Raw genomic sequence first — 143248 nt, 5'->3', positions numbered from 1 at the left:
ACAATTATTTGCACAATTGGAGCAAAGAACTATGAAAAGATTTGATCTATTTTGAGCTGGGGGGCAGGTTTGCATACAATTTGGCAGGGAGAATAAATGTTTTCTTAAATCCACTGATTTATTGTATACTGGATGTTTTCTGTTTTTGTTTTAAATAACTATTTCATGCTCCCTGAATTTAAATTTATTTTTCAACTGATGGGAGTACTGCAGATTGAACTGTTAATGTAAAAAGCAGTAAACTCATCAATTACTTCACAACACAAGTGTCCTGCTAAAGACAGACCATCTTGTTTTGGGTTTTTTTAATAATATTTATTACTTTTATAGATTGCAAAAAAAGAGAAAAAAGCAAGCAAGGAAAAAAACAAAAGAAAAAACAAAGGAGAAAATTCTCCTCCAATTCCAAAGGCCCCCAAAACTTCAATCTCCTCCAAGCCTGAGTCCATGTCCCAAAAGTCAGTTAATCCCTGCATAAAAGGCTCTTTCCAACTTTCCTTCTTTAATCCAAGCCGGGATCCATTCCTCGGAGTCTGACTTTTCCTAGATTCAATCATAGAAGGCCTCAATTTATAATCCTCAATTTGCTTCTGAAAAACCACAGATCTCACTTGTATTATTTTATGTTCAACAACAGCAGCATTCTCCTTCTCCTCCTTCTCCTCCACCATTTGTCCTGCCAAAATGGGTTCCTGTACCAAGTCCTGAATTATTTCTATATTAGTGTTCACTTTTTGACTCAAGTTAGTCACTTTCTGTTCCAAATTATCAACTTTGAAAGTCATGTCATTCATCTTCTTATGAAGCTGTCCCAGCGAACAGCTTATCTTGCATAAAACAGTCACAATGGCCTCTCCTGTCAACATTTTTAAATAGTCCAAGGTCGCTCTCTGGTTCTCAGACTCCTTATCTGCCACTGGAAATCCCCCAGTTATATCCTGTAACAGTTTCAAAAGCTCCCTCTAGAGGGAAACAGTCTCCACTTGTATCAATTCTTTCAAGCGCAACTCAGGCATTAAAGATAAATTTTCAGTTACTTTTCCTCTTCTTTAAACGCAGAAAGGGACAATGGAAACAGTATCTTACTCTTATTTAGCTAGCTGTCAAATCCGTTCTGTCAAAAGCACTCTCTCCAAACGTCATCTGGCAGCCCGTTCCCAGGTTCAGAGCTGTGGTAATTTAATTTCTTCACTCTCTCCTGCAGGCTCACTAGATCCAAAATTTCCCCCTCTTCTCCTGCTTCCAAGGGGTTTTTTGTATTTTAAAACTGGTGGAAATTTGGTCCTTTACCAAAAGCTTTCAAAGGCTTTAACTTGTAACATCTTTGCTTCAGTCTATTTACAAAAACGGGAGGCGGACTTCCTGTTTATAACCTTCCCGTTTCAGTGCCGAATTAAAGTATTTAAGAATCCAATTTTCCGTTTTACTCACGAGTAGTTGTTTAAGGTCCAATTGTCCACAGGAAAAAGTCAGCACTCTCCTGCAACAGCAATGCGGCTTCACTCCGTGAAAGAAGCAGTCGATTCAAAGCACCGCGCCACTCACCCCACGTTGCTCCGGATCCCCAAAACAGGGTTTCCCCGCGAGTAGGGGATGCGCAAAGGTGCCAGCCGAAATCCACGTCCACAGGCTTCTCCCGCCTGTGGTTTTTAATGGGTCTCCACCTCGCCGTGGCGGTTCAGACCCTGTTTTCCACGGAGCGGATTCCTCCTGATCAGAGGAAATCCACCATTGCCAGAGGCGCCAACCCGGAAATAAGACAGACCATCTTGTTATGTCTCTTCTATTATGCCTTTGGGGGATATGTTGGGGAGCCTTTTAAGAGATCTAGAGCCAAGTGGTTTTCACCCTTTCCCAATCTAGAAGTTAAGCAAGAGGATGGATCTTGACTGTAGTGTGTAAGCATGTAAATGATGGGGAATAGCATCCATGATCCATGAACCTTGGCATGAAACACTAGTGCACTGCTTCCTTTCCCCCATCCCAATAATAATCTACACTGACAATAAAACTTGCTAAATGCATTTGACTTGCAGCTACTCCTTAAGTAAAGCCAGATCCGTTCTGAGTTTAAACATGGGAGGATCTCTGAGAATTGTGGTCCTATGACAAAGGCTAGGGAAACACCTGCACAGATGGCTATGCAGCTGTGGTCATATAGTGGAGTGGGCATCTGTGGCCCTGTCTAACTCCCACTCTTGGGAGGTCCCATCTGTACACAAGGCCTATGCACTTGGAGGAAAATGGACAAAAGGATTGTCAGAGCCTCATGACATGGGACCTTGATGTCACCGTACAGACATCCTTTGAAGTAAGGCTGCCACAACTAATCAAAGGCATCTCCAAAAAAGATACCTTTGGCACGATCTGGTCTCCCTTTTTCTCTTTTATTGAAGAACAGGATATTTTAATGCCACCATCATCACAGAGGTGTTTGTGGAGGGGATACATTGATTGAAAATGTCTAGCCCACCTGATCTGTAGTTGGGTTCCTATTTGGCAAGCTAACATGCCAGTGATGTGGGATTGAGAATCGGAGTGATCATTTTGTGATATTATGGCAGTGGACAAAGCTGTATACTTTTGAATAAATGTTTATTTAATTTTAAAAAGAAGAAAAATAAAGCCACCACTGACCTTTTTTTCATTGCAGCACCTCCTTAAAGCACATTAGTTTTTTCTTATGCTTTGGGGGGAGGGTATTTTATTGTTTGTACCCTGCCCTTGGATTTACTTTGACAAAAGGCAAGCTTGAAATATGTTAAACCAAATAGTAGGTTATGAAAATAGGGGAAGGAATAAATTAATTCCTCTTCTGCTTCTGATCCAATTTCTTCTAAGAATCCTAATAAAATTGTAATAGGATCTAAAGAAATTATAATAGGATCTAAAGAAATAGTTCCGCTCTACACATTCTAGGCTTTGCAGGCACAACGTAAACCCTGAATTAATGACTATCTTATGCTGATTGAATCAGTCAAGTATAGATGTTGTAGTCTGGGGAGGCTGGGTGCTACCTTGGTAAGATGCCTCCAAGGTTTTTTTTTTTAATTATTTCAGCTAGGGAGTGGCCCAGCCCAGGGAAAAGAAACGCCCTTTCACATTTTACACATGTGAAGGAAAGGGGGGGGGGATGCCTCTTAGTTCTGCCACAGCAGGACACAGCTTCCCACTGTCCAACGCATTGATTCACGACAGACATGGATGCTGTTCCCCATCATTTCTTCATCAATGTGAGTAATGTGGTCTGTTCCTGTGACCTTCTACTTGTCAGAATCCATTCATTCGTTGATTTATAGCACCTATATAGCTTTCATTTATTTTAATGGAGCCCAGTCATGTTAACTGGTATTCACAACTTTCTATGGGCTCTCAGATATCTCAGATACCATAACATCCTTCTGGACCGTCTAGAGGGGCTGGGAGCTGGGGGCACTGTTATACTGTGGTTCCGCTCCTTCCTCCTGGGCCGTGTTCTGAAAGTGGTGGTGGGGGATGAGTGTTCAGACCCCTGGGCTCTCACTTGTGGGGTGCCTCAGGGTTCTGTCCTCTCCCCCATGCTTTTCAACATCTACATGCAGCCGCTGGGAGAGATCATCAGGAGGTTTGGACTGGGTGTTCATCAGTATGCAGATGACACCCAGCTCTACCTCTCTTTCAAATCAGAACCAGTGAAGGCGGTGAAGGTCCTGTGTGAGTGCCTGGAGGCGGTTGGAGGATGGATGGCGGCTAACAGATTGAGGTTGAATCCTGACAAGACAGAAGTACTGTTTTGGGAGGACAGGGAGCGGGTTGGTGTGGGGGATTCCCTGGTCTTGAATGGGGTAACTGTGCCCCTGAAGGACCAGGTGCGCAACCTGGGAGTCATTTTGGACTCACAGCTGTCCATGGAGGCGCAGGTTAACTCTGTGTCCAGGGCAGCTGTTTACCAGCTCCACCTGGTACGCAGGCTAAGACCCTACCTGCCCGCGAACTGTCTCGCCAGAGTGGTGCATGCTCTAGTTATCTCATGCTTGGACTACTGCAACGCGCTCTACGTGGGGCTACCTTTGAAGGTGACCCGGAAACTGCAATTAATCCAGAATGCGGCAGCTAGACTGGTGACTGGGAGTGGCCACTGGGACCACATAACACCAGTTCTGAGAGATCTGCATTGGCTCCCAGTACGTTTCCGAGCACGATTCAAAGTGTTGGTGCTGACCTTTAAAGCCCTAAACGGCCTCGGTCCTGTATACCTAAAGGAGCGTCTCCACCCCCATCGTTCCACTGAGATCCAGCGCCGAGGGCCTTCTGGCGGTTCCCTCATTGCGAGAAGTGAGGCTACAGGGAAGGACAGAGGGCCTTCTCGGTAGTGGCGCCCGCCCTGTGGAACACCCTCCCATCAGATGTCAAAGAGATAAATAATTACCTGACATTCAGAAGACATCTTAAGGCAGCCCTGTTCAGGGAGGTTTTTAATATGTAACGCTGTACTTTTTTAACACTGATTGGGAGCCGCCCAGAGTGGCTGGGGAAACTCAGCCAGATGGGCGGGGTATAAATAATAAATAATAATAATAATAATAATAATAATAATAATAATTATTATTATTATTATTATTATTATTATTATTATTATTATCTCCCACTGGGCATTCTTGTCATTCACATAGTACATCTAGTGAAGAAGCCTTTGTGCATCACATATAACTTCCCTGGATCCTGGAACCCTGAGATCCAGCCTTCACTGAGAGTTAACGAGGAAACCTTCTTACAGCCCTCAATTTTTCCCTGCACAAGAAAGAAGCATGGCAACTAAGATGTGCAAAGTGCTATACTAGAGGACACCCTTAGATGGGTAAGAAAACCTGCCTTCAATCTCTTACACAAGATGGGGCAATGTATGAAAGCCCCAAAATATGTAACTTTAAGCATGTGAATGCATTTAATGGGCTGATTTTCCCTTAAATAATAACAGTCACCATGACGAAGGCAAACAAAGTTCAGACCAGAGAGTGTATTGGGGAAGTGGGGTTAACGCTTTTACACCTCTGCCAGTTCCACCAAAACCTCCCCTCCCACGTTTGACCCAAGATGGGAGCTTTCACTGACACCCTTGTTAAGGGGTGGGACAGGGCAGAGTACAATGTGCAACACAGTCCTTCTTTCTGCCCCCACCCTATGAAGAGCTTTTTGCTACCCCTGCTAATAAAAAGTGAACAAATGTTTGAAGTTACATCCACTTTAATATAAAACAAAAAAGGACAGACTTGGGAGTCTTACAAGAATTTAAGTGTTTTCTTCACAGCAAATATATGTGAGTGATCAAGACATCAAGCTGAAAGAGATTAAATTTTCCCTTTCTGATGCACAATGCTACAGTTAGACTCTAAATCAGAGCTTTCCAAACTGTGTGTCACAACACATTAGTGTGTAGGTGTGTCACGTGAACGATCTTATAAGGGGTTAGTTTGACCTCGAGTTTGCTAGTAAAACTGAATTATTGTGTCACAAAATGATGCATGTCTAAAAAGTGTGTCACCAACATGAAAAGTTTGGAAAGCTCTGCTCTAAATGGAGTCTGCAGGGCATCCTGCATCAAAAGCCCTGCATGGAGTCAGCCTGTTATATCACATCTACTCAACATGCTGCCTAAAATACCCACCCCACCCCAGTTCACCCTCTTGTTAATTTGTACGCGGTCCCGCTAATGAAGTCACTTCAGCATGAGCAAAGTCAAGGTGATGAGAGATAGGCAGACCATTTCTCTTCCTCTCTTTCTCCAGCTGTCAGCCAGCCAGGTGAGAAATGCCATCCCACCCCATTCCCACTCAGCTGCTCCCTGGGTGCGTTGAGGAAGCAAGGAATAATGCATTAGGTTTTGACTCAATGATAGCATCAATGAGCAGGTTCCAAACAGGCACACAGTTACACAAGCTAAAGAAGTCTAAAGCATAAGGGTGCCTGCTCAGATACACTCCAGCAGGATTTTACTTTCAAGGAGATAGTTTCACTTGGGTGTAAGAAGGGCCATCTCATGTCACAAAACAATGAACCCTTGAAAGACTTAATTTAATAGGTCAAATTAATCCATGGCTGGGTAAGCCTGCAGTAGGGGAGCCTTAAGGAGTGCCGGCATGTGGCATGCCTGAATGGGAGGAGGATGGCCCAGAGTCCTGACTGTGGCATAGAACAACAATTCACCAACTGTGGGAATAGGGCTCACAAGCATGGCTCCGTTTTTACAAAGGTACATTTAAGCCACTATGTTGGACGTCTTCACCACCACTCTCATGCTGCTCAGCGCAGAGCGATCCTGTGTGGGGCTGCCTTCCCCTGCTCTCTACCAGTAAGTGGACAGTGACATCATCCCAAAGGAGAAATGGGACACAGGGGGCTGCTAATGGAGCTTGCCCCAGAGCTGGTGGGTGCGGGAGAATCCCAGGAGTGTTGGCATGGCCCAGCCAACACAGTGCCATCCCCGATCCCTGGCTGACTGGGCAAAAGGGAGGGTGGGAAGCCATGTTAACTGAGCTGCCCTGGAACTGCAAGGAGAATGCCTATCCATTAATTCTGCAAACAGAGGTATCTTTTTGAAAAAGAATGGAAAGTCTCCCTTCAAGCTTGATTTAACAATACACTTACTTACAGTTCTTTGCCTGTCAAATGTTTGGGAAACATTGACTGAGGCCTGGTCTACAGGTGGCAGACTGAGGTGACAGAAGGACTTTAGCACTATAGACAGTAGGTGGGACATACTGTTTTTGATTGGTTCCTTACTACCAAAAAAGCAAGCACACACCTAGCATAACAGCCCATTCCCACCTGCACCTGTGCTAGTTTTTTGTCTGCAGGGAGTTTTGCATAGGAATGTACGCAAAAAGCATCTCACAGACATGGCAACACTTGTATGCTTAAAACAACCCTGTAGAAAGAAAGTCAGTATTATCCCTCTGAGTTGCCTTGCCTAAGGGAATTCATGGCAGAGGCGAGATTTGAACCAGGGACCTCCTCTTCTCAGCCACAATGCTGCACTAGGTCAGAAATAACAGAAGTGTAAACCTATTACATATTTCCAGCCCACCATGGGAATCAGGAACTATTATTACAACATGGACCACAGATAAATGCCATACACATAACAGCCTACTTTGATGCCAGATGGCCAAGATCTCAGCCTTTGCTGCACATGGTTTCTTAAATAGCCACTCCTATGAATACTAAACAGAAAAATCCAACACATAAACCATGAGCAATTATAACAGCAAGGTCGGAAATTTCCTTCACTGTCACAGCAGAAATATCTACATACACGTAAGTTGTAGTTTCTATATCTATATAACAAACTGGAGTTTTTTAAGTTGTAGGTTTAATTCTGTTGGCTTGCCATTGGATTATTTTGGTAATTCACCTCAACGATCAAGTTCTTTGCTGCTGCTGCATTGCCACACATCATAGTGGAAGGGAAGCTTAGCATAAAGACTACAAATCAGTGTTGGTAGTATAAAATAGGGACTTTGATCTTGGCTGTTCCACCTTCACCCTGCAAGAGAAATAAAATACAACAATATTTTATAGCTATTCACAATTTCAACCAGTCAGCCAAGAAATCTTATCTACATTTGTTATAGCCAGCATTAAAATATCTGACAGAAGGTTAAAGAGCCATTTGCCAGTGACTCAGTTTCTGTAGGAGTGAGATAATCCTGATGACCCTCTGCCTTTGCTCAGTTCAAAATACAACCCACCAAGCATGTAGTGGTCTGGCTTGCCCAACATGCTAAGCTAAAACTGTATCTTAGTATGAATATGCACGTGCTCTGAGAGAGGAAATAATGGCTGATTTGCTCCTCCTTTGGGTCATTCTGCTGTACTAAATCATCGCTTGGCATGTCATTCAAACACAGGCTCCTGGTTTAGCTTTCCACACACTAACCACACCCTGTAAGCCAAACCCAAGTTTTTCCAATGGTGGTGGTTTGCCTTGGAGAACTAAACCGGGTTCAAACACCATGCTAAGCCAAGTCATGGCTTAGGACTGCAGAAGAGCAAAGAGGCTTTTATATTCTGTCTAGTAACCCACGGTGAGGCACAGGATTGGCCTTGCGCAATCAACCTTTCCTTTAAGGCCATAAGTCCTCACAGGAGCACTCCTAACCTTGTGGGTGCCCCAGCTGGGGCTCAATTGCCCAGACTATGGGACCAGAAGGATCCAGCCCTGCCTGGTTGGGGTTGGCAGGTATAAATGATGCAGAGAGCCGGGATGTAGAGCTTGGGTACAGGGCAACATAGTTGATGTTGCTGCATCACGGACCTGACACAGCTGTTCCAGGGGCTTCCCATGGCTGGAACAAGAAATTTGGTGATCTGATGCTGCATCTGGTTTGTCTGGGTGAAGGTCTTGTGGGGACAGTTTATTTGGGATTGTTTCTATGTGTAAGAGAGTGGTTCATTGATTGGGGAAGTTTTACATTAGAAGTTTATTTTGTTCAAATAAAAGTTTTCCCCTCAATAAGTGCTTTATTGTCTATCAAAGATCCATTAAAGAACCTGTAATTGGCTAGGCAAAACAAGAACTTACATGTAAGTGTTGCTTAGGTACTGACTAGAAAATTTGCTGGACAAAAGACAGAATAACATTCCCAATCCTACAGATTGCTGCCACCAGCAAATAAGTGACAAAGACAAGATGCAACCACAAGATGTTAAGACAATGGCCTTACATGAAGCATAGAAGGCAGGTTTACTTAAGGGTCAAGACTTGGGGACTTTCAGCTGAATGTATGGACGGAATTCAATGAACTGAATAAGTATTGAGCTGCTTCATAAGCCATCCTGCCTGGCTTCACACTGTGGCCTCACTTCCCCTCCACCATATAATTAGCCTTCTATTTTTAATTTGAGGGGTCTGCACTCTACTCTTCAGGCAAAAGCTTCCCATATAGTGGCTACCAAAGGGAAAAGTGTGCACATGTGCACATACACAGAAATAACAAATCCATGGTTAGAAAACCAGGGGCAGTCAGACAAAAACAATACATAAAAACTGGACCTAGAAGGTCAGGGCAAATAAAAAGGTCTTCACCTCAGAAGACATCAGGCAGCGGCACTGGGAGTCCAGGTGTCAGAAACTGAAAAAGCCGTATCTCAGGTCACTGCCCAGCTCACCAGAAAGGCCTCTGAGACCGATCACGGAGACCAAGAAGACAGGAAAAGGCAGACCTTGAGCTACCCTGTCCCTTGACCCGTTTTTAAAGCCCTTAAGAAAGCACCTGGAATTTTCTAAGCTCTGTGAATGAGTTAAAAAATAAGTTGGCCTCCCCGCAGGTTCACAAACTAATAAAAAAGGGAATGGGTAACAAAGAGAAAAGCACTCAAACATCTGTTCAGCCAGGGTGCTCACAGGACAATCCATGATTTTGTGATGGACCTATGCTGTTATTTTCACATTACCCTATTAATAAGCCTCCAGGTAGGCATGTTCTTTCTAAATGTAAGTTGCTGTACAGTGTGTAGCACTTGAGGCACTTAACAGTAAGACTATATGACCCCTCTTCCCCATCTGCACATCTTGGTCTACTCTCGTAGCCATAAGAACCTTCATAAACTAGTACTTACAGGAACTGTGACTGTTTGCATCCATCTTTGAAGCCTTGCCAACCTTGGCCATGTTCTGCTGTGGTTTGCTTTGCTCTTCCCCGCTTAGCAGAGCTTTAATTTCAGAGGGGATTTTCCCTTGATCCATTGCTAAGCACCACTGCTTATACTAAAAACACAAACAAAAAAATAAACTGTATTGCAAAAGCAGAGGGCTGCACTTTTTTACTTTCAGTTGTGATCATTAGAGTTCTGCTGTTAAATAGCAAAGATTAAAGCCATGGCTATCATCAATCAGTATGTAATTAGTTCTATTGGGAAGTTGCTTGAGGAAGGCGTTCAGTCTGCCATGTTCCTCCCCGGAAGTGTTGACATTTATTAATAATGGAGAGTTTCTTTTGGTCTTTTTATGTAAAAAGGAAGATGAATTAATCTATTTGGGTTGGAAGATTGGGGAGATACTGCCTAATAGAAGGTAGATCAGCTTGGTGTCATTCTAGAGTGAATATTTTGTTTTGTGTAACTGACAGATGGAAAATCAGAAGTCCTTTTTATTTTTCTTCTCATCTTTTCTTTTCTTCTTTTTTTGGTTTTCCTTTGTTTTGTTCTCTCTTTCTCTGTTTATTTTTGTTTTTATTTAGATTAGTTTCTTTCCTTTTCTTGTTTTAGGAAAAAGCTTTAATAAAATCTTATTTTTAAAAAAGAGAGTTCTGCTGTTGTACATGTGTGATTATTGGACTGGGGATGTGGAAATGTTCATCAGCAGGGCTATGTGGCATTGCAGCAAGTTCTTCTCTTGGTTGCTTGTCCGTTGGTCACTTGGCAAGATTTTCTTCTTGGTCAAGGGCCATATTTTCAGTGTCCTGCGAAGTTCCTTGCCAAGTGGCAAAAATGGCAGAATAAAAGATGACAAAAAAATCAATAAACCTGGCAAATCTGCTTAATTTAAATAGTGTCAAACTTTTATTGGAGTTTAATTTGGATTTGTTTGTTTGTTTAAGTACACACAACCCTGTTGATGGACAGGGCATCTCACTTTTCTGTCCCAACAACCCTTATTCGGCTACAGTAATTACATTCTGCCTTTCAATAAAGAGTTTTCAAATCAGCTTTCATAAGAAAACTGGGTAATAATTAAAATATCTTAAAAATCATATCCTGTATGAGTTTTCTGTTCTCTTCCTTGAACAGGACATGCCTTCAGGCATGTAAGCATTTCCAAGTAGCGAGTGGCAACTCCCTGCTCTCAGACACCTCAACAGAGATCCTGGGGACATAATGACATTGGCCACAGAGGAAAACAGCATACAGTGGTACCTCTGGTTGCGAATGGGATCCGTTCTGGAGCCCCGCTTGCAACATGAGCAGAACACAAGTTGCTGCTTCTGCACATGACATCATTCTGAGCGTCTCTGCATGCGCGAGTGGCAAGGCCCAGAAGTAACCCATTCCGTTACTTCCAGGTCGCTGTGGGACACAACCTGAAAAGATTTAACCTGAAGCAAACGCAACAAGAGGTATGACTGTACTTGCATGAACGCACACGACTCAGAAGCTGTTACTGTGCTCTAGACCCACAGAACTGACTCAAAACGGGGTAAGGTGGAAAAGAGAAAAAGCATATTACCATTTCCAGCTCTTCTCTAAGGGCGCATATGGCTCTCTCTCTGCTTGAAACCAGCTCTTCCAGGTACTGGTACCTCAGCTTCTTCCTTGCCCTGCATTCTCTTGCACTCTGCCGGCTCCTCTCAAGTTTAGCTTTCAAATCTATTTTGGCTGGTTTACGGCCCCGTTTCCCTGGTTTCTTCACTTTCCCTCCAGCTACCTAGAAAGCAGAAACACGTTTTACTTCGGTCAGGGCAGTATCAGGAAGAGTTCTCCATGGTGGTTCTTACAAAATTTATAACAGGACAGAAAACAAACGGGCAGAATTTGGTTTGAGAATGTTTCTGCCTCGCCTGTGCTCCTGCTGCCTGGGGCTTGTGCCAACAAAACACGTGGCAGAGAGCAGAGTGCCTGGGACACCCGCAAGGGCGCACGCGGGGCCAAAGGGGCGGACAACCCTGCGATTAAGGCATATACAAATTTTATATATCATCATCATCATCAGGCTTGGAGAGCCTTCCAGTCGCCTTCCTCGGGGGGGGGGGGGTCCAAGCAGCTGTTGGACTACAACTCCCACGACCCCCAGCTCTCAGGCCCGGGGGCCGAGAGTTGCCGTCCAGCAGCTCCTCGGCCCGCCACCGCCTCCCGGGACGGAGAAGGGCCGCTGCCACGCCCCCGCCCCCCGCGAGCAGCTCGACGCGGCGCCTCCGCTTACTTTGCTGTCGTCCATGGGTGCAGCCCAGCCCCTCCCGCGAAGGACGAGGCCTCCGGAGCCCCGCCCGCCCTAGGCCGCCCCCCGGGGCCGCCCGCCCGCCGCCGCCGCCGCCATCACACGCCGCTTCCGGCTCCTGCTCGTGACGTCCTTTGCCCCGAGGGCGGCGCGCATGTCCGGCCAGCCCAGTGCATTTCGGGAGCTGTAGTCCCGCTCGTCTCCGCCCTCCGCCCAGCAAGACGGAGGAGGGGCCTCCCGGCGCGCGAGACGCGGCTGCGTAATGACGTAGGGTATCCTGGCGGAGGGTGGAAGGCAGAATCAAGAGGACGTGAGCAGATCGGAGACCTGGGCGGAGTTTCAATAGGGACCAATGGAAGGGTCTGCGCTTAGGCAGGAAGATCTAGCTATATCAGTATAAGATGGGGGACGTCTGGCTTACCAGCAGGACATGTGAAAAGGATCCAGGGTCTCGGTGGACCCCAAGCTGAAAATGAGTCCGCAGTGTGATGGAGCAGCAAAAAAAGCTAACACTATTCTAGGCTGCATCAACAAAAGTCTTGTCGGTCTAGATCAAGGGATGTAATAGTAGCACTCTCTTCTGCCTTAGTCAGACCACACTTGGAATACTGTGCCCAGTTCTGGGCACCACAGATCCCTGCATTGCAGGGGACTTGGACTAGATGACCCTCGGGACCCTTCAAGCTCTAATAGTCTATATTCTATTGTCAGGGCTGCCTCAGGTCTCAGCTCACAAAAGACCAACGCCAAGCTCTTCTTATGTACAAGGATGTTTATTGCAGTTCATTATTGGTTCCACAACCGAGGCGTGCAGCCCCGCGTCTCTTTCTCCTAGACATTAGAAGTCCCCTCTGAATCGGTCCCTCCCCTACACCAGTTTAATAAGCTAACGCTGCTCCACCTTTTTCTCTCTTTCCTTTTCCGCAGGGTCTTTCTGCCCGTCGGGGTTCCTCCCCTCCTGCTTTCTCCTGAACCGGAGTCTCCAGACTGCTCCTGCCCCCTCCTGCGGGCTTTGGGTCCTAGCCCCTCCTCCTCCGGGCTCCCTGTTCTCCCGCGCGCCTCCTCATTTGAACTTGGCGCGCGCGCCCAACTTCTGACCTTCCTTTTGACAGTTATGCTACTCCCCTCACTGCCTTCCTCCCCTCCCAGGAGAACAGCTTACTCTGATCCCTCCCCTTTCTCTGTTCCCGGAGTTGCTCCCTCTGACACACTGGAACCCCCCCTCCCTTGCTGCGCTCTGGTGGGGAGGCTGGCCCTGATTCCTAGCTGCCGCTTTGGGGTCCCCTGCTGGCCCCCCGCTCCTGACACTTTCCCCCCGGGGCTCCCCTTGCCCTTACCACAGGCGCCCCTTTCTGGGAATCCTCTGATTCGCTGGAGAGACTCATGGAATCCCCTGCGTCATTGCTATCCTCTTCCTCGCTCTCCTGGGATTCCTCTCCATCGCTCTCCATTTCCTGCCTTCCCTGTGCCTCTGTCCCTGTACCCCTGACATCTATTATTCTAATTCAAGCAGTGCAGAGTTAAACTGTGGAACTCACTCTTGCAGGAGGCAGCGATAGAGGCTTAGACAAATGTATAGAGGAGGAGAGGGCTATTGATGCCTCCTAGCCAGGATGGCCAATGGAAATCCTTATTATATATTTTATGTGGCTGTTTATTTGTATATATTTTAAATTTTTATATATGGATGTTTTATGATGGCGAAGAAGGCAAAAAAGAAGGCACTAATCTGAATCTGTTCCTCTTAGGAGATACAGAAATGTGATGTTTACGTGTATGTTTTTTGCTATGAAGGTGAAATGCTTTCTTAGGGTTTGCCCGTTGCAAAGAAGAATATGTTTCCTGTTCTGCTCCCTTTTAATCATTTTGTAGATTAAAGAATTGTGTGTTTTTTCATCTACAGCTTTTACATCTTCTTGACAAGCTGGAGCCAAGATTCCCTGTTCTACCTATTAAAGATAACAGATTCCTGGCCTCCTCTGCACCTCATCGCCCTAAAGAAAACAACTTTTGTCCGAAAGTTTTGAATGTAGCAGAAATAAAAGTCTAAAACCTCCTGCACATTCATGCCCCATCTTTGACATTCACAGGTAAAGAAGTGACATCCTCAACATGGAAAAAGGGTGACCGAAATAATCAAGGGGGTGGAGTGAAAGATTACAGCATTTCTGGCTAAGTGATGATACTTCATAGAGGGCAGAGCCTGGCTGTGTCTTGAGGCTCAAGGTGAAGTATATTAAATCAGGCAGAAAACCCCAGACCAACCATGTTCTTTCTGCTGCTCCCCTGTGGGGAAATGTGCTCCAAGTCTCAGAAGCCCAGTTATGTCACCCCTTGCCTGCAGGAGCTGGCAGCCCTTCACCCCTTTTTGAACACCCTCCCTTGTGGAGTGTTCCCTCAGCCTCCTCTCCTCCCAGCAGCCCCTGGTCTCTGAGCCAACCCCCACCCCCACCCCAACGAGAGGTTCCTCCTCACTCCACACACCCACCCACCCGGGGCCCGGGAAGAGGATTCCCCCAGCCTTAGCTGCCCTGACAGATACTGGCCAAAGGTGAATGTGAGGCCAGCAGCTTAGTCACCCTGGGAGGCAGCAGTGGATACTGCTGGGCTGGCATGGCAGAAAGACTCCCCTGTGGTGGGGGGGACTCAACTCCCAGGCAGGCATCGCGCACAGCAAGCACAAGAAAGGCCAACAAGGCACCTGCCCGGCCTCCCATTTGTCCGTCTGTTCCCAACAGCAAGGGCTGGTGGTCTCATGGGCCAGGAGTCGGCTTCACCTGCTGAGCAGCAGCCTGAAGGAGCAGAAGGCAAAGTGCCTCCACCTTCTGCTGATCAGCCCTCTTGCTCCTGATGAGAACCAGCTGGCTCCAGCTTTCTGAAGCAGGTTTCCAGCCTCCGTCAGTTGCTGGAAGCAACATTCCTCGTTCCTGACCAGACCTTGCTGCTTTGTGCTCCTCGTGACCCTCGGCTTTCTTGACCCCCGGATCGTGTGACTACATGAACTGAGATACTTCTGATTTTAGGACTGGACTGGACCTTGTATACAGACACTGCCTCCAGGAAAGTACCCCCCTGAGAGTTGGCTGATTGGCTGGCTTCTCCCTCCACTGAGGTCTGCCGTGGCTGGCAGCACAGGACCACGACAGTGGGCTGGCTGGCTGGGCTCCCTCACCCATTTGCTTGCTTACTCCGAGGCCACCTCAGCTCCTGGCAACCAGCACCCCATGGACAGCCCCAGAGGCACCTTCGCCTGGGGAGCTTGTAGCCAGGGCTGCTGCAACAAACAGCCACAGAAGTCTTTGGGAGGCAGAGATGCGAGAGGGCATCAGAGGAGGGAGGGAAGGAGAGAGGGACAGAGGCCAATGTTGCCCACGGCACCCCTGACCAGCATTCAAGGCACTCCTGGGTGCCACAGTACACTGGCTGAAAACCACTTGCCTACCCTATTACCTCTATCCACTGACCCTGTGGGTCTCCCTGCCATCTCTTAGAGAACCTTAGAAAATGGATAAAGCCATGAAACTTGAGGTCATATTCTGACAACTGACAATGTTGCTTGATGGTGGAAGCATAACATGGCATAAATATGATCTGGAACATGCTTCATGTGGCTTCCAAGGATGCCACCAAAATAAATATATTTTTGATGAGCTCTTGCCCCTGCCCTCTGCTCTGGAGTGAGGACTAGAACCAATGGATTCAAGTTACAAGAAAGGAGATTCCAACTTTCTGATAGTAAGAGGTGTTCAACTGTGGAATGGTCTCTCTTGGGAGGATGTGGACTCTCCTTCCGTGGAGGCTTTTAAGCAGAGCTTGGGTGGCCATCTGTCACGGATGTGATTTAGTTGAGATTTCTGTATTGCAGGGGGTTGGATTAGATGACCCTTGGGTCCTTTCCAGCTCTATAGTTCTATGATAATACTAACAGTTTATGAAATTCTCATCCTTTGGGATTAATACATAATTGCATTTATTGTATAGGAATCATTTGAAGGAGCAGAGATTCTAACACAGCATAAATTACGATGTTTGCAGGTATGTCAACAAGAAATTATGTTTCTATTAAAATAATTCTCCAACATAATATTGCAAAACTTGTGTACCTGATACCAAGAACTTTTCCACAAAAGGGCCTAACAGTTTGGTTGTTGTTTTCTCAGAGGTATGCCAATGTTCTGCAGCACTTTCTCAAAATTAAGCATGCATGAACATTTCAGGCTGAGGTTGCACGTCTCTTCATGCAACAACAATAACAACACATTTACCTTGGAGCTAGTCTCACTGGACTTAGTGGTGAGGATAACAGGAAGTAGAACCATGAACTCCTTGGAGGAAGGGCAAGGAACAATAATGATGATAATAACAACGGAATGGGCTGTGCTACGGATGCTCAGGGATAACCAGCTCTAATCTGGAGGGATATATTTTAAATTATTGGTCATGCCCCATGGGCGTAGCCAAGGGGGGTAGGGGGCAGTTGCCCCCATAAATAAATAAAATAACTAACTAACTGAGGGTCTGCCCCACCAACAAAAATCCTGGCTACGCTCATGTCATGTCCCCAGAATGGAAGATAACACACTTAACTGCACTTTGCTTCGATACAGTGGTACCTCAGGTTACATACGCTTCAGGTTAGAGACTCTGCTAACCCAGAAATAGTGCTTCAGGTTAAGAACTTTGCTTCAGGATGAGAACAGAAATCGGGCTCCGGTGGCGCGGCAGCAGCAGGAGGCCCCATTAGTTAAGGGGTGCTTCAGGTTAAGAACAGTTTCAGGTTAAGTACGGACCTCCGGAACAAATTAAGTACTTAACCCGAGGTCTTAGTAGGAGGTGGGTGCAGCTGCAAGCAGCCCAGCTGCTTCCAGGGGAAGGAAGCCCCCTGCCCCCTCCCTTCTAGCCACAGGAGTGGAGCTGTCTAGGGCTGAATCCAGGTTTTCCCACTTCCACACCTGCAGCCAGGGGGGGCTGGCTTAATGGACTACACAGTATAGTGTAACTTTGTGCATTGGGAAACAAATTTTTCTGTGTGTGACTCACTTTATTGTGGTGGTCTGGAACTCTGCCCACAATATTTCCAAGGTATGTCTGTATTAGACACATTTTTATGCAACTAGAACTTTGCAGCCAAAGGCCTGACTTGATATATCAAATAAATATGTTAACTTCAGCTTTCTTTGCTGCTGCCCATGTCCCCCTCTTCCTCCACCAATGTGTTCTTCCTATGGACTCCACAAAGACTCTGAAGCCCAGCTCCCATTCTTCCCTGCTCTAGGTCAGTAGTGGCAACCATAAATTTAATTCTGGCAACTAGTAGGCCAAATTTCAAGTATACTTCACCACAGATATAATATTCTTTTTAAAGGGTTTTGTTTGGGACACTTCAAATTTGAATGAAAATTTTGCTATGAACACACTGCTGGCTGCTCTCCCTATGAAAGAAAACCCAGCAATAGCTCCTATCCAAGCAGCAGGTACAAAGATTAACTTAGGTTGCTTCTGTGGGGCAGGAAGCAAGAAAACAGAGCTTATCAACCCCAAGCAAAAGGGTTGGAACCCTGCCCAGGCAAGGACACCAAGAGACCCTCTACTTGTCTTCCCTCTCCTGGACATAAGGGCATCTCAGCCAATTACTGGCAACAACCGACTGAAGCAAGTCCCAGAAGTGGCTGGAAAAGGAGGCAGAACAGGGGTTGGAAGGGCAGCAGCAAAGAAAGCTGAACAGGGGGCAATGGGGCAGATCACATGAAATGACCTGGAACGCAAGTGCAGAGGCTTCACCACTGCACCTCAGCATATGTCAGTGCATTAAAATATACACTAGAAGGAACACTGAGATTTTTGCAAAGACTTTAACAAGGATTTAAAATACACAACTTGAAAGAAAAATCTCTGGCTATAAGAAAGGGTGGTGTTAAATTCTATGAATTTAGAAAACGGATAAAAGTCGGCCTTGCAGCAGCATCAACAAGGAAAGTAGAGCATTGCAATGTAGTTCATTCAGGGGTGTTGCAGCCATGCTGATATGTGTATATGGCACTTAAACAACAGGGAATTGTGGCTGCTGATATGGTAATTGCAGAGGTACAGAGAAAAAAGTGGGTGGGTCATGTGAAATTCATGACATTCTTGAGGTGAACTCAGACAGCACAAGCATGAGTCACTTCAGTGGTGTATGCTTGGTGTGACTTGCTTTGTACAAGTGCATTGTTCATTTTCAAGAGAGGCTCAAACATGTGCTCCATCTCAGAGCTGGTTTTTTGTTTTTGTTTGCTGCTTCTTGTTCTAGAGAGATTTTTCTGACATGTTTTCACTCCTTTGGCCTACGCAAAGAAATATGTCTATATATGCATACCTATTACAACCAGAGAACACATTGTGGTCTATGAATGACCCTTTCAGACTCTGCTGTGGATGTGTCCGTGCCTATATTTTAAAACCAAAAGGAAAGAAGGGCAACAACAAATTAGTAATGCCTTGCACATTTCAACAATGGGCCTTGAGCACATTCCCCATAAGAACCAGAACTCTGAGAATACACTCAATAGCTACACAACAGCCTTAAACTATAGTTTAGCTCCACGTGAATGCTGAAAATGGTAGTTTTGTGGGAGGAGTGACTAGGGATACTGAGAAAACCCAGCAAATTACAATTGCCAAGATTCCTAATGGGAGGCAGCCATTCAGAGTTGTACCTAGGGTTCCTTGCACCCTTGGTAAGGAGCTGTACCTGCACACAACGCCCCTCCCATCACTTTATCTCAATAGAAAGATTAGCAATGACTTCATTTTATGCAACCCAAGTACTTGAAGCATCCAGAGTGAGGGTGAGACAAGGGGGAAAGACAGAAAAAGTTGCACACCTTTGTGCTGCAATGTGAGGACAGGAAACTTCCCCACATCTCCTCTCACCGCCACAGCGGCAGCAAGCTGCCGCACACATATAAATCATGCACTCCATAGTCTCCAGCAGTAAACCTTCATACCACCTTGTCATTTCTCCTACTGTTCAGCTCCCAGCTCTTGTCTAAATATACAATCTTACACAGAAAACTGAAGACGGATTTCTGGAGTGATTTTTGGCCCCCTCCCCCTTCCAGCCTGCACCCTTGATTTTACCAACTCCTAGGTACAACTCTGCAGTTAAACTCATATCAAACTGTTGTAAGTCCTTGAGTAGATATACCCTGAAGGAGAACACTGCTTTGAGAGGAGGCGGCGGGTGTTAAGTTGTGGGTGAACATATCAGACGACACAGCGATTCTTCAAACAGCTCTTGTTTATTCACAGGCCAGAACAGAACTGAACTGAATTATTCACAGGCCAGAACAGCCAGCCTGCTTATATAGAGCTCCACTAGAACGTAACTATCCAATCACTGAATGTCACTTTCGATCCCTTATTTGCATATGTGGACCTGAGTGAAAACTATCTACAGTATCCCCCTGCTGGCCCACGGTGAGAACTTCAGTACATAACAGCGGATGTTTTTGCTTGTGAAGAAGACACCTTGCCAAAACATGCTGCAGATTATTATTCAGTCCAGTTGATTTGCTATTTGGCACTGTGACATTTGTGGCAGGTCTTTTCCTTTATTCAAGCAGGCCACTGTTTCAGAACAGTTTAGTTTGATCACAGGTCAGCCTGTCCTAGGACTTATATTTTACAGGACAAGGAAATTTTTGTAAACTGCAGTAGGAGTCTCTACATGGAAAAACAGAAACATTACACTATATACTGGTTAAACTGATTTTGCAGTCATATTCTTATTCCCAAGAGCCCCATGCATTGACTACAACAGAACTCAGCTTAAAGTTTCCAGTTTATTTTATTTAACAGGATTTATATGCTGCTTAGAATGATAGATAACTACCACTGCAATGGTGGTTGGAGTTTCCCATGACTATCATATGTCTGCTGTTTTATAATCTGTTGTAGGAAAACATCATCCAAATCTTCAGTCTGGCTTTGAAGTCTATAGTAGAGACCCACACTAACAGTTGTTAGGTAATATTGTTTGTACCCACACGAATCAGAAGGAAGGGGTAATGGTCAGCAGGTTTATAAGACTTGGCAACTTCTCTGTAACCTCATGACTCTTTGCACCTGGAAGACAGCACAGCTCCCGGGACATCCTGTTACCTCCACACACTGCTGCTCCTGTCCCCCTCAGTAGGGAGTCACCTACCACCTCCACATGTCTCTTCCTCCTCTAGGGAGCGGCAGGATTTAAACTAGATAATATATGTGAAGTGATTGGAAAGCTTGAAATTAATGCATAAATGTGAAGTATTATTAACAACCTCCACTCCTCCCATCAAAAAAGGGGCAAAGACTGTTATCCTTAGTAAGCATGGAAATACAGTGGTACCTCGGGTTAAGTACTTAATTCGTTCCAGGGGTCCGTTCTTAACCTGAAGCACCACTTTAGCTAATGGGGCCTCCCCCTGCTGCCGCGCTGCTGGAGCATGATTTCTGTTCTCATCCTGAAGCAAAGTTCTTAACCTGAAGCACTATTTCTGGAATAGCGGAGTCTGTAACCTGAAGTGTATGTAACCTGAAGCGTATGTAACCCGAGGTACCACTGTAAATGGTCAAGTGGACATACAGAGGTGAACAATGACCAGCACTCAGCTACCCTCTCAGCCTATCCTTATGGCCACGTTACCCACATTTCCTAGTCATAAACAATGCTTAATAATTTAAACATCAAACTTGAGCTATACAGCAGAGAGAGGTGTGTCTTTTTCTAAAATATACCTCCCCCGCTCCACTTCAATCTTTACACAGCAAAGCTATTTATTAACCAGAGACCTTGTTACTATAATATCCCACATATAAACATTAACCAAAGAGGCAATGGGTCTACAGTACTAACTCTTGACCTTTCAGATGGAACAGGTTGGCAGAAAGCCATCACCTGCCTGTTGGGTCAGCTTAGCACTCCACACACAAAGTAACCAATCAATTAGATCATTTGCAAATTTTCTCAAATGCCTTATCAGATGCTTCAGGTCAATTACTAGCCCAATTACTATATTGTCTTTGTCAGCAATTTCCAAACTTGTGAGAGAAAGCAAGTACGTCCTGATGATCAGTGGTGATGAAAGCGAGGTAATGTGGGACTCTCATCTTAACGGCCTTAGCAAGCCTTGGATAGCTCCACAGACCACTTCACCTGTGGAGCATACAATTAACACCCCACTCTTCTCTGAAACCCTTCCTTTCCATGGCCATGCCATTCGGCAATGGCTTCTGCCTTCTAGATATATTAGAGCAAATGAACAAACAATATAGTAATGCCTTATACATATATCAACAGTGAGCACAGGCAGTTTCATGTTATATAAACCCACTTAAATCCTAGCACCACCACAGCTACAGGAAGAAAATGTGGCATTTACTTCTGCCCTGATCCTAAAGGCATTTACTTGGGAATAAGCATTATTTTGTAATAAAAAGGTAAAGGGACCCCTGACCATTAAGTCCAGTCGTGGCCGACTCTGGGGTTGCGGCGCTCATCTCGCTTTATTGGCCGAGGGAGCTGGTGTACAGCTTCCGGGTCATGTGGCCAGCATGACTAAGCCGCTTCTGGCGAACCAGAGCAGCACGTGGAAACGCCGTTTACCTTTCCGCAGGAATGGTACCTATTTAATCTACTTGCACTTTGACGTGCTTTCGAACTGCTAGGTTGGCAGGAGCAGGGACCGAGCAACGGGAGCTTATGTGGTCGCGGGGATTCGAACCGCCGACCTTCTGATCAGCAAGTCCTAGGCTCTGTGGTTTAACCCACAGCGCCACCCGCGTCCCTTATTTTATAATAGAAGGGGGATAATGTAGTTTTAAAAGGAAGACATCATAAAATTTACTTTGGTTACCACATACATGTCTGGCCGGCTGCCCCATAGCTCTAAACTGTTTTTAATAATATGAAGAATGAATGTATTATGTAGCAGCTAGCATCACCTAAGGTACTGACACCAGGCATACTTGTTACTGCTCCCTCCACCTGCCACTTTGAGTCATGGCAGCACGCATGGGCGTAGCCAGAAAACAATAGAAATACTTAACTGACCAATCACATCAGTTCTGCCCCTCCCTCCACAAAAGTCCTGCCCCCTTAACAAAAATCCTGACTGTTCTGCTTCGCTGCCAATGGTGAAATGTGAAGGTGCTTCGCTGCATGCCTGCCACCTGCTCTGCTTGCCACCCCTGCTGAAGCCTTGCTTACCAGGGTTGTGAGGCCATAGTTTCCAGGTTCTGTCAAGATCTCGTGGGCTCTTATGCAATCTTACAGGGCTGTTGCGCAATTTTTCCTGAACCTGGAGGCTGCTGCAGCTGCTTCTTGTTGCTTCTCCCATAGCAGCAGCATTGGGAACACACCCACAGAGATGCCCCTTGGATTTTGTTGCCTGAGGCAGCTGCCTTAGTCTGCCTCATGAACAGGCTGACCCTGCTCTGGGTGCTTGGGTGAGGGAGGTTCCAAAGTCCAGTCCTAGCTGTACCACTTATTAATTAAAGTTTTTTTGCAGATAAAGTCGCTCAGATTCGGGAAGAGGTAGATTCCATCATGGGAGCAGGGCTGGGGCGGGAGAGTGCTAGACTCCTGTCTAGTCAAGCTGCGTGGGATCAGTTCCAATCTGTTACCTCTGAGGATGTGGACAGGCTGCTTGGACGAGTGAAACCAACCACCTGTCTCCTTGATTCTTGCCCATCCTGGCTTATAAAAGCTAGTTGGGAGGACTTCCGGGTTAGCGCGAAAGGCTAATGGCGGATTCCCTCCGAGCTCCGGAGGGAATCGGCTCTGTAGAAGACGGGTCTTGCCGCCGCGGCGACGCGGGGACCCTCAGAAACCACAGGCGCTGAAGCCTGTGGACTTGGTGACTCAGCGGGCACCATTTGCGCCCTCCCCGACCCGCGAAGAAGCCTTTTTAAAGGCTTCGGAACAGGGGACGGAGAGTGGCGTGGTGCTGAGAGTAGACCGCTTCTTCTACGGAGTGAAGCCGCATGCCATGGCCGGAGAGTGCTGACTTCTTTCTTTGGATATTTGGACTCTAAAAATAACAACCCATGAGTAGTACGGAAATTGGAACTAAAAATCCTTTTTCCCCTGAATTTGGCACGATCGGGGGAGGTGCTAAAAGGAAGTCCGTCTCCCCTTTCTGTAGATAAAATAAAGCAAGAATTGATAACTAAGGTTGAGAGAATATCCTTCTCTTGTTGGGATAAAAGATATTAATTCCACGACTTGGCAGTATAAGTAATTTTGCTGGAGGATAAGAACTGATTTTAAGAGCTGAAGTGCAACCCCCCGGGACCCGGGAGTGATCTGCGAGAGAGCCTGCTGAGGAGATATAAAGAGTTTGACAGCTGTCAAATTAGCTGTCAAAGCTGGAAAAGGAAAATTTTTTGGTTTCTGCTACCTTTGCTGGTTATTCTTGTTACAATCTGACTTTAAACTGTTGAAAATAAAGAAGAATTGAAACAAATTAACTTGAATGTTGGATTGGAGTTGGAAGGAATATTAAGTAACTAGAATCCCTCTAGAGGGGGTTCTGAGACATTACAATGGCTGCAAGTGGAAAAATACAGGCTGAGCTGGATAGAATGTTCTTTCTCATGGGAAAGTTACAAGGTCAGAGTGAAGCTCTGGCTACAAATGCTACAGCTTTGAATTTAAAAGTAAACAAACTTGCTGAATGTGTCAAGGACTTGACTCAAGAAACCTATGCAGCTGAACAAGAAGAGATATGTGCTGTCTCAGAGGAGTGGGAAGGAGGAGCTGAAATGCCGCAGACGACAAAGGAGAGCCAGAGGCCTGCTAAGATAGATGTGAAAAACAAGACCTGGATGATGAGAGTTTGGTTTGAGTTGGAGAATGAAGAATGGAGGGATCTCCCTATGGGGAGAGTTGAAGACCTATGGATTACAAATTTGATCAAGGTGAAAGTTGGAGCCTTTGGGACATTTGGGACATTGGGACTTAAAAGCAATAAGAAACAAGATTTGGGCTCCACTTTTGAACATGGAGGTCTGGTTGGAAGAAACATAGACCCTTTTGGGACAGAGCTTCTCCGAGACTTGAGGTTTAATATAAAGGACTACCAAAAAAACTGGCAGAGAGGGACTGAGAGAGATTTGAGGGCCTCGGACGTGAGATCTCCAGGCTGATAGTTGATGGACTGATGGACATCCTTTGGGGATCGAAACCAGGAAAGGGGGGGTGAGAGTTTTGGAATCCAAAGGGTGTATAATTATATGTTGTCTTTCTGTTATTGTGTTTTGTAATTAATATAAAAATTGGGAAATTTGTGGAAGGGAATTTGGGTTGACCTTAGAAAAGGGTGTAAAGAATGAGTATTGTTGTTTAAATTGAGGTCTATAAGTTAAAATTGGTTAATTAAGATGAATTAAGTATAATAATAATAAGGTTAAAGCTGGGGACAAGAACTTGCTGAGCTAACTATTGGAATTGGAATACAAGAAGGGGAGGTGTGGGGAAGTCAGGGAAAGATGTTAAGAAAATAAGGATCTGAAACTATACTTGTTATTTGTGTTGTGTTTGTCTGTGTTTTTGTGTTTGTTTAAAATTTGTGAAATTTTAATAAAAATGTATATATATATAAAAAAAGGCTAGTCGGGAAGCGCTGGGTGATGGGTTTCGCAGGGTGGTGAATGCTTCTCTCTGTGAGGGAGCCTTCCCAGACCCGCTGAAAGAGGCGGTTATCAAACCGCTTCTTAAAAAACCATCTTTAGATGTGGTCAATATAGCCAACTATCGCCCAGTCTCAAATCTTCCATTCTTGGGCAAGGTGATTGAGCGGGTGGTTGCTGAACAACTCCAGGCATACCTGGAAGAAGCGGACCATTTGGATCCCTTCCAGCCGGGATTCAGGCCTCATAACGGGACTGAAACTGCCTTGGTTCCACTGGTCGATGATCTCCAGTGGGCTAGGGACAAAGGTGAGAGCTGTTTCCTAGTTCTGCTGGATCTCTCAGCGGCTTCTGACACCTTCGACCATAACATCCTTCTGGACCATCTAGAGGGGCTGGAAGCTGGGGGCACTGTTATACAGTGGTTCCGCTCCTTCCTCCTGGGCCGTGTTCAGAAAGTGGGGGGGGGATGAGTGTTCAGACCCCTGGGTTCTCACTTGTGGGGTGCCTCAGGGTTCTGTCCTCTCCCCCATGCTTTTCAACATCTACATGCAGCCGCTGGGAGAGATCATAAGGGGGTTTGGGCTGGGTGTTCATCAGTATGCGGATGATACCCAGCTCTATCTCTCTTTCAAATCAGAAAGATTCCTGCAGCCAATCCGAAGCAGTCCCAGTGTTGCGGAAGTCAGTCCCCGTGAGGCGTCTGCGGCTTCTTCTAAAGGAAATGCTGCACCGGCTTAGCTCAGCGCGCGGGGACTGACCGAGTGGGCGGCAGGGTCCGCGGGCTGGATTTACGAGCCTGGTGGGCCTGATCTGGCCCAGGGGCTGTAGTTTACCAACCCCTGGTCTACAACAACAACAGATCTTTATTATGATCGTAGAGCAGCATAAGGAGGGAGGGGTACAATCATTTAAAATCTAAAAAAAAGTTTTTAAAAACTTGTTGTTGTTTAGTCGTTTAGCCGTGTCCGACTCTTCGTGACCCCCTGGACCAGAACACGCCAGGCACTTCTGTCTTCCACTGCCTCCCGCAGTTTGGTCAAGCTCATGCTGGTAGCTTCAAGAACACTATCCAACCATCTCGTCCTCTGTCGTCCCCTTCTCCTTGTGCCCTCCATCTTTCCCAACATCAGGGTCTTTTTCAGGGAGTCTTATCTTCTCATGAGGTGGCCAAAGTATTAGAGCCTCAGCTTCACGATCTGTCCTTCCAGTGAGCACTCAGGGCTTATTTCCTTCAGAATGGATTGGTTTGATCTTCTTGCAGTCCATGGGACTCTCAAGAGTCTCCTCCAGCACCATAATTCAAAAGCATCAATTCTTCGGTGATCAGCCTTCTTTATGGTCCAGCTTTCACTTCCATACATCACTACTGGGAAAACCATAGCTTTTACTATACAGACCTTTGTTGGCAAGGTGATGTCTCTACTTTTTAAGATGCTGTCTAGGTTTGTCATTGCTTTTCTCCCAAGAAGCAGGCGTCTTTTAATTTTGTGAGCTTCAGACCATATTTTGCGCTCTCCTCTTTCACCCTCAATAAAAAGATATTTAATTCCTCCTCACTTTCTGCCATCAATGTTGTGTCATCTGCATATCTGAGGCTGCTGATATTTCTTCCAGCAATCTTAATTCCGGCTAGGGATTCATCCAGCCCAGCCTTTCGCATGATGAATTCTGCATATAAGTTAAATAACCAGGGAGACAATGAAGCAGAAGTAGATGTCTTTCTGGAACTCTCTAGCTTTCTCCATAATCCAGTGCATGTTTGCAATTTGGTCTCCGGTTCCTCTGCCCCTTCGAAATCCAGCTTGCACTTCTGGGAGTTCTCGGTCCACATACTGCTTGAGCCTTCCTTGTAGAATTTTAAGCATAACCTTGCTAGTGTGTGAAATGAGTGAAATTGTGCGGTAGTTGGAGCATTCTTTGGCGCTGCCCTTCTTTGGGATTGGGATGTAGACTGATCTTCTCCAATCCTCTGGCCACTGCTGAGTTTTCCAAACTTGCTGGCATATTGAGTGTAGCATCTTAACAGCATCATCTTTTAAAGTTTTAAATAGTTCAGCTGGAATATCATCAGTTCCACTGGCATTGTTATTTGCAGTGCTTTCTAAGGCCCATTTGACTTCACTCTCCAGGATGTCTGGCTCAAGGTCAGCAACCACACTACCTGGGGTGTACGAGACATCCATATGTTTCTGGTATAATTCCTCTGTGTATTCTTGCCATCTCTTCTTGATGTCTTCAGCTTCTGTCCTTACCACTTTTGTCCTTTATTAGGTCCTTACCACTTTTGTCCTTTATTATGGTAATCTTTGTACGAAATGTTCCTTTCATATCTCCAATTTTCTTTTCTTTTCTTTTTTTTAAAAAAGATATTTATTCAAATTTTCAAAGTATTACAGAGTAAAAATAAAAAAATAAAAAAATAAAAAATACAAAATAAAAATGGTTAAAAACAACTCATTCTTTCCATTACTTATTTTTCATTAGCTTATTTCCCGGACCTCCTCACGCCTCCCTTTCATAGAATCATAGAGTTGGAAGAGACCACAAGGGCCATCGAGTCCAACCCCCTGCCAAGCAGGAAACAGTTGTATTCCAGTTGAGTTTGTTGGTTCAGCAAATCCTTACCCTCTTTGTTTATCCTAATCATTAATCTTAAAATATTATAACATTAAATTTTTGCCTATTAATAATCCATTTTTCATATTCCCTTATAATATTACAGCTGAAAACCACTAAATTTCTATCCAACATCCATATCTCCAATTTTCTTGTACAGATCTCTGGTTCTTCCCATTCTGTTGTTTTCCTCTATTTCTTTGCATTGCTCGTTTAAGAATGCCTTCTTGTCTCTCCTTGCTATTCTTTGGAAATCTGCATTCAATTTCCTCTATCTTTCACTATCTCCCTCACATTTTGCTTGCCTTCTCTCCCCCGCTATTTGTAAGGCCTCGTTGGACAGCCACTTTGCTTTCTTGCATTTCCTTTTCATTGGGATGGTTTTCGTTGCTGCCTCCTGTATAATGTTGCGAGTCTCCATCCATAAAAAACTAAAAAGGGTTAAAACAGAAAGCACATATCAAACTCTATAAGGATCCAAAAAAAAGCTAAGAGAGTCTAAAATAAGGGTTCGGAACATTAGACAACAGTAAAGGTAAAGGTAAAGGTACCCCTGCCCGAACGGGCCAGTCTTGACAGACTCTGGGGTTTGTGCGCCCATCTCACTCAAGAGGCCGGGGGCCAGCGCTGTCCGGAGACACTTCCGGGTCACGTGGCCAGCGTGACAAAGCTGCATCTGGCGAGCCAGCGCAGCACACGGAACGCCGTTTACCTTCCCGCTGGTAAGCGGTACCTATTTATCTACTTGCACCCGGGGGTGCTTTCGAACTGCTAGGTTGGCAGGCGCTGGGACCGAGCAGCGGGAGCGCACCCCGCCGCGGGGATTCGAACCGCCGACCTTTCGATCGGCAAGCCCTAGGCGCTGAGGCTTTTACCCACAGCGCCACCCGTGTCCCCTAGACAACAGTAGAAGAGCATAAAAGGTTAATACAGTGCTTTTTCTGGGGGGAAGCAGGGGTACGCATACCCCTAAACAATTTGTGAATCTAAGTTTGGCCTCATTGAGGGGCAGTATTTCAATATGAGTAGGAAAATGAGGGTACCCCTAAACATTTTTTTTAGGAAAAAAAGCAGTGGGTTAATATATATAAGACTATAGCTATCAGTCTACAGAGCACTCTAATACAAGTGCTCATTATATCTAGTTTGTGGCACAGGTCATCATTCGATGAATTTTGAATGCTGCTGTGCAAAATCTGGCAACGTTGTATGTTGTAGCAGGGTTGGTATCTCAAGGCAGCAGGGAGGTATAGAATTGTCCTATGCACCCTGGGTACTTATGCAGTGACGGTAAGGTGAGGCTAGTACGAATGTCTCTGTAATAAAGACACTGGAGAAGCACATGCTCTGTTGTTCTATTTGTCCAGTCACAGGGGCATTGTCTCTCCAGGTAAGCAATCTTCCTGTATCAGCCTTCAAGGACAGCGGAGGGGAGGGCATGAGCCAAGGTAAAGGCCCTCCTGTGTTTAGGGACTTTATGTTTAGCTAGATATGCCATAGGGGAGGCAGAGTACCTGGAGGATTCATTGGCAATAAAAGTTGGGGTCCTGGCTAGATCCAGTCAGCGCTCAGTGTCTACAACATGTTCCTCTATGAGAACTTTGGCCTGTTCGTATCCCATGCTGAGTAGCAAACCTGGAGAGAAGCTCAGGGTTGAGATTTTAGTTGCCACTGCCTGCTTCCATGTGGATTGGAAATCATCATTCATAGTTAGTGGGGCAAATCCAAGGGGAAATAAAGATAGTCTGAGCCAGTAGTTGAGTATGGTCACCCACACTCTGGCCTCCACCTGTCCCTAGTCTCAGGGTGGCATTAGGGACACATTTTGGGATTTGCACAAGTTCTAGGGGTGCAAAAATGGAGAAGGGGCCCAGCTGGGCACCATAGAGAAGTTGTGCTATTGGTTTGGCTTCAAATAATTTGCATGCTGGAGGTATATAGTGACCATCTCGTTTTAAGAAATTTAAGGATTGCAGATGAGCTCCTCTGAGCAATATCAGCAACATAACCCCCCTGGGCCGCCAGCAGAATGAAAAACTACCCCCAGATATTTGAAACAAGAGGCCTGCTCAATCTTGTGGCCATCTATGCTCCAAGAGCAGCTCATAGGCCGTTTGGCAAATGCCATGATCTTAGTTTTCTGATAGCTGAGTTCTAGCTGGTCCTCCTTGCAGTACTGTCAAAATAAAGAAATTCCTTCCAGTAGCACCTTAAAGACCAACTAAGTTAGTTCTTGGTATGAGCTTTCGTGTGCATGCACACTTCTTCAGATACACTGAAACAGAAGTTGCCAGTGTATCTGAAGAAGTGTGCATGCACACGAAAGCTCATACCAAGAACTAACTTAGTTGGTCTTTAAGGTGCTACTGGAAGGAATTTCTTTATTTTGACTATGGCAGACCAACACGACTACCTATCTGTAACTTGCAGTACTGTGTTAGTGCTCTCAGTGCTCTTTTGAACCCAATAGGTGTTCTTGAGAGTATTGCTGCATCGTCTGCATACAGCAGAACAGAGATGAGATGTGTCTTCCAGCAAGCTTTGGGGAGTGAAAGTTCATGTTGTGGAGATGGCCCACCATGGAATTAATGTAAGCCTTCACAATCTACTTTTCAGTTCTCCAGAGGCACATGTGTGAAAGAGGATGTGGATTCAATGGTCTTATTTGACAGGGCTTTTATTAAAAAAATTCATACACATTCATGAATCACTCTACCTAGAGTGGCAAACAACCTTGGCCCCGCACTTATTGTAAATGCTATGAAGATGAAAGCTTTAAAAATGATTGTTAACTCTGCAATCTTTCCAAGAGTTTGTGCTCATTTTGTTTCCCTCCAATATGTAGGAAGCAACAGATGTTTTCAATACGACAATGGGGAATGATTTTAGTTCCTTCAAATGTAAAATAAATCACTTCAGGTAATTTGCAAACTACTTCTAAAGATGAATTAAATCTGTAAGTCATTGCAGGTCAGCATTTGTTTCTTCCTCACATCATTGGAAAAAAATGTGCCATTAGTTATTGTAACATGTATATCCATGTTAGATGGTTATATGCATCATTAGATAAGTGAATAAAGGAACAATCTGTTAATATTTTTTAGGTAACACGATTAAATTAAGATATAATTCATTCCTTCATGAGACCAAAATTGAATTTTGATATTTTCCCTGTCATCAATGCAGATTGCAAAATCTCGATTGGTTAGAACGTGCACTTGATTTACAGCACAGGGAGGAAGTTAATAGTTGATCTTTATGATTAGGATGATCTTCTTTCCTTGGCTATCACTCATAGCAGAGTAAGATTTACTTCCATGAATATGGTCTTAACAGTTTACGGTGGTACAAACCATGGCAGGGGTCGGCAAACTAAGGGCCGCGGGCCAGATCAGGCCCAATTGCCTTCAGGATCCGGCCCACGGACTGTCTGTGGATCAGCATGGGGTTTCTGTTTGTTCAGGCGGTGCCATCCCGCTCCCTGCGCCATTCCATTCCTCCCCTCCCTCACACAAACCACGGCAGCGCCTCCTCCCTCCCTCCTCCTGGCTTCTCCCCGCCCTGCCTAGAGGAGGAAGGGGGCTGGGCTGAGCTGGCTAAGCATCATTTTAAGCAGCCCCTTTTAAGCCAGCCCTTTCGCGCCACTCATGCCCCCCCATGCCCCTGTGGGCCAGAGAGCAGAGCGGACGAGCTCCCTCTGCCTACTCACGAGAAGCAGCAGCAGTAACAGCCCCTGGGAAGGTAAGAGCAGTGGCTGGGTCTAGGGGGAGGACTAACTGCCCCCCTCGCCTCTTTTTCCAGCCCCCCCCGGCCTGCCACAAGGTCTGAGGGACAGTGGACTGGCCTGCGACCTCTGCTCCCTGGGGTCAGCCTGACACTCCTTTGCCCCTCAGGTGTGGGGACAGAGGGCCTCTCCTCCCCCCCCTCCAGCTGCTCGCTACCACGTGCAAATCTAGACCAAGTGCAGCTGCAATCCGGGCTCGCCCTCCCAGGAGACCCTCTGGGTACTTTTAGGATCAAGGCCTTTCTTGCACGCAGCCCTGGCCCTTCCCCAATGTGACTTGGCACTTTAGAAATGCTCTGACACATTACAAACATTGAAAGAAGAAAGGGGGGGGGGAGAAGGGAGAGCAGCAGCAGCAGCAGCAGCGCGAAAGGGAGGGAGGGAGGGAGGGAGGGAGGCCTCTTTCCGGCCCCGCGAGGAGAGCGGAGGGAGCCGCAGCCCCGGCCGGGCGAGTTGGCGGAGCTGCCCGGGCTCCTCTGGCTCCCGGTGCCTGGGGGGCCGGTCTCTGCGCAGGCGAGGCTGGCCTCCCTCCCCCTCCCCCCTCGGCCTGGGAGCCGCCCTCTTCCCTCAGGCGGAGCTCATTCCCGGGGATTGGTTTCCAATGACGCCATCGCTTTTATTTTTACACCGATGACCTCATCCCCGCGGCGGCGGCAGCGGCGGCAGCAGCCTGCAAGTTGACTGACCAGCCCGACTCTTCCCTCCCTCCCCGTTTGTTTTGTTCCCCACATTCAGTTATTAAACGTGCTGGCTCCCCCTTTCCTATGAGCCGCGGCTTTGGAGAAGGCGACCGGGCGACGGGTTCCCCGGCTCCCCCCGAGTCCTCTTCCGCGCTTCCTCCCTCGCCTTCCTCCTCCTCCTCCTGCTGCTGCTGCCCTCTTTCTCTCAGCGGAGAGGGGGGTCCCGCCCCCCCCCCGCCCCCCGAGGAGGCTCCGAAGCGCCGCCTGGCAGAGTCAGAAGAGGCTGAGGGCAGCTGCCAGTTTAGAAAGAGGGAGACAAGTAAGTCTTGGTGGGGAGGGCGAAGAGGAGAAGGGGGTTGGCAAGGAAGGGGGGGGGAATGTTGTCCTGTGCACCCCCCCCCCAATATGCAGTTCTGGGGTCACTGCCTGGAAGCCACATGGGGGGGGGAGAGTTCTACAAAATGTTTGGTGTGTCCCTCTCCCTCTAAAGAAAATGGAAAAGAAATAAAAGGTTCTCCACCCCCCCTGTTAAAGCACAGAAACAGCCCTGGATTTCTTAGAAATATCTTCACTCCATGTCTTCTCCATTGCTGACTTGAGTTAAACGCCTGCTCTTCCTCCTTTAAATGGTTCTGCTGTAAAATAGTTTTATTATTTCACACACACACACACACACACACAGTTATTTCAGATGGGATGAGAAACTACATATATGCAAAGATTTTGTGTGTGCTTCTCTGTGTGAGAGAAAGTTATATTCTTTTATATTCTTGCTACTATTAGCATTGTTTTATGATCTCTCGTTCCTTTTCTGTTCCTTATGTTCTCCGGTTGCTTTGGGGGTTGGTTTGTCCTTTAGGATTTTTATCTGTTGTTTGTATGAAGTCCCCTCTCATGGAATCAAAGAGGATCAGTGTGAGGCGCCGCTAAAAAAAATATTTAAATTAAATATCTTATAAGATCTTTTAAAAAATGATCTTTTGTTTTTCAAATATCTGGGCACCTGTTCCTCTAGTTTTCAGTATCATGGCCTCAGGTTATTCACAGAGGACAAAACATGCAGACTTTTACGATATTAAATCTTTTACATAGGAAAATGGGGCAGAAGAAGGAATGTGCCTCAGAAATGTAGAATTGTCTAGAGATCATGCTGGGTTAAATGTTAGTTTATTAATCATCTTATAGTACATATTTGTGTAGAAGTAAATTCTGTTGAGTTCAATGGGATTTAAGTAAGTGGGTACTCTAGGATTGCAGCTTAGTCCACAGGGAGGTGGTGGACTCTCCTTCCTGGTATGACTTAGTTGAAATTCTTGCACTGCACTTGATGCCTCTTCCAACTCCAGAGTCCTGTGATTCTAGGATGTCTGGATAATGTGTAATGCACACAATTAGTGCTGCTTCCCTTTTCTCCCTGGCGAAACGGCTGTGCCTATATCAGCTGCTCTAAAGTCTCCTTATCAGTTAGACTCTATGCTGGAAGCTTCACCTGGTGAATTTCTGCTTATCAAAGGCTAGGGGGACCCTCCTCACAAACATTCGTTATTCTTGCTTCTAGTCTTTATGAGGAAATATAATGGTTTTGACTCATTTAAATAAAGTGCTACATGTATCTAGTTCCACTAAAGTACCATCCCAGAGAGATTGGAACACTTTTAAGAAAACTCTGTATTGCAGTAAAAGAAGCAAAGAGAAATACTGCAGTTGGTGACTAACCTGTTGTTTTCTGTTCAGGTATTAGCTGATTTTATTTTTAATTTTGGTCACCCTCATTTGGCTGATAGTTTTAAAAAAATTGTAGGGCCTTCTGCAAAAATGTCATTGGCAGAGAGAGAAATATCTTAGCTAGTTGATATTTTGCTGAGTAAGGCATGTGCAGTAATTCTGTTGCAGACAGTTCTGGCCCACAGGCAGAGGTTTAGTTTCACTTACTAATTTTATGTAAAAAGAAATATATTGAGCTGTTAATTCTCAATCCATACATAGTTGTCTGGAAACACAGTACAGTAGTTCTACATTGGTATGTTCAGGATTGTAGCCATTGCAATACTTTACTTCCATAATACTTAGAAATTATACCAGTAGATGAGTAACTTGTGAATTGACAATTTGGACAAAACAGGACTTGAGGGAAATTATCATATACATGTTGAAGGCAACAAAGTTTTAATGCTTACCTTAGGGCGGGAATTGGTTTGTTTTTAAATTGCAAATATGTACACCTGTTTGAAATAGATGTCTAATTAATAAAATGTTGATTTCAGAAAAGATAATCTGGCAGCACAATATAACCTACATTACATACATGGCTGTCATGAGTGAGAATAAACTTACCTGATCATGGCAATTGGACATCAACTTCTCCATGCAACTTTAGGGCATGCTCATGTCTGCAGAGATTGTGTGCAGGTTGGAACTGACTGTGTGAAGAGTGCTGACATTAGGTGTGCAGGAATCAGTTTATTAAGGGCCTTAGTTTTATTATCAAACTGCTCATATCATCAAGATGTTTCTCCTGAAGTTCAGCTGGATACTTCTTAATTGTAACCCGAGCCCTTTAGATCTTGTCTTGGGGCAAAAAGAACAAGTCTTTGCCCCCTTTTTGTGGCAACCCTTCAGGTATAGTATTCCCCATCACTCTTCTCCAGGCGAAACATAGTCAGTTTCTTTCATCTTTCCTCCTAGGACTTGTTTCCATACCATTGAACATTTCTGTTGTTTGCTTCTGAATCCATTCCATATGCATATACCTTTCTTAAAGTGTGGTGCTTGGAACTGGACATAGTACTCCAGATGCAATTGTACTAATGCAGAATAAAGTGGATATTTTACACCCCAAAACTTGGAAACTGTTCTATTAATACAGCTTAAAATCACATTATCCTTTATTGTAACTATGCTGCACGGCTGATTTATATTTGGCTTGTGATTGACTACGATCCCAAGTTCCTTTTCACATGTAGCACTGCCAAGGCAGGTTTCTCCAATCCTGCATGTTTTATTTTAGTTTTAGCCTAAATGCAGAATGTTGCATTTCTCTCTCTTTTTAAGTTGGTTTCATAGAATCATAGAATTATAGAGTTGGAAGGGACCCCAAGGGTCATCTAGTCCAACCCCCTGAAATGCAGGAATCTCAGCTACAGCACCCATGACAGATGGAGAACCAACCTCGGCTTAAAAACCTCCAAGGAAGGAGAGTCCACAACCTCCCAAGGAAAACTGCTCCTTTGTCGAACAGCTCTTATTATCAGAAAGTTCTTCCTGATGTTTAGTCAGAATCTTCTTTCTTAAGATTTCCTTTTCCTTTTTGTCTGTTTCAGGCCAGTCTCCTATCAAAGTCATTTTGAATTTTATTGCTGTATTCTGAGGAGGTGTTAGATGTTGCTCAGAGTTTTTGTCATCTCTAAACTTGATAAGGATTTTCTCTGCCCCATCACCCATAGGCGCCGACTCCATGGGGCTTGAGGGGGCTCGAGCCCCCTCAAAAAAATTTGGGGGGGGGCTCAGCCCCCCCAATAATCTCGGGCGGGCGCCCTTCCAGCAGAGCGCCGCCGCCGTCCCCCGCCTCCTCCTCACCTGCTCCTTCGCCAGCTAGCCAGCCAGCCGCGCGCCCTAATCGGAGGCACTGCCGGAAATCCCGCGAGAACAGGGGAATCCCGACTGGCCACACCTCCCAGCCAGCCAATCGGCTGGCTGGGGGCGTGGCTTACCCTATTTAGGGCCGGAGCCACTTTATTTGCATATTCATGAGCTTATTTATTATTCATGAGCTTTCCCGGGCCCCCCCAATATTTTTTCTAAGTCCGCGTCCCTGCCATCACCTAAATAATTGAATGACATCTTGAAAGGTTTTGGGCCCAGAACAGAGCCTCCCCCATTTGATGGGAAATCATAGATAAGCACTCATTGAGTATTGTTTGTATCACCATCTATACTACAAGATGATTCGATCCAGAGCATTCCTACAATCCACCAAGATTTTTTAAAAGAGATAAAATTTATCTGGCAGGATCTATTCTTGACAAATCCATGCTGCTAATCACAACATTGTTAAAACACTTAGAACTTGACTCCTGTGCGCATCTTTATAACAATAATGCAGCCAGAATAACTGCTGAGAGAGTCCTGCACATTACCAGAATACACTGTGGATGGAAATTATTCCAGATATTCCAATCCAAAATGAAATGGTGTCATTCATGTTGTGCTTATACCCTTCTCGATACTTCTTAGCTCATATACTTTCATCTTGGTTTTGCAATGGTCATTTGCTTGGGTGCTTGTGGCAAGTGAGAATTGCATCCAGGTGACAACAACTATTTTAAAAGATTGTTATGACATGTTCAAACAAATGGCTTAACGTTGAAGATGTGTAGGCCAGCGGGTTCATAATTTTTCTGTGGTCTATTAATTGGCTATTAACGTCTGTGAATTTATTTGCAAGGCAGGTTTCAGCCAAGTTTGTAGCACTCTGTCAGAACTGGCTTCAGGTTCTCATGCTGAGTAATACTTATTTCCCAAAGATTTGGTCAGTTCTGCATGGTTATAAGTGGTCAATATGAAAAAAATAAATAAAGGTACTGCATTATTCAATTGTTAAGTATGACTGTTTACCAAAGGATTATTTGAGCAAAAATATCTATATCTGTAGCTAGCTATGCTCGCATACCACACACAAACACTGATTTTATTTTATTTTTAAATAACTTTCCAAATTAGCTGTTACCAAACAGTAACTAATATATTGGAGTCATTGTTGCTTTGACTTCTTTAATCTGCTCTGTGAGCTGAAGCTGTTGACAAGGCAAACATCGTATAGTACAGATTCACAATGAGTGTTTACTGTGCAGCATGTGCTCCTTAAAGTGCGCACTGCAGCAGCACATGAATTGATGGGATCTCCCCTCCCCACACCCACCTCTAGATCATTTTGGTAATCTCTTAATCAAATATATGAATGTGGATCTGGGGGCAGTAAAAAACACTACTCAATATTTTCTGTGGGTAGTTTAGAATGTTGAAAGTGCTTCATGACACATGCCAGTAATCCTTCTGGCAATTCTGTAAGTTGGCCATTATTATTGTCTTTATATGGCTGGTTATAGAATGAATCTGAGAGAAAAGTGAAATTTGAAAGCATACTGGCCCCTGCTTAGCTTTGCAAATGTACTACGTAGTAGATTTCTAGAGTCCGTGGATATACATCTATCCTTCACACGCATATCCACCAGTGTCCCAGTGAGTGTGAAGCAATTCTGACTCCTGCACGAATTCCCTCTCTCGTCTTCTTGGCCCCATAAGCCCCATAAGAGCAGTATAGTAGCACCCTCAGGCCATCTGCTCTGAGTCTTCTCAGCTTCCAGTTTTGTTCAGGTCTAGCTTGGCTTTGTAAATGTGAGACAACTCACCATTTTTTCCTCACCTCCTTCTGTTGTCAGTACTGCCCTCTTTCTCTTCTCTCCCCTTTTTCCTTCAGCCTGTAGCTCTGGTGCTGATACTGCACCCTTTAAACCATGCTGTATCTGTTTGTGTTTTCCTGTGAGCATTGACCTTGTAAGCTGCAAGTAGCTTAGCTGTTGTTTCAGCAGCAGTCTGAGATGAATTCTTCCAAGTCAGAGGACGACATGGCAGCCTTGGGCCAGGCAGCTGCTAGCACCACAGGCTGTTCTTGTGAAAGTGCCCGGCTGCAGGGGGGCACGTTGGCCAGTACTGCTATGCTGCCCTCTCCGCTGCTGCTTGCCAGACAGGGATGGGGCAGAACAGGAAGGCAGCAAGGGCAGGAATGCACCAGTTTGCTGGCAGGCGCAAGTGCAGGTTCCCTTACAGTGGCGTAGCTGGGGCTTTTCCCACCTGGGGCAGTCACTGAGTTTGCCTCCCCCTCACTGTTCCTCATCTGAGAGCCCCACAGCCAGCATGCCAAGTGTGGTCAAACAAAACCAGGCTTTCTTGCACCCGGGTCAAAGACTCCGTTAGGCCCCCACACCCACCTTCCAGCACACATTTGCATACACAACACGCACATCTACACACCCCTCGACACATTTGTTCTTAAAGCACATTAAAAAATAGATCTCCTCAGAGACTAATTGATCATTGGAAGAATCCTAAGAAGTAGTATGACTGTAAAAGTAAATTGTTTGTCTTTAAGTTAGTTGGTCTTTAAGGTGCTACAGGAAGGAATTTTTTTATTTTGTTTGTCAAAAGTAGAACTTCCATGTGCAACAGTTATAATTATAATTATTTATACCCCACCCATCTGGCTGGGTTTCCCTAGCCACTCTGGGCGGCTTCCAACAAAATATTAAAAATACAATAAAACATCAGACATAAAAAACTTCCCTAAACAGGGCTGCCTTCAGATGTCTTCTAAAAGTCAGCTAGTTGTTTATTTCCTTGACGTCTGATGGGAGGGCGTTCCACAGGGTGGGTGCCACTACCAAGAAGGCCCTCTGCCTGGTTCCCTGTAACCTCACATCTCACAGTGAGGGAACCGCCAGAAGGCCCTCAGAGCTGGACCTCAGTGTCTGGGCTGAACGATGGGGAAGGAGACGCTCCTTCAGGTATACTGGGCCGAGGCCATTTTCAGATTATCTACCTGAGGTCTATCTGAGTAAATCCTGTTGGACTCAGTGGGACTTATTTCTGAGTAATTATGCTTAAGATTGCAGTATACGACTGCACAATCTTTACACAGTTGCCTAGGCGTAGGCTTCATTCAGTGGGACTTCTGCGTAGACATGTAAAGACTTGCAGTATAAAACTCTAAAGAATAATATAAAAGAATAAACAACAACAGAATAAACAATCCACAAGTTTCTTTTAAAAAATACTGGCTGCTGATCCACTGCAATTAAAGAATTTAAAGTGGATTGGCTACATTTTCCTTCAAAATTAAAGGAAGGGATGTCAGCATCACATTTCTTTCATTGCAGGTATTTTATTTTCAGTATAAACAAGACTCAGTTTTTGTAGCTGATTGTTTGCAGCAGTGCCCTCATTATGTATTCACATGGTGTAAACATGTATGTGGACCTCTATATCCAAACACACACACACACACACACACACACACACACACACTATAAGCAGGCAACACTCGAAAGTGCTTATCTTGTGAACTTGCCATTTAAATTATTTAATATCATGACAAAAGATTCTGTTTCCAAAAAGGATAGGGGGTGGTGGTCTGATTTCTTCACCACTTTTAATTGATCTCTGAGACGTTGAGGCGAAGAAAACAAGAAGAAATGATATTTCAGGAGGTTGGCTGGGTTGTGTACACATTACTGTTTACTCCCACTTTGCTTGGAGGGCAGCCTTCCCCCCCCCACCCCTTCCTCTCTCCAGGTTTTCTTTCCCTCACAGTTGCAAAACCAGAGAGAGCAGCAGCCCACCCTTCTGCTTCAAAGGAAAAGAGTTAGTTGCCAGGTAGGAAGAGTGCCAGCACAGCGAAGGAGCCGTCCCGTGGCTCCCCACCACCACACTCCACCGGCCAAGTGCCCCCTGGGGCAGTGCGCCCCACCTGCCCCTCCCTAGCCCCTCCCTGTGCTCCTCACCACTGCCAGCCCAGCAGCCCACACTCTTACCACCTCCCTACCCCCTTCTACCCCAGTTCCTGCAAGCTTTTGTGGTACCTCACATCATACTCTGTGTCTTCAGCTGCTTCTAGTTTCTTAGGTGCTTCTGGGGCTGGCTCAGAGTGCAATTCCCTGTCCTTCTTTGTGCCTCCAGTCTCATCCCTGAAGAAAGGGCGTCTGACCTGTCATCATAATATTGAGGGCATTGACTTATGTATCCAAGATCTTACCTCGTGTCAGCCTGGTGTCTTTTGTGCTCTCATTTCTTGACTTCCTCTGGGCATGTTTAGGCAGCCATACTCTGTGTATGATACTTTAAGACCATGCAAAAGTTGCTTTGAGACAGCTGCTTGCATTAAGCACGGACATAGCAACATTGAAGCTGCTTCCCACATCGCAGAGGTCTGTGAGCATGTGATTATGGAGCTGCCTTACACTGAACCAGACCATAGGTCCATTCTAGACCATGATTTTTGCTCTGGCTGATGGTTGCTCTTGAGAGTCTTGAGCAAAGGCCAGTTTCTACCTTTCTACTCGATCCTTATTAATTGGCGATTTCAGGGATTGCATATTCCGAGCATTTACTATTTATTTATTTAGATGGCTTACAGCTACCTTTAAATAGTACTTAAGGTGACTATGAAGATTTAAAAACACAAGAAAAACCCTTTAAAACTGTTGGAAGAAGAAGAAGAAGAAGGAGAAGAAGGAGAAGAAAGGAAGGAAGGAGAGAGAGGCGGCAGTATGGTAGACATTGTTTCATTTATAGCATTTCTATATTGCGTTTTTATCAGTGATTAATGAAAACATCAGAGTCTGTGTAAAAACCAAGGCTTTACCCGAAGGGAAGGAACCAGTTGAGCAGGAAAGCCAAAGACTCATGACCCACATGGCCACACAAGATTTCACAAGGAAGCAGAGTTCAGCTCTGGTAAATGTCCCTTTTTAATGCTTCACAGAAACACTTGCCCATAAAGAAACACAGTGTTGCTCTTGGGCTTGATTTAAGGACAAAAGTACCTGTGACATGTAAATCTGTGCAACAAAGCAGTGGTTTTTTTCCTCCTCTGGTGGCCCTGAAACGATGGAATCCTGATGGAAGTTCATTTTATCACTTGTTTCTTTTGGGAAGTAAATAAAGACGTTCCTATTTCCTACTTGAATTTATCTTATTTCTGCTGCTGATTTCTTATGCTAGCTTTTGTGTTTTAAATTGGCTTTTATGTTTTTTGTGTATTTTGATTGATGTTCTTACTTTGTAAACGGACTTTGAAATTTGCTTGAAGTGTTGTTTATCAGTGGCATTGAGAGCAGACATCTCCTTTCCTACTTCTGTCAAGTCAGCTCTGGGAGGGGCAGCTCAGAAGAAAGAAGGGGCGCTTGGCTTTTCAGCTGTTTTCCCTTCCCTACTAGGGTCCCGGGTGCAAAGCCTTGATCTATGGATAAAGAAGCTTGGTGAGGCGCTCACACTTATTATGAAAGCATCCTTCGCTGGGTGTGTGAAAAATTAAAATGTTATTCAGGGAAGCTTCTGCTTCTAATAGCTGTCATTCCTGCTATTAGTTTTCTTGGGTGGGGGGTGGGTGGGCAATGGATGCAATGACTTATTGGCAACTGTTAGAACTCCCTAGTGGAGATCTTTTTGGCTCTCTCTTCAATGACTGTAGCAGGTCCACGTTTTGGAAGAGGAGAAAAGAATTTAGGCTGGAGGCTTGTGTGTGAGAGAACAGGGTTTGTCCTTTCCTTGTGCTCCATTTGTGGTTTGCTACTGAGCCAAGAGTGAGCTACTCAGAGTTGGCTCTGAATAGACTGGCAGGCTTCCATTTTGTGTCTCTGTGAAATGCTCTTGTAGATTTTTAATAACTGAGGTGGGATTTAAGAAGAAAGAGGGGAAGGAAAGAAAATTGTAATTAGTTTCCAGAGTAAAGAACTGCCCCCAGCCCTCCCAATTTTGTTTTACTCAGCAACCAAGTGGTGGGGAGAGTGATTTTCCTCCAAGATGTCTTACTTCTGCCTCTGTTTTCTCTCTCACTCCTTTGGGCTTCCTCTTGAGCATGGACCAGCTGATGTTCACAGCCCATTGGTAGGATTAGGGTGTGAGTCACTTGATGCAGTAATTGCCAAAATTGTCTAGCCACAGATTTTGTCCAGTGGAGTTGCCAAATTAGCTAGGCAATAAGGCATCATTGGAAGTAGTCACTTCTAGTATCATTAAGCATTAAATTCTGCTGACTTTCACAAACATTTAAAGTGTTTTATGAATAAATTACAGAAATATAAAAATAAAGTTAAAATGCTTTTATATTATGAACCACCCTGTCCATAAGTAAGTTGCAGCCGAGAACAACTCAAACAGCCAATATGACATAAGTATTCTTCGGGCAGCTGGCTCTCCTTACCTGATAAAGTACTCAGCACTCCTGCCCCAAATACCGCTGCAACTTCCGGGGATTTGTAGCCCAAAGAGTGGAGGTAACAAGATGCTGAAGCAAACGTTATGGATCTCTGACCCCATGCAATAACAGGGTCATGTCTGGACAACCAGGTCATCCCTAAGACTAGTTCTGAAGACAAAAGTTGGGATGAACTGGGGAGTGAACAGCAAAGTGAAGAAGAACTGGAAGAGAGAGAGAGCTAACAGACTCTCTCTCACTGGAAAGTGTCCAGCCTATCCGCCCAAGGTCACGGAGAGCAGATAAGGTAGCTCCACAAAAAGCATATGGTTGCAAGATCAGGTTGCAAGAGGCGGAAGTAACTAGGGAGGAAGTGGGTGGAAACCTTAATTGGTCATTCCGAGAATGGCTGCTTTCTTCTTTTGCTGTGATCATTAAAGACTCTTTAAATGGTAAGTGACGCTTTTTGCTTTGTCCTGCTTATCTATGGTCAAAGGTGGGGTGAGAAAGCCAAGCTCCCAAAGTCTGACAGGTGCCTTAGAGCTTACTTATATTTAGCAATCCATTATCTTACACAGCTGCATGAAAAAGTAGCATGTTAAATGAAGCATTACTTCCCACCCCCAGAGCTAAAATAAGGTTATTTGGGGGCTGTTTTGGCCCAGTTCTGTGTTCAGATGCTCATCTCATTGACTGAATACTTAACATTTGCTGGTGGTTTCATGTGTTGATTGGTGTGTACAAGCAGGTCCTCACAGCTGCAACACAGCAGTTCTGTCTCATCTCACACTGCCTCACCTCAGATGCAACTTTCTTCACAAAGAGCACCTCTCATGCACTGTATGCAAGAAGGGGCAACATACAACTAAAGGGGTTGTGGGGTGTAGCTTCCCCTGCTACTGTATAAGGTGATGTGGCTTCCCCTAGCACTGATGTTAGATGTCCATACCTGAGCCAGGGAAATCTACATGCATAGGTTTCTGTGGCTCTGATGATATGGACTAGTGGTCATCAGGAGCAGGGGATGCTAAACAAGCTTGGAGGCAGGGCTGTTGATGGAGCCCCAGCCCTTTATATCATGTGATATCCTTCAGGTGTATGACACAGGAAGGGGGATAGGGTCTCTGAGCACTTGTACACCCGAGAAAACCTAGCTTCAGAATATTCCAGAACTTTAGCTGGAAAACCATTGCTCACTTCCTCCTTCCCCCAAAGTGAAAATCCGGCATGAGTGCCCTGCTTGAAGATTTGTTTCTAACTGCAGCATTAGCTAAGCAGAATGACAGTCTAGCCCAGTGGTTCCCAATTGGGGGTTTGTGAAATGCACCCAGGGGGTCTGTGGCCCCATTCCTTGCCTCCCCCCAAACTATACTTTGTCATTTTTGCACGGGAATGTCAGGCTTCAGGGACTCGGCTTCCTCCCCCACCCTTTGGCAGTAGATAAGCAGAACAAAGTGAAAGAAGTCTCTTAGCAGTTAGAAATTTTAATGATCACAGCGAGAGAACAAAGAATCCATTCCTCGGGGTTCCACCCACTTCCCTGTCATCACCCACTGCACTTCCCCACCCAGTACTTCCCAGCTTCTGCCTTCTGAACTATGTCTCTCCGCAAACCACTGTTCCAAATCTATACTACTTCCCTGCTCCTGGGAAGATCCAGGATCCTGATCAGGGGGAGGGGAAGGCTCCCACCCTTCCTCCTCAGTGCAGCCCTCCTCAGCACGGTACCTGACAAGTAAGATCACAAATTTTATTGTCTGTTTTAGCGCTGTGTGATTTTTCAATATGTTGGCCAAAAACGGTTTTGAAATCACACCTTGATAACGATTTTGACCTGGCAATAAGCAGCAATATATCGCTCCTTGCTTGAGGGAGAGGAGGGCTGCCAATTTCAAGGCACTGCCGATATTGCACAGTGATCTCAGCCGATCACACTGCTGATCTGAGCTGCCTTCCTTCATGCTGAGGGAGATCAGGGCAGTCAATAGCGCTGCAGCCTTCCCTCACACTGACGGAGAACAGGGCCCCGTGGCATGACCTTCCCCTGACACTGAGGCCGAGAAGCTTTTCTCAGCAGGATAACAGCAGGAGCCACAGTGGACATGCATCTCTGCTGGCTGCCACCACTGGCTTCCCCGCTGACAGAGACTTCATGCACCCCCTGTCCCCCTCCCCTCCCCCTCAAACCATGTGCTGGAGGTGACTCCGCTTGCTCTCCTTTCCCCATCCATCTGATCTCCACAGCTGCTTTTTCCCTTATCCCCCGCCTGATCTGCACACAAAAACACCCCTGCCCATTCTCCATGGCTGCTCCTTCCCTCATTCCCACTCCTGATCTCCGATTTCAGACATCATGTTATATTGGAATATTGCACTGTTTAGCTGCTGATATATCACACCATTGAACACCAGATATTACTAGTCTGTTTTCTAGTATTCCCTAAACTATCGGACTCTGTTGCCACCAGTGGGGCCTGACTTCCTCTCCGGCTGGAATCCTAGTACCTCTGAAGTCAACTGCATGAGTCTTTTGGGCACCAAACCACCTCTGGTGCATAACAGCACATAGGAGCCCATTAACGTGCCCATTCCATCATCTCAAAACATTGCTCCAAAGTTTAGTAACCTGTCTATCCTCTTCCCAAGTCAGTTTTTGCATTCATTTCTCAGTCATCAAGTGTACAATAATGTACAGTAGCCAAGTAATATATGAGCTTATATAAACCATGCCTCGGAGACGAGCAGCAGAATGCTGAAATATCCATTTCATGCTGTGCAAGTATAATGGTTTTGTAATGCATACCTAGTCACATTTGCCTTAGAAACTGATTATGTTAAAACAGCATTTTAGACTAGGCAACTCTAAACAGCTGATCCTTTTGAGCAATCCTTAGATCTAATCCTCTTTACTCATATGGTGGGATTATTCCCTAGAAAGTAGCCAATTCAGATATGAGGAAATGCCCAGTGATTCACTTATCTGTAGTTTTTATGGAGAATTAAATTCTGTTCTAAGCAATGAGGAAGTTTGGGTCTCCTTTTTGTTAGGACTTTGCACCAGTATATCAGCTGCACCAGAGTTTAATTAGCAATACTAATTAACTATTTGTTAATTAAAAATAAATAAAATTTCCTTTCTGATGATTCATAATAAATAGCATTATTATGCTAGTTCTAGAAAGGTAGCTGTATTTGACTGTCTAAGTTTGCAGCACTTTGAAGACTGATAAATTTATCGTGGCATGCGTTTTTATTGGCAAGAGTGTGTTTTGCATGTGTTATTTATCTGTCACAGTGTTAGAAAGATCTCTGGACAATCAACCCCTGAAAACAGGAATCTTGGCTAGTTTTGCTATATTTAGAATCGTTGCAGTTGTAACACTCCAAGGCCCAAGGGGCATGATTTTGCATGTATCCAGCAGTCTTGCTCGCCTGTCTGCAGTGGGCCTAAAACATCATACTCACATCTTCTCTGCTTCAATTTCACTTTGCATTTTGCTGACTAGTTATGGATTTTAACAGTTTACCTGTTGACCTTTGAAAACAGCTGAGCAGTTTTATGGAAGCTTTGATAGTGACCTTCCTAGCTGCTCTAAGACTATGCTGCATTATGTCAATAAACATGACAGCCCTGTACAAATACAGTAAAATCTTCCAGGTCAAATGTTCCCCATAACTGTTGTTGCTACATTAAACTACTGGTCTATATTTTTCTTCCTTAGTAGTTCAGAGTAATACTTGCTTTGGCCCATAATCCTTTGCTACGTGCTTGTTGGTTACATATTAATATGTGTCTTTCTTCTGTTTGCAAACTTTCCTCTTTCTGTAATAATTCTGGGAACCGAATGTTGTAAGCTTAATGATGTAACTGTGACATAACCTTGAGATAAGTGGTGATTTCATTTGGCTAATGAAATAAATCCTTGCCTTCACCCTTGGCTCCCAAAGTTGTTTTTCTGTCACCTCTTTCTTCTTATTGCCACATAAATGAGTAATTAACCATCCCAAATAAATTTCTACATTTTACAATGATGTGGTAATTTCCTCCTGTCACTTGTCATTATATGCAGAAAGGGAAATTGCTGAGAAGCTTGTACTCTCTCTTAGAGTTAACGTAAAAACATGAACTTCTCTGGGTGTCTGGAATTTTCCCAATATTTTTGCTCTGAGATCTCTGTATAACTCCTTACTTTACAGATCGTTTTTAGCCAATTTATATATAAAGTTGTCAGAATCTCACTGGGGACTTGGATGGCTCTGTCCAAATCCAGACCTATAGTTTGTGTTCAAGTTCCTGGGCTCAGATTCTGCCAGCAGCTACCTAAGACATTTCTGTCTCTTAGATGCAAGATGAGATAGTGCCCTCACCACTTGGCCACCAGTTCTACATACAGAGGCTAACTGTGTATCAGCCCTGATGATGGAACATGGTCCTCCACTTCAGCTGAGGACAATAGCCTAGTTTAGGGGGTACAGGACAGACTTTATGGCACACATGGCTCTGTCCTAAGAAGAATCCTAGTGGACCAGACCAAATGCCCTTCTTAGTCCAGCACTCGTGTTTTCACAGTGGCCAAGCCAATGCCTATGGGAGGTCTCCAAGCAGGACTGAGTGGAACAGCATTCCCACCTGAGTTCCAGCACATCAGCTTCCTGGGGCAGTCTCCTCACTGTCTAATGGCAAGGGCCAGACGAACCCAGCTTGTACTCGGCCCTGTTAAGCAAACAAAGCCCAAAAACCACATTGCTGGAAGGCCTGGTCTCAGCACTTGGCATGGCTGGGCAAATGCCAGTGCCCCAGAGGACCCAGTGAGACTGACAGCAGAGTGTAATATTTCCCTTAGAACTGTCTTTATTTATTGTAGAGCACCTGGTTTTGAAAGCACTTAGGTAATAATATTATTATGCCACCACTTCTTGGTGGTTGTATACCTGTTGGAACTTGATCATGCAGTGGCTCTTGAACTGGCAGCTTTTGTGGTGTCAGATAGGGATTCAGACAATGACTGAGCCAAATATAGATTGGCTTTGCCACTGTTTGCAGGCTTCAGCTAGTGACCCCTTCTTGGACTGTTTTGCAGGGACCCTGTAAACATTGTTGAAGTATTTGCCCCACCTTTACCTGGTGCTGTTTTTATTTCTTTTACTCTCAGGACTCCAGAGTGAGGGCAGGAAGCTTTGCCCCTATTCTGAGTTGGTTTCATAACAAAGCCACGTAACCAATGAGTTTTGGATATGAAGTCAAATCGGACCAAGGGTCAGTGCTTTCTGCTCTCACTCTGAAGTCTCATGGGTAAAAGAAAAGAAAAATTCTTGTCCTTCAAGAATCTGGAGTATGGTTGTTGGCATTCCCAAGACCACAGGCAGGAAGCAGAGGAGTGCAAAAGGTGAGCAAAGAGGACCTTTCATAAGGTCTAAGGACCCATCTAAGGACTCCTTTTTGAGCCCAAAAAGTCCAGCTAAGAAATTCTGGCTCAGGCTGTGTGTGACACCATTCAGCACTGACGAAAGGAGGCAAGTGTAGAGACAGACAAGAATGCCTCTTTACATCTGTAGGCCAGAGCAAACCAAGTGATATTTGTTTGTTGTGTTTACCATATTCACCCTAAAGTCCTAGGGTAGAAATAACACAGTTAAAACAAAAATGAGACAATATTAAATTTCATAATAATGCAGCAGTAATAAAAACCCAAGACAATGTACCTGACCTTTCCCCAAAAGTCTGAGGGAAAAGGTAGCGCTTCACTTAAGGGCAAAATTCTGATCAAACTAATTCTGACCATACTTGTTTGGTCATTATCAAGTATACACTTCCAGAGTTGATGCTAAATATATTACTTTTGATAAATGAGCCACCATAGCCACAGAAATTTGCGTCCTGGGCTTTTTAAACTCGTCTACCAATGTACTATCTGAAACCAAAGGCACACATTTTTTCCCCAGCTCTCCTACCTCACTAAAGCAACAAAAAATCCCTGTGCAATGTCTTTTGACAGGAAGCCAGTGTGACTTTCTTAAAGTCAGTGTGGTGTGTCAGGTTAAAGGCACAAGGGAATGAGAAGAGTTAAGAAAACTAAGCAGTGTTAAATGGGGCATGTTTAAACAAGAGGCTGACATCACAGGACTGAATGAACAATGCACTGTCAACTGAAAATTAAGCCAACCCACATTTTTTTCTTTCAAGTTTTGAAAACTATGCTACATAGATATAACAGTACCATATCAGTCCAACCACTTTAAAGTCCCTTTATTTTAAACAGGTTCAAGCCACACATGACATCTGCACACCAATATAGTGTCTAGGAAGCTATTCCTGCGCTCTGTGGAGCAGTTGCAGCAACTGGGGATCACTCCCCCTCCACCAGTTTATGTACCTTTCCCTGACAGAGACTATGCCTATGTGGAAGCGCCTCTGCTCTTCCCGCTTCAGTTCTCTACTGGTTCTGGGAAGCAGGGGTGCAGGAGTGTGTGGGGAAGCACCCGGCCCTTCACATGCCTTGCCCACTCTTTCTTCTCTTCCTCCCCACTGGCCACTACCTCCCTCTCCCGAGCCCAGCCCTCCTTTCCCCAGTGCAGTCCCTGATAGCATCTGGCTGGGTACTGTGGGAACAGAATGCTGGACTAGATGGGGCATTGGCCTGATCCAAGTTCTTGTGTACTCTCTAAAGTTTTATGGGGTGCACCTGGGAGGTGTATAAAATGAGGAAATGAAATTGAGTGCAAAAGCACCTAACTGATGCTGTGAATCAGCAGGGCTCTGTTGTATTTCCCATGACTTAATGTGGAGCAGCCCTGGCCAGCAGCTCTTAACACAAAAACCACTTTGACATTTGAATGAACTAATGTGGTTTATTTACAAACTTAAGTGCAAGTGAGGTTAGTTATGGACATGTGAACCAGCATTTTTGGAGGGGTGTGTGGTGACAGAAATAGCCTTCAGTGGCTGCTGTTCAGAAATGCCATTCAGATGCAAGTCTTGCAAGCTTGGGAGCTGATAACAGCAGATAACAGATCACGTAGTAAATGGTTCCTGGGTGGTATTATTTGAATGTGGAGACATGGGGCCACTGAGCCTGAATGTTCCCTGGTTTTAGCAAAGTGGTATTAAAATGTTTACTTCAGGGAACCATTCTGTTTGTTTGATGAGGAATTCTTGTGCGCTGTGGAAGAATCTGACACCTGCAAATCTGCAAACATTTCACAGACGAAAACAGGGAGGCTCCTGTGCATGAGAGTGTGGGGCAGAGGCAGCATTTAGTGGAACGGCTGTGTAGCTTCTGGATAATGATTGGGCAACACAATATAGATTTCATAAATTGTGTCATAAATATCAAAAGGGAACTAAAAGTGTGTGAAAGTATATGGATTCAGGAAACACAAAAGAAAGTACTTTTTCGCACAGTGTATAGTTGAACTGTGGAGTTTGTTCCCACACTAGATAGTGATGGCCATCAACTGGGATGACTTTAAAAGAGAATTAGACAAATTTACAAAGAATAAAGCTATCAATGGCAAATAGCCGTGATATAGCTGGGTGCCCCCCCCCCATTCCCAGAGGCAGCACAGTGTGCCTCTAATACACACTGGTAGCGGGAATTGCAAGTGGGGAGGGTGCTGTTGCGCTCACTCATGGACACATAGCTGGTCACTGTGAGGACAAAGTGTTCAACTAGATGTGCTGATCCAGTATTGCTCTTTGTATGTTGTTGAAAGCAATGAGACAAGCTACACACAAATTAAACACATACAATATGTGTTTAATTATTATGTGTGTTTACTATGCATACTATGTGATATTCGTAACATTTGGAATTCTTACCTAAAATTAAGAAGCAAGGCTTACATAATGATGGTATATCTACCACACAGATTAAAGCTCTAGCCCTCTTCTCTATGGAAATTAAGCAGGGACCTGTACCTCTGTTGTAAGCAAACTACAACTTGAGAGCATATGGATTTTGTTGTCCACACAATATGCAGTTTATTTCCCCTCCTCAAGCAGTTCTTCATAAAACATTCTGTTTGTACAACAACTGTCCCCTTCCCCTTTCTTGTTACAGGGAAGTTCTCCTTGTTTCCTGTTACGTTATATAATTTGTGCCAAGACCTCATCAGGATTCAGTCTAGGATCTGTGTTCAGTACCAGCCATGGTCAAAGCCAAGGGTGGGGCAGGGGGCATCTGTCCCCCCATCAATACAAATCAATACAGATCTGAGCTTCTGCCCCTCCCAACGAAAGCCTGCCCCCCTAACAAAAATCCTGGCTACGCCTATGGTACTAGCACTGAATCCTACAATATGGGGAAAAGATCTATGAGCATGTAAGAACACAAGAATTTCCTTCTTGTCCAAAGGTCCATCTAGTCCAAAGGTCCGTCTCGTCTTGCATCCTACAAAAGGCATCGGCCTGCCTTTGGAAGCCCTCAGGCAAGGATCGAAGACAATGACAAGTCATTAGCAGAGTGCCTTTCCCTCATTATTGAACAACTGCAGTCCGCTGCATTCATACACATTTAAAATTTGCTAGCTGTTTGCGTCGGAGCATGTACTTAGGCAGTATTTTTATTATAAGAACTGAGCCTTCAATCTTTCACCCCACACTCCTCCTTTCTTCTTCTCTCCTACACATCCAAAAAAGGGAGTCTTTTTATTTTAAACTTAATAGCACGTTGGAAAGAGGCAATTCATTCGTGTGTGTGTGTGTGTGTGTGTGTGCGTGTGCGTGCGTGTATGGTGTGTGTGTGTGTGTGTGTGTGTGTGTGTGTGTATGTTTTATTAGAACATGAGCAACCTCATTCTTGCCATTGCTCAGGAATTATAAGAAATCAGAAAATCGGTGCAGTTTTGAAATCAGTGTACTTTTGCATGCTTCAGTGTGCCATCTTGATTCCAAATAGTTCCAGTTGTATCTAAACATAGAGAAAAACCTGCTTAATTTCAGAAATGACCTCACAAATTTGGTAAAATCAGTGCAGATTCCCCCCTCCAATCTTTATTATTTTTTAAAATATACAATTATGCAACATTTATATAACACTCTCTGTTTTTGTTTGTAACAAAAAAGAAAATGTTTTTCTTCTAACATTACTCGGTATGTGGCCCCGTACCCCCTCCATGTTCTTTTTCTTAACTTCCATTGCTTCTGTTGGTCCACAGAGGTATTTTTTGTTCCAATATTCCTTTATATTTTATCCAGATCTTATATAATGATTTCATTATTAGAGGAGTCACTAAACCCCTGTGGACCTTCACCTTCTCATAAATTAGATAGGCATGCAACCCGTATCGATTATCATATCCTTCCAAATCCAACACATCTGAATCTCTTAATGTTATCCATAGAAGGAAGACCTGTGGCTGCGTGGTATAGTTCTAAATCAGGAAGTGCAAAGCCTCCTGTCTCTTTTTTATCTGTTAATAGTTGGTATTTTATTCTCGGTTTCTGCATTCAATATATTTTGCCAGTTTTTTTATCTCACAACTCAGTACCACAAATTATGTGAGAATTACAGTTTTTTACATGCTCATGTTCTTGGGTATCCATGATACAAAACTATGTATGCTGCTTTGCCAAGCATTTAAACAGATGCCCATCCTGGTCTTAAGTTTATATACTGCACAATGCAAAAATAGAGGAAGACTGAAGACACAAACCTAGCTGTTCCAGTATGTTTTGGAGGCTAGAGGAACAGAGCTCTGAAAAAATAGGTCAGTCCTGGGTGAAATGGACTAAAATATGTGGCATTTGGTTCATACAGAGCTGTGAGCTTATTATTGTGCTCTTGAATGAGTTCTAGACCACGTCCAATGCTCTCATGCAGCTGTAGATGGCAATAAATGTTCAGCAGTAGAAAGACAAGCTGTCCTTTCAGCAAAGTGTTTTCTGTCATTACTCATCCTCTGACTGAGGACCCCTCTGATTAGCTAAAAGGAATCCAGTTTGAAAACCAAATTTTAGAATATTGAAGTGTTGCTTTTAAAACAGTTACAGCATTTACTTTTCCTACTGCTGCTACAATAATTTTAATTTTTCCCTTGCTTGCTTTTGTTCCCATATTACAGTAGAAACTTTCACAAGGCATTCACAAAGAAATGAGGGGTGGGGAAAATTAACTTTAAGTAAAAGGAGACTTAGGGATGCGGGTGGTGCTGTGGGTAAAACCTCAGCACCTAGGACTTGCCGATCGCATGGTTGGCGGTTCGAATCCCCGCGGCGGGGTGCGCTCCCGTCGTTTGGTCCCAGCGCCTGCCAACCTAGCAGTTCGAAAGCACCCCCGGGTGCAAGTAGATAAATAGGGACCGCTTACCAGCGGGAAGGTAAACGGCGTTCCGTGTGCTGCGCTGGCTCGCTAGATGCAGCTTTGTCACGCTGGCCACGTGACCTGGAAGTGTCTGCGGACAGCGCTGGCTCCCGGCCTCTAGAGTGAGATGAGCACACAACCCTAGAATCTGGCAAGACTGGCCCGTACCGGCAGGGGTACCTTTACCTTTACCTAAAGGGAGACTTGCTTACAAACAATCATATGCATACACTATGACCAGGGAAATGTTTTTAAAAACATTAATTTTAAAATAGCTTTTAATATTCTTTTAGTAGACAAATTTTAGGGGGCATGGACCACCACAAAAAACTGTAGGCATTGCAATGGGGATCCTATGGAAGCAGTCAGCAAGATATGCATATATAAATACAGTGGTGCCTCGCAAGACGAAATTAATTCGTTCCGCAAGTCTCTTCGTCTTGCGAGTTTTTTGTCTTGCGAAGCATGGTTTCCCATAGGAATGCATTGAAAATCAATTAATGCGTTCCTATGGAGACTGCCTTCAGACCAGGTCCGGGGACAGTCTGTCCCCGGACCTCTTCTGAAGGCAGGCCGGGGGGGAAACGGCAAGCTCCGGGGACAGAGGTGAAGGGGCAGCGCTCCTTCGCCTCTTTCCTCGAACCTCTTCTGTAGGCAGGCGGGGGGAGAACGGCTTTTCTTCCCACCGCCAGCCTTCAGAAGGCTGTTCTGAAGGCTGGGGGTGGGAAGAAAAGCCCTTCTCCCCCCACCGGACTTCAAAAGAGCTGCGGGAAGTCCGGCGGGGGTCCAAGGGATTCCCTCACCGCCGCCCGCCTTTAGAAGCGCTCGGGGAAAGCAGCGCGCTTCGCTGCTTTGCCCAGAGTGCTTTTAAATGCGGGAGGCGGTGAGGGAATCCCTTGGACCCCCGCCGGACTTCAAAAGAGCTTCGGGAAGTCCGGCGGGGGGCCAAGGGATTCCTTCCCAGCCGCCCGCCTTTAGAAGCGCTCGGGGAAAGCAGCGAAGTGCGCTGCTTTCCCCGAGCGCTTCTAAAGGCGGGCGGCTGGGAGGGAATCCCTTGGACCCCCGCCGGACTTCAAAAGAGCTTCGGGAAGTCTGGCGGGGGGCCAAGGGATTCCCTTGAAGTCCGGCTGTCCCAGAGATTTCCCTATGGGCTTTCGTCTTGCGAAGCAAGCCCATAGGGAAATTCGTTTTGCGAAGCGCCTCCAAAACGGAAAACCCTTTCGTCTAGCGGGTTTCCCGTCTTGCGAGGCGTTCGTCTTGCGGGGTACCACTGTAACATAAAATATGTTGAGAAGAGGGATCCCCAGGAGCCATGGAACACTCTTCTAAAAATGATAATTTGCGGAGGAAAATATATTTGCGGGAGGAAGATAAGCAGCCTTGATTATTGGACAATATCCAGCTGAAATAAAATATTTCAGAGGTCTGTTTCATACACTTATTGGGTTGTGATCTTCTTCATGTGGTAAAAATTATGATGTATTGTCTTACTTCGTTGCCATCTTGGAGCCCCTTAAGCAGGCATTTGATTGAATCTCTAGAAAGCAGCTATGGACAAAACTGGCCCTTTGGGTTTGGTCAGTCAGCCAGTTACAAATCCACTGAGTGGTAGCATAGTCAAGACCACATTTTACCACTTCTTTACAAGAATATCATGGGGCACCTTGTCAAATGCCTTGCTGAAATCAAGGTAGGCTCCATCCACTGCGTTCTCTTCATCTGCCAGGCTTGTAATTCTGTCAAAAAACGAGATCAGGTTAGTCTGACATGACTTATTTTTCAGAAATCCATGCTGACTATTGGTGATCACAGCATTCCTTTCTAGGTGCTCATAGACTGTTTGCTTAATGATCTGCTCCAGAATCTTCCCTGCTATTGATGTCAGACTGACTGGGCGATAATTATTTGGGTCCTCTCTTTCCCCCTTTTTGAAAATAGGGACAACATTTGCCCTCCTCCAGTCTGCCGGAACTTCGCCTGTTCTCCAGGAATTCTCAAAGCTGACTGCCAGTGGTTCTGAGATCACATCTGCCAGTTCTTTTAATACTCTTGGATGCAGTTCATCTGGCCCTGGAGACTTGAATACATCTAAACTAGCCAAGTATTCTTGTACTATCTCCTTAGTTATTCTGGGCTGTGTTTCCTTTGCTGAATCATTTGCTCCAAATTCTTCAGGTCAGGCATTGTTTTCTTTATCGGAGAAGACTGAGGCAAAGAAGGCACTGAGGAGTTCAGCCCTTTCTGTGTCCCCTGTTTGCATTTCACCATCTTCTCTGAGTGACCCCACTGTTTCTTTGTTCTTCCTTTTGCTACGGACATACCCATAAAAGCCTTTTTTGTTGCTTTTAACCTCTCTAGCAAGCCTGAGTTCATTCTGTGCTTTAGCTTTTCTGACTTTGTGTCTACACATGCTGGCTATTTGTTTGAATTCCTCTTTGGTGGTTTCCCCCCTTTTCCATTTTTTGTACACATCCTTTTTAAATCTTAACTCAGTTAAAAGTTCTTTAGATAGCCACCCTGGCTTCTTTAGGCACCTTCCATGTTTCCGTCTCATTGGTATTGCCTGACGTTGTGCTTTTACTATCTCTCTCTTAACAAACTCCCAGCCATCATGAACTCCCTTTCCTTTTAGTATTACTGTCCATGGGATCTCACCCAGCACTTCCCTAAGTTTTATGAAGTCGGCTTTCTTAAAGTCAAGAAATTGAGTCCTAGTATGTTTGGCTGCTCCTTTCCGCTGTATAGTAAACTTCAGAAGAGCATGATCACTCGCGCCTAATGATCCTTCCACTTCTACCCCACTAACCAGGTCATCAACATTGGTTAGGACCAGATCTAAAATGGCTGTTCCTCTTGTTGCTTCTCCCACTTTCTGGACAATGAAGTTGTCTGCAAGGCCAGTGAGGAATCTGTTTGACCTTATGCTCTTGGCTGAGTTTGACATCCAACAAATAACCGGGTAATTGAAGTCCCCCATTACTACTATCTCCCTTCCTTTTGCATGCTTGGCCATCTGTTCCAGGAAGGCATCATCTATGTCCTCCGTTTGGCTTGGGGATCTATAGTAAACTCCCACAATGAGGTCTCTGTTATTCTTCTCTCCCTTAATTTTGACCCAAATGCTCTCACTTTGGCTTTGAGGTTCTAAATCTTGGATCTCTTCACAGGTATACACATCCCTGACATATAACGCCACTCCTCCTCCTTTCTTGTCTGGTCTGTTTCTCTGAAATAGATTGTATCCCTCCATTATTACATTCCCATCGTGGGACTTATCCTACCAGGTTTCAGTGATGCCTATTATGTCATATTTAGTTTGCTGTACCAAGAGCTCAAGCTCATCTTGTTTATTTCCCATGCTTTGCGCATTAGTGTACAGACATTGAAGTCCATTAATCATTCCCCCGTGTCTCTTATTTAAGAATTTTTTCCTCCCACCACTAGGTCTGCGTGCTGTTTGCTCCATTTGGTCTATGGCATTTGGATGATCATCTTCATCAATTGATAGACTCCTACCTTCAGGAGCACTGTCTCCCTCCCCCACATTAGTCAGTTTAAAGCCCTCCTCATGAGGTTTCTGAGATTTTTGGCAAAAACATTCCTCCCAACTGTTGTGAGGTGCAGCTCATCGCTTGCCAGAAGTCCATCTTCAAGAAACTGCAGTCCGTGGAGCATTTACTTCCGGGTTTTCATTGTTCAGGAGCCGAAATGTTCCAAAATGTTCAGGACTGTATTTTTCAAAATGGTTTTTTAAAAAGCATTTTCACAGGTTTTTTTTACATGCGTGTATCCTCAAAGGATACACCTGCTAACTTGAGAATGTTGCTCCACTTTTATCAAGGTGTTCATCGTTCAGAGAACAAGCAGGCAAAACTTGTTTTTAATTGCCTGATAGCGTCCTGTCAGAATATCAACAAATGATGTGGCAGCTGACCTCATCTGTATGAAGGTGGCTTTGCTCTGCTCATAAAGATTATCTTGCAAACATGGTATTAGTTGTACTTTAGGTCAGTGATTTTCAAAGGTTTCCTTGGAAGGAATCCTCCTCATATTGACCCGTCTGACGCAGCAGCCTGTCCATCTGCTAAGGAGCCTTTTCTCCTAGCGTGCATATGGGGTTGGCAGAAGGCGCTGCCTCTATCTGTTGGACCTCTCTGTTGGCCTGAGTGAACTGGGAATGTGATTCGGGACACACCCTGTACTCCACTGCAGCAGTGCATTGTGGGAGAAGATTGGTACCGTGAACAGATGCCTTATTCATGGAAGCTCATCCATCATTACTGATCATATTCCAAATATTACTGATCTTCTCGTGGAAGGGTTGCTGTAGTTTCAAAATTACTATTTAGGAAAAAGACCAAGGTTCTTTCACACAACTTTTTAAAAGTGCTTCCTTTGATGTGTATGTATTAGAGGGAGAAATACTACTCAAAGAGCACTTTGATAGACTTGGAAGAAAATATTTGGGGATGTATTCTTATACCATCACAACATAACACCCCGCTCCCCAAAAGAAAGGCTTGGCTTTTTTAAAAATATATCTGTTTAAAAGTTTCTAAGTTGGTTAATAAAAGTGGGGGGGGGGGTTATCCATTTAGAAAGTTCATTACATTTTTTCTGTTTTCCTTTTCTACTGGCCAGGCATAAACTCTAGTCCTTTATCCACATCCAAGCAGACTGTCTGGCTGCCTCATTAACTGGTCTGATCTTCTGCTCATTGAAGCAAACAGAACGACTTCTATTAGAATTGTGGGTGGGTAGGTAATGAGGTCCCCAAGAGTCTTTGAAAGTAGAAGCTCATTCTGTTCCAAAGAGCAGGGCATGAATTGTGCAGGAAGCCTCACTCCATGGGTTTTGTTCTTTTCCCTACATTTTGCTAATTTTAGACAGTGGATCTTTGTTGGGAAGAAGTTGCCACATTCTCGATGCTTTCATGACTGGCAAAATACTCATAATTATGACCTACGTGTTTCTGTGGATGTAGTGAGTTTGTATATTGCAGAGAACCCTGGAGAGTGCAGTATATCTTTGCAGATTCTATATATAAAGACACATAATTCCCTTCTCTTGAATTCGTGTCATTGGAGGTTGGGTGCATGTCCTTGCAACATAGGGCAAAGATTTGTGGTTCAGAAATGCATAAATGGGGATGTGACTAGTATCCCAAGATCTGTATTTTCTTTGTTGCTCACTATTTTTATTGGCTGCTTAGGCAGAAGTCTGACTATGTTGGTAAATCTGTTGGTAAATCAAAATTGTTTGAAAAATAGTAATTCTTGAATTAGTTACAGATGGGAGTGGAATTCAACATAGTGATAAGGTGGTTTCTGCTTGTGCAATGAAACGTTCTGCAGCTCTCCTCCCCCTCAGGCCCCCCTAAATCTGTTCTGGGTGTTCCCCCCTCCCTCCTCTGGAGCAGATTTGGGGAAGGCACAGAGCAAGCATGTGCAGAGAGTGAAAGTCCTATTGTACGAGTGGAAATCCTTGCAGTGACAGAACTCATTAGTTAAAATACTACCCATAGTTTAGTTCATCTTTGCCAAATAATAATTTCTTTAATTCAAGAATTACCAACTGATGGCACATGGGCCATAACTGCTACCCAGAAGAATTTTATCTGGTTGCTTGGCCCCATGTTTTGATTGGTATGGGAGAAATCGTCTCCCCTGCTTACATGAAAACTGTGTGAGCAAGGATGCTTTTTCAGCTTGAAAGAACAAGAGCTATTCAATATATTTAAATTGCATATCTCTTAAAATGAAATAAATCTTATGAAACTGCAGTTTTGTTCATTTATTCATCTACTGCAGTTTCATAAGAGTATATATTTAAAGTAGATGAATAAATGAACAAATAAATTTGGATATGCAAAATATATTAAAAATAAATTTAAGGAACCACAGAAAGAGTCAAGTATTGAACTGTTAAAATGACTGTAAAATTATTGAAATGTATAAATCTGAAAATCATAAGTAAAATTTAAAAAGAAAGAAAGAAAAATCTTTGCTATGCTCCAACAGTGCCCAGTTTCTCTAATGACAAAGCTGTCTGCTAGCTGATACCATTAGTTTCAGACTATTACAGACTCTCATCACCTATGAGGGGCTTGGGTTTTGTGCAGCAAAAGGTATTTATGGTCCCTGGATCACTGGGGAATAAAACACACCCTAAGGAAATGACTGTTCTTATTCCAGGCAACATTTCATTCCAGTTGGGTACATTCAGCCTTTTAATAGTTGAGGTTTCTTCCTCTGAGCTCATTGGTTTGGCACAGCTCAGGGGAAATGTACATCTGGTACACCTCTAACCAACTACAATGCTATAATTAAAACAGGACCCACAGGTGTTGCATAATGATGATGATGGTGTGCGTAAACCCAGTGCCCTCCCTGCGAGTAGAAAGCTCGCAAGTCATGAAAGCTAGATCCTTTCTTCTGGGTAAGCTCTAAGATATATTTAGGTTTTTGTTTTTAGCAGTGAGGAGCATTTAAAGAAAAGCAGCATTCTCCACCGGCTGTCTGTAGTGGTGAAGTCTCTACCACTTAGTATGCTTTCATCTCATTCTTCTGCATGCCTTACAGGCAGCATCGTATGCAGTCCCCCCCCCCCCAAAGGACTTGCCACAGCAGCAGTGTTCTAGATTCAGGGTCTGGCTACTTTTCCTGCAGACACTGGAAAATTCTCAGACCAACTGCACACTAGGGTTAGAATTAGAACTTTGGTGGCAGACCTGGGTGAGAAAGCCAGGCCTCTGCTGAACTCCTGAAAAGCAGTGGGAGAAAAGATGAGACCGTTTGGGGAACAGAAAGACTGGGTCGGTGAAGGGGTGCCTCTCTCTCTCTCTCTCCTGCCCAACTCTTCCCCCCTGTGCTCCCCTCCCCTGCTCTTCCCTGGCACGTGTGTTGAGGAAAAAAGCAACTTCTCAGTACATGAGAAATGTAGGACTCACCTGCTACCTCTCCATCTCCAAAACAAAAGGGTCTGTGTCCTTGGAGACCAAGGTTTCTGGATCAAAACATCCAGTTTTGCCCTTAGGTGGGGGAATAAATGAAGTAAGGGAATCAATTATCATGTATGCATTTATTTTAAGAAAAGAAAAGAAAAAGATGGTTCACAGCACATGTGAGACTTTATTGTGACAACAGGGAGAGTTAAGGGGGGATGGGATTATGAGTTGCAAACTCCCAGAGTCTGTCTTGTTTGTTTTGCTTTTCTTTCTGTCTGCCACTTGTCACCTCTTTCCATGTCTCAACAGGCTCCTAGTCCACTCTAAAAGCCGATGATGTGGGAACAAAGGTAAAGAATGATGTAATGGCAGGACCAGTCGAAAAGCAGCTTTTGTTTGAGTTGTGAAATGGCTACTCTATAGCCCAGGATGAATGGGTTGTGAGGGGCTGCTTTAGCAAGCCCTATATAGCCAGAATATCAACTGGGAGCCGGACGGGGCATTCATCTTTGGAGGACCCTCTCAAGAGAAAATGGGTCTAACTTTTCTCTTGCCAGTCACTGCCAGTATGACCTCATATACTGAGTACAATGGAATGGCTAAGCCTCTAAGTCCATAGCCATTACATCACCTTCTTCATCTCTGCTGCAAATTGGAGAGGAAAAAGAAGGCAGTGGCAAAAGAACGGCCTCTGCTGTTGTCATGGCTGATGAGATGAATGGTACTCAGCTGATAGTTGGTGAGAGGCTGGTGGCTTTGCTGGAAAGCAGCACAGAAAAATTGCTGGTGATTGACAGCCGCCCCTTTGTGGAATACAATACATCACACATCTTGGATGCCATCAATATCAACTGCTCCAAGCTCATGAAGCGAAGGCTGCAACAAGATAAAGTGCTGATCACTGAGCTCATCCAGCATTCTGCAAAGCACAAGGTAAAGCAGTGATGGGTGTTGGTGAAATTCCTTTTTTTAAGATGCACTTATGCATAGGTACAGAATTAGAGATGGAAGATTGCCAGCGAAGACATGAGCTCAGTTAGCATATAATGTTAAACCCAAGCTAGCAAGCAAGTGTACAAGTGCACAGAGCAAATGTGTGGCTGCTTCACTTCTCCCCTGGTTCTGCTGCTGCCATGTTACCCAAGACACAACAAAATCCAAGGGAAGATTAATATGGTCTGAATTAATAATAATAGGCATATAAATAAGAGCTTTCTTTTGAAAAATGTGCTAAAGTTTTTAAAAACTTGACTACATCTGATCAATCCTCCCCAATTATTTTTTCCAGGTTGAAATTGACAGCAAGCAAGAAGTTGTGGTGTATGACCAAAGCTCAAATAATGTGGCTTCTGTTTCATCTGACTCATTCCTCACTGTCCTGCTGGGAAAACTGGAGAAAAACTTCAGCTCTGTTCACCTGCTTGCAGGTAGGATCCTGGAAAACCATAGGAGTGTGTCACACATAGGGTAGTGCATATAATGCAAAGAGAGAGAGGAGAGAGGCAGTGACTGTGCCAATGTCACTCAGTGTGCTTCATGGCCAAGTGGGGATTTGAATCCTGGACCAAATCCAACACACTAACCATGTTAGGGAAACATTAGGGAAATGGAATAAACTGCCATGTGAACTCAGTCTAGATGGGCTGTTTGGCTGGTGCAACAAGTTCATTATGTTTGTGAGTGTTTGTGTGTGTGTTCACGACTGATTATTGTGTTAGATTTCAGTTGCGTTTATCCTTAATGTAATACTGTTGACAAATGGCTGAGATTCTACATATAGAGAACTGATGCAGGAAGCGGGGGGGCCTCTCCAAACTGTCGGTATTTTGCAGGAGAGATTTAAGAGTGTATTAGAACTTTAGCTTTATGCAACTGAAGTGGATTTAAGCACTCTGGGCTAGAGATGTAAAATTTCCAGAAATTTTGAAGCCCTGAGAAAAAAACCATTCCCGCCCTCCTGTTTTTTCCCAGAAAAAATGGAAATTTTGGAAAAATAGAAAAAAAAGTTCAGTGTGGAGTAGTTTTACAAATTGCGTGAAACGCAGTGTATATAAAAGTATTATGCTTGCAATAAAACAGGTAACCACCCGCCTTTTCCTCAAAAGTAACAAAAAAACCAAGAATCCATCAACATAAAAAATAATCAGATTTGCCTCTTAGCACCAACAGCAAATAAAGTTAAGAACCACCTCAATATTTAAGCTCCATAGAAGGTCTACCCTTTGAGTGGTGCTTTAAAAAAACAAAAAAACAGAAGACACAACATATACATGCAGTTTATACTATCTCATTTTCTGAACTTCTATTATTTTCCATATCTTCTTCCTCTGCCACTTTGTCATTTTTCTAAAAAACAGCTTTGGGGGAAAACGGGGGGGGGGGAGGATGTTTTTTCCAGGGGGTTTCCAGGCCTTCCCATCTCTACTTTAGGACAGCCGGGGCAAAGTTACTGAATAGTATGTTGCACTAAGGCTCAAGCTCTGTTTGAAAGGAAAAGGAGTGTGTTTTTAAAATTGAATTTGTTATTATATATTATAAACCGCATGATGGTAAAAGAGCTTCTAAACAGTTTACAAAAATATACAACAGAACATTAAAATGATTGATAAAACACAGTTAAAAGCAGGTATTTAAGAGTATTCAAAACATTATTAAAATTAGCAGTGGTTAAAAGCAGTGGCATAGCGTGGGTTGTCAGCAACTGGGGCAAGGCAAGTAATTTGCACCCCCTAACCCGTGGATTTGCGCCCCCTAACCCTAACCCCCAGATGTTGCGCCCGGTGCAGCCGGCCCCTCCTGCACCCCCCATGCTACGCCACTGGTTAAAAGGAAGTAAATCACATGCAGCTTCTACGTCTTCAGATGGGCTGCCCTAACGAAAATGTTTTGAGCAGTTGCCGGAAAGAATCATAGAATCATAGAATCATAGAATCATAGAGTTGGAAGAGACCACAAGGGCCATCGAGTCCAACCCCCTGCCAAGCAGGAAACACCATCAGAGCACTCCTGACATATGGTTGTCAAGCCTCTGCTTAAAGACCTCCAAAGTAGGAGACTCCACCACACTCCTTGGCAGCAAATTCCACTGTCGAACAGCTCTCACTGTCAGGAAGTTCTTCCTAATGTTTAGGTGGAATCTTCTTTCTTGTAGTTTGGATCCATTGCTCCGTGTCCGCTTCTCTGGAGCAGTAGAAAACAACCTTTCTCCCTCCTCTATGTGACATCCTTTTATATATTTGAACATGGCTATCATATCACCCCTTAACCTCCTCTTCTCCAGGCTAAACATGCCCAGCTCCCTTAGCCGTTCCTCATAAGGCATCGTTTCCAGGCCTTTGACCATTTTGGTTGCCCTCTTCTGGACACGTTCCAGTTTGTCAGTGTCCTTCTTGAATTGTGGTGCCCAGAACTGGACACAGTACTCCAGGTGTGGTCTGACCAGAGCAGAATACAGTGGCACTATTACTTCCCTTGATCTAGATGCTATACTCCTATTGATGCAGCCCAGAATTGCATTGGCTTTTTTAGCTGCCGCGTCACACTGTTGGCTCATGTCAAGTTTGTGGTCAACCAAGACTCCTAGATCCTTTTCACATGTACTGCTCTCAAGCCAGGTGTCACCCATCTTGTATTTGTGCCTCTCATTTTTTTTGCCCAAGTGCAATACTTTACATTTCTCCCTGTTAAAATTCATCTTGTTTGTTTTTGCCCAGTTCTCTAATCTGTCAAGGTCGTTTTGAAGTGTGATCCTGTCCTCTGGGGTGTTAGCCACCCCTCCCAGTTTGGTGTCATCTGCAAATTTGATCAGGATGCCCTTGAGTCCATCATCCAAGTCGTTGATAAAGATGTTGAATAAGACCGGGCCCAAGACAGAACCCTGTGGCACCCCACTAGTCACTCTTCTCCAGGATGAAGAGGAACCATTGATGAGCACCCTTTGGGTTCGGTCAGTCAGCCAGTTACTGCCTGGTGTCAGTTGGCAGGGAACTCCAAAGGGGGGGTGCTGGAAGGCCGGGGGGGGGATGGGAAAACGGGGGGGGAGGTTTTTTCCAAAGCCATTTTTTTCAGGAAAAATTGGGGGGGGGGATAGTGTGTGGAATATTCAAACTACATCAAACTATTTTTTCTAATTTTTCCAGGGGAAAAAATGGCTTTGGAATAAAACCAAAAAAACCCCTGGGATTTCCCCCCAATTTTTCCATTTTTTCCCCTGGCCTTCCCATCTCTACTCTGGGCTTGTCCATACTTTTGCTTGACCTGTTTTGTGATCATGTTGTGTAGCAGTTGATTCCCCCGGCTCCGAGACCATTTGTTATTGCTATGTGGCTGTGTCTTGTGAAAATAGGAACTTACCTGCTGAATCAGATCTTATCAGATATGCAGAAAATCTGAAGAGATTTTGCTTACCAACCTTCTGATTCAGCAGATAAGATTTGTTTTTCTTGAGGCACAGCTGTGGAGCGGTATGAGGGGAAATCAATCAGTGCACAAATAGTGTCAAGATACAGGGCAAGCAAAAATATGAATAACAAGTTCCTGTTTTAAAAAACAAAAAGCCACGTATTTTTCTTCTGCAGGAAGAGTAATGGGGGAAATGCACTAGAACGTGTGGGTGAATGAATGGCTAATGGAAGAAATCAGGAGGAATGCAGGTCATTGTCATATGTAAGCTTTGCGCATGCAAACCAGGATGACTGCTGAAAAACAGGTCATCAGGAGGAGCCCTTAGACAGAGCCTTGGGGCAGCGGCAGAGGAAGCCGCTTGGGCGCCTGGGGCGGCGCGTCCAGGGACGGGGCACTCCGCCCATAGGGGCAGGGTGCACCGCAGGGCCTCCAGAGTCTGCCTGCCTCCTCCCGCTCAGCCGCCCTACAGCTGGGGGGGGGAGGCAGCAGGCAAACCGTTTGGGCAGTGCAGAGCCTGTGCGCGCCAAAGCTACCTCTGAGGAGATGCAAGGCTCGGGCGTGCTGCGGTGAGTGCCCCCCGGCATTTTGTCATCCCCCTCAGTGGTGACCCTTGGGGTGGCTGCACCCCTCTTCCTCCGGCCCTGCCTTGGGGAGATCTTCCAACTTCTGCCTCATGAAGCTGGGCTTCGTTCTTAGACAGGCATGTGTGAGGTGTATGTGGACTGCAACAACAACAACAATACCAACAATAACAATAACAATTCTCAGGAGGGGAGAAAACTGACAAAAGGATGCTCCATCAGCACAATTGAAAGACCAGCAACTTCTGGTGCTTCCTTGAACTCATTCCACCCCAGAAGGTCATTAGAAAAACTTGCAACTTAACAACGTTTATTTCCTCCTACTTCCCAATAGATTGCAAGCCAGATGAGAGGCAGAGAAATACCATCTTGTCTGTAAGATCACCTGCAGGAGCTACTCTGCTTATTCCATGAGTTGATGAACTGGGTCTTATGTACCCAAGGGATGGTCAAGCTGGCCTGAACAAGGGCACATGCCCAGAGGGGATGCAAAAATCTCACCCCTGGTTCAGCTCCTGGACGGCATGTTCTGCGGCCATGTGAATGGGGTGGCAAGACGCCTCTGCCTTGTGTGTCCAAATAGAGAGAGAAACGGAGATGGTTCTCCCACCCCTCCAGCTCTCTCCTCATTCTGCAGCTGTTCGGTGTGGGCAGGAGCCCTAGCCTGGCAGGGCAGGCAGCTGAGAGGAGGAGAAGCAGGGCGGGCAGGCAGGTGTGGAAGGCTAGTGGGAAGGAGCAGGATCCTGTGCGTGGCTTGATGTCAAGAGGAGGCAGACAGGTGAGGTGGGAGAAAAGAAGAGGCCACGGGAAAATGCTGTAGGAAAAGGAATAGCAAGGCTGCTGCTTTTCAAGGGAAAGCAGCGCTTTAAACAGCAATGCAGCAGAACTGGGAGGGGGTAAAGTTTTATTTGCATGGTGCAAACGTTGGTGAGGATTCCTGCAGATTCCTGATCATCAGAATGGGATGGCTGCCTTAGGCAGCTGGTTTTGGATGTCATTAAAGTTGTTAATGATTTTAATTTATTACTGCATATTTTTTATGGACACGGAGCGGGAGAGGCACTTTTTGGCTTTTCTGCCTCAGGTGCTAGAAGAAACTGGCCACTCCTGCTCAGGCAGCAAAAGGTCTTAGGCCAGCTCTTGATGATTCTCAAATGTTCAGAAGACAAGCAAGATTTCATAAAGCAGAAATTCATCAAGTTGGCGCTTCTTCAGATTAATTAACAGGGAGAAAAGTAATGTGTCCTTTACCTGTTCTAATTCTCTCCCCACCCTTCACTTTTGCAAAGAAACAGTGGGCACTTTAAATTTTGCAGTTTTGTTAATTCTTAGAATTTAAGTGCCGTACCTTGGTTCAGAAGGGTTGCTTCTTCACAACTATTATTGTTCCTGGGTTTCTTATGAATAAAAAGGTGCACTCTTAATTTCAGGGTCATGGGTTCGAGACGCATGTTGGGCAAAAAGATCCCTGCATTGCAGGGGTTGGACTAGATGACCCTTGGGGTCCCTTCCAGCTCTGTGATTCTGTGAATGCAAGTAAATATTTTTGAGTCTGTTCTATCTGCTGTCGGTATTTCTTCCTCAAGACTGCTTTCAACAGTGCACAGATCCTATGCTATCTATGCATGAGCATGAACGTCTGAGATGAGGATGTTCGTGTCCATAGACTTTATATGTGTAAGCTTCACCGGTCATTGTATAGGTCCAAGGGAACTTAGCGTATGTGTCGAGGTTCCCCCTTTTAGACCTATGTGCCAATAACTGGGCAGTAGGGGCTGCAAGGGGACGCGGGTGGCGCTGCGGGCTAAAGCCTCAGCGCCTAGGGCTTGCCGATCGAAAGGTCGGCGGTTCGAATCCCCGCGGCGGGGTGCGCTCCCGCTGCTCGGTCCCAGCGCCTGCCCACCTAGCAGTTCGAAAGCACCCCCGGGTGCAAGTAGATAAATAGGTACCGCTTACCAGCGGGAAGGTAAACGGCGTTCCGTGTGCGGCTCTGGCTCGCCAGAGCAGCTTTGTCACGCTGGCCACGTGACCCGGAAGTGTCTGCGGACAGCGCTGGCCCCCGGCCAATAGATGTGAGATGGGCGCACAAACCCCAGAGTCTGTCAAGACTGGCCCGTTCGGGCAGGGGTACCTTTACCTTTACCTTTTAGGGGCTGCAAGAGCTGTGCTTTGTTTTGCGAGGCAAGAGGCCAACTCCACAGCACCTTTCTGCCCATGTTGCCGTGCCATAGGAGTAATTTATGAAGGATTTTTTTTTGCTGGGGGGCAGAGTCTATTTGTGGAGGAATTAGTTATGAGTAGGAGTAAGGAGGTGCCTGACACATGGCAGTGAAGGTCCACCCCCAACCGCTGAAAGTACAGTATACTCTCTCACAAGCACAGCTTTGTAGCTCTAAGGGTGATAAGTTTTTAGTTTTTGAAAGCTGAGATTATCAGGGAGCTGATAGTACCACATTTTACACTTTTTCTTTGGTCCCACTCAGTTATTGTGTACATAGAACACCGCTTGTAGCTGGTTGCTTCAGGTTAATTGGCATCTTGCAAAAGGTTTGGATGATGCTGTTACACTACTATTCTCTGACTGGTTGTGCAGTGGCCTCATAAATCTGGCTCATGCTCCTTTTCCATTTCTTCATTAACCAGAAAAAGTACTTTTGTGTTCATATTTGTGGAAACATGAACATACAATGTGGTTGTTAGGAAGCAATATAAGGAAGAAGTAACAGCCCCTAACTTAACAACCTGTTGGTTAGATTAGTTGCTGGACACTTGGTGTAATATTGGGTGAGCTGTTAAGAAAATAGATCTGTCTTTAAAAGGCATAGCTCAGTTCAAATGGTGCTGTCTTAACTCTGGTGCATTTCTTTATCTTCAGTTCAAATGGCCCCAGATTTCTTGCTTACCATGGGCGTAGCTGGGGGGGGGCAGGGGGACAGCTGCCCCCCCAATCAATACAAATCAATACATATCTGAGGTTCTCCCCCCCTAACAAAAGTCTGCCCTCCCCAATAAATGTCCTGTCTACACCAATGTTACTTATGTATGAAAATACGGTAAATTGCAGAGTCAACAGCTCTGTTTTCTTTTAAACATAAGGTTAGCAAGATAAAAGGAACAGCTCTTACACACTCAAGTGATACAGTGGTGTATAGACTAAACTGTGGTAAGCAATGAAATAGCAGTAGCATTCCATTTCCTCCTCGCAGTACCCTGAGAACATGAGCTTACTCTGTTCTGGATGTTTTCTGCTCTTCCCTTGAGTATGTTTTAAGGCACAGATTAGCTGAATAAAGTGAACAGTGGTGTAGTCTTGCTTGCCCTCTTCTTTGGAAAATTGGATGACGTTTATATCAGCAAGTCGATGGCAGACTCAAAATATTTGAGTTCAGGGGTCAGTGAGCCATACAAAAGGCTAAAAGTTTTTCTGCCATAGTCTCTATTTCATTTACAACACAGTTATAAAATATTTTGAGTACCCAAAAAAGAGGGAAGTCTGCCTTGCCAAATAGTGGTTTCATTCACTGTAAACATTGCCTGGGTCTCTGTAGGCTGTTCCCATCTCCATTTTCTCTAGCATAGTTGCAATGCTTTAAAATGGTAATACTAAAAAAATGGAAACAATTGAGGGATGGTATTGGAATTAGATAATAGAGTGCACAATTCCAGGTGGCAAGTGGGGGATACCACTTTGTGCAAAGGTCTCTGCAGGTAAAAAGCTAGCTGTGCTAGTTTTTGTTCTTTTGTGTTTACTTAAATAAGTTTTTGTTTCATTTTATGTGGCTAAGACTTTAAAAATGGCATCACCTCATTTTATTGCCTGTGTAAACTGGGGTTGCCTCCTAATCACTGGTGTACTGTTCTCAGCATCAAGCAGAATTGCCTCTAGCTTTCCACAATGTGCTTTCTACATATGCATCCATTGTGGTGTAGTGGTTAAGAGCGGTAGTCTCGTAATCTGGGGAACCGGGTTCACGTCTCCGCTCCTCCACCTGAAGCTGCTGGGTGACCTTGGGCCAGTCACACTTCTTTGAAGTCTCTCAGCCCCACTCACCTCACAGAGGGTTTGTTGTGGGGGAGGAAGGGAAAGGAGAATGTGAGCCGCTTTAAGACTCCTGAAGGGGAGTGAAAAGCGGGATATCAAATCCAAACTCCTCCTCCTCCTCCTCCTCTTTCTCTTCTTCTTCTGTTCTGACCACACCAGGGGGCTTCACAGCTGCTCTAGGCAGAGCCTTTTGAAACTCAGCACACGTCCACTATAAAGCCTTATATCAAATGCCATTTTATGACATCTTCTATTATTATAATTAACCAATATTTTAAGTGGTGCTCAGCAAATAGCTATTGTTTATTTTAAGAGAGGTATAATAGTGCTACAACAACATACTATAATGCTATTTTTTTTTAAAAAAAGAGAGATTTAAAAATACCTTTTCCAGGTACCACCATGAAGCATGTTGCCAAAAGAGAGCTGACCAGAAAAAGTTTTTAAATTTTTTAAATTACAAGTGTTATCGCGTTACAGTGCTGTGCTTCTCTTTCATAAAAAATATTGTAGCTATTATAATCTATATCATATTATTATTATTATTATTATTATTATTTAATATAATAGCTAAAATGTGGAGTAGCCCCTCACTTACTGTATCTGAATGGACTAGTGATGATGATGAAGCTAACCTATTATAAAAGAATACATATAAACAACCCTAATGGGTATTTTTTTGCAATGTTTTAGAAGAACAAATTCAGTGATAACATCCAACTTTATGCTGCTTTCACCTGCTGTTAAAGTATTTCTTTATGTTCTTCATCTTTGGTTTATTTTGTGTTGGGGTGTGGGTGTGTAGTGGTAATTTAAAACTGGATGAAAAAAAGAAAGCCAACAGGTTGCTCATCACGGAGGTTACAATAAATGTACACTGAGCTCTGATAGGTTCACTTTCTCAATAAATGACCTGATGTCAGATTCTTGGCCTGATGAAAGAGTAGCATTAAGGCAGCAGCAGGGAAGCTCTGGCCTGCAGTGCTAATCAAAGTTTAACTACAAGTTTAACTGCTTTGATTCATGGAATTGGCACTTAATTGTTAGGTTTCTGTTTGTGCCACTGTGCAGTGCTTAGAGTCACAAGACTCTGTTTACATTCCAGACATTCCAGATTGTTGGAAGTCTCACGGAAGACGGGAGACGGATGTTGATGTTACTGGTTTCCTGTTTCTTGTACCAGTTACTCTCTGCCTTTCACAGAGAGAGGGTGTATATTCTTACTGTCTGCATAGTTAGAAAATAAAGCACAGCGATGTAGCTCATACTTCTGCTGCTGGTTTGTATACTCTGCGTAATGGGAACGTGTCTGGAGCCTCATCAAAGGCTCACCGTCGGAGGAGATTCCGGAGGACTCGACTGGAGGATGAGCTTTTCAGCTCGGTCGTAGTGGAGGCTCCGACATTTTTTGGTTATGGGCCCAGAATGCTAGAACGGAATGCAGCTTATCTTCTCTGCGTGTCAAGAAGATTGATGAGAGGTTTGTGCTCATTGCCCCGGGAAGCCCTAATTAATTGGCAATAAGGGTGGACTTTGAACTTCTAGCCAAAAGCACTGACCGGCCTGCGAAAGAAGATCAGCATAAGCAAAGGCCTCATGCAGTGTGCTTTTGAAACACAGCTGCTGGTAAACAGATGCAGCCTGCTTTAAAGACACAAGATGGCTAATGCTAAAGTGACGGAAGCTCTTCAATTTGCAATGGGAATACCAAAGCTTTCAAAGGGGAACTACCAGGATTGGGTGCAGTATGCAGAAGCCCTGCTATGAAAAGAGGGTCTGTTTAATGTGATAACAGATGCCCCCCAGCTCCAGTAACCCCAGAGTGGGAGGCTAAAGATTCCAAAGCAAGGGGAACTCTAACGCTTATTGTGTCCCCTGAAGAGTTATGTCTTTTGTGTGACAAAGGGTCAGCCAGAGAGATGTGGGACAGTCTCCAAGAGTCACATTTAAGAACAGATGCGGGAGCTTCTTTGCTCTTTTACTCCAAGTTGCATGATATGGCACTTGCTGAATCTAGATTTTCTTTCCATTTGGAAAATCATTCATAATTGGCAAAAAGTGCAAAAGCATAAGATGCTGAGGACCACTGTTCACCTCTTCAGGGCCAATCCCAGAAAGAAAACATTTGTAGAGACTCACCATAAAGTGTGGGCAGTTGTACTTTTGAGGACTAGAAACTCCTGTGAACTGTTTGTTTTGTCTTGGAAAGACCAAAATTGCAGCACTGGACCCCCTTTAAGAGCAAGTTTATGCCCTTCTTTGACTTGGGGCTATGTTAACTCATTGTGAGAACTCTTGAGATGAGATGACACAGAAAAGCAGAGGTTTTTTTATTTAAAACATTCAAATCAGATGAAGAAACTAAGGTTGATATTGCTTATTGTGACTGAAGAAATGTCCAACACAAACCCACTTACCTGCAAAGGTTGTCCGATTGAGAGAGATAAATGTTTTTAGCAGGGCTCTGTTGCATGAACAGCTTATGTAATGGAAAATGGCACGCATCACCAATGAGCTGAACAGGAATTCATGAGTTGTAATGATCTCTGTAAAATGCAGTTCATTTAAACAAAGTGGAAACACTACAAGTTCATAAGAAAGCTTAAGTCAGGAAATGCCACGGGTTTTCTTCACTGTGGGGTACGTTTTTGTAGGAGGGAAGGAGGTGCTATATTTGGTGTTAAAAATCTTAGGCTACAGTGTGGTACAATCAAATCTTGGTTGTTGAATGGCTTTCGAAATGTTTGATAACTGAGGCGCAGCTTCTGATTGGTTGCAGGCGCTTCCTGCACTCAAGCGGAAGCCGCGTCAGACATCCGGCTTCCAAAAAATATTTGAAAACCAGAGTATTTACTTCCAGGTTTTCAGTGTTCGGGAGCTGAATTGTTCCAAAACAGAGGTGTTCAGGGACCAAGGTTTGACTGTAACCACTTCAGGGGGCTTAATGAATGCAGAGATAGGGAACTGGATCCTGCCCTTTCCCAACCCCTGCCAGCCACTCAGACAAGTGGGTGGGGCTTCCCATCTATCAGTCACCAGATCTTACCATGACAACAGGTGAAGTACCGTATTTTTTGCACCATAACACTCACTTTTTTCCTCCTAAAAAGTAAGGGGAAATGTCTGTGCGTGTTATGGAGGGAATGCCTACGGGTGGCATGCCTACGGATTTTCCTCCTCTAAAAACTACGTGCGTGTTATGGTTGAGTGAGTGTTATAGAGTGAAAGATACGGTATTGTCCTTTGCCCCACATGGCTCCCCACCCTTGCTATGCAAACTTGTGTATTTTGCTGCCGTGACCTACCCTGGGACCTTATGGGGAAGGGTGGGTAAGAAATCTGATCGATCATAAATAAATAAATGCACTCAGTCTCATGTTAAATTTATAAAATGGAAACACAAATTCTGAGGAAGTCTTTTACTCTATGTGTGTGTGATGATTATAGAAGAAGAAGAAGAAGAGGAGGAGGAGGAGGAGGAGGAGGAGGAGGACGATGACTTTGGATTTGATATCCCGCTTTATCACTACCCTAGGGAGTCTCAAAGCGGCTAACATTCTCCTTTCCCTTCCTCCCCCTGGATCGTGACATGGATTAGGGAGTCTGCTCCTGATTGCCCCGAGTTGAGACTGATCCAAAGTACTGAATCAGGTCTTAAATCAGATCAGGTGTGTTTTGTGTGTACATTGACAACCCTAGTAGACTGTCCTTTGTTAGGCAGCTTCCTCCTTAAAAACTTCTATCAGTTGGATTTTTTGTTTGTTTGTTTGTTAAAATTTTACTCATTTTCAATAACAAACTTCTAATTAATGACAAATCAAATCAATCCAAATTACAATAATAGCAATACAGTACACCAATTATATATTCCAATTATAAATTAAAAAATTGAGACTTCCCAGGTTCCAGATGTCTAGAGGTAATCATTCTCATTCATATCTCTGCATTTTTGGCTATTTTTCAAATTCAAAACTAATATTATCCATTCTTATTCTCAATCTGATCAATCGTTGTTTCTGTGGCTCACATCTTCTGTAGCAAAGTTTTTATATTAACACACAGGAGGCGTCCCCCCCCCATCATCTTACTCTCTATCCAATTATTTTGGTATTCAGCCCTCTTATCTCTCCTTTGTTCATCAAGCTCTCATTAAAGGCACCAGGCTTCATTCCAAAAATAGAGTTTATAAATGGCAAGTCAACAAGTTCTCTCTGATGTCTCTTAATGAGCTGGTATCCATATATGTCTGTATATAATGCTGTGTTGTGGGGCATGCTTCCCGGCTGTATATTATGTGGAAATTATTTAAATTCCTCCAAGAGCAAAAGGCCCCCCCCCCCCCCGCACACACTCCAGGCCATGAAAGAGCTGGCAGGGCCCGGCGCTCTCCATCCTCCTATCCACAATTTTTGCCCACAATCATGTATAAAAATAATCCATACGAGCAGATGTATTTTAGAACAAAACACACCCCAAGTCCAAGGGAGCTCTTTTCCATAAGAATTCCTTTTTTTATAACTGCGCAATAATGATCTCCATTTTGGTTCCGTCTTCAGTCCAAGCTGCCATATCTGATCTTATTTTGCCAGCTCTGGTTCTAATTAGAGTCTGTTGAGGCCTGTGCACCATACATTCAATTAAATTTTTCACCTCTTGTGTTTCATTTAAGTAATTAAATTCTTTCTGGATGGGCTTCGCCAAATCGTGATGTAATATAACAAATAAGGAAAGATAGTGGTCACTTACCTTTTTAATCCACGTTTCAATATGAGTCTGTTTGATGTCCGAAATTCAGCATACAATGACTGTATAATTTGGCAGCTTTTTCCATCCCCCCCTCCATCTGGAACATGCATGTTTCTCCCCCAAATCTTATTATTTTATAAAACAGGTGTCTCCTGCATGTAGGAGAGGGTCTGAAGAGTGCCAGCCATGCTGTGCTCTTAGACCCAGAATCCCTGCAGCTTGCACCTCAATGCGAGCCGACAGATCACGGATGATCTGCAGGTCTGTGAGACAGTCCTCCCCCACCCTGGGCAGTCTGCCAGGGCTAATTACCCCCATATCAACCCTGAATTACTGGCACGGCTGGGGTCCGTTCATGTGGGAGGCAGCCATTTTCCACAGCATGAAGTCGGTAGTCCCTATCAGTTGGATTCTTGTATTGACATGGAGTTGCCTGAGATTGCCTTTAAGGTCCCTTCCAACTGTGATTCTACCTTAGAAATAATATCTTAACATTGCCATGGTTTCTATCTGACTGGAGAAGTAAAATTTGATTCATGTTACGTTTCAGTATTGTTTTTATTTACTGTATTTGCTAACGAGTATTGCTTATAGAGTCTCTGGTGTTTGGTGTAAGGAGTACCTACCTTAGTATAATTGTGTAGGTGTAAGACCCATTACTTGCTTCTGAGTAGAGTTTCATTAGAATGCCCTCCCTTAGTTCTATGTGTTTGCGTGCCACTTTTAGGCACCAGGGTAAACATGGTTTTATTTTAATCCAGTTTACTATGCTTTTATTGACTGCTGCTTGAAGAGTTGTTCATGCTTATAGGAACTGGGTGCTTTGTAACTTCATTTGTTCTGCTGTGGACTTTATTCTGTTATGATGTGCATGCTTTTATCATAAACATTGAAAGTTTATAAAGTGGCAAAATCCCATAAAAACAGCTAAAAATATGAACCCACCTGGTGCTTTTGGATAGAAAGAAACCTTCACCAAAAGTTTAGCTCAAGTCTCATAAGTTTGTCAGCATTGCTTCCACCACAATTTCTAATTGCGTAGGTGGAGCTTCGTGTGGTATTGTAACCATCAGGCCTAATAATGTTACGTTACTGTTACAGCTGATGGTAACTTTCACATAACAAGCTGTTAGTGTGATAAAGACAATTTGGTCTCTATGAAGTCAAATTAAAAGAAACTTAAATGCTAAGGGTGCCAAGAGTTTCAGTAAGGTTCCCCATTCCATCCAAAGTATATTAGGATGGAACCTACAGAAAACTGAGGTCCATTTTAATACATTTTTTATTAGAAAAATCAAGATATTCTAGCTGCACTATTACGGATTAGCATAAAACATATATGACTTTCTTAAAGTCGATTTAGTTCTACCCAAGAAAAAGAACAAATGCAGGGAAATATGAAACATCTGCAATGTGTTTAATTCTTAGTTCTCCTCTTTCTCCTTGCAGAAGAGTCTGCATGTGTGTCTGTGGCAGGTAATTGCCACTTCTTCAGTGCAGAGAATTCCCTAAGTAAAGTGATCATACCTTTGGAATTATAACAATAACAAACATGTATGCAGAGTTTGATCACAGAGAGGCTTTCAAACCACCATATTTTCATGCCCACTTGTTGCATCCTGATAATTAAGTATGATACTTGATCTTGGCAAGCTTCTGCAAATGGAAGTGGGAGAGAGCCTGCTTTTTGCAAGCAAAGATCCGGGAGGTATTTGGTTACTGGAAAACAAAAGCAATTTGGGTTTTCTCAACCACAAACAGCTTTTGGCGCCTTAAGTTGGTTTCATAGAAACTCCCCATCTGAGAATTGCAGCCACAAGTAATAAACTGAACAAGCCAGCACTGGAAAAGTTGCACGCTGCATTAATGTGGGGAAATATCCAGAAACCACCAACTAAATAAAACAGCTGGATTGTCTTTTAACTGACACCCTGACTTTCCATTGATGTATCCTCTCTGTTCTACAAGCTAACAAAGGGAACCAATGATATTCTCACTCTGTTAAATAATCCCAAATTTAGCCATACAATCGCATCTGTTAATTTGCAAAAGGGTGGAGTTCCAAGTAGACAGCATAGCATAATAACCTTATTAATTTGTTGGGGGGGGGGGTTCCAAGCTGGAAAACAATACATCTAAAACAAAATTGGCCTTTCACCCTGTCCTTTCCCTGCTGCAAGGACAGCCAACGTAGTACCCTCCAGATGTTGTTGGTCTACAGCTTCCATCTTCCTTGACCATTTGTCATGCTGGCTGTGGCTGGTGGGGAGTCCAGTAACATTTTGAGGGCACTACACTGGCAATGCTGATCCACTGTTTGATTCTGCATTGTCCTTTGCCTACACTGGAGTAAGCAGCTGGGGGAGCCAGTGCAAAATCTGGGCCCACCTGTGTGAGTTAACTATTTGGTCCTGCCAGTGCGGTGTGAAGAAGTGCAGCAACAGAGCTGACTAGCTGGCTGCACAGCTCCTATGGCTGCCCCCACTGGCGGAGGGGGAGGGGGAGGGGGGAGTGCACTGCCCCCGGCAGCGCGATCCCGGTGGGGTGCCATCACGGCTCCCCCCCCCGCTGGGCACCACACCCCCGCAGGCGGCGTGCCACGCCCCCAGGACAGACACCACGCCCCCGGGACGCACACCAGCCGCGCCCCTGCCTGCTCTCTGCCCTCCCCCCCCCCGGAGCATGAAGCTCCGCCACCGGCTGCCCCTTCCATCATAAATGACCTGCAGGATAAGAGCTCATCCAGGCTTCCTTCTGCACCATCTTTTTAGGCACGGGTCCAGGTTTTCCAGGTCTACGCCCTACCTAGCATTCTTCTTCTTTTTGTCCCACCTCCTTCCCCAGGAAAACTGATCTTAACTACTGAATCGGAACAAATGGTAATTGGGTTTCCCGTTTGCTCCAATTCAGCAGTACAACACAGGTTTTCACAGGGAAAGCGCCAGAGCAAAAAACAAAAAGGCTCAGACCAGACCCAGAAATCCCAGATCTGTGCCCAGAAAGGTACTTTAGGATGAGCCCTAACTCATTGCTGGCTGGGGACTTGTGGCAAAACTAAAACCCTCTAAGCAGTTTGCAGACTCTGTAGGTTTTTTTTTGGGGGGGGGCAAGCAGTATATACCATTTTGTTAAATATATATATAGAGAGAGTCACCTTTATAGAGAAGTACAGCCTTTTTGTTCAGTACTGGAATAATAAAATACAACTCAGCAAATCCATATACCTTGCTAGGGGAAATTTCCTAAGTAATCCTAAATAATTAAGGGCTGTAAGACTAATAAATTTGAGAAATGATCATATCTATCTATTGTATAATATTGCAATTTATATGAATGGTGAAACGTGCAGTAGAAATATCCTGTATCAGTTCATTCACTGTTTTGGAATGGTGTTTATGATTTTTTTTGTCTATGCAGTAGAAATAAAATATACAATAATAAAGAAACTTGTGTAATCCACACAAAAATAGTAACTTTTTATTGTCTTTAATTAGCTAAATCCATAAATGCCACTTCAAGATAGGCAGAAGGGGGAAAGGTTAATCAATGAGGCTGTGTCTTTGCAATCTTGCGTGCTCTCTCTCCCTCTCTGTTACAGAATTGCTTGTTTTCAATGTGTGCAGATGCAAGGAGGACATAATATGATTAGAAACGTTACATAAGAAGACAGTTGTGATATTCTTGATAGCTGTAGTTGGGTCTTCAGCTAACCATAGTTAGCCCAAACGATAAGGTTGTATCCAACTAAGTCATACTCAGAGTAGAAACATGAAAATGAATGAACCTAAGTTAGCCATGTCCATTAATATCAGTGAGTCTGCTCCGAGTAGGACTAGCACTGGCTACAACTTCTAGTTTGCAAACACTCTTCTAACCACGGTTCCAAACTGTATAGCAAAGTTTAGTTGGAGGGGGAAGCCAGGTACATCGACTGATATATCTCTTTTACTGCCCTTATTTTACATCCTTGACGATTGGTGCTGAATGTGTGTACTGATTCAATTGACAAGCATGTTGTATGAAATAGGTAAGTTCTGTAATGGCCCATTCACATATGCATGAATGATATTTCAGCCACCATGTGACTTAATGTACATGTTTGACTCACCTTGATGTCTTCTCTGGTGATTTAAATCTGGTGTTTTAAACAGAAAAAATAGGCTTCATTATGCATCACACTACCATCCTACACTTAAAACTGAAACTGGGGCTGTTGTTTCCTTCAGGTGGATTTGCTGAATTTTCCAGTTGTTTCCCTGGCCTTTGTGAAGGAAAATCCATTCTGGTGCCTTCTTGTATTTCTCAACCCTGCTTACCAGTCTCCAACACTGGGCCAACACGGATTCTTCCTCACCTTTACCTTGGGTGCCAGCGGGATGTCCTCAACAAGGTGGGTGCCCGGAAATAATATGGCACTGATAAGTGACTCAAAGGACAATCTCCCCCGGCGATGCATTTTCATGCGATGGTCACCAATCCGTTACCTTGACTTCTTTCGCTGTCAAGCTGAATTAATTTCCCTTAATCGGTGATTAAGGGAACCAACTCTGATTTTTAAAAATATGTTTTTAACAGCAAATTTTCACAATTCTGAAAAGTTTTCTCTGTAAGAAGAACTTGCATTTAACCTGTATGACAACACAATGCTACATAGCCAGACAAATATAGCTAAGTGATACCACTGATAAAATGAGAGATACACCAAGAGATGATAACATAGTGTGGTGAACATTTGCATGAAAAACAAATTGAAAAGGGATTTGTTTGTTTGTTTTACACTGCCAAAAATATTTGTGAAAACCAGGAATAGTTTTGGGTCCCCTCAAATATATTTTCAATTAACATTCTCTTTCTTATATTGATCTGTACGTGGTGACACTTGTAACAGCTGGCATTGGCTTCCTTTCTTTAATAGGAGCTGATGCAGCAGAATGACATTGGCTATGTACTGAACGCCAGTAATACTTGCCCCAAGCCTGACTTTATCCCGGAATCCCACTTCTTAAGAGTGCCTGTGAATGACAGCTTCTGTGAGAAAATCTTTCCGTGGTTGGACAAGTCTGTGGATTTTATAGGTAAAAAGATGGTGTCTCTTTTAAAAAAGAAAAAGAAAACCTATGCCAAATGATTTACTTCCACTAAATGTTTGTCAAGCAAAACATGTTTGCTTGACTCTGCGCTGCTTGCATGACTTCTTTCTTCTCACAGTACAGCTGACACGTCTGATGGGGTGGGATGCTTTCAGCATGAAGCCCAATAAGTTCGCTTTCAGGTGGGCCTGCAGAAGGATGGGCCCCAGAGGCACAGGAAGCTGCTACAGCACCAGTGGCTATGACTTCCTGTCCAATTGTCCACTTACCACTGAAAATTAAAATTTGTTCATATGCAGGTGTGAAGAAGCCAGTGGCAATATGAACCTGTATGTAGTATCATGTTGAGAGTCCTTGATGTAAATAAGTAGGGAGGATTGGTGGTAGCCATTGAAGTTGGACCCCAGGGTGAAATCTAGTTGGCCTAGAGCAGTTTACATGTTCCTTTTTATTTTTATTATTTTTTATATCATTCCCATTTTTCTATTTGCATGTCATAAATTACCGTCAAATATTCTTTCCATATAGACTTCCCAGCCTAGCCTTCCATGGCATTTGTAATAGATCTAGTATCGCTGTATATCTGTCAGGGACTAGGCAGAGCAGGAATGGTGAGACCGCCTCTCCAGCCTGACCCTTCCAGAGAAGAAGACAGTTCAAAATTACAACAGGGGTTTAAGGGAGGTCACAGCTCAGAGGAAGATTAGGGGGAAAGTTGGGAAATAATGGGAGAGGAGGAGGAAGCAGAGGCGGAGCAGCAGCTGGCTGACATGTTATCACTAGAAAGCATTCCAGACCCTCCATCTCCCAGAACCTGGCGACCCATAAAAGTAGGAGAGCAAACGGCACAGAAGGGATGACGAATGAGGACGTGGGAGAGAATGGGAGTGGAGATTTACTCGGGATGCCGTCATTCCAAGAGGCTGCATTCACAAGCCCCTCTCTGGAAATATTGAATAAAAGCAGATGGTAAAGACTTTTCCTTGTCTTATCTATTCCTGGCAACCTGCCCTGGGGTTGGTTCCTCTGCTGCCTGACAATATCCATATATTAATCCACCCTACTTTTTCTTCCCAGTCCTTCTTTGTATTTAACTGTTGTTCAGAGAATTACCCCTACTTGTAGTTTTGTTTTAGTATCAATTTTGTTTAAGTGCTCCCCAAAAGTTTCCCATTTGCCATTTATTTGTTTTCCATCCTGATTCCTTATTTTGGCTGTCATGCTCACAAGTTTGGCATCTTCTGTCAATTAATACAGCCATTGTTCTTTTGTTGGTATTTCTTCTTCCTTCCAACTTTTAGCATAGAGTATGCTGGCCACTGCTGTGACATAGTCTTTGGGGGAGCTCATCACCAATTATCGCTAATACAAAGGCTTCTGTTTTCTTTGGAAATGTATTTTTTAATTTTTAAAAATTGAGCTCATTGTAGACCATCTCTCAATATTTTTGGGAATATTTACACTGCCCATATGTATGAAAGATCCTTCAATCTCTTCACATTTCCAGCACAGTTTGTTTTTTAAAAATTTCTATATCACTTTCTATTTAGAGAATTTCAAGGTGCTTCACAGTAAAACTTTAAAACAGCACTGAAATAACAGTATTGAAATAACAGTACTGTGTCACAACATCCACAGTGGGCAACGGCAATGATCAGAGTGTTTTGGGTATAGGTTGAAAACCTACTAGCTGGAGCTCACTTCCTATCGATAGGAAGACACAAGGTAGGCCAAAGTTCATCTTGTGGATGCTTCAGGGTCCACATACTGTAGCTCAACCAGGGGAGACTCATACAAGGGTTGTATTGTATGGGCAGGTCCATATGCAAGAAGGCATTCTCTCAAGTGACCTGGTCCCAGGTTGTTTAGGGATTGATAAATCAGTAATAAAACCTTAAACTTTGCTCAGAAGCTATGCAAGAAGTAAAGAAAATAGGAGAAAGGGGAAGTGAGTTGCTTTCCTCTTTCCTTAGGCTATGTGTGAACATGCAATGTGGGAGTGGACACCTCTTACCTCACTTACAGGAGAGAGGCACAACTCCTCCTGTTGCACAATATCCTGGAAATGCAGAAAAGGGGCATGTCCTCTGACTCACTCCCTGTTTTGATCCTTCCTCATATCTTGCAAAGCTACCAAGCATCCACTTTGTATGAATTAATATCACCTACAGAGCCTTAAGTGGTGAGTGATTATCAAGAGCCATCATGGCACCATGATAGGCCTCTTGGGATGCATGGGTGTTGATTCTGACCCGCTGCCTCAAAATATTTATCTGTATTTGGAGTCTGCTCCATCTTCCCATCTTGCTTGGCTAATCAGTGAGCCATGTGAGATGAGGCAATGGGCCAGAATCAGCTGGGAGGGCACAAATTGCATACTTCTCAAAAAGGAATCGGGAAATGGCATTTTTCTAGAGACTACGCGGGTGGCGCTGTGGAACGTGTCCAGAGGAGGGCAACCAAAATGGTCAAAGGCCTGGAAACGATGCCTTATGAGGAACGGCTAAGGGAGCTGGGCATGTTTAGCCTGGAGAAGAGGAGGTAAAGGGGTGATATGATAGCCATGTTCAAATATATAAAAGGATGTCACATAGAGGAGGGAGAAAGGTTGTTTTCTGCTGCTCCAGAGAAGCGGACACGGAGCAATGGATCCAAACTACAAGAAAGAAGATTCCACCTAAACATTAGGAAGAACTTCCTGGCAGTAAGAGCTGTTTGACAGTGGAATTTGCTGCCAAGGAGTGTGGTGGAGTCTCCTACTTTGGAGGTCTTTAAGCAGAGGCTTGACAGCCATATGTCAGGAGTGCTCTGATGGTGTTTCCTGCTTGGCAGGGGGTTGGACTCGATAGCCCTTGTGGTCTCTTCCAACTCTATGATTCTATGATTCTAAACCACAGAGCCTAGGACTTGCCGATCAGAAGGTAGGCGGTTTTAATCCCCGCAATGGGGTGAGCTCCTGTTGTTCGGTCCCTGTTCCTGCCAACCTAGGAGTTTGAAAGCACGTCAAAGTGCAAGTAGATAAATAGGTACCACTCTGGTGGGAAGGTAAACGGCGTTTCCGTGCGCTGCTCTGGTTTGCCAGAAGCAGCTTAGTCATGCTGGCCACATGACCCGGAAGCTGTATGCCGGCTCCCTCGGCCAATAAAGCGAGATGAGCGCCGCAACCCCAGAGTCGGCCACGACTGGACCTAATGGTCCTTTTTATGCACTTACTGGAGACTGTGTATTGCCTGAAGAATGTACAAAATGCAGCTGATATATACACATCTCCCAAGGCCTGTTGGTGATTATGTATATTGACTGGAAAATGTGCACAATTTCCTCTTCATGGAAGGATTATGTGCATATTCTTAATGAGTATTGGTGCATGTGAACAATGGCTGGTGGTTATGGACATTAACTGTTCCGCCTTCATTTCCCCTCAGCGTACTTCTTAATTTTTTTCAGGTAACAATCACATTTTTTTGGACCATCTGTGCTAGTTGCCCCTCCATGTTAGCAACCTGAGTCTGGGGGCTGAGAGGGTGGAGACAAGTCAGCCTTGCAGGCATTTAGGCAGGATTATATGTATGTTAATGGATGGTGAAGAGAGGCAGCCGCTTGGCGCAAGACCTTCGTCCAGTTTATCTCCATAGCTTGATTTACTTAAACAGTTCCAAGGATTATTACCAGTATTCAATGCATTCTTAGGTTTTGTCATAGTTGATGGTGCTTAGCATTTCAGGATAAAACTGCACATGGTTATGGCTATTGTGAAGCCACCATGTGAGCAGGGAGATATGCTTTTTAAAAAAAACCTAGTTGAAAATGGCTGTATGCTGCAATTTAATGATTTTTATTTTTGCCTGCGGATCCCTGGGAGATTAAACAGATTTTTCTCATTTTCAGCATCTTTTAGCGCACTAATGAGAGGTTTCTGCTTTCTTTCGTTTCCCACAGAAAAGGCAAAAGCCTCAAACGATCGTGTCCTAGTCCACTGTTTAGCTGGGATATCTCGCTCTGCCACCATCGCTATTGCATATATAATGAAAAGAATGGATATGTCATTAGATGAGGCCTACAGGTAAGGAAGAAGGGTCCTTTTCTTGAGGAAACCAACACAAAGGGCTGACTTCAAATATTCTCATGGCCTCAGCTGCTTTCAATGGTTTCAGTGTGATTGGGGCTTGCATGACCAGAAGCCGTTAAATATCCCTGATTTTGTGTTTTTCCTGGGCATTGTGTGAAACTTACCGGTAATTGGTAGCTCCTGGACTCAGCTGCTTTTTGAAAGTGAAGTCCAGGACTGTGTGTTGATGCTTGGCCCACAATGGGCCCTGTATGGCTTCAGTAATGTTTATTTGATTGGGCTTCCTATGTAAATGGAACAGTAAGTGTGCAGTAAGTACTCTACAGCAATTCTGCCAGAGTGTGGGAGATATCTCCCGTCTTGCCATTTAGACCCCGTTTACCTTATTCTATATAACTGTACTGCAAGCCCACCTTTCTTTTCAATGGACTATGCTGTGCACACAACACTGTTTGTGCACCTACAAGACGAAGGTGACTGAAGTATCACCACACATACCTGTATACATACCTGTTCAAATGATCAACATTTTTTAAAAAAACAACACCATCCTGAGGAAAATGTAGAGGAGACTGCTTCTGTAGCAGCTCTCCTCTTCAAGAATGAATTATTGCTATAGTGGTGAATAGGTACCTCTGTGGCGGGAAGGTAAACGGCGTTTCCGTGCGCTCTGACACTCATCACGGTCCTCCATGGGCCAGTAGCGGTTTAGTCATGCTGGCCACATGACCCAGAAAACTGTCTGTGGACAAACACCGGCTCCCTCCTTCCCGGCCTCAAAGCAAGATGAGCGCCACAACCCCATAATAGTTGCCTTTGACTGGACTGACCCATCCAGGGGACCTTTACCTTTACCTTTTTACATGAGGTTCTACTGGTTAAGGGGTTGGGGTTTTGCAATAGTTTCTGGTCCTTCCCAAAGACGAGTTGATTGTCCTGAGCAGGAAAACTTTCTGCATAAATTGTGCTTAGCACTGCTACTACTGTTACAATGAAGCTTCAGAGTGTTCCACTAACAGAAAAGACAGCTTCCTGGTCCAGTGAGTTTGCAATCTAAATTACAAATATGAGGGAGAAGGGGATGGGGGAAATGGGTTAGTTTGTGCAAATGCAATTATGTGCCTAGGAGAAGATGAAGACTATGGGGTTAAACCAACACTTTCAAGAGTAGATTGGAGGAAGAACTTTAAGGAAGGAGGATGCTCCAGCTATAGGGGCTGTCAGGGAAGAGGGCAGGGTTGCTTGAGGGAATAGGAGAATTTTTGGATAGCAGGAGGTGAATTTGCTTAATGTGTGCACCTTACCTTGGTATAGCCTAGTGTGCAACACATGAGCTCTGGTCAGCCTCAGCTCACGGCTTGCATGCAGAATTCAGTTGCGGTGTCATAGGCTAATGGATTGGCTGAACTCTTTTTTTTTTAAAACACACATTTCTGTTTAGATTCGTAAAAGAGAAGAGGCCAACAATTTCTCCCAACTTCAACTTCCTTGGCCAGCTTCTAGACTTTGAGAAGAAAATCAAGAACCAAAGTGGCCAATCTGGATCCCTTAGCAAACTGAAGATTATGCATTTGGAAAAAAGCAGTGATCATGGACTGAGACTGGAGAGCGGGCAGAGCAGCAGCAGCAGCGGGAGCAGCCTTCCCTCTTTCCCTCTCTGTGCTACATCTACCTCGGAGACTGTGGAGCAAAAGCCAGTGGAATCTGGAAACCACCCAGGTTCCCCTTTGCTGTCATCAGAGGACAGCCCATTGGTACAAGGCATAATTGGACTAAACATCTCCTCGGACAAAGTTGAAGACAGTAACAGGCTAAAGCGGTCGTTTTCCTTGGATATAAAATCTGTGTCGTGTGTGGCAACCAGCACCTGTGTTGCTGCTTCAGGAGAGGGCTACCCCTCCTTGGAGGACACACTGGAATATTACAAGCATTCAGCCACCTTGGAAGGGGGAGCCAAACTATGCCAGTTCTCCCCTGTACAGGAGGTCTCAGAACAGACTCCTGAAAGCAGCCCCGATAAAGAGGAAGCAAAGCTTCCAGAGAAGTCCCAGAATACCTGGCTGCTGGACAGCCACAGCAAATGGCAGCACTTGGGGAGAACCGCTAGCACCACCCAGAGGTCACTCTTGTACCCACTGCATCGAAGTGGCAGCATGGAAGACAACTATAAAACTAACTTCCTCTTTGGCCTTTCCACCAGCCAGCAGCATTTGGCCAAGTCTGCCGCTGGGCTGGGCCTGAAGGGCTGGCACTCAGACATCTTAGCCCCACAGGCTTCCGCGACACCTTTGGCCAACAGCTGGTATTTTGCCACGGACACCTCTCGCTTTTACTCTGCATCGGCTATATATGGGAGCAGCACAGCCTACTCTGCCTATAGCTGCAGCCAGCTGCCCACGGGGTGTGAGCAAGCCTATGCCGTTCGCAGGAGGGAGAAGCATGGAGACAGGGGGGACTCGCGGCGCAGCTGGCATGAGGAGAGCTCCTTTGAGAAGCAGTTCAAGAGAAGGAGCTGCCAGATGGAATTTGGGGAAAGTATCATGTCCGAGAACAGGTCCCGAGAGGAACTTGGGAAAGTGGGCAGCCAATCTAGCTTCTCAGGCAGCATGGAGATTATTGAAGTATCTTGAAGCTCTATTTACATTTCTCCCTTTCTTCTGTATCAAACAATTCCCTGTAAATCTGAAATTTGAAAAGAATGCAAATTGTGTGGCTTCAATGTGAAGGAAGTGAATAGGTTTGTGTGCGTTTTTATGTGTGCGCAAGTGAAAAACTAAATGACAAGTCTAATACATGCAATGGGCAATTGCTATTTCCCTGCTCCCCTCCCTTAAGGCAGAAGGTGTAGATACTCCTAAAGTTTTTATTTCCCTTAACAGCTGGGGCAGTGAGATGCAAAAAAATGGTCCAACTTTACCGTGTTTTAAAAAATATTCCTTTGTAAACTAAGCAAATCTTATGGTTCATTTGAAATAGTATTTAAACTGAACCTCACACGTGGTATTATCCACCCATTTCTTCAGCAATGCAGCTTAGACTTGGAAGGCCTTGGCTTGTTTCAAGAGAGGAAAATGAATGCAGCACTCACACTGCTCAATGCTAGTGCAGTTTGACTGAAAACTAGCATGTATTTTGTCTGGATAGTTTGAATACCCAGTTAGATTGCTCAATCATATTCTTAAAATAAGAGACTTCAGCAGGTGTTTCCAGCTCCCTGTCTGTCAGTAAGTAATGCTATTTGAAAAATAGATGGCTTTTAATTGACAAGTGATGCTCTTTCAAAGGACAGGTGGATTTCAAGTTCTCTACCCCATACAAATATTCTTTGGCTGGCATCAAGGATGGCATTAAATGTTTATGGTGCCCAGCATGCCTGCATCTGATTTCCAGCTTGTGCACTATTGGAGAAGCTGGTGTGTATTGAAAAATTAAGGCATCAGGTCAGAATCTAATATCTGATGTAGCCACCATTTTTGGAACAGAGAGTCTCCAATTAAACACCCCCTCAAAAAAATTGCCACTATATAGCCAAGGGAGGGAGAGCAGGTATCTGACTTCTGTCATACAACCCAGAAACATCCCCATTCTCTAGAAAGGTGGTGATGGTGGTGGTGAAGATGAAGAAGTCAGCTGAGTATGCTTCAGTTTCTAACTTCATCAAAACTATTATCCAAGTAGCAGGTGTTTAGGTTTAAGCACTGAACTGGTCAGCAGAGAAATACAATTGCAGACAGGTGTGTTAAGATTTTAGGACAGATTTTAAATGTTGCCAAATAACGACTTATCCCTAACTGCATAAAATATTTGCCTGTGGCAGGAACAACTGATGGCAAAACTGAGCTTTTTGTAGGGGGAGCCAAAAGAGGCAAAAGGGTGGAGCTTTGTTTTTGTTTTGTTCAAAACTAAATTCAACTAGGTGGTGCCCTTCAGCTTTCCAAGAAAGTTTGGTAGCACTGTTTTCAGTGCAGGCTGCTGCTCTTATAGAGAAGGGCTTTCTACTTCGGAGAAGAGATTGTGCTCTTCATTCTCCCCTCTACAAATGTTTATTTTCAACTCTAGGTCCAAGGGGTTGAAACTCTACCTAACTCTGTGTCATGTACTTTAGTTTTATATGAGAATGTATGATTACACTGGCATTTGGTTCATTCAAAATTGAAGGGAGAGTACAAAAAGCATTAATGCTCAGTGGTTATGAGATACAAAAAGACACTAGTTGTGAGGGGAACATGGACACTTCATTTCACCAATCATTGTTTCCATGCATAGTGCAGCCTTTTAGGAATGCCATTCACTGCTGATGCTGCCACAAATGTATTTTGCCAAATAACACCTAGGGATTTTTTTGGTACCCCTTGCTGAAAACGAAGTACAAACTGTCTGTGCTGAAGAAGCAAGGATCAAAGGGCCTGTGATGCATTGCTGTCCTTGTAAAAAAGAGGATATTGGAGAAACTGGTGGAATCAAAATCAAACTGATCAGAGCTTTCACAACTAGATTGAGTTGCTAGTAAGTGTGTAGTATCAACCCCAGTTGCACATCAGACTTCAAGTGTAATCTTATTTCAACTTTATTAGGACACAATCATATACATTACTAGGAGGGTTTAGTTTGTGCTTCCACATGGATGGATCTAACACTGGCTCAAAGAATTACATGGATTATATCAGAAGAAACCATATACATACTACTTCTAAGTGGAGGCTGGTGGTTGAAAACTAACCCAGGGCATCCCCAGTTCAAATCTTACCTCCACCATGAAGAAGTAGTAGTAGTAGTAGTAGTAGTAGCAGTAGTAGTAGTAGTAGTAGTAGTAGTTCGGATTTGATATCCCGCTTTATCACTACCCGAAGGAGTCTCAAAGTGGCTCACAATCTCCTTTTCCCTTCCTCCCCCACAACAAACACTCTGTGAGGTGAGTGGGGCTGAGAGACTTCACAGAAGTGTGACTGGCCCAAGGTCACCCAGCAGCTGCATGTGGAGGAGCGGGGAAGCGAACCCGGTTCACCAGATTACGAGTCCACCGCTCTTAACCACTGCACCACACTGGCTCTCCTGAGGCTGACAAAGCTTCAATCTTACCCTGAGCACCTCAGCTGCAATATGGGGATGCTAACTGGCTACCTTGCTAGGATGTCAGAGTTACTGTGACCATGTATAAGAAGTGTTAATATTAAGTCTTAATTGGTCCTATACTATCTGTCTATTCCATGTGATTCCCTAATCTAAACAAAAGAGCAAATCAAAAATATGGTCAAGATCAAATTTTAAAGGCAAAATGGCTTCTGAATTGCAACCCCTCCCCTCAGCCATTGGTGTCAGTGGGCACTCCGAGGCCATGCAGGTAGCCTTCCCTTTAACATTACTCTGGGGAGATCAGTAGTATTAGCACACATCACTATTGAGTCCAGTATCAGTCTGTACTTAGTCCAATTTTATAATATACAAATACTTAAAATATTTCTTTTAAGCACAGGTCAGCAACTGGCAGACACAAAGCCAAATCCAGCCAACTAAGAAACACCATCTTACTCCCAATTGTCAAGTCAGGGGGAGGTGAAGTGTGGGGAACAACTGGAGTAATAGCAACAGGACTTCAGGGGACTCTGTTTTGGGGAAATGGTGGGAGGAAGGGGGTTTTTCCATCTGCTGATAGAACAGCTGGGCTGTTTCTTAAAAAACAAACACCAGAAACACAACCCAGAAGAAAGCTGGCATGTCACATGTCCTTTAATTAATAATAAAACCAAACAGTAATAAATATTCCCAGCTGAAATAACATTGTGTTAGAGTAGCATCTACATAACACAATATAATGCAAGACCCATCAAATTTGTACATGTTGCATTGCAATAAAAGGAAACTACACAGTGCACCTGACACAAAGCTGTCAGAAACTGCTTCACCACCACTGATTCCCCCTTCTCGATTTCCACTGATTCCCCTTCTCGATGAACACATTAGACGTCCAAATGTGTACCTTCAGCAAGCACTTAAAAACCCTGAAGAACGCTGCACGTCTGCCTGGGCAGATTCCCTGAAGTTTCTGGGGCATGTTCTAGAGCACAGTTTTCAGAAGTGTTAGACAGAACTGTGAGGGCAGAAATTACAGCATAGGATCACGTTTCACAGACCCCTGGAGGGACAACTTCCCCAAAAGGAAATTCCACTTTGAAAACCACTGATCTAGGAAAAGTAGGCAAGCAATGTGTTTTCACTGCAGAGCATTTTAACATCTGGGTACCTTAGCAAGCCAAGCCTCAGTAAGGATCACCTACAGGTTTTCCTCAAGACAAGAATTAAATTATTACAGTAGATAACAGTTGTGCTCAAAAGCGCAAATGCAGATTGAGATGCACTTCTACCTGCACTCCAACTGGATAGAAATATGCTTAACATTTAAGAGTGATGAGGTTGCATCATAGCCAAATACACACTGCAAAGCAGATATGCTTTCCGGGTTCCCAGTCCAGTCTGGAAATCTGCATATGGCATCTCTCTTGCTAGCTCACGAGGGGCAGATCGGCTGCTTGGACCGAAATACCCTCCTGCCTTGATGGTTCGCTAACTATGTAACTCTTTGCACTGTTACATTTTCTACTGCTATTACACATAATTAAATAGAACACTGTGCCAAATTTGGCTCCCAGCAGACCCAATACAATTCAATGTATTTCAGGAATTCAATGCATTTGCCTACCAAGTTCCACCATGGTGGACGGCTTTGTGAATACATGCTTGGAGCAGAATGAGTAATGAAGACATTTATTTTTCCCCTCCATACTTTAAGGCTTCAATACTGTACCCACTTACCTGAAAAGTAAGAGCCACTGAGCTAAATGAGGCTTACTTTTGAGTAGACATGACTTGCAGTGAAAATAGCTCAAAGGTTTTCCTGACTAGAACTGTAGTCAATAAAGCAAGCAGAACTGGTCCCCCAAAATGAGAAGCAAAGTGGTGTGATAACATTTTCCTAGAGCACAGCTTTTAGAATCATGCGTCCAAAGAACATGTTATCAGCCTTCAGTGTATGCATTTTGACTACCAATGCTGGAATCTGACAACACTGAGCATATTGTTCCAAATATGGCTTTAGCGTTTCAAAGGCCAGCTGGTCTGCTAAATGCTATTTCCTAGCTAGAGTTGTGTTGTACAACAAAAAGTGTAATACAGAAATAACACCAACTTGCATCCATTTTTAAGAGACCAGGCCATATTTTGAAAGTAAAGCAATCAGAATATGACATTAGAATCTTCTAGAACTACAGCTGAACCCTTTCCCCACTTTTGGTTGCATCTGGGGGTTTTTGCAGCACCTTGGCAGCCATCCATGTAAGATTGCTTATTATTCATTTACCATACTAATTTTCAACCAAAATAGTTATTTAGAATTAATAAGCAATTGTGCCAACAAAATAATGCAGAAGACAAAAATATAAAACAATGGTACAGCTGTCAAACTCCAAAACTATCAGGTAAAATCAAAGAAAAAAGGCACAATAGAATACTTCCCTCTAAAAGAAGGGAGGGCAGGAGTGTGCCAACCAGGATTCAAGGGGGCATGGACTACATAACTCAAGGGTTATTTTTGAAAAGGACCTGATGAATAGCTTCTTTGGAAAAAGCATTCCTTAAAATAAGATGTTGCATGCTTGGGCACTGTGTGGAACTTCTGTTAGCTGAAGAGGCACTCTGTCGCTGACCTCGAACCACAGATTGCTCATGTGTATTTGGGTAAAAGCTCTCCATAATCATTTCTGATAGTTAAGCATAGCCCTTTTTAGACATTTTCCTCTCACTTCCTTAATCATGATTTAGTGGTTGCTTCTCCTTTCCAAAGGAAGAGTGCACACTTCTGAGAACAAGTGGTTACATATACATATACCACTGGAAACATATACAGTAGTAAGAGCTGTAGGAGACAGACTTTGCCAATCCCTTTTTCAGCCTTGGAGCAATACAGCAGATTTCCCTTTTCCCCACCAGGAGTCCCTTCTCCAGTGGCTACCCCCACGTAGACCCTACTACCACAGAGAGGAGTATCAAGTGTCTTCTTCTTCCTTTTCACTCTTGGATTCATCTCTCAAGCTAAGTAATAACAGATAAAAGCAACTTTCCATTCCTTCCTTCAAAGACTTGGGGATAAGAGGGAATTCGAGTGTGCCAGAACAAAACTGAATAATATGACAATATTAGGATTCCTCAGACCCAGCCAGCAAAGGAATCACATAGGGAAAACAAAGTGGCAATCAATCCAGTTGGTCAAGCAGCTACATACACAGACTGAAGACTTCCACACTAGTGTACTACATAGGCTTGGATCAAAATCAAGTGCTTCACATAAATAAAAGTGTTTGAAATGCAGAAGGCAACTCTGAAATAGCCTCCAAACCCTTTTTAATTCTAGGCACAGCACAGCTTCAAAGCCGCACCAGAATTACAGAGCAGGAGACATCAGTCCAAACTAACATGGCCTTGCCCCTGAACTGAGACCATAAAGCAGCCATCTTTGGAGAGATTCAACTGCAAACAGCAAGGTGGCATTTTTATGGCATACCTCTGAGGTGCCTTTGGCATATGAGCCAACCTTTCCCAACGTAGCAGGCATTACAGTTTCCTTTGGATATGGACATAACCTTGCCTCGTCATGCTTTATCCATCGTGTTAAGAATCATCTGGCAAAGCAAATTAATAGGATAGGGCAAGAGGCACTCCTTTCATTCAGGTGTTGGAAACACCATCCTAAACCATCACCCAGTCTCTAGCTCTGCTGCCTGCAAAGCTGTGATAGTCACATAGCTCAAGCAGTTGCACATTTAATAGCCCTATAAAATAAGAAGCCAATTTAAAGAAAAACCCTAAAGGAGGGAGATCCTGCCCACCACCACAGGTCAACAACAGGTGGTCAAGATGACTCACCTATCAATCACCAGATTGACTTATGACTTCATATGATTGGCAGGCAGGTTGTCTCACCCCTCTGTCAAAGTCCCTTCCACAGTGCTTCTCAAGTGCCTGACAGCTTCCTGGTTATTGGGCGCTTGGGAACCACAGCGCAAGGGGGTTTGCAAAGCACTTAGCACAGGATGGCAATGCTGTTTTCTGCAGAGACTGGCTGTGTGAACAAGTTGCAAAGCTGAATCTAGCCATGTCTCTACCTGCCCCACACATGATGTGCAGGTGGACATGGTTTAGGGGAAATGGCCTCATGGCCCAAACTGGGACCCTGCTCTAGAACAATGACCATCAAACTTCCTCTTCTCTGTGTTTTTCACACTCATGTGTATGCTGGAATTGCTAGGAGTGAGTTGTAGAATTCAGGTGTGTTCGAGAGGAAGGCTGGCAATGATGGTGAAGCTCTTGTCGGCAGTTTGTTTGCCAACACCAATCTTACAAGAAACAGTTGAAAAACTACATTAGAGCATGCCCCAGAATCCTCTGCAGCTGGAAGGATTCCTCAGTAAGCACACTAATGTGCACAACAGTAGAGGAAGGATGTGAAGGTTTAAGAAATCTGAACCTTGTTAAAGCGATGTTTTGGTGGGTGGGGGCAGTGGTGGCCAGCAGCTGGGGAGAAGGAGGGAAGAAATGGCATTTCATTCCAAGTTGATGTGTGTATTTAACATTCCCTGCAAGCCAAAGACAGTCTTTCTACCTAACACAGAACTGATACCTCTGCTCTACTCACTCTGGCTTGTGAAGCGTGTTCCAAGTAAGTTCCTTATCAAGTAGGGTCCAGGAAAAAGATGACTGAAGGCTGTATCAGACAACTACAGCTTGAGCTCCCTCTCAGGGCTCATGGTAAACGGTTCCAGCCTCTCGCTCTCGGGCAGCATGGCATTCAGTCTCTCCATCAGGGGAATGGTCAGGTCCACGCCCATCTGGATGCGACGCAAGATGGCAGACATCTCATTGACCTTCTGGATCTGCTCAGCGTATTTGGCATATCTTTTCTGGCGCTCCTGCATTAAGCTGTAGAGGGTTTCTACCGAAAGATCCATCTGTTTACAAAAACAACAGGACGGTTGTGTTCAATTAGTCACCTCTTGGAGGAACGAGATGTTCTTTCCATGGACTGTGGGTGTAGAGCCAAATGTGGCCCCTGAGACTTTTCCTCTGCCCTCCATCTCTCCCAGCCCCCAACAGTACGGGGGTTGGCTGAACCAGGCCAGGCACAGCAGTAAGGAATCTCCAGTCAGCAGCCCTAATGAGTCCTGCCAGGTCCCATTTGGCCCACGAAGCTGTTTGGGGCCAAAAAGGGGTTGCGGGCCCTGCTGATCAGTGGTCCCTACAAAGCCCTAAGCACCACACTTTGCAAGCACCAACAATCAGCTGATAACACACACACTAGGAAATGTCTTCAAAATTAACCAGGAAATAAATCCTTTCTCCAGACAATTGAGAAAGGACTTTCTGGTTCACTCTGAAGCCATTTCCCACCCGCACTTTCCCTGGTAAAGTGATTTTGTAACCGGCCCGTCTCAACCACAGCCCGCTCCTCACAATACGGATATACTAGAGGTGTGGGCAGGTGGGTGTGCATGAGGAGAGGAGTGCAGAAAGTTCCTGATTTTTGCATGACTGGAATGTAGCCAACTGTACAGAGGCTGCCATTATTCTGCTCGCTGGGTCCCAAGCGAGAGATAACCAGAGCATGCACCACTCTGGCGAGACAGTCTGCGGGCAGGTAGGGTCTCAGCCTGCGTACCAGATGGAGCTGATAAACAGCTGCCGTGGACACAGAATGGACCTGCACCTCCATGGACAGCTGCGAGTCCAGAATGACTCTCAGGCTGCGCACCTGGTCCTTCAGGGTCACAGTTACCCCATTCAGGACCAGGGAGTCCCTCATACCTGCCCGCTTCCTGTCTTGTCAGGATTCAACCTCAATCTGTTAGCCACCATTCATCCTCCAACCGCCTCCAGGCACTCACGCAAGCCTCTGGCCCTGCACACCACTGACCTGCGAGCCCCCGACGGAAGCCCCTGGGGAATGTTGTCCTTGTGCTGAGAAAGCTTTTCCGCCTCTTCCACAGCGACCACCAAGATTACTGACAAGTCATTAACCATTTTTAAAAACCTCTCTGTCCTTTTGTTTGTTTGCACCTCTCACACTGCTCCTTCCTTGTCTTCCAGATTTTATGCCTCTCCCCCTGTATTACTGCCCCTTTGTAAACTCCTTGGGGCAGGGAGCTGAGCTTTCTGAGCTCTTGATGGAACTGTGCCATAACAATAAGAGGCAGAAATAAACTTCTGGCTAGTCCTAGCTAGTGCTATTTTTCTACCACAGGAGTTGCTGGAACTCACCCTGAACACCTCCCTTGTTCTCTTAGAATGCAAATAGCGCCCACCTGAGAGGTGCTGGGACTGAAAAAAGCCTTGGTCCTACCAAACATTACAAGATTCCCCCCCCCCCAAAAAAAAGAACACTTCTCTTAAACTAGGAAGATATACAAAGACACAATGTAGTAAGGATTAGTCATACACCAAACTTTCAGAAGTTGGTCTTGTAAAACAATCACCACCTCCGGAAAAACCATTTCTTGTTTTAACTTCTGTGAGGTAATGCATTTTCTAACCACTGATTTGGGGTGGATCAGCAAAAGTGTTCTAACAAATTTGGACTGCATTATCTCCCAATAATAGGTTTGAAATTTCCAAGTAGACACATGTAACCTTGCTTCGTGCACTGGTTTGTGCTTCTTAAATGTTTGGGAACACCCGCCAAAAATAAAAAATAAAATTGGAGGCACACTTACACTAGAAAATGATTACTTTTTAGAGTTAGTCAACTTCTGAAGAGTCCCTCCCTCAATCTGTCTTGAGCATAACTCTAGATTAAGAGATGGCAAGTTCAGAAGTACAACTCACACAACTGGCCTCCTCCTCTGAGGGTAGCTAATTCTGCTGTGCCTTGACTCTAGGAATGACTGAACGTCGGAATGTAACTGGAACCACCCAACTATAGTGGATACTTATCTGAATAAAGCAAGACCAGAGCAGATACTCATGCCAAGTGGGCAGCCTCTTCTGTGAACAGGTGCTGTGAGGAGATGATTAGCTGCTTGTGCTTAAAATTGTGCCCCCTCAGAGTTTGTGCGGCTCCACAAACCTCTGTGTGTGACAGAGCTCCTCAGACATGTCTGCTCTAGTCACTAGTAGAGTCTGACAGTGGCTGTCTGCGGAAGCGTTTCCAGCAAAGAAGCTCCTTAATGGAAACGCGTCTCCTGGACTCACGGCGAAGTATGGGTCTCCCTACGGTTACTTCTGACACCTCCCCGCTGTTTTCGCTGGACGTGTCTCTCACCCCTTTCTCTCCCCTGCTGGTTCCTGCCTTGGTTGCTGCGTCTCGCTCAGCATTACTGAGATCCTCCTCCAGAGACCCCTCGCTCCCCCTGCTGGTCCCTGCTTTGGCCGTTGACTCTCTCCCAGCCTCTGGGAGCCCTACCACCTCCCTTTCCTCTGATGTCAGTTCCCTGACAGGTGCTATGGAATCACAGGTCCCTGTCATCATATTTCTTGCAGCACAGAGATTGGGAATCACTGGCACAAGCCAGGTACTGTACTGGTGGCTAACAATATCACCAATTTCTCCCTGTGCTTTTGATTAGACAATAATACTGTATTTTAACCAGCTTGTGCTGGTTAACATTGTTATCAGCTTTATCACAGCCATGACATGCCAACTGATGGCAATGTTAGATTTGCACTATTCAGGCAATAAAGTTCAGTTCCTCTCCTTGGTGAACTGCCCATCCTGCTTCGCAATCCCACCAGTGGTGTTTTGGGAATATGATCTCGTACTCTTTCTAACCTTGGGGCCCACCACCTTCAGACTGGCTTACAACACCACAATACCTCCCATACGCATGCAATTTGCACTGGTGGTTTTGTATGACAGCTCTTTTCAGAGCAGCTCCTTGGTGAACTTCCAACTACAGTCCTGCACTTTTTAAATTTATTTGAACACCCCATACCTGGAGAGATCACAACATTGACAGAGTAAACCTATAGTTAATGTACCTGCACACATTAAACACATGTATGGAAGGTTATGCATGTTCATTGATTTTTATTTGCTTTCTGAATTAACTCTACCAAATTCTTTTGTCTGTTTTTACATGGTTAATGTATGGTACTATCAACATAAATGGCACCAGAGGTTTTTTCCCTCGGGGAACGCAGGGGTACGCATACCCCTTAACATTTTGTGAATCTAAGTTTGGCCTCATTGAGGGGCAGTATTTCAACATGAGTAGGAAAATGAGAGTACCCCTAAACATTTTTTTAGGAAAAAAGCACTGCATGGCGCCTCATGAAAACTGTACATTTATGATTTATTGACTTTTACCATCTCTGTTAAAAAGTGAAGTAATTAAGAGAAAGAGAGAGAGAGAGAGAGAGAGAGAGAGAGAGAGAAAGAAAGAAAGAAAGAAAGAAAGAAAGAAAACCCAGAGTTTCCGCTGTTAGTCAGTCATAACAAATTCATGGCAGGCCAAGTTCCTGCTTCCATTATTTAAAACTGTGTCATTCAGTGAACAATCTCAAGCATAAGAGTCTCATTCAAAGTTGGCAGAAATATTCCAAACTCTCTGAAATCATCCCTTGCTGAAATTAGTGAGTGACCATAATGAGAGTTCAGCCAGGCAATCTCAGTCTCTCTCCATGTTATGCTGAGCAGGACACTCAGGCCTTAAAAGTGTTTCTCAGAATTTTGAAAAGGCCCCTTGCATGAAGATGATCATCCAAATGTCATAGACCAAATGGAGCAAACAGCAAGCAGACCTAGTGGTGGGAGGAAAAAATCCTTAAATAAGAGGGGAATGATTAATGGACTTCAATGTCTGTACACTAATGCGCAAAGCATGGGAAATAAACAAGATGAGCTTGAGCTCTTGGTACAGCAAACTAAATATGACATAATAGGCATCACTGAAACCTGGTAGGATAAGTCCCACGATTGGAATGTAATAATGGGGGGATACAATCTATTTCAGAGAAACAGACCAGACAAGAAAGGAGGAGGAGTGGCGTTATATGTCAGGGATGTGTATACCTGTGAAGAGATCCAAGATTTAGAACCTCAAAGCCAAAGTGAGAGCATTTGGGTCACAATTAAGGGAGAGAAGAATAACAGAGACCTCATTGTGGGAGTTTACTATAGATCCCCAAGCCAAACGGAGGACATAGATGATGCCTTCCTGGAACAGATGGCCAAGCATGCAAAAGGAAGGGAGATAGTAGTAATGGGGGACTTCAATTACCCGGATATTTGTTGGATGTCAAACTCAGCCAAGAGCATAAGGTCAAACAGATTCCTCACTGGCCTTGCAGACAACTTCATTGTCCAGAAAGTGGGAGAAGCAACAAGAGGAACAGCCATTTTAGATCTGGTCCTAACCAATGTTGATGACCTGGTTAGTGGGGTAGAAGTGGAAGGATCATTAGGCGCGAGTGATCATGCTCTTCTGAAGTTTACTATACAGCGGAAAGGAGCAGCCAAGCATACTAGGACTCAATTTCTTGACTTTAAGAAAGCCGACTTCATAAAACTTAGGGAAGTGCTGGGTGAGATCCCATGGACAGTAATACTAGAAGGAAAGGGAGTTCATGATGGCTGGGAGTTTGTCAAGAGGGAGATAGTAAAAGCACAACCAATACCAATGAGACGAAAACATGGAAGGTGCCTAAAGAAGCCAGGGTGGCTATCTAAAGAACTTTTAACTGAGTTAAGATTAAAAAAGGATGTGTACAAAAAATGGAAAAGGGGGGAAACCACCAAAGAGGAATTCAAACAAATAGCCAGCACGTGTAGACACAAAGTCAGAAAAGCTAAAGCACAGAATGAACTCAGGCTTGCTAGAGAGGTTAAAAGTAACAAAAAAGACTTTTATGGGTATGTTCGTAGCAAAAGGAAGAACAAATAAACAGTGGGGTCACTCAGAGGAGAAGACGGTGAAATGCAAACAGGGGACACAGAAAGGGCTGAACTCCTCAATGCCTTCTTTGCCTCAGTCTTCTCCGATAAAGAAAACAATGCCCGACCTGAAGAATTTGGAGCAAATGATTCAGCAAAGGAAACACAGCCCAGAATAACTAAGGAGATAGTACAAGAATATTTGGCTAGTTTAGATGTATTCAAGTCTCCAGGGCCAGATGAACTGCATCTAAGAGTATTAAAAGAACTGGCAGATGTGATCTCAGAACCACTGGCAGTCATCTTTGAGAATTCCTGGAGAACAGGCGAAGTCCCGACAGACTGGAGGAGGGCAAATGTTGTCCCTATTTTCAAAAAGGGGAAAAGAGAGGACCCAAATAATTACTGCCCAGTCAGTCTGACATCAATACCAGGGAAGATTCTGGAGCAGATCATTAAGCAAACAGTCTGTGAGCACCTAGAAAGGAATGCTGTGATCACCAATAGTCAGCATGGATTTCTGAAAAATAAGTCATGTCAGACTAACCTGATCTCCTTTTTTGACAGAATTACAAGCCTGGTAGATGAAGGGAACGCAGTGGATGTAGCCTACCTTGATTTCAGCAAGGCATTTGACAAGGTGCCCCATGATACTCTTGTAAAGAAGCTGGTAAAATGCGGTCTTGACTATGCTACCACTCAGTGGATTTGTAACTGGCTGACTGACCGAACCCAAAGGGTGCTCATCAATGGTTCCTCTTCATCCTGGAGAAGAGTGACTAGTGGGGTGCCACAGGGTTCTGTCTTGGGCCCGGTCTTATTCAACATCTTTATCAACGACTTGGATGATGGACTCAAGGGCATCCTGATCAAATTTGCAGATGACACCAAACTGGGAGGGGTGGCTAACACCCCAGAGGACAGGATCACACTTCAAAACGACCTTGACAGATTAGAGAACTGGGCAAAAACAAACAAGATGAATTTTAACAGGGAGAAATGTAAAGTATTGCACTTGGGCAAAAAAAATGAGAGGCACAAATACAAGATGGGTGACACCTGGCTTGAGAGCAGTACATGTGAAAAGGATCTAGGAGTCTTGGTTGACCACAAACTTGACATGAGCCAACAGTGTGACGCGGCAGCTAAAAAAGCCAATGCAATTCTGGGCTGCATCAATAGGAGTATACCATCTAGATCAAGGGAAGTAATAGTGCCACTGTATTCTGCTCTGGTCAGACCTCAACCTGGAGTACTGTGTCCAGTTCTGGGCACCACAGTTCAAGAAGGACACTGACAAACTGGAACGTGTCCAGAGGAGGGCAACCAAAATGGTCAAAGGCCTGGAAACGATGCCTTATGAGGAACGGCTAAGGGAGCTGGGCATGTTTAGCCTGGAGAAGAGGAGGTTAAAGGGTGATAGGTTGTTTTCTGCTGCTCCAGAGAAGCGGACACGGAGCAATGGATCCAAACTACAAGAAAGAAGATTCCACCTAAACATTAGGATGAACTTCCTGACAGTAAGAGCTGTTTGACAGTGGAATTTGCTGCCAAGGAGTGTGGTGGAGTCTCCTTCTTTGGAGGTCTTTAAGCAGAGGCTTGACAAGCATATGTCAGGAGTGCTCTGATGGTGTTTCCTGCTTGGCAGGGGGTTGGACTCGATGGCCCTTGTGGTCTCTTCCAACTCTATGATTCCATGATTCTATGCAAGTCAACCAAAGTATGCTAGACACTGATACGGGATTGCAATTCCTTCACCCCTTTTAATAGCTCCCTAGATAGAACCTGACACACAATTACAGAAATTCTAAGAGTTGCCTTCCATTAAACATAAACCTGTTGAGTAGAGGTTGCTTCACACTTTCAAGTCAAGGGCAAGTGAGAGTCGGCTGTGTCCATTTGATGGGCCAAAGATGCTGGACAAAGAAACTGGCCTTAGAAATGGACTACTCAAGGAAGCAGCACATTTCTACAAGATGGCACAAGGAACTTGCCATTCCCCAGCTCCTGGAAAGAAAAGGGCAGCATGCTATGCAAGCGATGCACTGCTCACATGAGTAAACCACTTGAACAAGCACGGTTTTTGTGGGTGAGTCAATCCCAACACATTGCTGCAACCCCCGCACAAAGAGAGTGTGAATTTTCTTGTGGGGTTATGTGCATATTCCCCTGCTCCTCTGCAGTAGTACAGAAAGTGTGGGGTAAATGTGAATTTTCCTATAGGGGTTGGGATTGTGTGTGTGTGTGTGTACACCTTTTTGGCAAGACTTTTAAACTGGTGATTTAAAAGGCTTCTGCTCATCCCCAAATTAATAATGCAAGTTCTCAAATTCAAGATTATCATTTGGTCATGTAGACAAAGCCTGGGGTTTTTTTCACGCAGGAGCTGAAACCATCACTTTCCCCTGCTCTTTCTTGTGGCTTCCTTTCTTTTCACACATGGAACAAAATTAAAAAGAGCATGCTGGGCATGGAAACAATTTAAGCTTTGTGCATAAGTTTCCATTAAAAATAGGTACACTGGACTTTAAAAACTTTTGTGTACTGGGGTTAGGCATGTAAACTGCAAAATGGAAAACAGGCCACCAGCAGGTCAACTGTTGCCTGGGATGGAAGCAAGTGGAAGCCATCATTTTAAACTGATTGTCCCACCTAATGAGACAGGGCTGCAGAATGGGAGCCAGCTAGAATGCTACCAAAACCATGTACCGTATGCCTCATTAAACAGAGCAACAACACAAGGGCTCTTGGTTTTTGAAAGGCTGACTCCAAATAAGTGCCTTGGGATGGCTTGGCAATGCTCTGGTGTATAAAATGGACTGAGGTTACAACATCCAAAGGTGGCAACTAATAAGCAGGAAACTGACTGCTCTTTGAATGCTGCGGCCCACTTTCTGGTGGGGTTCAGCTGCACAGAGCACCCTGAAACAGGACTTTAGGGTCTCCACTGTCTCCCTGCTGCTTTCCAGTATGAGGTCAAAATGGTGGCCATGATGTACACAAGCCTAAATGGCCTGGGTTTGGCATATAAATCCTCTTCCACATTCCTATGAGTCATCACAATCTATAAAGCTGTCCAGGAAATACTTAGGGAAAGTCTCTCACTTCTGGAATTCATTTCACCTGGAGACTCACAGAAACTGGGCCTCTTTGTTTCCTAAGAAGAAGTGAAAAACTTTTCATTCAAATGAGGAAATATGGAATTTAAACAATGTAAATTAAGGGTTTTGATAAACCTAGCCATAAATCAAATGGACAGAAAATTGGAATTTAAGGGCAAACGTTCAAGCAGATTAGCTTATGAACCTGGTCCCCCCACCAAAAAAAATTCAAGGCACATTTCAAGGTGCTGGGTTTGTTCTACCAGCTCACAGCTGCTGCTGTTGCTGAATTTGTTTAATTTATATCCCACCCTTCCTCCCCAAGGAGCTGTGGGCTGCATAAAGTTTTAGGCCTTACGCCCAACACTTATTGGAGACCACCTGCTTGCTTTATTATCTCACAACTGTTAACAGATCAGCAGGAACTGCTTCCTTGACTTTACCATTCAAGAACCAAGTTGGAACAGCAACAACACAGAGAGAGGTCTTCTCCTAGGCTGCCCTACAGTTGTGGGACTCTCTTCTATTGGAGATTTCTCAAAACCAGAGCTTGGTCCAGAAGAGGGGGGCTGGCATTCTTTTCCTTGAGAACTGGAGATTTTGTTTGGTTTGTGTGGTGTGTAGGTTCTTGTTTTTAACATTATAATTCACTCCAAGGCTTTGGAATGAGGAAGGACAGACTACTAATACCTGAGGAAATGAAAGTTTGGTTAAAACCTAGCTAGTATCTATTCAACAATCCTGTACACATGCTAATTTCCAGAGAGAGTAAGAAGAAAGCAGCAGCAATATCTTCTCCTCCCCTTAGCACATTATTGACAGTAGCATTTTAAATGCTCTAGTAATGCATTTATGTGCAGACAGAAACTCTGGGTACTTGTGATCCAATCCTCAAATTGAAAATGCACCAGGATTGGGAAGACTAGGGAATCCTGAGGGCTGATAAATACAAAAGAGTTCAATCTGCAAGTTACCTTCTGTGCATGGTAAGGGAAGAAAGTGCCTTCAAACTTCCGGATCACAGAATTGAGTTTTCTCTTCAAATGTAGGATTCTGAACTTAATTTGAAGTTCAATACAATAAGAAACATGGCAAGCAAGCCAACCAACAATACACAACACAAAGGAGACACAAAGTCAGCCAAGAAGCCTTCACCCCACCGCTGAACAGCCAGGGTCAATTGAAAATAGTGTTTTCCTGGATAGCTACCAAACAGATGCCTTTCATCTAGGTTTATTCTCTAAATCCAAATCCAGCGCCTTTTCTTCCACTTATGTAGCTCTATCTTGACCACAACTCAATACAAAGACATCACTATACTGGTACATTTACAAGAAACCTCCCTCCTAATGCAGTGCCTTCTATAACTAGGGCTGTGTACCTGCTCTCAGTCTACCAGAACACAGGCTATGTCTCAGGAGCTTCAGCTTACAGGAAAAGCAAGTTTCTAATTCTTGTGGCTATAAATCTACATATGAAGGTGTGACATAAGGAGGAATCCCAGAAGCCAGAGAAGTAGCCAAACAGGTTTTCCAATAGTTGAGTGAGAATTAGGATCACTGTCCCGTATAGCGCTTTTTTAAAATCTGTAATTAGCAAAACAAGAACAAATAATGCAAAACTCTAAAAGTTGCAGAACTGGGCAAATTAGGAAAATTTGCATAACACATATGGGTTTTGGAATTCAACTTTTCCTGGAATAGGATTTTTATTGAGAGTATGAAGAACCCTGAGTAAAATATTGTTCCCGAACATCCTTTCCTATGACTTCTTTAATGAAGAAATTATATCTCTGCAGATAATAAATATCTAAGGACCCAGCCAGCTATCAAAGGGGTCTGCTGGCGGTGGGGGGACCCAGGATCCAGCTTTCTGGCTGGAAAATATTCCTTACCACTGCATTAAAACAATAATACATGATCCACCATAATATAACAATTCACAATAATCACAGCAACCAGCCATCTGGGTGAATGGTATTAATGACCAGGAAATGCCTGAATAAACAGATACGTTTTCAAGATGTGCCGGAAACGTAATTCCATTGGCGCATAACTTATTTCTAAGAGGACGCTGTTCCAGATGGAAGATGCTACTACTATGAAGACCATCCTTCAGCATGATTTATTTTCTGAAGGCTGCAGTACTAGGAGGCCTTCATCTGATGATCTCAGGAACTAACAGGGTGGTCTTCCCTTGGCTATCTGCCTCCTAGATCACCAGTTTTGTGTTGTTATCCATTTCTTTCATGGGCAAAGCCATGATCTTTTAATATTCTCTAGAGCCAATATAAGCACAACTATATTCTTATCTGCTGTAACTTCCTTCCACAGGTCTCTCTGAAAGTAGAGATTTCTTGAGTGCAAATCACTGCAATTGTTCATCCTGGAATTGTATGCTGCTAAACATAAACCGAATACCAGCAAGATGTGGAGGAAGCAACAATCATGGAAGTCTTTTATATTCATATTTCTCACCAGACCATATGTCATCTCTTTTTTCCCTAGAAAAATAGGTACCTGTACTCATAATGAAGTTGTTACAGTAAGTGTTACACTTTTTAACCCCCCCAAAAAAACAAAGAGGTGTGGGTACTGCGTACCCTTGAGTACACCCTGGGGGGGAAGCAGTGTCTATATGTCATTTCATTTTGGCTTCCGCTGCTAGTCAAAAACTACGGCTACATGGTGCAGTCCCAAACCACAGTATTTGAGGGTTCATCTGGTAAGAACTGACAGTAGTTAAGTGTGTCAGACTTGCACTATTAATTATTGTTTCCTTCTAGTTTTATGACTCTCTCTTATTACCTACATTTTTTACTTTTATACCATGCACACCATAAAATTTTAATAAAATTATGTTACTATCTCTCTCTCTCTCTCTCTATATATATATATATCAGTCTACTACTGCCACAACAAACGTCTGCCTGAAGATTAGTTTCCACTCAATAATAATAATAATAATAATAATAATAATAATAATAATACAGTGGTACCTCAGGTTACATACGCTTCAGGTTACAGACTCCGCTAACCCAGAAATAGTGCTTTAGGTTAAGAACTTTGCTTCAGGATGAGAGCAGAAATTGTGCGATGGTGGCACGGCGGCAGCAGGAGGCCCCATTAGTTAAAGTGGTGCTTCAGGTTAAGAACAGGTTCAGGTTAAGAACGGAACTCCAGAACGAATTAAGTACTTAACCTGAGGTACCACTGTACAAGCTGTTTTGTTTCCCTCTGTTGGCAGATAGACTTCCCTGTTAGTTCTCTTTTTTTTATTTTTTTTTTTTTATAATCATATTTATTAAAATTTCCAATAATAACAGAATAGAAAAGATAAAAAAGATAAAGAAGAAAAAGAAAAAGAGAGACTAGTTTAGACCCTTCTTTTCATAGCCTTCTTTCTGGGACTTCCTCCTTCCCCTCCCGACTGTATTCCCCTTTCCCTAAGTTGGTTCCACAAGTTCTCATCCCCAAATTTAAGCCTAATATATTTTACTCATAAACCAATTTAAATTTACACAATCTTAACATCACTCCTCGTCTTATAATAAAACAAAATTTTCCCCCCAAGATCAGCTCTCATTCCTTCCACGAGTTCCCCCTTTCTAAAAAAAGAAAAAACGAAAACATATAGGATCAAAGTTATAAAGGATATAAGATAAAATATATAGAAAAGTTCAAAAAAATTGGTTACAAAGCCTTTGGATTCTAGGATTCCCCCTCCCTTCCCCGGTTTTGATTCCCCATGTCCATTTGTCTATATGTTGTCGGCCTGGAGATCTTAAGTCCACAGCCAAATTTTTCTCAGTCCATCTTGCCGGTTTCTTCAGATTTGGTTGTTTTAATAATATTTAACTTCATAAATCCAGTCTAATAGAGGCCTTTAATTTTCCTTAATCTTTTGTTGCTCCTCCCGTTGTTCTTTCCGTGTCGTATTTAGTCATTCACTCTTTTATTTCTTGTTTTCTCAGGTTTCTGTCTTGTTCAGCTGTCAAAACATTCTTGTTTCAAAACTTAGTGTCTCTACAGAGGTTTGTTATTCAGGGACAAAGACTTACGTCCAGTTCCTTTCTTGCTTCAATAGAAGATTCTATTGTATTATGGTCACCTCTGTAGACAAAATAATATTTCAGTTCTGCAGCTTTCCCAGGAGATAAGACCTATGCACATCCCAGAGTAGTTTTCCACATACGACACTTGTAATGTCCCGAAACCCCTCTAGGGGGATTGCAATAACTTTATATCCTCTAGTCCAAAAGTCAAATTGTTGTTTCTTTTTCCCGACAGTTTATATCCATATTTATATCAAATTGTAACAAAATTAACCAGCAAAAAACTTGTAGCAAAGTCCTCTTTATATTTTCCAGCTTTGACAGCTCCTTTGACAGCTGTCAAATTCTCCATCTCTCTTCGCCAGGTTCTCCGAATCGCCCCGGTTCCCAGGGGGGGGGGTTGCCTTTTTCCTCTCACCCTCGACTCTTCTCCTCCAGCACAGTTCTTATAATTCACATCGTGGAGTTAGTAATTTTTGTCATCAATAAACTTCTAAATCGATCTTGGTTTCTCAGTCCTTGTTTTAGCATGTTTACAATCAGGGAGGGGACTGACTTCCTTTTTGGATCCCCTCCCGCTCGTGCCAGATCCGGAAAAAATTTTCTTTTTTCCTCCTTTTATACCCGATTGCCCAATTACTCACGGGTTGTTGTTAATTGTCCGAATTTCCTTTGGAAGAAGCCAGCGCTCTCCGCCGGATGGCATGCGGCTGCGCCCGGCAGGGGAAGCGGAGGACTCAAAGCACCACGCCACTCCCCGGCGCCCGATCCGTAGCCTTTAAAAAGGCTCCTTCACGAGCCGGGAGGGCGATAACGGTGCCAGCCGAGTCACCATGTCCACGGGAAGTTCTCTTTTTTTATTTTTTTTAAATCATATTTATTAGAGTTTCCAATAATATAGAAATATAACAGAAAAGAAAAGATAGAAAATATTTAAAACCTTACTTTCATTACCTTCTTTCTAGGACTCCCTCCTCCCCCTCCCGACTGTATTCCCCTTTCATTAATTTGGTTCCACAAGCTCTCACTCCCAGTTAAAAAAACTTAATATGTTTAACCCATTAACCAATTTAAATTCTACAATTTTACCATCATCCCTCATCGTTAACAGAAAAAGAAAAAAGATTTTTCCCCAAGATCCACCCCAATTTCCTTCCACGAATTCCCTTTTTTAAACATGTCAAATCAAAATACCATAATATACAAAAGTTATATAAAGAAATAGAAGATAAAAAAAAAATATATATAAGAAGGTTCAAAAAGATGGTTACATAGCCTTTGGATTCCAAAACTCCCTCCTCCCTTCCCCGGTTTGGATTCCCCATGTCCATCAGTCTATATATTGTCAGCCTGGAGGTCTCAAATCCATGGCCAGATTTTTTCCCATTCCATCTTGCCGGTTTTCTTTTAACTTATTTATTTTAATGATGTTTAACTTCAGAAATCCAGTCTAATAGAGGCCTTTAATTTCCTTGGTCTTTGCTGCTCCTCCCATTGTTCTCACCGTGTTGTAGTTAGTCCTTTGTTCTTTTTATTCCTTACTTTCTCAGGTTTCTTGTCTTGTTCAGCTGCTAAAACGTTCTTATTCCGAGATCTGGTATCTCTGCAGAGGTTTGTTGTTCAGGAACAAAAACTTACATCCAGTCCCTTCCTTTCTTCAATAGAAAATTCTATTGTCTCCTTTTAATGTAAACACCTCTGTAGACAAAATACTGTTTCAGTTTTGCAGCTTTCCCAGAAAATAAGTCCTGTGCGAATCCCAGAGTGATTTTCCACGTACGACCACTTGTAATGTCCCGAAACCCCTCTAGGGGGATTGTAGTAACTTTGTATCCTCTAATCCAAAAGTCAAATTGTTGTTCCTTATTTTCCGACAGTTTATATCCATATTGTGTCAAATTGTAACAGAATTAACCAGCAAAGTCCTTGTAACAAAGTCCTCTTTATATTCTCCAGCTTTGACAGCTGCTTTGACAGCTGTCAAAGTCTCTGTCTCTCTTCACCAGGCTCTACGAATCGCCCCGGTTCCCAGGGGGGGTTGCATTTTCCCTCTCACCCTCCACTCTTCTCCTCCAGCACAATTCTTGTAGTTTCCCATCGTGGAATTAATGATTTTTATCAGCAATAAACTTCTCTTTCGATCTTGGTTACCCAGTCCTTGTTTTAGAATGTTTACAATCGGGGGGAGACTGACTTCCTTTTTAGATCACCCCCGCTCGTGCCGAATCCGAAAAAAAATTCTCACGGGTTGTTGTTGATAGTCCGAATTTCCAATGGAAGAAGTCAGCGCTCTCCGTCGAATGGCATGCGGCTGCGCTCGGCAGGGGAAGCAATGGACTCAAAGCACCACGCCACTCCCCGGCACCCGTTCCGTAGCCTTTTAAAAGGCTCCTTCACAAGTCGGGAGGGCGCTAGCGGTGTCAGCCGAGTCCCCATGTCCACGGGCTCCATGCCCGTGGTTTTTAAGGGTCCCCGCGTCGCCGGCGCGGTAGGACCCAGCCCCTGCCGAGCAGACTCCCTCCGGAGCTCGGAGGGAGTCCGCCATTCGGCGATGGCGCCAACCCGGAAGTCCTCGTTAGTTCTCCACTCAAACTAAAAGCAAGAGCGGTCACCATCAGAGAGTGACAGAAAGATGAATCTAGTCTCAGGAAGGTTTACGGGCTTTATTTGAATTAGCACAGTTTCTTCAAGTTGGCAATTAAAGAAATTGCTGGATATCGAAGTAATCTAAGTCATCAACATCTGCAGATACATTCACACCTTGTGTAATTAGTTGGCTTCAGATTATGTGTTGACCAAAATACTTTTAAAAAATAAAAATGGTTCACATCTGAACTGGGATTCAACCCAGCATGAAATGATTGCAGGCATTCAATAAATGCAGTGAATCACATTATTGTTCATCTAGCCATATGGAAGTTCTGAGTTGTGAGTCATGCTAACTATGGATCTTGGCTGCCCTGTATGGAAAGCAAGTAAAGATTAAGCAACCACCCAATAAAAATAGCATGTTATGTTCATTGCTTATTTTAAGAAAGGGAGAAAAATACAGTGGTGCCTCGCAAGACAAAAAGAATCCGTTCCGCGAGTCTCTTCGTCTTGCGTTTTTTTTGTCCTGCGAAGCAAGCCCATTAGCGGCTTAGCGCTATTAGCGGCTTAGCGGATCAGCTGATAAGCGGCTTAGCGGCTTAGCTGATAAGTGGCTTAGCGGATCAGCTGTTAAGCGGCTTAGCGTCTTAGGATCAGCTGATAAGCGGCTTAGCGGCTTGGGAAAAAGGGGGGGAAAGGAAAAAAAAAACCCGCAGGAACTCGCAAGACATTTTCGTCTTGCAAAGCAAGCCCATAGGAAATTCGTTTTGCGAAGTACCTCCAAAACGGAAAACCCTTTCGTCTAGCAGGTTTTCCGTCTTGCGAGGCATTCGTCTTGCGGGGCACCACTGTAAGAGAGAAAAGAGACAGTGGTACAATATGGTTTGCAAAAGGAAGTTGGGCAGAAACACTGATCGTGACATTTGCACAATTATTACCTGTTTAGAACAGAGTATGTTGAATTGTGTAATACAAGCCAATGATCTAACAATCTAAGTGATAACAACATTCACTGGTCAATGATTTTCTCCACATATTTGCTCAAATGCAATATTAATGCCAACTATCAAGCATCTACAACAGCTAGGATGTACACAATCAAGCAACTGGTCAGTATTAACAGGAGTTTATAATCTAAAACAGATGATACACGAAGAAAGTAGGACTGCAGCTGAAGAATGGGAAGTGCAGCTTGCTTTGATTTATCTAACTTGTATATCACTTTTTACTAAAAAAATAAAGTCTCCATGATGTAATTTACAATGCAATAAAGTGTAATAAAAATACATTAAACCAAGCAAAATATCAAAACAAAAGTGATGACCAAAATGCATACGACAGCCTGGACTGAGGATTCCTCCTCTCCATAAAGGGGTTCCCTCAATAAAGCTGCTAAGAGGGGCTTCCATGGCTGAAGAGGCAGATGGACCTTTGCGTGGATGGAACTGAGGAAAGCTGTGACAGAAGCAGCTTAGAGCGGATGTTGGTGGGAAGAGGGGTTGAGCGGGGCAACGCAACTAGTGTAAATAGGACTTTAACCTGCTTTAAACTACTGTTCTCTCCCCCAGAGAGACATAATTATAGAGCAGTTTTCTCCAGTCATGTTACAAATAAGAGGTGGGGGGAATAAAGTGGGAAAGCTGAAGGGCTTTTCTTGCCTCAAAAGGGCAAGAGCTGTTGAAGATGGCTTCACAGAACCCCCTTTGCTTCTCCAACCCCAGCATATTCCATACCTCTTTGATCCGTTTGACTAAAGCATTTTGGTCAAAGGCAACCGCTTCTGCGCATTGGTGAAGGTGGTCTTGGTATCGCAGGCAGAGCTGTAGAACTTGCTGAGAATCCAGTTTCTCCAGTTTTATGTTGGTAGGAGCTGTCTGCCCACTGAGAAGACCTAGAAGAAAATTGACAGCAAAGGAATTTACTAAAATGGCTAACAGCAGAACTAGCAAAGGGATTGGTGTGATCAAAAACAAAACACATGTAACAGCATCTCCACATAAATCCCCAGTTGTAATCAGCCTGTTCTTAGTGCCATTTACCATGTTACACAAAGACAAATCCAGAAGCAGCTCAACAGCTTACTGGTGATCTATCATGTAGGATACAAAGGCCTTCAAAGCACCTTGCAGGCAGCAAGACACTGCTAAAATGGAGGGGGGTAACTGCGTTTGCACTGCGTTAGATGTGGGAAACCTGCCTGCAATGGGAACTTGAGTAAACCTGATACTGTATACGCAGCTTACACAAAATCGAACTCTACCCTCTGCCCATCAGCTGATGTCCCCCACCCATCAGAGTGCTGTCAGCTGACTGACCGGGGGGTGGGGGCATGGTATTGAAAAAATGACCTGATGGACTAAACACCTCCGAATCACCACAATGATTTTATCTAACTCCCTTTTCCTTTCTTTCTTTCCTTCCAGCCAGTGCATGAAGGGTGTTTTGCAAAACTATTATTGTGACTCCAAAGAAACCAGACCATTTCTGCTGGGGTGGTGTTCTTGCCTGTTTATAGCATTTATTTCTTTATTGTGTTTTACTGTGTTTTGTCAGGCCACATGTTGTATACAGTGGTACCTCTGGATGCGAACGGGATCCGTTCCGGAGCCCCGTTCGCATCCGGAAGCGAACGAGCATGCGCGTGACGTCATTTTGACCATCTGTGCATGCGTGAACGGCAAAACCCGGAAGTAACATGCTCCGTTACTTCCGGGTCACCGCAGCACACAACCCGAAAATACTTATCCCGAAGCTACTTCAACTCGAGGTATAACTGTATTGCTTTGGGCAGAACACTCTCTGGAGTGACTGACACTTGGGCAGAACACTCTCTGGAGTGACTGACACTTAGGTAGTAATTACTCATCATGCATGTAAAAATCTTCCATTAGGAATACAGTAAGCCCACAACTGATGCACATTTAACTTGTGTGCATTCAGCTATACACGTATGGCAAAAAATGTAAAAAAGGGGGGAAGCAAAAGAGGGTGGAGTTAAAAAAAAAAAAAGGCTTTGGCAATCCCGCCTGTCATTGAACCCAATGGGCTTTGACTACAAGATTTTGGCTTTAGGAGCCAAACCCCAGGACATCACCCCACGTAATTTGCAAGAATACTCTACTCATGCTGCTAGAAAAAATTGTTGAAATTGTTGCCTCTTACATTAACAGGAGAACAGTAACACTATTTCCTTGCTTTATTCGTTTTTTTAAAACAGCAACATATTCTCAGCTTTTCCAAGTGTCTATTTGCAATCATATTCTGGGAGGCAGAGACAACATGGGTGGCTGAATTATAAAAAGGAAAAGCCATGCAGAAGGTCTGCTAACAATCATATTCAATTTCCCCTCCCCTTCCCCACATTCAATAGTCATAAAGCTGTTTTACTCTCTCACACACAGCACCTCTGGCTATTCAGTTTCTAAATAGAGCGAGGTAGTTTAGACTATTTATTCCCAATGCAGTGTGCTGTTAGAAAGTGCTGGTGCCACATAAATTAAATTACATATTTAAAAAGCCTCTTGTGGGCCCACCCACAGAAGAGGGTGCCTGCTGGGTCACTACATCATATACTGTACTTCTCTACCCTAATTGCCTACACTGAATCTTCCCTTCCTGGGATCAAGTAATTCTTCCTGAGTCCAATCAGGAAGCACTCCGCCATCCCTTCCAGAGAAACACAGGGGGGGGGGCTCTTTTGGGGGAGTCTCATTTGTACTTTACCTTTACTCACAAAGTAAACGGCTGTGGGGGCAAATGTGAAACTGTGCGTGCAAAATTTAATTCAAAGGGCAAAAGTCCCCGGGAATCGTATGCATCTGTCCCCTTATTACTTACGTGCACTGTGCAAGATTTAAATGCCTTTCATGGCAAAGTGCACATTTTAACAAAAGACAAGGCACTACAAAGAGCATGTGCAATGTACCCTTTAGACCACATAAACCATTAACATGACAGCAACTTTGGCAATGTGGCCCAGGTAAAATAATTTGCACAGGGAAATCTATAGACATCTAGAGGGCATGTGGGTCAATGGCACTGGAAGCTTAAAAACCTGTGCCACCAGGGGCCTGATCTTCAGCCAGGAACGTGACCCGGCTGTGAGGCATGAAGGCCGCTCCCCGCAAGGCCCTTTCCACCTGGACTTGGGGGTGAGGCCCACACTCACCAGCCCCACTATGTTAAATATGTATTCTGTAGTTGACCTCCTTTGTTAATGTTTTATTTTGAAATCTTTAAGAAAATATTTTAGTTTTCTGTTATGTTGCTTTGACTGTATACTCTGTATTTGACTTTCTTCAGTTTGTTTTATTTATGTTTCATTGAATTAATATGCTGTAAACCACTTTGACAGTCTGCTTAAAAATATAAAGCAGTATAGAAATTTTAAAAATAAAACAAATAAAAATAAAACTAGTTTGCCAAACAGCCACTGGGGAGCTGCTAGTGTACCCTTCCCCTTGAACCTCCACTCCCGCAACGCCTTGCTGTCATGGCTTTACAGATACTGCTCCGCCACTCTCTTTTGTTTGGCGTGTGTCTGGATGCCTGTCTGTAACTTGGTGGCAGTGGCTGTTTTGCCTTCCTGGGCTTCCACTTGCCAATGCAGACACCTGACATGCCTAACGGCCATAATTGCGTTGCTGCTCACAGGGCGCATACAAGAAAGTTTTAAGGGGCTTTGGGGTCTGTGCCTCATCTCACAAAGGAGAAAGTGACAAAGCAGAAAAATTATTTAGGAGTAGGGGCTTCTCAGGCCCAGATGCCAGAGGCTGGCTCAAGCTATCAGGTGCCCAGCTGACTACTCACAAACGGCAGTTGCCATGAGTTTCATAAGCCTGACCAAATTTTGCTGTTGAATTTTGGCAATTTTGCTGGAGTGGAGACTTAAATCAGGGCAGCCCCCAAAATATCACCGGACAAAAACCACAAAGAATTATGCAACTTTAAGTAGGAAGTTCTGTGCCATGGTTATACTATGGCGTAGAAAGACAGCAAAAGCACCCCTAATTTTTGTATATTTATGTACTCAAAGCCTGCAAACAAAGCAAGCTGCTTTTTTGTATATAGTATGCTCAAACAAAAATTATGTCTACAATGTTATCCAGTCCTCCTTGATTCCTTTTCCTGCCCCCTTCCTTCACCCACTCCCTGCTTCCCATGTTATGCTGTTTGTGCAGGGGGGGGGGTCCTGCTCTTGCCAAGAGTGACCTCAGCTCATTCTTATTTGGTGATACACAGGAGAATTTCACTCAAGCAAACATTTGCAAAGTTTCAAAGTCTCAAGGTTATTGGCACCTCGTTGCTGGCTACATTTGCTGCTTCTTTTTCATTATTCTTTACTTGGTTTGCTCATGCAAGAAGTCATTATACTGGAAGAAGCATTAAAAATAAAGACGTGACACTTTCAGGTCCCTGCACCAGTCTTTAGGAGACGCCTTTTGTCGGGAATCAGGACTCGTTCCCCCCTCGCCCCACCCCCCAACAGCAAGTGTGACTTTTGAGTCTTTTTGCATCAGGAATGTGCAATACTGAAGCAAGAGATGGTCAAAAATGCAATACAGGACTACACCCAATATTAAAACTATTAAATAAATCACCCTCCCTATGAACAACATTTTTACAAGAGTCAAACTGTCAGGGAACTGCCGTCGGCTCAGAGGTGAGAGATAGAAGGGCAGTTGTGTCAGAGGGAGCCTCCGAAAATCTTGCAAAGCAGTTCCTCTTCCGGCGAGGAGGAAAGCCCCACCTCCAGTCGGGAAGAGGTGCAAGGACCAGAGGATGCTGCTGGGAGGGAAGCACGCCCTTGCCATCGCCCATCCTGCGCAGTAGTTTGAGGTGCAGGGAGGGGCGGAAACGGCTGGGAGTAACGAAACTTTTATGTTGGGGGAGGTACAAAAACAGACCACTCCCGGATTCTGCTAGCGACTGAGCCAGACATGAACTTATGATGCTCTTCACTGTAAATAGTTTGCACCAAAATAAAGCCTGTAAAAGACCGGCTGGAGTCCCGCCTGGTTACTCTTGAGCAACCGCAACAGCCATCTGACACAAACCAAATCATTTTATGCAAGTGCAAAATAAGAGTTATGAAGTCCCTACAAGACGACACAGCAAAGGAACTGGTCACTATTCATTTGCACATTTAAATAGCAACAAGCCTAAAATAAATACCTAAAAATTTGACTAGAGGCAGAACATTTAAGGCTCATCATAGTTATGACCATATTCCCAGCACACTACGAAACTGATTTAGTAGTTTCTCACTAACTTGGTAAATCTGTGTCTGGGCTGTGCCACTTCTGATTGCTCATATGACTGAATGTTATTTCATAAAAAAATATCCTCCACAGAACTCTAGATGGGGGGGAGGGGCAGAATGGTTTGAGCTAGCTTTCTATTTGCAAGGACTCTTTCTCTTTTTGCATGGAGAGCACTGAAGTGTGTGAGGCCACAGCGGCAGGCTGAAGTTGCACAGTTCAGACACAGCCTTGCCAGCCGATGGACAACACAAGACCAGCAAGAGGTTGTGTATCCTTGTCTTCTGTTGCTACAACAGCCCCCGGCTACACACACTGCTTGTCAGGTAACAATTCTGGACACGTACAAGTTCTCTGACTATGTAGATCTATCAGGATTAGACTTGCTGGATGCAAAAGAAAATTAAGAGGGGTATTACTGTCTTGATCATATCAAGGTATTTTTGAATACCATTATCCCTTGCAGGCACATGAAAAATTGTGCAGCACGTTTTAGCGAAATGTCTCAATTTTTATTGTATAGGTAGCAAAATACTCCTACAATGCCACACTTAATGAGTAAACTAAAATTTTGGTGAAATGAAAGGCAATATCACCTGCTGCAGAAGAATTTAAATCTTTCTTGCAGGAAAACTGTCCAAATGCTTATTTAGGGCAGAGACGCAGGCAGATGGGTGAGGGTGTGCAGCTCAGGGGTTTAATGATCACAACAGAAATACTGAGAAAAACTTTCTCCATCAGCACTCTCTCTCTCTCTCTCTCTCTCTCTGTGTGTGTGTGTGTGTGTGCATTCTGCTAAGGCAAGAACATTACTGGCCTACGGAGAATGAGCAGAATTTCAATATATACAATGCATAAGCTTCAGAGGGCAAAGTGACATTTCTTCAGAATCAGGTTGGCTTCAACCCTCAGAAGTCTGAAACGAACACCAACAGGGATGCGTTTTGACTTCAGCAGCACACCAAAAGGCCAGCATCTTTTCCCATCTTGTACAAGTTGTTGCACTCTTAAGTTTCTAACACAAGAGCTGCTTTATCTCATTTTTTGCCCCCTTTGCAGCTAACAAGAGTCCTGGGAGAGGAGGAAGTTAATCTGAATCAGAGGAAGCACTTTAAGTTTTGCAACATCAATTTGACACTGTCTTCATCTATCCCTTCATTCCCTCACAATGTCACCTCACAGAACCATAGAATTGGAAGGGACCACAAAGGTCATCTAGTCCAAACCCCTGCAATGAAGGAATCTTTGACCCAATGTGGGGCTCGAACCCACGACCGAGCTCTACTGCTATATTGCCTGAGCTATCCCAGGCCAGGCCGTCATGCTGCGTGGCAGGTCTGGAAATGTTATCTGAGTGCTCCCACTATCAGCCCATTTCAAACTGCACTGCTTCATTGCCATTATGGCCTTTGCATTGCGGCCTCTGCATGGAAGCCAGTATTCAATGGTGCAATGCCCTATGGCAAGGGCCCCCAACAATTCAAAATGTTTTTCGATTAGGAATGTCATCAATGGAGGAACAGAAGAGAAAGATTAGGAATTGACAACATGCTATTAACTGCTACCCCCCTCCCCCATGTATCTATACAGATTAGGGGCTTATGGGTTGGTTGGTTGGTTTCTTTTAATTGACCCATTCTTTAAGATGCAGAATCACATCATATATAAGAAAATGGAAGCTGTGATTGGAAATATTTAGGATTCACAAAATCTCTAGGAAACTACAGAAATGCAATGTATGTATCTGGCAAATGATCGAGATTCACTTGGCTTGGTATACGCCCTGAAAATAGTGTTGCAGCTTTAAACTTCTGAGACTAGTATGGCTGCATTTTTTATAGCTTTGTTAATAATCCTTTGAACTTGAGGTTTTCATAGATTTTTTTTTAACTTGCCTTTTGAGGTTTCATAAGACTGCTTTTCCCTAGCAGCAATTTGTGTGCCAGACACACTTTTTATAAAGTCAATGGATTATTACTACCTGATTAAGTGGCTCCATCTACTCAAGCTTCTAGGAATATGTGGTGTGTATTTTTACCCTGATTATGATTAAGCTCTGCCTTTGGTTGTCTCATGACATCTGGGGAGAAAAGAACCCAGGAGACACCAGCCACACATTCCAGTCTGGACTCCACAGCACAATGTCCAGACTGGACCGCATTCTGCTCACACAAGGCCTGCTCCCCCTGGTAGAAACAACAAACACTGGTAACATTAAAACCACAGCCCATGGCCCAGTAGAAGCTACCCTCAAAATAGGAGAGGAAGCACAAATTACCGTATTTTTCGCACCATAGGACGCACTTTTTCCCTCCTAAAAAGCAAGGGAAAATGTGTGTGCGTCCTATGGAACGAATGCAGGGTGGAGGCAGGTGGGAAAAGCTCCGTGAGCTCTTGCGGGCTTTTCAACAGGAGGGAGAAGGGACTGATTGGCGGCATCAGTCCCTTCTCCCACCTCCCAGAAAAGCCAGGAGAAGCCGCGATCTCTTTAAAGGGATTGCGCGGCTTCTGCGGGCTTTTGCGAGAGGTGAGGGAATCCCCCCACCTCCCAGAAAAGCCAGGAGAAGCCGTGCAGCCCTAGAAGTGCGCGCTGCTTCTGCCGGTTTTGCGGGAGGTGGGGGAATCCCCCCGCCTCCCAGGAAAGCCAGGAGAAGCCGTGCAGCCCTTTTAAAAGGCGTGCGGCTTCTGCCGGTTTTGCGGGAGGTGGGGGAATCCCCCCGCCTCCCAGGAAAGCCAGGAGAAGCCGTGCAGCCCTTTTAAAAGGCGCGTGGCTTGTGCCGGTTTTGCGGGAGGTGGGGGAATCCCCCCACCACCCAGGAAAGCCAGGAGAAGCCGCGATCTCTTTAAAGGGTTTGCACGGCTTCTGCGGGCTTTTGGGAGAGGTGAGGGAATCCCCCCACCTCCCAGTAAAGCCAGGAAAGCCCTGTGCAGCCCCTCCGCCAAGGAGAGGCTGCACGGGGCTAAAGGGGAAGCCAAAACAGCGAGCGGGATCCATCCCGCTCGCTGCCTTGGCTTCCTCCATAGCTGCGCGCAACCCCTCTGCCAAGGAGAGGCTGCACGGGGCTATGGATTCTTTAGCCCCACGCAGCCTCTCCCGGGAGGGAGAGGCTGCACGGGGCTAGGGGGAGCCAAAACAGCGAGCGGGATCCATCCCGCTCGCTGCCTTGGCTTGATCCATAGCTGCGCGCAACCCCTCCGGCAGGAAGAGATTGTGTGCAGCCTGTACGCTGCTCTTTGGGGCTGCGGGGGGGAAAAAGATTTTTTTTCTTGAATTCCCCCCCCTAAAAACTGGGTGCGCCCTATGGTCCGGTGCGCCCTATGGTGCGAAAAATACGGTACCCCATCGTGGTCCTTCAGACCCATCCTAACCACAAGCCAACTAGCTAGAGAGAGTCAACTGAAAACTCTCCAAAAGAACGATATGGGCGACATTACAACCCCCCTCCTCTGGGACACAATGAAAGCAGCCATCAGAGGAGCCTGAATAAAGGAGAGGGCATCCCTTAAAAAAAAAATCAAAACTCCTCAAAAATTGGTAAACTGGAACAGACATTACGACCCTCTCATCACACTACAAAAAAACAGGAGCCGAAAAAACCAAACTCATAAAACTCCTTAAACTTATACAACAAAAAAGAAAGGAAATCGACTCTCTAGAAATCAATGAAACAATGATTAACATCCTATACTCTAAACAATGCTTTTACGAATATGGAGGGAAGAACTCCAGACTATTAGCAAATAGATGCAGGAAAAAAATCACTCAAAACAGGAATACACTGTGTCACTAAAAAAGACTTTAATATGACATCCTCCAGCAAAGAAATAACCTCAGAATTTGCTGAATTTTATGCCAAGCTATACACCTCCTGCAACCCAACTGAAAAAGAAACCAGAAGACTCCTAACAGGGCTGACCATGGCAACCTTATCTGCGGAGGAACAAGAATTCACGGAGAGCCCTGTCACCCCAGAGGCAATAGAGACGGCACTCAAAAGCCTGAAAGCACACAAAGCCCCGGCCCCGGATGGCTGTACAGCAGAATTATACAAAAAAAATCAAAGCACCCCTGATGCCTTACATGACCTGCCTATTTAACGACATCATAAAAGGGGCCCCCTCCCCAAAACCTGGGCCTCTATCAAATTTATTGACGACTGGACTAAATTTATAACATACATGGAATCAAATCCTAGAGATATAAAAATCACAGTAGGTTTAATATAATTCTTGCGATGTTTAGATGATACAAAATGGAAACTGCAGAATAGAATTACTATTTTACATAACCCAAAACCGAGATGGAGGGAAGTCAATCATTATTTGTGTTAATTTATGTTTGTTTTTTGGTTTGTTTACATGTTTATGTTTTGCTTGATGTTTTTTTCCTCCTCTTTATTGATGTGTCTTAATTACTTTTCTTTTTCTTTGTTTGTTGTTTGGCATACAAAATTAATAAAAAGAAGTTAAAAAAAAAGAACACAGCAAAACAACCAAACTCCTACTGACGATCAGGTCCCTAGACATCTTTAAAGCCTTTGATTGCTTAGAATTGAAATATCTATTAGCAGTATTACCTAACATGAAATTTGGGCCCAACTTCCTACAAATTTACTCCCAAGCCTCAGCAAAATGCAGAATTAGCAATATGGACTCCAATACCATAGCAATCCCAAGAGGCACAAGACAAGGATGCCCACTCTCTCCCTTCCTGTTCATCTTGGCCCTGGAACCCCTTGCAGTCCGACTCTGAGCAGCCCCAGATATCAAGGGTGTGGAAATAAAAGGTAAAACCTATAAACTAGGGTTGCAGGTCAACCTGATGGTCACGACACCAGACCCCATAAACACAGCAACTCAACACATCCGCAATGGTGTCGGGCCTGCAAGTAAACGTTGCAAAAACTGAGGCTATGTGCTTCAACGCGCACACACACACACACACACCCCGCATACCCAAAAGGAATTCACCAACATCACAAAGATAAAACTTTGCCGCACCAAATTGAGGTACCTAGGGGTTCAAATAACCAGAAACCTCAACAAATTAAAGGTAAAAGCTCTAGGGTTGTGCACTCATCTCACTTAAGAAGCCAGGAGCCAGCGCTGTCCGCAGACACTTCCGGGTCACGTGGCCAGCGTGACAAAGCTGCTCTGGCGAACCGGCACCAGAGCAGCACATGGAAACGCTGTTTACCATCCCGCCAGTAAGCAGTCCCTATTTATCTAGTTGCACTTAAGGGTGCTTTCGAACTGCTAGGTGGGCAGGAGCTGGGACCGAAAGACGGGAGCTCACCCACTGCGGGGATTCGAACCGCCGACCATATGATCGGCAAGCCCTAGGCGCTGAGGTTTTACCCACAGCGCCACCCACGTCCCTATACAACAAATTATACCTCCACAATTACAAGCCCCTGTGGCGACAAATCAACAGTTACTTGAGGAAATGGAACAGTGCCAACTTCACCTTCTCAGACAAAATAGCCATGATCAAAATGGTCACTCTCTCAAAGCTAACCTATTGATTCCAAATCCTCCCAATCTGGATTCCTCCAACCAACTCCAGTGGCAGAAAAAACTACACTCATTTATTTTATCACACAAAGAGCCAAGAATAAGCCCTAAATACCTGCACCTCCCCTCCTCAGAATAGGGGGATAGAAGATAGGGAATCCCCAACATAGAATTATGTTACATCGGCAACCAAGTATACCACATAATCCCGTATATTCTAGAAAACGAGACGAAACAATGGGTCTTGGAGAGAGACACCGTTGAAAACATCTCCACCACAGCACACCCATTTCTCCAAATAAACTAAAGAAAATCCCCACAATACTGAACAGGTTCACTGAACAGGAAGTGAAAAGCAGGCAAACTCTCCCCATCCCCACTAACCCCCTGGCCTAACCCCCAGCACAAAACCTCCAGAAAAACACCTGGCAAGCCGAAGGCCTGCACTGCCTAAAAGACTTCTACAAAAACAACAAATCCATACCAACACAAGAAATACAAGACAAACTAGGGGACACCCAAATACCTTGGCCAGGGGTCTGCAACCTTTAAGACAAAAAGAGCCACTTGGACCCGTTTCCGAAGAAAAAAAAACTGGGAGCCGCAAAACCATTTCGACATTTAAAGCAAATATATCTCCGGAGCCGCGATCTGACAGTAGGCGGGAAGGTGGCATGGGGACGGTGTGTGACTAACGCACGCACCGCCCCCATGCGACGTCACAGCCAGTACAGCGCCCGCCACAGTGGGGAGTGTCAGGGCGCACAATGCGCCTCCTCCCCTCGCTAGTATCCGCCCTGGAGCTGCGGCAAAGGTGTAAAAGAGCCACATGCGGCTCTGGAGCCACGGGTTGCTGACCCCTGACCTTGGCTAACACATTGTCAACTACATGCTTTCTTAAACAATCCAGCAGTAAAATCAGCAGCCACTAGGCCCTGGACCACCTTCAAAAACCTTCTGCTGACAGCAGAGGGACACAGCAAAGGGATGGCATCCACAATGTACAAAATACTGCTCCACAATCCCACAACCCCCCTTGACGCAATCGAAGAACAATGGGAGCATGACATTGGCTATGAAATTAACCTCACCGAATGGACTAGAATGTGGTCTAAACCTCCCTTTAAGTCCATATCAGGTTCTTACCCCTCCACTATCGTCCATGTCGGGTCGTCGCTCAACCATTTTTTTAGCAGATCAAGATGACCAGGTGATAGCAAAAACTGCAAGGTTTTTAGCGGGGCAATTAGAATAAGATCTATTATTTGATTATTGATGTAAACCCCAAAATGTATTTTCTATAGTTAAGTTTTTACCTCTATCTTCAGTACATTTTATTTTATTTTATTGTTATGGCTAGTGGCTGATGCAAATAATGATTCTATCTAATCTCCATATCAGCCAAAAGGGAACTTACTCTGAAACTCACCTACAGGTGGTACTTAACACCACGGAGAGTGGCGCTGATATGCCCAGGAACCTCAGCAACAAAAAACCCCTCTCCCCAGTCCTACACTGACACTCCAACCTCTACCTCCACCCCTGGATTATTCTAAGGAAGGGTAGGCTAGACATTTCTTAAAATAAATAAAGTAAACATGTCACATTGTCTCGGCATTTGTCCAGTTTGACCAGTCCTGCCTGGGGGAACTCTTTCTGAGCCCTGCTCCCCAACACTACGAACTGGGGACTGAATCTGGGGCCATGGGCTTTTCTGCCACATTCCAAGCCTCTCCCTCATTTCCACTCCCTTTTAGAAATGATTACAAAACCAATTTTTCATGAGGGTTTAAGACGGAAAGGGCTCCACTCAATCCTCCCTCTAGAGCTTGCTGATTGCCATTCTGCTGCAAACACCGTGAGTCCCTGCCAAATAACTCTTTTCCTGAGTTCTGAACATCGGCTGCTCTTGGGAGTCCTGCAACGCGCCAGAGGCAGTGAAGAGCGCCACCTGTGGGCTGCACTGGAACTGGCAAATTGAAAAGATCAACAATATCAGACCAGGCATCCCAGAAAACAACGTCAACTCACAGCATGATGTTATGAGCTGCAGTGGTGAACTGGTTGGGCACTGCACAACATTCCTGTAGCCTGGGTATATGAATCTCACTTTGGGCCTAGTCTTTACAGTAACTTAGGGGGAAAGTAGACCGTGCAGTTTTACAGGCCTCTTTTAAAAAAAACCCTGATGCAATTAAAATAATAGTGTGGCTCTTTGCCAAATGTGATCACTGTTAGGTAACTGAAAGACTCAGGGGTGGAGATCGGGGGGGGGGGAGAGAGAGAGAGAGAGAGAGAGAGAGTTCCTGTCAGGGCTTACTCTAGCTTCCCACTGACTGAGAAGGAAGATTCCTCAGAATCAAGAGGAAAAGGTCTCTGCTAGGTAATGCAGCAAGAGAGCAGATGAAGAAAAAAACAGCAAATGTGCAACAATAAAGAAAAAATGCTCAGCTGTGCTTACTTCCACACAAATTATTTTTAGTTTAACGGAGTCTTAAACTTGCATTGGACTCCTGTTCTTGCCGCCAGACACAATGATGCAAAGGTCATATGAAGGAGTTTTGTACAGAGTCAAACCACTGACTTAGTCCAGTATTGATTGATTGATTGATTGATTGATTGCATATCCCTCCTTTTTTCCAACGTGCTCAAGGTGGTGTACACTCACATGATGCCTGCCACTTCTCCCCTCCAAAACTGTTTCTCACTGGGTAGCAGGTACAAAAAGGAACGAACTTACCTGCCTTTGTGGAGGCATTGCCTACTGGAAGAAAGAGCTGGTTACCAGAACCATGCGGGCCTGGCAGTACACGCCATGCAGGCCTGGCAGTACCTTCTGCTGCCCCTGCTGCCTCCCTGGGTAAAGTGCTGGCCTCACATTCACCTTTGGCCAGTCTCCATTGGGCCACTAAGGCTGGGGGCATCCTCTTCCCTGGCCCCTGTGGGGCAGTGTGAGGAGGCACCTGTCTTTGGGGCCGGGGGGGGGGACTCAGAGACCAGGAGCAGCAGCTGCAGCTGCCCGGAGGACTTCCAAGTAGAGGGGAGAGGAGGCTGAGGGAACACTCCACAATGGAGGGTGTTCAAAAAGGGTTGATGGGCTGCCAGCTCTGCAGGCAAAGGGTGACATAACTGGGCTCCTGTGCCCCACAGAAAGAAGGTAGTCGGTCAAGGGACCCATGGACTCAAAATTACTTCCACACCGTTTTCAAAAAGCAAATCCCGGTCTTTGGCATGGAGAAAACTGGAAAACTGCCATTTTATTTACCAATGTACAGATCAAGATGATGTTGAAAGAGTGCAGAAGCAAGCAAGCAGGCAGTACAGGCACCCAGAAATCAAGAGCAACGTTTACTGAATTTACTGAACAAGGGGATGCCTAGTCTGAGATAATGGGCATCAAAATACCATCTTAACTGACTTCCGGTTCGGCGCCAGCGCTAATGGCTGCTCCCTCTCCGAGCTCCGGAGAGAGGACGGCTCTGCGAGTTCGGGTCTGACCCGCTACGGCAAGCGGGGGACCCCTAAAATCACAGGAACGGAGCCTGTGAACAAGGAGATTCGGTGGGCACCTGAAGCGCCCCCCTTTACCGCAGAAAGAGCCTTTTTAAAGGCTCCGGAACGACAACGGGGAGCGCGGTGCTGAGAATCGCTACCCAGCCCGCAGGGTGAAGCCGCGTCGCCATTAGTGGAGAGCGCCGATTCCCTTCCTGAATAATCTGGACAAAAAAGACCCGTGAGTAAGATTGAACCTCTATTCGTGTCAAAACTACTTGAAATTAGGCTGAAAACGGGAAAGGCGAAAATTAAGGAAGTCTGCCTTCCCCCGACTGCATGACAATTAAAGCAACGAAAGTTACTGAGCTGCATCCATATGGGATATTGTCTTTAACTGCTTGAATCCGACATTTGGACTTTGACTATCCCCTCTAGCTTGCAGGGCAGAGGGGAGGAATAAGTGATTTTATAAGCTGCATGACCAACTTAAAGGAAAGGGAACTCTCTGCAGCCTTCAACCTGGCACAAACTGCTATTAAAACAAAGGAACACTGAACTGACTTTAGACTCCTGTGAAAGTAACAAAGTGGAAGTCTCATTGCTTATTTGTTACAAAGTTTTGGGACTCTGTGGACACAGTATATCAGGGAAGGCTGGGACTCTATCTATTGGGAAAGTGTTGCAATATACATATAGAAGCCTCCCGATAAATTTGCTTTTTAAATACTCTTTGCCTTTGTTTGCGGACATTTTGATTTGCTCCCTCTAGAGGGTAAATTAAAAGTTGCTACGCTTTGGGACAGTGGAATTTTCCTTTAGGAGAAGGCTCTCGTGGGAAACAACCTTGGGATATGAGTGGCCCAGCAGACGAGATAAGCACGAGAGCCAAGACAAGGCAATATCAACAACAGCTACAGCAACACAAGAAAAGAGGCTCGATCTCAGGCATAACCTCTACAGTGACAACAGGACAAGAAAAAGGTACAGCAGTCTCCATGGATGCAGTGTCGCAAGCCCTTCTTAAGATAAACCAGTCTCTGGAGAATCTAACAAAGCAGACGGCTGAAAATACCAAGAAATTGACAGAGAATTCACAGAAATTGACAGATTTAACAACAAGACTTGACCTGAATACAGAATCTATAAACAGGCTTACGCAAGAAAATTCTGCCACACGTCAAATTGCGGAGGAAGCCAGAACTATTGCTGGAGAGACCCAGGAAAAATTAGAACCGATTGCCAGGAAGGTCTATGACCACGACGCAACTCTGGCATTGTGGGAACTACAAAGAAAAGAAAGGAATTTGAAACTACGATCAATTCCAGAGGACGAAGGAGACAATCTTACGGACTTTTTAACGAAAGAGTTTGCTGATTCCTGGGAAGATCTAGAGGAAGACGAATTTAAAATTACAACAGCATTTAGACTGGGCAGAAGACAGAACAGAAAGGCGCCGAGAGACTGTCTGATTACCTTGAGATCGAAGGAGGAAAGAGACAAAATTCTAAGACTGCACTTTGAAAAGGCCTTACAAATTGGGAACTCACCGATACAGATCTTTAAAGACATTCCTAAACATATTTTGGACTTGAGAACTTCTTATAAGGATTTGGTTTACCTGTTGAAGAAGAACACCATTCTCTTCAGGTGGGAATTTCCACAGGGACTGTCTTTTGACTATAGGGGGAAGAAGGTGAAAATAAAGACGATACAGGATAAAGACAGGTTCCTGCAAAGAAATCAAGAAGATTTACAGAAAGGAACTGTAGACCCAATTGCTGAGCAAAAGAGTGTAATAGACATCCTGAACCTTTCGTTTGGACAGAATCTTCCACCACCAACAGAGGAGGAACAACAATTGGGAGCTGTTGGAGGAATACCAGAAAAATAACAAGATGGCCCTGCAATTCCTTAGCTGGAATTGTAATGGGATGAACAGTCCTTTGAAGAGACGACAAGTATTCCATATTTTGTACAGAGAACAACTGGACTTGATTTGCTTACAGGAAACCCATATAACTAGAGCACACAGGAGACTGCTTATGAATAAAAAATTGGGACAAGAATTTATTTCGTCGGACAAAGTGAAAAAAAGAGGAGTTGTGATTTATGTAAAAGAGAAGTGGGCTCCAAAAATGATGTTCAAAGATGAACAAGGAAGATATTTAGCGGTGGAGATTCAGGTACAAGGAGAAAAATTTTTGATAATTGGGATCTATGCACCAAATGAAGGTAAAGCAGAATTCTTCAAAAAACTCCATGAAACTTTGACGGATTATTTGGAATACAATATGATAATCATGGGAGATATGAATGGTGTAGTCTCTACAAACATGGACAAGACACAAAGACTGACACTTACTAAAGAAGGGAGACTCCCGAAGACTTTCTTCGAAATGACTGAAAATATGGACTTAATAGACATTTGGAGAACAAGGAACCCTCTTGAAAGAGAGGGAACCTTTTTCTCCCATGCAAAGATGACCTGGACCAGAATCGACCAAATATGGGTTACTAGTGGAATGGCTCCGAAGATTAAGAAGGTAGAAATCTGCCCAAAAACCTGTTCCGACCATAACGCCGTGAAGATGGAAATGAAATTTACAACAACTGGTCAATTTAGATGGAGAATGAATGACACCCTATTCCGAGATAGAGAGATCCACACGAAGGCCCAAAAAACTCTAAAGGACTATTTCGAAATCAATCTAAAGGGTGATGTGGAAAAAAGAGTGATCTGGGACGCAAGTAAAGCTGTGATGCGAGGATTTTTGATTCAACAAAACTCAATAAAGAAGAGAAAACAGAATGAGAAAAAGGAAAAAATTTTGGAAAAGATAAAAGAAGGAGAGAAAAAATTAAGATCAAAACCAAAGTCCCAGGAGATTTTGAGGGAGATTAAGTTGTATCAAACACAATATATGGAATTGATGAACCAAGAGATAGAATGGAAAATAAAGCAAATGAAACAAAAGACATTTGAGTCGGCAGACAAATGTGGTAAACTTCTGGCATGGCAACTTAAGAAAAGACAGAAATTAAATACAGTCACAAGTCTAGAAGTGGATGGAAAAAATATATCTAAACCCAACGAGATAAGAAATTGTTTTGTGAGTTATTTTAAAAAACTTTATTCCCAAGGATTACAAAATGAAGAGGACATAGATAAATTCCTTAATAAATATGGATTACAAAAAATCTCTCATCATAGCAAGGTGGATCTAAACCAGAGAATAACAGAACAAGAGATAGAGGGTGCCATTCAGGACATGCAATTGGGCAAATCTCCAGGGCCAGACGGACTGACTTCCAGATATTACAAATCTTTAAAGGAATGGCTGATACAACCGTTAAAGGAAGTTTGTAACGAGATCTTAGAGGGAAAAAAGGCACCCGAATCGTGGAAAGAAGCATATATCTCACTCATACCAAAGACAGAGACTGAAAAGACTCAACTGAAGAACTACCGCCCAATTTCGTTACTGAATGTGGATTACAAAATTTTTGCAGACATTTTAGCAAAAAGATTTAAAAGAGTACTGATGGAGAAGATTCACAGAGACCAAGCAGGCTTTCTCCCAAAAAGACACCTCTCAGACAATGTTAGGAATATAATAGACATTTTGGAAAAGTTAGAGGTGAACATAAATACTAAAGCAGTTTTGATATTTGTGGATGCGGAGAAAGCCTTTGACAATATTTCGTGGAGTTTTATGAAAAAGAATCTTCATGGGATGGGGGTAGGACAAGGATTTGAGAATGGTATGGGTACAATATACTCCGAACAAAAAGCTAAGTTGATTGTAAATAATGTAATAACTGAGGAACTTAAGATAGAAAAAGGAACACGACAGGGGTGCCCAATTTCCCCATTGCTTTTTATTTCGGTCCTGGAGGTGTTGCTGAACATGATTAGAGACGACCAGCAGGTTAAAGGTGTAAAGGTCGGAACCAAACACTATAAGTTAAGAGCGTTCGCAGATGACCTTGTTTTGACCTTGCAGGAGCCAAACACTAGTACAAAAAGAGTGTTGGAAATAATCCAACAATTTGGACAGGTAGCTGGATTTAAATTGAATAAACAAAAAACTAAAGTCTTAGGGAAAAACCTAACAGATATGGAAAAGAATAAGTTTCAAGAAGAGACAGGTCTGACGGTGGTTAAGAAGGTGAAATATCTAGGGGTTAATTTAACATCTAAAAACTTGAATCTGTATAAGGACAATTATGAAAAATGTTGGTCAGAAATTAAAAAAGATTTAGAAATATGGTCAAATTTGAGATTGTCAATGTTAGGCCGAATTGCAGTGATTAAGATGAATGTACTGCCTAGAATGTTATTTTTATTTCAAACTTTGCAGATTATTGACAAGATGGACTGTTTCAAGAGGTGGCAGAAAGACATTGCGAAATTTGTCTGGCAGGGCAAAAAGCCCAGAATAAAATATAAAATTTTAACAGATGCAAAAGAAAGAGGGGGATTTGCCCTGCCGGACTTAAAATTGTACTATGAAGCAGCAGCATTCTGCTGGCTGAAAGAGTGGATGCTCCTCGAGAATACAGATATCTTGGACTTAGAAGGTTTCAATAATGCATTTGGCTGGCATGCATATCTATGGTATGACAAAATCAAAGTGCATAGTGCCTTTAAAAATCATATTGTAAGGAAAGCGTTGTTTAATGTTTGGATGAGATATAAAGATCTGTTGGAAAACAAAACCCCTAGATGGTTGTCACCCTTAGAGGCTAAGGCCCACAAGAAAGTTAATATGGAGGTCGGATGGCCAAAGTATTGTGAGATCTTAGAACAGGATGGAGAGAAACTGAAATTAAAGAGCCATGAAAAATTAAAACCCAAAGTACAAGATTGGCTCCACTATTATCAAATAATGGAGGTTTTTAAACAAGACAGGAAAATTGGCTTCCAGGTGGAAAAATCAAAACTTGAGACAGAATTGTTAGAACCCAATACTAAGAATTTGTCAAGAATGTATAACTTGCTGTTGAAATGGAATACACAAGACGAAACAGTTAAATCAGTTATGATTAAGTGGGCACAGGACATTGGTCATAATATTATGTCTGCTGACTGGGAAAGGTTGTGGAACACTGGTATTAAATTTACGGCATGTAGTGCTTTAAAGGAAAATGTGATGAAAATGGTCTATAGGTGGTACATGACTCCAGTTAAGCTAGCAAAAATTTACCATTTGCCTGATAACAAATGTTGGAAATGCAAGGAAACTGAAGGTACTTTTTATCATCTTTGGTGGACATGCCCGAAGATTAAGGTTTTCTGGGAGATGATATATAATGAAATGAAAAAGGTATTTAAATATACCTTTCTTAAGAAACCAGAGGCCTTTCTCTTGGGCATTGTCGGCCAACTGGTGCCAAAAAAGGATAGAACTTTTTTCATGTATGCAACAACAGCAGCAAGAATACTGATCGCAAAGTATTGGAAGACACAAGATTTACCCACCTTGGAAGAATGGCAGATGAAAGTGATTGACTATATGACATTGGCGGAAATGACGAGCAGAATTCGTGACCAGGGAAAGGAGACTGCGGAAGAAGACTGGAAGAAATTTAAGATTTATCTTAAGAACTATTATAAACTTGATGAAGTTTAGAATGTCGAGATTTTACAGAGAGAAAGGGTTGCAGTAATATAAGATTAGATTAAGAAAGGACTATGATGAATTAGGATCGGAAAAAAACATTTATAAGTTGCCATAAAATTTGGACATGAGGATGCAGAAAGGGGAGGTATGGGGAAGTCCGAGGAAAGAAGTTTATGAAAGGACATTTTGAAATTATATTTCTTTGTTTGTCTGTTTTTCTTTTATGTTTGTTTGTTATAAAAACTCTTGTAAAACCAATAAAAATTTTATAAAAAAACAAAAAAACAAAATACCATCTTAACTAAAGCACTACTGTTTCCCGGTTTATTCCTAGGCTGGGGTGGGAAGCCTCATGCCCAGGTTCCAGGTGCAGCACTCTAGGCCTCTGTCTGGTCCACAGAATTCTCCCCAAGGCTTCACCTCCCTGCTCAGCCACACACCTTCTCCCCAGATCTATTTTGCACCCTCCTGGAGGGATTTTGCCTAACTAGAATGTGTCCTTGGACTCCAATAATACTTCTTTCTTGCCTTGATAGAGGAGAAACAGAGGAGTGTGTGAGTGTGTGTAGAAGCTGTACATTCATTGCTCCCCACCCAATCTTGCCTGTGGACCCACCTGCCACTTGCATCCTGGGTCCAAAAAGGGTTCTCCACCCTTATCCCAAGCCTCCCATAAGGTTCATCTCTTCACACTGCAGAACAAAATGACTCAACAGAACTAGAAGCACAAATATAACTGCTTTCTGGACAAACTACAAACCACTAGCTTTAACACATCAATACATTAAAACATGTTTATGTTTTACCCAGTTCTCTCTACCACTTTATAGCAGCAATGCATGACGAAACAAATGAGAAGAGTAAAATGGGATCATCAAAAAATCGGCACTGTTATGAACCAGGGGGCTCAAAGGGGAATGTGGGGGGCGGACATGGGAACCTTATTTTTTCATGTAATATCTTACCTTTCAGAAGGGGTTGGAAAGTTGGGATTTCCTGCAACTTAATGACATCTGGGTCATTGCTGACATTCCGCGAAGACTGCGTCCCTTGTGCCACCACCACAATATCATCCATTTTAGCTCGCTGCTTGGCCGGTGAAGGAGATGCTGGGGAAAATATCCAGTCAAGTATAAGGAAGCACAAAGCACACCTAGGATTACCCTTCATCTGGTACCAGCAAAAAAGAATGACTTAACAGTGTAAAACACCCACACACTCAATTATTGTGATAGAAAGGTCCATTGGCCTGGTTTGCACATAATTTGAATCCATAGTCTAAAGCAGACCAGTTTATTGTAAATGTGAAACATGCCAGTGCACTGTGTTCATTCACCCGCACCCCCTTCTCCCTACGCCACAGAAAGGGAGCAATCAGACCCCTGACATAATGCTACATGCACTTCTCCCAAACAAACCACAAACCGCAAGAACAGACCTTGGCTTACCACTTGTGGTTTGCATGTAACACAAAGTGAGTGTGTTGGTTGTTTCCTCTTCCCTGTGGTTTGGGCACGAATTAGCCACGCACACTAGCTTGCTTGAGATAGGCAAAAATCCATTTTAGACCATGATTTCACAAAACAGGCCACTGAGCGAATTACAAGCAATCATCATTTTGTGCGGGAGTTCCGTTCTGGAGCCACTCTGCCCCCTGTCATGACATCTCTATGATGTTTCAGGGAGACTTCCAGGTTCGGTGCTGTGCGCATCATGCATCATTTGGAGGCGCCTAAATCAGGAGTTGCCTGTATACATTTCTCACTATAATACTTGTCTTGTAAAATTTAATTTCTTATTAGACTGCACATTTTCTGTTCTTGTCTCTAGTTCTAGTAACTTCTATTTTGGGAGGCCAAGGTCCAATTCTTACATGAACGCCCATCACTTTGCAAAAAGTGTCACTTGCAAATGTATGTATGAACTGTGTCCGCTGTAAAGTGGACCCTGAGATGGGACCGGGCCCTGAATGTGGCATTTTATCTTGCTCTTCCTAGTCAACTCAGCTAAGATAAAGAGAATGACCAATTAGAGGAAAGTAATAAAAAATGGTGCTCAGTCTACACATGTAAGCAGAATGAAACGTGATCGGGCTGGCAGATAGCAGAGAAGAGAGTACCAGTTCAGGCTGCAGATCAGGGATGCCATTTTTGAGCATTGGGGGCACCTTTTCCTCTCCGCCTGATCTGTTCCTTCGTTCGTAGCAAGTAATTTTAAAAACGTGAGTTCCCCAAGTTTGTTTCGCCGCTCCAAGTTAGCTGATGGGACGCGTCTCACTGGCTGGGCGTGTGAGAGCAGATGAGAGGCGCCCCACCAGGCGAGCCCTTCTCCCGCTCTGCACCGCGGAGCAGTCCCGAGAAGCAGCCGGGAGAGGCGCAGCTCGGGCGCACGGGCTCCGCTTTCAAGAGCACCCAAAGCAACCCCCGAAGGTGGGAAGGGAAGGAAGGGAGCCCCACCTGAAGTGCTGGGCTCGGGGTGCCGGCTTTCCGCCTCCGCGCTCTGCTCGGCCCCCATGGCGGAGCAGGAAGGGCTGCGCGGCTCCCCGGGCAAAGGCCTCTCTCGCTGCCGCTTCCGCCGCTTCCCAGCACCCCGCCTGTTTCGGTTCCCGGGTCAGCCTCGCCCAGGCCGGGAGGCGGAGCGGAGGGCGCGGAAGCAGCGCCGGACTCGCGGCCAGATGGCGCGGCGATGCAAAGCCCAGGGAGCTCAGCGGCGCCTGCCTAAAGGAGACGTTTCTGGAGCCGCAGCTTTAAAGGCAAATCCCATCGGAGTAAATGCAGGCACAGATCGGCTTGCTCGCTCGTAGAAATCATTCCCTCCAGTTTCTGAGTGAAGGCGACGTCTGCTCGGGGGCAGCTTTGCTCGGGTCCTCCTCTTCCTTTTCCGCAGCTGCTCGCCCGGGCCGCGAACTCCTCCTCCCTTGACTCCCCGCGCGGCGCAGGAGGAAGCCGGCCACCTTCGTCGAGGGGAGCGCGCCGGCTCCTGGCCAGGTAAGCCCCCCAAATCGGAGCAGAATTGAGCAGAGCGCTTCGTGGCCGTGGGAGCGCGTGGGGCTGCAGACCCGAGCTTGGGATCGGACTCTGCTTCCCTGCTCCTGGAACAAGAGAAGAAAGATCCGGATTCCAAAGGATCTCTAGGATTCATGGGGGAGAAAACGGATTGGCAGTCTAGCCTGCAACCTGCAGCGCAAGACGCCCAGAAACGAGGCGTGTCCTCTTCGTGCTGCCTTGGCAGATGCCGCCGTTTCCTCGAAGTCAGGGCTGGGGCATCTGTGGCCCTCCGGGGCCGGGGCGGTCCTGCCAACATGGCCACTGGCCAGGGTCAAGGGGAGCTGTAGTCGAGCAGCATCTGGAGCGCCTGGAGGTCTCCATCCCTGCTCTGGACCCTAGTTTTCCACTCACTGTGCAGTAGTTCTGATAGTCCATTCTGGGAACACCAAAACCCAAGCAAGTCAGCTAACAGAACTTTATATTTTGATGAAGCTTGATTTGTGCCTGGGCTCAGGCTTCTACCCCACTCAGTCGTCTTTTGGTCACAGCCCTCTGCCCTAAAACAGCAAGTGAGAAGGCTATTATTGATACTAGAAGCCTGCATCCAAACATTAGCTGGTTGGCTCAACTTAATGTGCAAATTCAGGCCTCCACCCCTTTTCTTGGACCTTGTAGCCCTCTTGGGGTTGCCAGGTCAAAATACAGCAGTGGCAGAAGAAACCACAACAAGCAGATTAATCTCCATTCATGCAGGGAGCAGAGTCATGTTTCCTCCCCCTATCCCCCGTGTCCACACATTGAGTGTGGATGTCCATAGGCTTCTGCCCAGGGGTGTAGACATAATTTCCACAGGAACTGAAACCCCAACTGCACAGGGTTCCAGCTTTCATAGAAACTGAAGGGATATGTGTGGACCTCTTCACATTTATCGTGTGTGCAGGGGGATGCAGTAGTCCAGTGCTCCCACCTGCGTCTGTTCTTGGCAGTGAACTTCCACCCTTCCATCACCATGATTACTGTTTGTATTTGCATACCAGCCTTCCTCCCATCAGAGCCCAGGGGGCGTGTATAACGTCATTAAAATACAATAATCTCAAAATATTAATTAAAAACCATGTATCTGTTAATAATCGGATTCTAGTTTAACACAGCCCACAATACAGCATCATCTATGAGGTTTTGCCACAGCCCTCCTTCCTTGGCTCCTCTGTGCTTCCTCTCCCCACAGTTTTCTTTGGTCCCTGCTTTTCAAGCACTCTGTCTCTTGTCCTGACCCAGACAAGACCCTTCCTCCTCCCTGGGCGCATCATAGGGCCCCTCCCGGTCTTTGTGGAGTTTCTTCAGCGTTCGTAGCTCAATTAATGTTTCGCGGCCCTTCTCCTCAAGCAGCAAGGGGGCTGGAGAAGGATTGCCCTTACTTTTTGTGCAGCCCCACGCCCTGCTCTTGGTTTTTAGAAAGTAAGGGAGGGCATAATGTGGCTAAAATCAGGGCACTGAAGCAGCCAGCGTGATCACCTCCAGACTCACCCGCATGGCCAGTGTCCAGGGATGGTGGGAACTGCTGTGTGAGCTTACGTGTTTCAGGAGGGTCCCTCTCCCTTCCCCTCACGAGACCCAGGTCTCTTTGTCTGCTTCTTTGCATCCCAAGACTTCTTTCCACACCACAGCTACCTCTTGCCTGGGGCTTTAATTACAACCAAACTGACCAGTTCTCTTCCCTCATAGACATTGTTCTGCAAACTGTTTTGCTCCTTGAGTACCTGAATATTCTGTGCCGGTTGTAACAGCTTAGCCAGTTCATGTCAGAGGTGTGATGCAGTACAAATTAATAATAGTCAATGGTGCTTAAGAAATAGATTCTTAGAATCATATAACTGTAGAATTGGAAGGAACCACAAGGGTCATCTAGTCCAACCACTTGCAATACAGAAATCTTTTGCCCAATGTGGCCCTGAGATTAAGAGAGTCATGCTCTACCAAGTAAGCTGTGCATCATGGACACTGTACAAAAGTGGAAAGTGACAAACCCTGCCCATCAGTGAATGAATGAGCTCCAGAACAGGCACAAACTATAGTTCTCTTAGTGTTAAATAATTTTATGTAAAATGTTTTTGAACTGCACTTCATCTTTGCAAATATCAGGGCAGCACCCAATGGACATGACTAAAGTCATCATGCCATAATAAAATGCAATCATACAAAAAATGAAATAAGTAAAACCAATTCTGAAACACTGAATGTAGGAGAGCAGACATATAGGATGATGACTATTTTAAATGCCTGGGCAAATTAAAAGGGTGTTACACAACTGGGGCACCACTCCTTTGTTGCTGCCTAATGCACCTCCTTTGGGAAAGGAACTCTGGGAAGGGCCTTTGTGGACATTCTTGGCCAGCCTGGGCAGATTGAAACAGGGAGAGGTATTTGGGTCTTAAGTCATTGAGGGTTTTAAGGTAAAGATGCCCACCTGGAACTGGGCTCTGAAGTGAATAGGTAACTAGTACAGCTCTTTGAGAATAATATGATGCCATCTAGCTGTGGCAGTTTGCATTCTGCCTGTTATATTCTGCATTGGTTGCAACTTCTTGGATGTCTTCACGGGCAGCCGTATGTAAACACTGTGAAGCGACTGGGGGTGCATGGATCACTGTAGCCAAGCTATTCCTGTCCAGAAAATGCAACGCTGCTGCTAAAGGGTATGATCCTGGATCAATTAGTCTCCTCAGCTGTGCGCCTGCTTTTTCAGTGCAAGGCTGTCTGGAATGGATGGCACACCATTTCCTGGCCAGCGAGAAGGCACCCCTGTGCTACTGTCTTGTCAGGATGCCTTGTGGCTTTTCCCTCAACTTGTTAGTCCTTCAGATTCTTCAAGCATGAGGAGAAATGCCATATAAATCACAGGATATTGTTCTTAGAATGGCTTATTCAGCCATCACATTTCCCCCAGGAAAATTAAGTGTGATGTATTAATAATAATGTAATGTGTGACTCTGTCTCACACATCAGATAATTATGCTGTTTTTTCAAAGAAGGGTGTGGATCCCAGCCCACCCCCTTGCCCTCAGTGGATTTAACACAATCTTATCTGTTATGGAGACACCCTTTAAGTCATATAAAGTTCTTTTCTTAGCTGTATGTGCTGAATTGCCCTGTGATAGAAATCTGTTGACACACCCAGTAATCTGACCCACTAGAAGGAAGTATTGCTTTATAATATTGAGTGTCTGGGTTGGATCTGGAGTCGCTTCCTTTTCCTTTTCTGGCAGGGCTTTGGATCCGCTTAACTATGACATATTTACTGTTAAAATAGTTAAGTATTGTTATAGCTAGCTTCCTGGCACTACAACTAATCCAGAATGCGGCAGCTAGACTGGTGACTAAGAGTGGCCACCAAGACCATATAACACCGGTCCAAAAAAATCTTCAGTGGCTCCTAGTGCGTTTCTAAGCACAATTCAAAGTGTTGGTGCTGATCTTTAAAGCCTATTTACTCCTGCCTCCAGTGCCCACCTTCTCTTCCGTTGTCTCTCTTGTGCTGATTTACAGATTGTAAGCTCCTCAGTGCAGAGGTCTATCCTGCTATATTATGTAAAGCATCGTGCAGATTGAGGATGGTAGAAAAATAAGCAAATAAGCTTATAAAATAAGCAAATAAGCAAATAAATGTTATGTAGCCTAAATCAAGTGTAACAATCGCTCAAGGACAAGTGTGCTCAGGAGTTCTCTTCTTTCTTTTCTCATACTCCAAGTCCATAAGAAAGGTTTCAGGAGCTTGGGTAAACCACAGTTTTCTGTGACATTCAAACTGGGAAACTCTGGTTTATTCTCTACTATAAACCTGCATATAATCCAGGATAAATGAAAGCATCATATCTGAACTGGGCCTGCATCACTTCATCACTCGCCCCAGCGACGTACTGTATTTTTCGCTCTATAAGACGCACCAGACCACAAGACGCACCTAGTTTTTGGAGGAGGAAAACAAGAAAAAAAATATTCTGAATCTCAGAAGCCAGAACAGCAAGAGGGATCGTTGTGCAGTGAAAGCAGCAATCCCTCTTGCTGTTCTGGCTTCTGGGATAGCTGCGCAGCCTGCATTCGCTCCATAAGACGCACACACATTTCCCCTTACTTTTTAGGAGGGAAAAAATGAGTCTTATAGAGCAAAAAATACGGTAATTTCTGTATGCCGGGCTGTTGAGAAAGACATTAGATGAAGACATTAGATGAACTCTCACCTGAACTACGTGGGAGATGATGATAAATTATGATAAGGATCCCCCCCCCCCCCCGGACAATATGTATGAGGCTGGAACAAAGGAATTTGCTTCACAAACAAGGTGCAGGATACAACAAAATATTAAAGGTACTGAATGTTCCTAGAGACTTTGGATGCTTCAAGTGGGGAAACACCTTGAAGTATCTGTCTTGTTGAGCTATTTCAATTGTTTTTGTTTGATTTGCTCATTGCAAATAGCAGAAAGTCTGTAAATTTTGATAATAAACCCAATTTGCAATGGGGGTTGAATGATTTCAATTGCAACTGTAGTCCAAAGCACCCTAAGACTGCAACTCGCATTTCTCCCGCAATCCTCTCAAGCTCTCCCTTTACCTCTTTCCTCTGGCCCTGCACTTGTGCCTTTAAATGTATAACGCAGATGTACATTAAATGTATATAACATTTTATTGGGTATTCTGACTGCAGCACTCCTTAAAGTAACATGGGCAAGAGGGCAATTCAGAGTATTTTAGTACATAAACCAACTGAAGGAAGCCTTTCTGGCAAGCTCTCTTTGGGAAAGTGGATCTTCACAGGAAATCCAGCTACTTTGGTGAGATCTGCCTCGGGTCTAGGAAAGAAGGAAGGAGAGAGCCCAAACACATCCTGACATTCTTGCCCCACCTGTGGCAAATACCACCTATGTGGTGTGAGTCACACATCCCTGAGGTGGTGGTGGTGGTTGTTATGCCTTCCATCTGACTCACACCTGAGCAGAATGGATGGGACAGGAGGCAAGACCTTCAGTGGAGTCCTGGTTCAGTGAAGCAGGAGACCTTCCAGAATGTCCAAGAGCTACTAAAATTACAATAAAACCTGCAGGAATCTGACACTGAGCAGCTGGGTAAAGATCAGCTGTAATTGCTTGGTTTAAAAAAAATTTAAGACAAATTTTTATTATTGTTGGGTTTTTTTAATGCAAATGCACATCCAAAAACTAGTAAACACTTATCGAGCATTCAACATTCAGACGTATTACTTTATGTAACCTCTCCACTGAAAATATTGAGCAGTTGGTACGAGATCTTGATTTTGGTCATTAACCTAGTAAAAGAAAGGGGTCCACGTTCCATGGAAGGTGTCTCTATTTGTTAAGCCTGAAATTGTCCTCCTATGTCTGGTGAGACGCTCAGACATTGCTGTATCCCAGATAATATTTTCGCATATGTTCATGGGTTTTTCAGTCTGGTTCTTCCATTGCTGAGCTAAATTGTTTGGTTTAATAAAATTAATAATATAATGCAACAAAACATGTCTTTCCCAAATTTGTCTCTACAGCCACAACAAGTTCTATAACCTTCCAACAGTGTGACTTCACCCCCAAAGGTGCAGCGCCTCCATTGTCTCCCAAGACAGATGGATGCCAATTCTCAGTGTATTTAATTGCCACAAACCTGGTGGGAGCCGGACCTAGCAGACTCCAGTTTGTGATAGTCTTGTAAAATTGTGGGTCTCAAATGCAGAAAAACTTCAGAAATCTTGAAACATGTTATCTGAGAGTGTCAGGACATTAGAATACAATCAGAAGCAAAGCTGGAAGAGTTAAATGTTTTATGCTACTTGTGAGGATAAGAGCTCCCTCATTACATCCCCTTTCCTTCACTATTCTCACTATCCTTCCCTTCCTTTTTCATCCCTTCACTCGTTGTAAGGATGATTCTAATTTTTTTTGAAAGACTAGTGGTTCCTATCTAGGTTGCCTACCCAGAAAAGAAAAAGTGGGATGGGAAAGAGAATGTGTTTAATTTGCCTTTTTTCTTAAGCCTTAAACAAATATGCTCATCATATTTTCAACCATATGTTAGATGTACATCGGGTGCAATAAATAAGAGATTACAAATATAACGATACCTAGGGAAATGATATAAGAGGACAGTTCCAAATTGTTCATCTGTTCCCGAGCCCTGTAAGAGACATTCATAGGATTACACTGTTATTCCGTGTGCCAGACTCTTTGAGCCAACACAGCTTCTTTCTTAGCCACAGATCACTGTGGTGTGAGTGTTGTTCGCTTAGAGGGAAGTGCGGAGGTTCTGTGCCCTTTAAGTGCAATGTTGAAGCATGTGGAAACATGCATGCATATGGAGTTCTCCCTTTTTTGTACGTTCAATGTCCCAAATAAACTACTGGTTTGAGCATATGAATGTCTTGCATAAAAAAACCCCAAGAAGCAGATATCTGAGAAGCTAATGTATACCTCTTGATTTGCAACAAATGAAGCCTGTTGTTTTTCATGAGCTACATGAAAAGCAAAGTACTACTGCGCACAATGCATAGTTGAGCTGTGGAATTCATTCCCAAAGGATATGATGGCCATCTACTTGGGGTGCCTTTAAAAGAAGATTAGAGAAATTAATGGAGCATAAGGCTACCAATGGCTACAAAACCTGAGGGTGATGTTCTGTCTCCAGTGTCAGAGGCAGTATTCCTCTGAATAGCAGTTGCTTAGAATCACAAGTGAGGGGACGGCTGCTATGGCACTTGAGGCCTCCTAAGCACCTGACCACCTTGAGAGCAGGGTGCTGGACTCAATGGGCCTTTGATTTTATCCAGCAGCACATTGACCTGTGTGCATCCTTTTTCTACTCTTAACATTAATTTTGTTGTTTTAGTTCACGTTCCTGCTTTCAGGGCTGTATGGGGTGCAAAGGGAAGTGTTGTGCCTCTGGTGGGGGACATGCCATGCTCCTTCTGGAGTCCCCACCCTGCACTCAGCTCTCACCTGTGGCTCCTAGAAGCTGTCAGCATGCGACAACGGCCACACCCTGGGAATAGCTTCAACTGGCCAGCTAAACCAGGTGAGGGTAGCCAACGGGTCTCAAACCCTCAGTGAGTTAGGAACTTCCCCTGCATGGGAAGACTGGCTCTGGCGGATTGAGCAGACGAGACCAATAGTGGGTCTAACCATCAAGAAGGCAGTTTCTGCACATGCTGTAGAGGGAAGTGAGGAGCATCCACCTGAAAAGGTAGCCCATCTAAGAGAAGGAAAACTCTGATCCTAAACATTCACTGTCTTGTGGGATATCTTTGGGAGAAAGCAGGGCTAAGGAGTAAGTCCTCCTTTTGGCAACTCCTGCAGCCAACCTGGTGCCAACCCAATTGCTTTGCTTTGCTTTGGACCACATCAGTGAGACTGAGAGGGTGGTGTCACCTGGCCAGCCCAGGACCTCCACACTCACTGCCCAGCCTGGCGCCCTGGGGAGGTCACTTGGGTGCTGCTAGCACAGCCGTTTGACTTCACCCCTGGAGGCACACTCTGTTGTCTTTCAAGACAGATGGATGCCAACAAACTTCCTTTTAATTGGTTTGAAAAATTAATTATACGTGAATATTAATGGAAATGAGAATTTATTTTTGTTTGTGGCAGTAAGATATTATCTCATCATTTTTTCACTAGAACAAATGCAAACACCACAGCTTTCTTAAAATTGCTGTACCCTGAGTTTTACTCACCCTGATGGTAACAAAAGAACTGTAAGGAGTCTGTCACAGCTAAGGGAAAGAGATGTCCATCCGGATTGCATGGTGCTCTGCTTGCCTCTTTGCCATGGCCTTTTATGCCTTGCCAAAGCCATCCCAAAATCAAGTGTGTTCCACGGAGAAGATGGAGAACATCACTATTGACATCAAAGCAGCCTTTTCCAAAGGCATCCGGGGGGAAGATCCAATCCATGCTTCATCTTGGGAAGCCTGTGTTGATGTCTGCTGCTTGGGTGCAGGTAAAAACGATGCTCTTTAGGTGCATCTACATTACAGGCTTAAATTGGTTTGACAGCCAGTCATTTCCCCACTCCAGGAAACCCTGAGAACTACTGTGTGTGTGTGTGTGTGTGTGTGTGTGTGTGTGTGTGTGAGAGAGAGAGAGAGAGAGAGAATTATAGAATTCTCAGCACTTACACCAAACTGCAGTTCCCAGAATTGAGGGAGGGGTGATTATGGGGATCCATGACAGCTATAGCTGGCCTAAAATCAGTCTATGTTTATCATATAGATGTGTCACTTGACTGCACTTGAAATGAGCTGGGATGGACTGACTTGGAGCTTGCAATCATTTGTGGGAGCTCAGATATGGCTAGTGCTTTCCTTCTAATCCCCTCTCCAAATGTGACTTCTCTCTCCCCCCCCCCCCAATCCTTTAGTCCCATGTTTCCAGCCACATGCAGCTATATGTCAAGAGCATCTATAGCTCTGGAAATCATGAAGTACAGAAAATTTAATGCTGAGTATATTCAATAAGAGGGCTTAGAGCCTTGCTTTAATCTGCCCCCTCTAATAGTTCTTCCATGATGCTTACCAGACCGCACCCTGAGCCCCCCTGCCCTGGAGCTACTTCCCACTTCCTGACCCTGATGTTTCACTCCTTTTTTGCCAGGCTTTGTCCCCTCAGTCTCAGGTTTAAGACTCAGGAGACCTGCCCACTCTAATCCTCATCTTGGCTGGTAGTCTCACCACCTAGCCTTTTCAAAGCAGCTATGTCTTGCACACATGGAGAGCAGATGCTCCCAGAGTTCATATTCATGCTGCTTTTAGAAAGCCAAGTTCACAGCTGCTGACTAGGATGAATCATAGAATAATAGAATTATGGAGTTGGAAGGCACCCAAGGGTCCTCTAGTCCAACCCCTTCAATGCAAGACTCTCAACTAAAGCATCCATGACAGATAGTCATCCAAGCTCTGCTTAAAAACATCCCAGGAAGGAGAGTCCACCATCTCTAATGGGAGTTTTCCACTGCCAAACAGCTCTTACTGTCAGAAAGGTTTCCAAATGTTTAGTCAGAATATCTTTTCCTGTTACTTGAGGCCATTGGTCCTGCCCTCTGGAGCAGCAGAAAACAAGCATGCTCCCTCTTCCATGCGACAGCCCTTAAGATATTTGAAGATGGCTATCATATCTCCTCTCAGTCTCCTCTTTTCCAGGCTAACCATACCAACTCCCTCAAGGCTTGGTTTCCAGACCTTTGATTATCTTGGTTGCCCTCCTCTGCACCCGTTCCAGGTTGTCGACATCATTAAATTGTGACGCCCACAATTTGTGATTGTCATCTAGTCCAATCCCCTGCAATGCAGGAATGGATTGGTGAGTGCATAGCTAGTAACAGTGGAGTCCTTTCCTTCTCAGTGTGGGACAGAGCCGGCTGCTGGTGTGGTTTTTCAACCTAATCTACCTCACAAGGTATATGAGTGTACAGAATGGGAGAAAAAGCACAGGTTGCCTGGTACTCCAGAAGGAGGGTGGGATAAAAATGTCACAAAATAAGTTGAAAGGTTAATGAACCAGTTCCTCTGAGTTTTTTCAGCCTCTCCGCCCAGAGGCAGATTTGGGGCAGCACCAAGCCAAGGGAGGCTCTGCAGGATACGGCAACCATGACATAGTGCACAGAATGGAAGGCGAGAGGCAGGTGGCACCAAATTTGGGGTTTGCACAGAGCACCACCCACTGAAATTTGAAAGACCAGAGTCTTCCCTGTCAAGTTCAGAGAGGGCACTGGGGAGGAGAATGAGAGTGCTACCCATTGCTAGTCCTACTCAGAGTAGACCCATCAAAATTAAGGGCCATGAAACTTAGTTTCATTAATTCCGTGGGTCTACACTGAATTGAACTTGGCTGGATGCAACTCTGAATCTCCAACTAACATTGGGCTGCCCTAAACTGTGGCACTTTTGGAGCCTGACAAAGGTCTGGAATTCTTCTCATGGTGCGTGTGACGTCGTGACTGGGCTATACCACTTCAGAATGAGGGGAGCTCCGCCATATGAAAAAAATAATTCTCCTTCATATAGAAACTAGCCTATCGGGTAGAAAGCTAGGCTGATAATAACGCTGACTAGCTAGCTAGTTACACAAACATGAACGAACAAACTCTGGAACGGGACAGCCCAGTAACAGGTTTCCCGCCCAAGTGGGAACTAAGCCAGCAAGGTGGAATATTGAGGACTATTCCACTCTAGACTGAGATGTCTTATCATAAATATATCAGATATAAAGTCTCTCCAGTGTTACAGTATATTTAGGTTGTGTGTTTGTGTGTGTGTTTTCCAGACAGCAAGAAGTGCAACTATGTGGTCTTTAATACCAGGAGCAAAGGAAATTACACAAATTGCTACCTGTTCTATTATCCCACTAATGAAACCTTCCTGGTGAGACAAGTGTCAGGACTGGTGACCTACCGAATGATAAAAGGTAAACAATGATTTTTAAAAAGAAAAAGTGTTGATTGACAGTAGAAGATTTTCTTGCTTCATGTTGCTGTTTTATTATTGACTGTTTTATTCAAAGTGTTGGTGCTGACCTTTAAAGCCCTAAACAGCTTCAGCCCAATATACCTGAAGGAGCGTCTCCACCCCCATCGTCCAGTCTGGACACTGAGGTCCAGCTCCAACGTCCTTCTGGCGGTTCCCTCCCTGCGAGGAGTGAGGTCACAGGGAAGCAGGCAGAGGGCCTTCTCGGTAGTGGCACCCGCCCTGTGGAACGCCCTCCCAGCAGACGTCAAGGAAATAAACAACTATCTGACTTTTAGAAGACCTCTGAAGGCAGCCCTGTTCAGGGAAGTTTTTAATGTTTGATGTTTTTATTATATTTTCAGATATGCTCTAAGTTGCCCAGGGTGGCTGGGGAAACTCAGCCAGATGGGTGCAGTATAGATAATGAAGTTGTGGTGGTAATAATAATAATAATAATAGTAATTATTATTATTATTATTATTATTATTCATACCCCTCCCATCTGGCTGGGTTTCCCCAGCTACTCTGGGCAGCTCCCAGCAGAACACTAAAAACAGAATAAAACTTCAAACATTAAAACTTCCCTAAACAGGGCGGGTGGCGCTGTGGGTTAAAGCCTCAGTGCCTAGGACTTGCCGATTGAAAGGTCGGCGGTTCAAATCCCCGCGGCGGGGTGCGCTCCCGTCGCTCAGTCCCAGCGCCTGCCAACCTAGCAGTTCAAAAGCACCCCCGGGTGCAAGTAGATAAATAGGGGCCGCTTACTGGCGGGGAGGTAAACGACGTTCCATGTGCTGCGCTGGCTCGCCAGATGCAGCTTGTCACGCTGGCCACGTGACCCGGAAGTGTCTCCGGACAGCGCTGGCCCCCGGCCTCTAGAGTGAGATGAGCGCACAACCCTAGAGTCAGACACGACTGGCCCGTATGGGCAGGGGTACCTTTACCTTTAAACCGGGTTATGTTGATATTATGATAAATTTTGATTTTATTATGTATTGCAATCTGTTAAACTGAATTTGTCAAAGATTCTTTAGCTGTGATTTCTGCACTGTAGGGGGTTCAACTAAATGATCCTTGGGATCCCTCCAAAACCTACAGTTATATGATTCTAAGATCAAGTACCGTAAGTGTTGTGGTGTGTTCTTGTTTTAGCCAGACCATCTGCAGACAACACAGCTTCACCATACCAATAGGGATGTTCCACAGATTGTACAGTTTGTACATTGTAGGGTTGTGTTAGAGCATCTAAGCATACTTGATCCTAGGAAAGTTTACTCTTAAGTAACTTCCACCAAATTTAACAAGGCTTACTCGCAAGCAAGTGTGCATAGGATTGTAGCCCTACCAGGAGGCAAGTCCCACTGAACTGAAGGCATGTCTAAACTATACATGTGAGCTAGTTTTGAACTTTTTGACAGTAATGGTTCCCCAGCAAGGGATTCTGGAAATTGTAGTTCTGTATAGGATTCTGAGTAATAATAATAATAATAATTCCAAACATTCCTGCAGAATCTGCAATCTCTAGGGTTCTTTGTAAGCAGAATCATAATGCGAGTCTCCTCTACTGGGGTGCAGGATAGTGATTCTGAAATAAATTAAGGGCTCTTCACCCTTAATTTGTATTTGTGTGGGGACTTGCTTGTTGAAAGTATTAACAAATAATAATATACCTCCTTTCTTCCTTTTTAGATGCAAAGGTTCCCATGCCAACTCCTCCTTCAGTTCAGCTCTCCCACCCAACTGTGAATGGGAAGTCTGTGTCTGCACTGGCTGCTATGTTCAATCCTCACAGCCCAACAAGCCCTCTGCATGGGTCAGGTCCTTTGCAAAAGCCAATTCCCCCAAAGAGTGTGGAAATATTGAACCATTTAGATGATAAACACATAGATGAGATGGGTGGACACTCCCAGCATCCACAAAGCAGAAGGGCAAATGGTTCAAAGAGCTTGGGTTCTTCAACAGTGCCTGAACTCAAGAGTTTGTTGTCCCCAAGCACTCCAAATGCTATTGAGCCTGGTATTCCCACTGCGCAGCCCACAGTTAAGTCACCTACTATTACCACTGGCACCCAGCCTGGTACTATAATTCCTCACGTGTCTCCTAGAAAGGCAACAACCACTAGGTCTACTACAGCTTATCATAAGAATGCACCTTGGGCAACTACAAATCTAAGAAGAAGTACCACTGTTCCCAACCCATCTACCACTGCTGGATCTAGTCCTGGTAGCCTCAGCCCACTGCTTATGAAGATTTCTTCTGCTTCTTTACATGATGTCCATCTTGGCAATGGGCAACAAGGCTTGAAAGGTGATATGCTTAATGGAGAGCCCAGCAAGGAACATTCCCTTCACTTTGGTGACAAAAGCATACTTACAGCTGCCTTGCTTTTGGGGGTGGTCTTCTTTCTCTTCGTT

At 44.4% G+C, this 143248-nt stretch overlaps 5 protein-coding genes and 1 long non-coding RNA gene across 17 annotated transcripts in view; 4 read left to right on the top strand and 2 right to left on the bottom strand.

Annotated features, from left to right (window-relative positions):
* The window catches only part of GPR19 (G protein-coupled receptor 19), an 8111-nt gene extending 7819 nt beyond the window's left edge, over positions 1 to 292 (top strand). For all 7 annotated transcript variants that reach the window (XM_082223237.1, XM_082223234.1, XM_082223236.1 and 4 more), the window contains one exon: positions 1 to 292. This exon is cut by the window's left edge and continues 1291 nt beyond it. The gene's annotated coding sequence lies outside the window, so the exon portion shown is untranslated.
* Positions 293 to 5205: 4913 nt separating this feature from the next.
* CREBL2 (cAMP responsive element binding protein like 2) lies at positions 5206 to 11975 on the bottom strand. The gene is made up of 4 exons (XM_082223362.1): positions 11897 to 11975; positions 11204 to 11401; positions 9598 to 9745; positions 5206 to 7522 (listed from the first exon to the last, which is right to left on the bottom strand). Exons 1-4 carry the CDS (start codon positions 11909 to 11911, stop codon positions 7518 to 7520), a joined length of 366 nt encoding a protein of 121 aa, XP_082079488.1. The 5' UTR covers positions 11912 to 11975; the 3' UTR covers positions 5206 to 7517.
* Positions 11976 to 31817: 19842 nt separating this feature from the next.
* On the top strand, positions 31818 to 87641 carry DUSP16 (dual specificity phosphatase 16). Its single transcript, XM_082223129.1, has 7 exons — positions 31818 to 31967; positions 59175 to 59798; positions 60154 to 60292; positions 76865 to 77028; positions 77554 to 77713; positions 81668 to 81791; positions 83239 to 87641. The coding sequence occupies exons 2-7, from the start codon at positions 59568 to 59570 to the stop codon at positions 84425 to 84427; spliced, it is 2007 nt and encodes a 668-aa protein (XP_082079255.1). The 5' UTR covers positions 31818 to 31967; positions 59175 to 59567; the 3' UTR covers positions 84428 to 87641.
* Positions 66006 to 71464, top strand: LOC309532999. Its single transcript, XR_014220087.1, has 3 exons — positions 66006 to 69950; positions 70740 to 70949; positions 71121 to 71464. It is a non-coding gene; the product is annotated as an uncharacterized lncRNA (long non-coding RNA).
* Positions 87642 to 88386: 745 nt separating the features above from the next.
* BORCS5 (BLOC-1 related complex subunit 5) lies at positions 88387 to 129929 on the bottom strand. 3 transcript variants are annotated; one of them, XM_082223353.1, is made up of 5 exons: positions 129806 to 129929; positions 128315 to 128458; positions 108189 to 108346; positions 99817 to 99868; positions 91576 to 91795 (listed from the first exon to the last, which is right to left on the bottom strand). In XM_082223353.1, exons 1-5 carry the CDS (start codon positions 129861 to 129863, stop codon positions 91725 to 91727), a joined length of 483 nt encoding a protein of 160 aa, XP_082079479.1. In that variant the 5' UTR covers positions 129864 to 129929; the 3' UTR covers positions 91576 to 91724. The 3 variants fall into 3 exon arrangements, with proteins under 3 accessions (XP_082079478.1, XP_082079477.1, XP_082079479.1); XM_082223352.1 differs by lacking the exon at positions 99817 to 99868 and having other exon boundaries at positions 88387 to 91795; XM_082223351.1 differs by lacking the exons at positions 99817 to 99868; positions 129806 to 129929 and having other exon boundaries at positions 88387 to 91795; positions 128315 to 129509.
* Positions 129930 to 138012: 8083 nt separating this feature from the next.
* The window catches only part of MANSC1 (MANSC domain containing 1), a 6318-nt gene continuing 1082 nt past the window's right edge, over positions 138013 to 143248 (top strand). Inside the window, exons 1-3 of one of the 4 annotated variants that reach the window (XM_082223256.1) lie at positions 138013 to 138334; positions 140656 to 140796; positions 142524 to 143248. The exon at positions 142524 to 143248 is cut by the window's right edge and continues 1082 nt beyond it. In XM_082223256.1, the coding sequence (XP_082079382.1) occupies positions 138121 to 138334; positions 140656 to 140796; positions 142524 to 143248 (1080 nt within the window). In that variant the 5' untranslated portion in view covers positions 138013 to 138120. Of the gene's footprint in view, positions 138335 to 139264; positions 139714 to 140003; positions 140536 to 140655; positions 140797 to 142523 lie in introns of those variants that run through there. The other 3 variants (XM_082223259.1, XM_082223258.1, XM_082223257.1) reach the window with 3 other exon arrangements.

This window comes from Podarcis vaucheri (genome assembly GCF_965113315.1).
Source record: "Podarcis vaucheri genome assembly, chromosome: 5".
NCBI lineage: Eukaryota > Metazoa > Chordata > Lepidosauria > Squamata > Lacertidae > Podarcis > Podarcis vaucheri.
Note: the sequence above shows the minus strand (reverse complement) of the source record. Positions and strands in the feature narration are given on the sequence as shown.

What these genes read in the sequence shown, in the direction of transcription:
- CREBL2 (XM_082223362.1), bottom strand. An exon ending in TTAGAGAAGAGCTGGAAATG is followed by an intron (nt 9,746 to 11,203) that starts GTAATATGCTTT and finishes TTGTGTTTTTAG; the next exon opens with TATAAGCAGTGGTGCTTAGC.
- DUSP16 (XM_082223129.1), top strand. Translation starts at nt 59,568, where the DNA reads ATGGCTGATGAGATGAATGGTACTCAGCTGATAGTTGGTGAGAGGCTG. An exon ending in AGCATTCTGCAAAGCACAAG is followed by an intron (nt 59,799 to 60,153) that starts GTAAAGCAGTGA and finishes TATTTTTTCCAG; the next exon opens with GTTGAAATTGACAGCAAGCA. An exon ending in TCATTAGATGAGGCCTACAG is followed by an intron (nt 81,792 to 83,238) that starts GTAAGGAAGAAG and finishes ATTTCTGTTTAG; the next exon opens with ATTCGTAAAAGAGAAGAGGC.
- BORCS5 (XM_082223351.1), bottom strand. Translation starts at nt 128,519, where the DNA reads ATGAAGGGTAATCCTAGGTGTGCTTTGTGCTTCCTTATACTTGACTGG. An exon ending in TTTCCAACCCCTTCTGAAAG is followed by an intron (nt 108,347 to 128,314) that starts GTAAGATATTAC and finishes ATTTTCTTCTAG; the next exon opens with GTCTTCTCAGTGGGCAGACA. An exon ending in TAGTCAAACGGATCAAAGAG is followed by an intron (nt 91,796 to 108,188) that starts GTATGGAATATG and finishes TTTTGTAAACAG; the next exon opens with ATGGATCTTTCGGTAGAAAC.